Genomic DNA, 144,179 nt, shown 5'->3' with positions numbered 1-144,179 from the left:
ATGTCTTTCTCTAGTTCGAACAACTTTGCCTCGCAATTCTTTGGTGCCACTTTCAACATTCAAAATGTTAATGTATATAATAAGCTTAAATCCAAGTAATCTTTGTTATTTCGTCACGAAATAACCACATATTAGAACAAAGAAGCAAATATTGTGCACCTCGTGATCGACTTGATAGTTTGATATCGAAAGTGAATTGTGTGTGGTGTTAGGCTACGTTGCAAATAAATGTAGTTCCTTGTATATAACAACTTAATGTCATATTGATATTATAAAACTTTAAGATTTGCAATTCAATATGATTAAATTGTAATTTATAACGCTCGACACTTTGTTACAGAACGATATTCTGATTAAAAAAAAGATTATTTGATCAGCGGTTATTTTTGGAACGCGGAATACTACACTGACCTTGGTTACACTACAGTCATTATCAAAGTACGACAAACATTCATGAAAACTTATTTTGTTTAAATAAAAAAAGTTTACTGAATAAATAGTGGGATAAAAAGAATAATAGGTCAGTGTTGATTATAGATCAGGTTTATCATGCTCGGCACGAAAACGAAAAAGCACTCGCCAAGGCTCGTGCTTTTTGTTTTCTAAGCCTCGCATGATAAACCTGATCTATAATCAACACTAACCTATTATTCTCTATTTATCCCACTTTTACAGCGAAATCGGTTGATTAAAGCCCCGTTTATTAAATTTCATCTATAATCAACGGCAAGGCTATAATCAATGGCACGAAATGACGTCATCAACTGCCGAACCGGGACTACTTTTTCCCACGCACCTCGTCACCTGTATTTGCCAAGTGCATCAATAATAATAACAATCTCAAAAGTTTGTCAATCTTAATGACCTTAAAACAAAGAAAAGTAGCAAAAAAAACGTGTTTTTGTCATTAATTGGTATCAAAACCTCTAGTATTAGGTAAATTTAACACTATGCAAATAGGTTTTGTTGTTGTTGCTCCCCTTTGAAGAAGTCAGTTCGAGTTGCTCCCCTTTGACCGTAGAAAACAATCGTCTGGACCAAGAAATCCTGTGTTAATTTACAAGCTGTACTCGGATATGCGTCCATCTGATTTTTCTTCAAAGCATCTTTTCAACCTGGCAATACGCACAAATGACACTGCATCCCAGTGGTTCTTGCGTCAACAATAGGGTGTCAACAAGCTAGGTCAGATGCTGACGGCCATGGCAAAAGACGCCGGCTTTCACAAGCACAAGAGAATAACGAAACACTCAGTTCGCAAATTCCTGGTCCAAAAACTTCGAAATGCAAACATTCCACTATTCTAAATAATTAGACGTAAGCTACCCCGATGTAAATCGACCTCATATTTATAGGAGTAACATTCCACCTACTGAAACCATGGCCATAACAGGGCACAAAAATGTCCAGTCCATAACCAATTATTCCAACATATCTGTTGAACAGCAGCAAAAGTGTTCATTCTTGATCAGTCCAGTAAATGTAACAATCCAACAGATTTCTCTTGTTCACCTTCATGCACCGAAACTATGGCCGAAATGCAGCCTAGACAACCACTGTCTACCGTCGAACAAGTTGATCTTGATGTTCGCCCCACCCAGTCACTTCACCAGCAAATGTCTTTCTCTAGATCGAACAACTTTGCCTCACAATTCTTTGGTGCCACTTTCAACATTCAAAATGTATATAATTAGCTTAAATCCAAGTAATCTTTGTTATTTCGTCACGAAATAACCACATATTATAACAAAGAAGCAAATATTGTGCACCTCGTGATCGACTTGATAGTTTGATATCGAAAGTGAATTGTGTGTGGTGTGAGGCTACGTTGTAAACAAATGTAATTCCTTGTATATAACAACTTAATGTCATATTGATATCATAAAACTTTAAGATTTGCAATTCAATATGATTAAAATTGTAATTAATAACGCTCGACACCTTGTTACAGAACGATATTCTGATTTAAAAAAAAAGATTATTTGATCAGCGGTTATTTTTGGAACGTGGAGTAATACAATGACCTTGGTTACACTACAGTCATTATCAAAGTACGACAAACACGCATGAAAACTTATATTGTTTAAATAAAAACAGTTTACTGAATAAAAAGTGGGATAAAAAGAATAATAGGTCAGTGTTGATTATAGATCAGGTTTATCATGCTCGGCACGAAAACGAAAAAGCACTCGCCAAGGCTCGTGCTTTTTGTTTTCTGAGCCTCGCATGATAAACCTGATCTATAATCAACACTAACCTATTATTCTCTATTTATCCCACTTTTACAGCGAATTCGGTTGATTAAAGCCCCGTTGATTAAATATCATCTATAATCAACGGCAGGAAATGACGTCAATATTTCGACGAAATGACGTGATAAAGCCAGCGAAATTATCAAGTCAAACTAATTTTGTTTAAACAAAAAGGTTTACAAAATAAAAAGCGGGATAAATAGAATAATAGATTAGTGTTAATTATAGATCAGGTTTATCATGCTCGACACGAAAACGAAAAAGCACTCGCAAAGGCTCGTGCTTTTTGTTTTCTAAGCCTCGCATGATAAACCTGATCTATAATCAACATTAACCTATTATTCTCTATTAACACTATGTATACAATTAAATTAATAAATCGTCGTATAGGTTAGGTTGTTTAACAGATTAGAATATTATTCTCAATATTCTATAATATAGTCGGTCGTTCACAATTTTTGTCGCAAAAGAAGTCAATTAGGCTGCTAACTAAATCTTACGATTGTATTTCTATAACGCTCGGAAATGGCATCAATCAACTATTGCGTGTGTGTTTTTAAATGACATATACTTATTATATCGAATGTTTTAATGCTCAATAAGGACAGGGATAGCAATTCAACGCGCTTTATATTTGTTATCGCACGACTTAAAATGCTTCAAATTTCTATTGACAATCACTGACTGAAAGAACTTTGGAAGGACATACAATTCGCACATCGTATGTGTTTTCATAATTTAAAATAAAAAATCATGCAAAATAACTCATAATTAAAGGCTACCGACGTTATAAATTTTTATCGCTCAATGTCGTTTCTTTATCGCTGCTCTATATATAGTTCAAGCATATGCAAATTACATTATATGATCGTCAAAATGCAGCATAACGTTATCCATTTGACAGCTTAGACATACTTTCCGTGGATGCTTTTTTGGTGCGTGACAGACATAGCATTGTGAGCAAATATTCTCAAAGACAATGTTAAGCACATAAATTACACGCATATCGTGCTTGAAATAAATTAGAAACCAACGATCGTGTCAGAAACTTATTATTATGTCGGTGAATATATAACATTCCGATTGTTATGTTATGCAAATGCTCTTTTTTTCGGATAGCTGTCTAGGCCACCTTTCATTTTGTATGAACCGTTTCTTTAGTATGTTACTGCCATAGGTTTATGAATGCGTATAAAAACTTCCCGAGTATGCATACACTTATATACTGTATTTGGATTTTTTTCTTAATGAGTATTATTATTGTATATTTGTTTTAAAAGTAATGTTTCAGTTAAAAAACGGGAACATTATTCGGGAAAAAAACCGCCGCGTAGCTGCGTGCGTTAATTGCATGACTTTCTTGACAATCATATATACATTGTATATATAATACCTATGAGACTCGAGCATTTTCTGGACTCGTCATATATTTTCGCGATGCAAAGCATGGACCACTTAGCTACATACCAGTCCGATAAATGCGATATCACCCTTATATGCATACCTTAAGACGAATACGACAGGAAAGTCATTGTTTTGAAGCGCATTTTTCTCAATCTTCTTGCATTATATGTTTTTTGTTCACCGCCCAAATACGACTTTTTGCTATATTTGATTTTCCTATTGTTTTATGTTTCCCGGTCTTTAGGGAATAAGCCATAGTTCTAGATTGGTTTAAAAAAATCGCGATAACTTTTCCCAAACACAATTTTGGTAAAATATAACCCGCCTAAAATGTATAGCATGAAAACCGATTTGTTTTGAATTGATTTTCCTTCAATATATTCGAGATCTTATTTTCATTATTATCTTCATAAATCAGTTAATGCTTGTTTAAAACAATTGATCTGAAAAAGCATTGAAGTCGGCATCTGTATTTGCGGTCGCTCTTCCTGCGGTTTTCCAAATGCGCCACCCTACTGTTTACGTATCAGATTCTGTGACCCAAATTCCATTCGCTCTAAGAACCATGTGCGATATTGTAGTCAGTTGTGATTTAAATCAATCAGAAACACGATAATGTAGAAAATGTATTAATATTCCGCATGAACATTTCAGTATTTTAGCTTATTTTAAACCTTTAAACACTTCTTCTGCACGCTCTTTTCGGATTTGCTATTAGGTTACATATCACTATATAAAGATTCAGCATTAAACCGCTAAATAAAATACTGTTGGATTTTCGTACCAAATCTTTAAGACTGTTCAAAATCAATAAAAAAACACAACAACAACATTTACAAAACTTTTACATCATTTATCAAATTTTAAGATTTTCGTTTGTTTTTATTTTTTAGAAGCTGCTCAGCACAGTGCTGAGCATCACACCAGCCATTCTGAGACTGCTGAACAAATAGACCGAGTTGGTTTCATAAACCAACAATGGAGGGATTCCTGAAATATCAAAGTTTTCAAGAAATAAAGATAATAGCAATGAATAGTATTTATTCTTCCGTTGGGTTACATCGATTGAACATATGTGAACTTTATAGATTTTTAGAGAGCTTACATGCGTCTGTCTGTACACAAAATAAGCTATGGAATTACTTGAATAAATGTCAGATGTGCAAGCATTGTCAACAGGTTGTCTAATTAACGATTTGAGGACAAACAACGATTGTTCTCATGCAAATTTAGTCTGTATGTCGACCCGTGTTTGCAAATAAATGTTAAACTAGTAACACATAAATTGCGACAAGTATATAAAAGCATTTAGTACATAGACCACTGTTGTGGTCTTTTGTAGTATGACAGTTTACAGCAACAAGCTTGTGTAATTAATTCATTAATAGGATTTATGTTTATAGTGAAATATATAATGTGGCTGTTACTTGTTATTCGATGATAAATGTATAAAACGCTGGTACAAAAGCAGCATTGTTGATTGTTTAAAGATAATACAAGTAAACTATATTGTACCAAACAAACTGCATACTGTGCTGTAATATATTCGTTTTTAGAAGGTCGCATTAGCGACCGTCTAAAGTGCTTAGTGTAAAATTCAGGTCGGTACGGCCTAGGTATGATTAACCCAATTCCCGCTTACTACGCGCAAGAAAGAGTTGTATAATTTGTGCAAGAGGTTTGAGTTTTCCAATTTTGTTTATTCACAAATGGAAACATTATATAAATATCGTGTTAAATGCAATAGTCTCGAATGGTGTTTTATAGAAAAGAATAAAAAAAACAATGATCGTATTGTACGTGTCGCGGTGGAGATTGTTTATGAATGATTAAAATAGTCCACTTTCTGCTGCGTCTGCGTGACGTAGTATTTTCGCTCATCTCATTCATAACTCTGAGGCTGGCGATAAGCAAAGGGAAGTCCGGGTGAGAATAACGCACTAGTATAAGGTTACGCTTGTTTATATTCACAGGTTATACGTTGCCCACGAGTTCAACAATTATTACAGGGATACGATAGACAACATAAAACATGTTTCATTATCGCTGAAACTGTTAAAAAACATTTAAATATAACAAGAATATTCTCTATAAAATGTAGTCTTGCTGTTTTGAAATACGGTTTGGAATTTTGGTTTCTAAATTACTTTATTCAAAACAAAAGTTTAATTATAGTGTTTTTTACTTGTTAGTCGAATATTAACCGCATTATAATGTGTGTTATAATAGGCAAACCATACTTTAGTAAAATTCAATCTGCCTTCGCACATAGAAGGAATGGGTCAATTAAGTTCTGCGTTTCCTTTGCTTACTTCAGTTAGAGGTCAATTCTTTACGGAGTGTATATTGATAATCTAGAATCCGTGGTATTAGCAATCACAAGGCTCCGGCTTCAAGGAATTGCGGAGCGATCTTACATAATAAAAGTCGTAGTCGCATGGTATTTGCGTTTAGCGTCCTATTTGGTCACGTGGTTCTTTTTTCACGGCTGTTTTGGCACTCATAATATGAGGCTATTAATAGATGCGCCTGTCGATAAACAAAGGAAAGTTTACGGGTTATAACAACGCAATAGGTTACGCTCTCACATACAACTAAATGACGTAGTACAGGTCGTAAATTGAGAGATTCGGGAAAAAGTTGACGCTTATTTATATTCTCAATTTATAAAACGTTGAACATAAGTTCACCAATAACTTCAGCGATACGATAGACAAAAACAAAAAAATGTTTCATAATCGCTTAACCCGAATATAACAAACAATTTATAATAATAATAATACGAATGACCTGTTTCATAACCTCGTTCATGCTACTACAGCGGGTATTTCTGGGAAACGTTCTTTGGTTCTCAACAGATAGCGGCGATCTTTTGTATTTACGGGTGCTAGCAACGCAATAGTAGAAGGTTAGTAGTTTAGCTTGTTTATATTCACAGTTCTCAATACATAGACAGTTGGATATGAGTTCATCAATTACTACGGGCATACTATAGGCAACCTCGAAAATGCTTTATAATCGCTAAAACCGAAAACAACTAAATATATTATATTAAATATATTTATAACAATAAATGTCTTTTAAAAATGTAGTCGGCGTATACGCTGACTTTGAAATAAAGTTAGCAATTTACTTTTCTAAATAATTAAATACAATCAAACAAAAGTTAAACTATTGTGTTGTGTTTTTCACTTGTAAGCTGCATATTCACCGCATTAAATGTGTGTTAGCATTATCAACCACATATTAGTGTGAGTAAATAAAAAATATACTACGGGAGAGCACTTCATATGTGTCCTCATATGCCTTGTTATGAGTATCTTTCTTCACTATCGAACTATATCGTATGTTTATATTTGATTTAAACGCAGTTTTCTTTTGACACATTTAAATCACACGTCAATAGCGCCGTCATGCGAAAATGGGTCTTATGCGTTTCGGCAAGCGTTTGTTAAACCCAACATGTGCTTTTAAGCAGTCAGGCCATAGGCGATGCTGTTCGCTTTAAAATCACTCAATATGTTATGTTTCTCCTTACCAGAAGGAGAAATAGCTGAGTGGGCTATTTATATGATGGGCGCATATGGAATAAGACCCATTTTCGCATGACGAGGGTCATTACAAATCTCATTGCGAATTGAAAATGCCACATTTAAGAACAATGCTTTTTGATACAAAATTGAATTCAAAATAGCAAACTTGTTAATAATGGCAGCCTATCCACACATTAAGGAATGATTTCCAGACATGCTGACCAAGTACGGCAAACATTGTGGTATGATAATTAAACGATTTTCTCTTATCGTGACACTATACTATTTCGCTAATGATTGTTTTCTCATCTTGGAGGCGAAAGTGAAATTCTGCGAGATGGATTGTAACGCGTAATTGTAACAGGGCCACAATTTGTGTCGTTTGAGCATACAGAGAGTAGTCCGGAATTCCTTACACTGAACAGTGCTACATCCTTTGAATTGAGTACATACGCAGTGATGTAGCAAAAATTCAGAGGTTGTATCTCGATTCAGCTTATTAAATATTCGAAAATATTCATGCGTGTCTATTTGCGTTATGTAAAAGTCACTAAGATGAAAACTGAAACAGCTACGCCTAAAAGCGCATTAGTGCTCTATACCTGTATGTTTATGTTAGCGTTGTTGACACCGTGTGAACTGCTCGGGTAACAAGTAAAGCATAAACAGCAATATTTATATACTTTTATTCCTCCATATACAAGATACGAAGATTATTGTATATTTTGAATTTGTATATGGTGTCAAAAATCAAAAGTTTTGTACACAGAACTTTCATTATGAATTTATATTCTTGGTGAGATAGTCATTTGATATTAGAAAAAATATTCCTTTAATATGATGGTGACTGCAAATTTTCTTTATATTAAGTTCTCATTACCATTTTCATCATACTTTCTATGCTTTCAGAACTTCCAAAAAGCATGTTGTTTTTATTTTGTCTTAGTTATTTCTATGAAATAATAAGGATGATAAAAAGTGCACACAAAACTCGACCCGTGCGCTATGACACACACTTTATAAAGTTGAATGGCGTGTGTTCATTTCAAACTTGCGATTGATTTTCAAAAATGAATTGCGTGTTAAATTATGCAATAGCGAACATCTTCAGTGCCTTCAGCGCTTTGATTCATACATGCACTCAATGGTTTATAATACATAATTGATTAATTCCACAGTTTTTCAAAATACATTGTCACTTTGCAATCACATGTACATAAAAAGTGTAAGTTGTTGACAATGATTTAGTAGCATGTATTGTGTCACTATTCTTGTACTTTCAACTAAATTATGTGAAACGTTTTGTAGCGCCTTGCATATCAATATTAGTTTGTTTATATCTACTGAATATATTAACATTATATACATGCTTGTACTAGCGTCTAAGCCCAAAAAGACAATAACTGACATATAAATAAGCTCATATGATTGCTGATATACATGTTTCTATGTTTGTTCCAATGTATATGTATAAATAAAAAATATGGATTTTATTAGATTTTTGTTTGCATTTTAATATACAGCTACAAACTAAGTGCAGTTAAGACTGTGATTTATGACACTGTGTATGAACAAAAACTGTCACGTGACCACAAAAGTCAACGTCAGTAGTCATTTTATGACAACAAACAGCCGCGCAAGGTAGTTGTTTTTCCAATATCTTTGCTGATCATCCTCTGACTTTCATACGACCTAGTGCATGCAATATGGCATGCATATAGCTTTCGATCGGTATATCACACGTTTTGTGTGTTGCTCTGGTTTTCGAGAGTACTTCGGCGCAAATTTCCATTTAAGAAGCAAACGTCAGTAGTAAAATTACAAAGAGTCAGTGTTCTGGAAAATTAACGATCACAGAACTGTCTATGCTTTACCGGACGAACATATAGTACATATGTCTGTCCATAAACAAACAAAAATATCTACCAGATATTAAATAAACGTTTAAAGAGTGAAAACAAATATGGCAAACGTTAGTAGTACGTTTAGGAATGGCAAACGTGAGTAGCAAAAATATGCAAACGGCAGTAGCCGAATAAATGCAAGCGTTTAATTTAAAGTGATATTATGGGCATCTAACAGTTCATAGGTGTCTATGGCAACCGTTGTTTATTATTGGTGTTTTCACTTCATATACACTTATATATACCGATCGAAAGCTATATGCATGCCATATTGCCTGCACTAGGTCGTATGAAAGTCAGAGGATGATCAGCAAATATATTGGAAAAAAAACTACCTTGCGCGGCTTTTTATTGTCATAAAATGACTACTGACGTTGACTTTTGTGGTCACGTGACAGTTTTTGTTCATTCACAGTGTATGAATTGCTTTAAAATTGCTAGTTTTGTTTGTGACGTCAGAATTTACCGTAAGCAATACGCATTTACGAAAGAAAAATCTTGTGAGATACCTATATGTATGAAATATTTCAATTGCAAAACAAGAATGCTCTCCCTTATTTCTGCATCATTATAAATTGATAATCTTGAAAATAACAATTGATTTGACACATTACCGTACATTATTTTGATAACCTATGTTAAATCAGGTTGTGGAAGAATCAACAGCTTTAGCTGAATTTAGACGTACTAAAACAATATGTTTCCTCAATTTTCCTGGGTAGGACCAGTATTTGGATTCTAAAGGGTGATCTAAAGAACGCTTTCACTTAAAGGATCAATACCGAGACCTCCGAGTCTTTAAACGGACACCATATTTACTACGCCGCAGCCACCGATCTATCTTTGACTTCTAGAGGCTAACTAAAACACATTTATACAATATTAGATCTAAAAGCTTGGCAAATGTGAAACGTTTCATCCAGCAAAAATAAGATTTAATTGTTTGGATGCATTAATTTTTATGGAAACACTTATCATGTTTTATACAAACGTGTATTACATAACATAATTATTAAATAAGCTTTTGCCCGTAAATAAGGTAGCACCTATTATGATATTAGTAACATCTAACACATGAATCTTTCTGTTTTACATTTTATGTCCATTAAAATGATTGAACTTGAGTTGCCATACAGCTTATACTTTATATTGTCAATTCCGAACACGTGTACAAGGATAAATATATGCGATGGGAACGTTTATTTGTTAATTAAATATGGAGTACATGTATAAGCATTTAAAAATTGATTGAAATAATGCTAGAAGATAGTTTATAGACATAGATACCTCAAACCTTCAAATAAAATGGTGAATTTTGCAAATGTTCAGTGCAAGCGTCTGCACGTACTGACGCATAATGAAAATACAAGCGTCTGCACGTACTGGCGCAAAATGAAAATACAAGCGTCTGCACGTACTGGCGCAAAATGAAAATACAAGCGTCTGCACGTACTGGCGCAAAATGAAAATAGTACTACAGATTTCTACGGAATACCGTTAGTGCCATCGTGGTTACACATTAAAATCCAGAGGGCGACAATGCGATAGTACGATGGCGACAATGCGATAGTACGATGGCGACAATGCGATAGTACGATGGCGACAATGCGACAACGCGATAGTACAATGGCGACAATGCGATAGTCAAATCGTACTGTCGCCATCGTATCATCGCATTGACGCCATCGTACTATCGCATTGTCGCCATCGTACTTTCGCGTTGTCGTACTTTCGTCATCGCATTATCGTATTGTCGCCATCCTACTATAACACTGTCGTCATCGTATTATCGCACTATCGCATTGTCGCCATCGTACTATCGCACTTTCGCCTTCGTATTGTCGCACTGTCGTCATCGTATTATCGCACTATCGCATTGTCGCCATCGTACTATCGCAATGTCGCCATCGTATTATCGCACTGTTGCCATCGTACTATCGCATTGTCGCCATCGTACTATCGCGTTGTCGCATTGTCGCCATCGTACTAGCGCATTGTCGCCATCGTACTATCGCACTATCGCATTGTCGCCATCTGGATTTTAATATGTAATCGCGATGGCCCTTACGGTATTCCGTAGATTTCCCATCGTACAACGCGCGAAAGCACACAGCTAAGTTGAAATTCGAATCTGTTGACACAATGTCTCACTTGTAACCTTGATTTCATGCGTGGATATCAGATTTTTGGTTTGGGGAGAAGTGCGGAATATTTAACCATGACCGACCATTTTAAAACGCATCACACTGCACAACCCATTACCGGTAAAAGTAACGTTTAATTTTCACAGACAAAAAATTAGCAATGTTTAATTCACTTTTACCTCAGTACGATATACGTTATACATTCATTAATTTGACTCAAAAAACATCTGGTAGTTTCCTTTTTGTGCACAAAGATTTTGCAGTAATCTGTTATCGTATGTTAAAACGAATCACATTGCTCAACGAAAATGGCTTATTAAGAGCAAGTCACGTTCTACAGAAACATGTGATAAATTATAAATAACTCAGCATAGCCGTCACCAATCCATCACGCCAAAGAGCTGTCATTGGGGTTTGTTAGTGTTTGCAAATAATCAAACCTTGGCAGATAAAGAGGGGGCGTATTCCCGTTTGAGCGTTTGCATTAGTTTGCGATAATGTATGCACTGGTAAGCTTAAACGCAAATCGAAGGTGACCATTTTCTAAGCTTTGTAAATAACAACTTACTGCATATGTTTTACTTTTATGTATATCAATAACGGTTGCTCATAATTTGAGAATTACATGTGACACGGTTCTTCAAATTAGGCGGTTTAAATAGTGTATGCGCATATTTATTACTACCTAGAAAGAGCACATAGCAATTTGCACACGTTTCACCAAAGTGTCTTGTGCTATGAATTTGTATGTGCATTTGTACAATGATATAACTATTATATCAGACCTATGTACGCGGCTAGAATGATTGATATAACTATTATATCAGACCTATATACGTGGCTAGAATGATATAACTATTATATCAGACCTATATAAGTGGCTAGAATGATTATGGCGATGTTGACACGCGGGCTCGAGTAGATCATAAAATATGTAACTAGGTCACGATTATACTTCTTAGTTGTTTTTTGACAATACGAATACAATTTTAATTGTCAATATTTTTTCATAAGAAGTCAACAAGTTGTTTTTTTCCACTGACATGACCGACCTTGATTCATTGTTCCGACCCTCACATTTGTTTGGTTTTCCGGGTTGAATTTTCGATCAGTTCGATAAATTAAGTCGCGTTCTGCGAAAACTGGGCATACTACATGTGCGTAAAGTGTCGTCCCATATTAGCATGTGCAATTCGCAATATTCAATCAACCTCGTTTTGGGAAAATTGGGTTTAATGCATGTGCGTACATTGTCATTCCATATTAGCGGGTGCAGTACGCACACGCTAATCAGGGTTGACCCTTTCCGCCTTATCTGGATTTTCGTTTAGGAGAATGGTTCTTCGAACGAAAAGTTCCATACAATCGGAAAGTGTAGTTTCTCTAAGCATGTGTGGACAGAACGGGCTAATCTGGAACGATTCTTCATTTACATGCATTAAGCCCTATTTTCCCAGAACGAGGCTTATTTAACGAATGTCCTCAAGTTTCCAACAATAATCTATGTATATACGAATACATGAGAAGTGGGTTATGTACATAAAATGCGCTCAAACAGGTTTGCTTGTTTTATAAATAAACGTGTGTGTGTATTTCGAAGTTTATGAGGTGTTTTCCGAGCAAAAGGCTACATTATGTGAGAACCCGGAGTGTGTTTTTGCACTCCTATGTAATTTAATTACTAGACCTATGAAAGTTGGGGCGAATTTCGACTAATAGCTACAATTTCTGGCTATTTTGTCGTTTCCGACAGTTTCTTCAATTTTGGTGCGGTATTATGCTTTGAGAGCGCCGGACTACCCGGAGAAAACCCAACCTGTCCGGTATGGTAACCACCGACCAAACTCACATGCTGCAGGGAGCGGGAATTTGACCCGCATCGCCTAGGCGACAAGCGAGTGAATCAGCTGCTGCACTAGCCGAATCGCATAAACAAATAAACGTGAGTATGTGTTATTAGTATTCAGAGTTTATTTACAAGGCATCTCTGAGTCTTCATGACTACATTATGCGCAGCCTTGCGCTTGTGACCTATCATGGAAAATATTTAATTGTGAGCCAAAGTAGGTCAAATTTACTCCGGCTGCCAGAGTATTCGCCAAATAAATAATTTTGATCCTAAACAACCAGTGCACGGTGGCCAATGAGACCTTAATGTGCACTGGTAGACAGTTTAAAGACGACGCATGTCTGGTTTCCCTTACAAGGACACGGCTTCTCCGCCAGGGGAATGCTGACAATAAACAAAGAACTTCTCCCCGCTCCGTGCGCGCTGCGCCGCCTTTATGGCCGCTCTTGAAGTCACTAGCCATCGACAGTACCTGAGTCTCAGGACGTTTTTCCCAGCACGTTGAGCGTACCGAGTACCGCCGTCCTGAGACACTTCCATTGTTTGCGTAGGGCCACCCCCTCGAAATCCATGTCTGCATCGCTGCCCCATATCCGCCCGTTCATTCTCTTCGCTGCCACCTCCGTTGACCCGCTGATTCCGTTCTTTTTTTGGCGATTGTGGTGAAACCACTACATCTAATCCACCTACGGACAATTACCATTCTGTTAGGGGATCCGATCATCACGTTTTGGTAGCGAAGTCAGCGGGAGAAAGGACGTCCGGCTCGAGGAATGAGGTACTCGCTGGATTAGCAGAGCCACCAGCAGAAGTTCACCTATCCGACCTTCCTAAGACGATTTAGTGAAACCACTCTCCAGCTAGTGACAAATTCCATTCCGCTTACCGATTCGTCAGGGGAAGTATTCTAGAAAATCGTCAGCGGGTGACTCTCGCTCCGGTCGCGACGTGCACGCTCCAGCTGCTGACTGAGAAAAAAATAAACACTCCATATTCAGTGCTATAAGAGACAAGGGAGGGCACTCGCAACATTCTGAAGCTACTTAGCTGATTGATTGTCTGGCCATGATGTATGTGACCGGCTTTAATGCTGTGTTTCAATGTGAATCACTGTGTTTTTTTATCGGGAACACCCCGACATTCTTCGAAAGGCCCCGCAATAATCGGTTCCCGAAGACTATGTGTGTATAAAGACCTCATAAACATCGATTTACACACTGATCTACATTCTTCTAATCGCTAATTATAGCATTACGTTCGTAACACACGGATCTACCAAAACAAAACTGTACCAGCGGTTTTAACCCTTTCAGTGCGGGAACCGAATTATAAAGGCCTTTGCAAACAGTTTGGATCCAGATGAGACGCCACAGAACGTGGCGTCTCATCTGGATCCAAACTGTTTGCTATTCTGATAGTATTCTTTGAAAAAAATGAAGGAAATGCTTATTTTAGAAATTCAGCAGACGACATTTTAGCAGACGACAAATTTCCCAGCATGCAAAGGGTTAAGAAATGTTATTGATGATTATTATGTAACGGACCGATACTTTTTAACATGTATGTGTTCGTAGTCAGAAGTGTAATTTTGTTTTATTTAATATGTATGCATACATTGTTTTTTATTATATTGTAACGTTTTTTGTAACATTGTAAATTTACAAACTTGTGAAAAATTCCTGTAAACTAGTAATGTTTTTAAAACAGAAACAAATAAACATGAAATATATTTCCAAAATGTTTTAATACTGTTGTTAAAAAATACATAACATACCGGTATTCAGATATCGGTGAAAGACTTAGAGAAAAGACGAAAGCACTTTTGTGTAGTTAAAGAAATCTTTTCACGTTTTTGTAAATTGACAAAATTGAAAAAAAGTTGTTTCAGATTCGCAAATTTTCGTTTTAGTTATGATATTTGTGAGGAAACAGTAATACTGAACATTTACCATGATCTAATATAGCCATTATATGCATCTTTTGACGATTTAAAATCTTGAGAATTATAAAGCGTTGCAACGCGAAACGATTTAATAATTTGGAGAGTTCTGTTGTTGTCGTTTAATTTGTGAAACTACGAAGATTGCTTATATAAAGTATTAAATACGTCTCTCGTCTAATTGGTTTTTACTCCAGGACTCAGGGGGTCACTGGTTCGAACCCTGCTGCGGGCTACTTTTTTTCCTTTTTTAAATTCTATTCTTGATTTGTTACTTGAGCTTTTAAGATCCAATGTTAACATTTATCAATATAATGCATTTAATGACAATCTTCAAAACATGTGAAAAGGCCCCTTTAACATCAATATCCGGATTTGGATGCTCTCTTTTTTCAATCAGCCAGGGTCATATACTTCGAGCGCCTGAAACAGCAACAACAATTTCATTCAATTTATCTTTTATCATAATTTTTCTTTAAAGCGTACCGGTTCATCATGATAATAGTCATTATTGGCATCACCATCACAATCTTCATTCTTATCATTTTCCTCCTCATCATGATCATCAGAATCCTCCTCATCACAATTATCATCATCAAGATTAACAAGAAAAGCATCCGCATCGTTAATACTAACATCGTCAATATCATCATTATCATCATCATTATAGTCAATAACATATTATTTAATTATTCTGTCCCGTAATCGTTCATAGTTCATAGACGACCCATAGTTACTAACAATGTTCATTACTCTAAAATTACCGGTATGTAGCCTATCATTCGATATCTCGTCATGCGCGAATTACCAAGATGACGAGTTTTGCATTAACTCCCATTTTCTCGTGCCGCGCATGGGACAAGTCGGTTCATCTCTATTTATGTTAATTTCTCTGCATAATACAGAATAAAATATTCAACAACACCATGTATCAGTTTCTAGTCCAATTTAATGTCTAACATACTTAATATTTTCGGTTATACAAATACAGTCTGATAGCTACATGATCGTATCTTTCTCGATCCGTACACCTCCAAGTCTAAACGCTAACTGTCTTGTTTCCCTCTAACATCTGGCCCGTGAAACTCAGTTATGAATCCCATTGGTCAGTGTTCTATGTGTCTTTATTTCTAATTGGCTGAATTACAATCTGGAGAAGTCACTATTCAAGTATGCACACGTTAATGAGCGTTGTGGTACAAATAATAAATAATGCAAATACAGCCTAAGGCTTGTGTCAACAGCATTGTAACCCCTTTGTTGTTAATGCATACTCGCTACTTATATACTTGACAATATTTCGTACATAAAGAAAACCCAAATATTTCACCCAATTTCTCATCATTATTTGACACAACTTATCCTCTCAATTTGATTTTTAAGTATTTTAGGATACAGAAAAATCTTTAAGAATGAAAGCATGGAAGTTAACGAAAACATATTAATACATACGATGTAGAAAATCAAACACGCAAACATGAAAACATCAGTGACTAAAACATATATATGATGAAAATCTGCATATTATTAATGAAATTTTTATCGAATGTTTCTGCTGAAATAATAAAACGTCGGAATATTTAAATAGTCAATGTCAATCACAACGAAGTGGAATGTGTCACTGGTCTGGGAAATCCAATACGAATAGTGTCCATTTGTGACATATTTGCTGGAGGCGATGTGGCGTCTAGGTGAAGAGATGAGACGTCCGGTATGTGACATCTGGTTGTAGATGGTAACATGCAGTCGATTGAAGACGTCGGCTTCCGAATGAAGACGATGATGGTCGGTCGGAGAAGCTGTTGGTCCTCGGCTGTTGCACGATTTAGAATACTTCAAACGTTTATTATATATAGTTCTGGAGAATGTCTGCATTCATGACTGTAGTATTATAATTAGTGTTTATGTACATGTAATAAAGGTAACATACATATATATATAAGTTCAAAGAAGATAAAATGTTCACCTAATATATGTACAAAGTACGCGCGATTTTTCATCATCAAGTCCATTCATATCATCGTATCTTTAAAAATCATTTTCGACGACGCGTGAAATGTCCATTAACAGTCCACTCGTTGTATGGTACTGATGCTGGTTCACAATTTGGATCCATGTCGACAATGTTGGATCCTAATTGAAGTCGTCTGTTACGTCATCTGATTCCCGACGGATACATCGTCGTCGAAGATATCGGTATGTCGATGACATATTGTTCTTCTTTGTCGGGGTGTTAAGATCTGATCACGATCTCAAATGCGTTATGAACGCATGTTGCTGCAGGCAAACCACGCCAACGATGTCAGGAGCGCTGCTTTTCTCCTTAGCTTGTATCGCATTGGCAAATCTTATAGGGTCAATTACATGAAATGATAAACGGGCCTTTTATTTACATATTAATGGAATTTGCTATATAAGCATTCAGATTACTATTCACACCTATGATAAGATATACCCAAATAAAATTAATGTGCTAAAGGAACGCGATTCTCATGACGCAAATTTATGATGTTTTATTTAAACTATACGCGTTTGTCTATTCAATGAAATGTATTGTGCTTTATTTTGTTTTATTTACTTTGAGAACAAAAATTTACAAACAAAATCCCTTGTCTTAATGTAGTTATTCTTATAAAGAAACGAAAAAGAACAAACTACATATTCGATCAGTATCAAATTTGTAATGAATCATAGCAATATAGTTGTATCTTTTACATTATACTAATAAAAGGTACACTGCTTTGCTTTTAAGGATATTTACAAACTGTATTAAAATGTTATTTATGGCTTAAATGTTGTTTACTTGAGCGCTGTAGGGCATAAGCTAGCGTTGGTTAATGTCGTTGTCAAGTGCGTTGTCATAAGTTGTCATGTAATCGAACGTACTTAGTGAGTCCGCCTATTTTGAGGGTTATTTATACCAGTTTCGTTACGTACTCGTCTAATTCGTGACCCACGCCTGTCATCAAGTAATGGGCGTCAAACGTGTGTATCTTGGCGTTCATAGACAGATGACAGACCATCCCTACGTATTGTACGCCTTCGGTATTCGCGGGTCTCCATTTAATTTGACAAGCCAATTTGTATTCACACCTGGAAAACGTATCGGAATGTCGCTCTTTCTCACTTAATGTACCTACTAATGGTTTATGTGCATTTTGCGAGTCACGATTCTTATATTTTCTGTTTGTTACATATTACTGAAATATATCTATTATATCACCCGTTGACTTAAATATGACATTTTCATTTCATTCTAAACCCGTAAATCAATGCTAATGACGATACATTATCAAAATCGGACGATACCGTCCTCTATAATCCTTTTTTTACATATATACTACATATACATTCAAAACATATTTCTCTATATACAAAATTTTTGGGGTCTTTAAGTCTCGACATCTATCTCGCTTTATTTTGTAGTCCATTCATTTACATGTGTTCAGCCATTGTCTGAAGGCACGTGAAAATTGCTTTCTTCATTGCGTTATTTGAACGTGAAGTCTTTTTTGTCAATTTTCGTTTTTTGTGTTTTAACGCTACCGCGTCAATTTGCATCTGATCGTCTGAAGAATCATTTTCAAACCTACGTACAGGTGAGTTTTGTGAATTACCGTTATTGTAATGCATCGTATCTGATTCACTGGAGCTTGACTGTATATCCGCGAATTGTTTGTTTCTCAAATGTTTTTGCAATTCAGCGAGCGGTATGTTTTCCTCGTCATCCGTGTTATCTCTAATCTGTCGGGTCTGTTGCGTAATTACAGGTAACCCATGTACTGACGTATTTGAATCGCTATCAGAAGATAATGTGTCGTCCGCAAAGGCTAAATTTGCTTTTCTAATCGGGCGCGCTAGTGGTTTATCTATCATTGGCCATTCATCGATATTTGCGTGCCTTATTTGATCAGCGTGAACTTTAATAGTTGAGTTGTCTAACTGATTCTTTATTACGTATGTTAACGGCGACTTTTGTTCGATTATACGATAATATGGCCTCCATTTACTGTCTAATTTATTCGTACGTTGAAAGTTTTTGTAGTAAACGGGGTCATTGATTTCGAACTTAATATCTTTCGTATTTTTATTCGCATAATCAGCTTGTCTACGTTTCGATTTTTGAATTTGGGCACATACCTTTTTAAATGATTTGTGTTGTTCTTCTAATATTATTTTATGATAATCTTCACCGTGATATTTACGTCTAGGCTTTAACAAGTTGTCTATTGGAAGAATAGGGTCTCTATTAAAAAGTAAGAAGAACGGTGTGTGCTTCGAAGTCTCGGATGTACAAAATCTCATTGCCGCTAAAGACATGTTTAAATGTACGTCCCATTGTTGTACATTTTCTTGAACCCGTTTTGATAGTATATTATTCATAGTCCCATGTGAACGCTCGTTCATGCCATTAGACGCGGGATGATATATTGTCGTCTTTACGTGGTCAATGTTCATTGATTTTAATGTTTCCGTGAAAGCTGTGCTTGTGAATTCTTTTCCGTTATCAGTTATAATTCTTATAGGACATCTATGACGGCAATAAATCTCGTTCATTAACAGGTGTATTACGCTATCAGACGACTTATCAGGCGAAGCGAAAGCTTCTATGTATCCTGAGAATTGATCTACGAAACATATTATATATCTATTTCCGGAAAGCGTTTTCGGATATGGACCGCATATATCTATGGAAACAACTGAAAACGGAAAGGGCGGTATTGAGGTATCCGACGATATGGGAGCTTTGATTGCTTTTAAGTTTCTACTTTGACATATAATGCACTTAGATACATAATCATTCAATTCTTTGAACATTTTAGGCCAGTAATATTTCTCTTTTAGCGTCTGGAAAAGCCTTTGAGACCCAGGATGTCCGTTTTCATCATGGTATTGCTTGACAACTGAATCAGTCAGGTGTTTAGGTACAAACAGCCTGAGAGTAGGTTCCTCATCTACGTTTGATATGTAGTACAGTATGTCATCAACCGTTAAATATCTATCATCTTCACTCTTGTTCTGTTTCCCTAATCTTAATCTCGCTTTAATCTCAGATATATGAGGGTCTTTTCCTTGTTCTATTTGCATATTAAGCCCTGATATATTATTGTTCGACGCTGTGTCGTCGACTGGGATTGGTTGCGGGGTAATAATATTATCAATTATTTGCCTGTGATCGATATGCGTAGAGTCAATTACATTAATTTCGCGCGTCTGGTTTTGTCCATTTATTTCCGAACTAATCGTCAAATGTTTATCGTTAATATCTAATTCTAGTTCTGTTTGATCGCATTGATTATTCTTTATTTTGGTTTTTGGAGGTCGGCTTAGGAAGTCAGCAATAATATTCTTTTTTCCCGGTATATATTCAATTTTGCAGTTGTAACCCGCTATACTTAAGGCCCATAATTGTATTTTCTTGTTTTGCATAGGACTTTCCAATAAATACTTAAGCGGCTTGTGATCACTCTTTATAACAAATTCAGCATTGTGTAAATAATGGTGCAATTTACTTAGACTGTAAAATATGCTGTAACATTCTTTTTCAATGGTACTATATTTGCATTGCGTGGGGCTTAATCTGTGCGATATGAAAAATATCGGCTTTTCGCCCACATAATCCCCGGTCTCGTTACTGTCGCATTTTTGAGTCAAACAGGCTCCGACGCATTTATCAGATGCATCCGTATACAGAATATAACCTTTTTTTGGATCAGGGTATGAAAGATAAGGGATTTGCGTAAATGAGTCTTTTAATTGTAGGAAACTATCTTCGCATTGTTTTGACCATTTAAATGGGACATTCTTTCTCGTGAGATTAATTAGAGGCTCGACTACTTCTGAATACGACGGACAGAATCTCCTATAAAATCCCGCTGCACCTAAGATAGATCGTACATCGCGCACGCACTTTGGCCTGGGGAATTGTCGGATCGCTTCTACTTTTAACGGATCCGGCCTTATACCATTTTGATCTATGATGAAGCCTAGGTATCTAGTCTCTCTTTGTAAGAATTGACATTTTGATAGTTTTAGCTTTAGGTTATGTTTACTGAGACTCTGTAGTACTGTATCTACGTGTGATAAATGAGATTGCAAGTCAGGTGAAAATATTAAAATATCGTCTAGATACGCCACAGCGAAGCTCTCACAACCTTTGAGTACTTTATTAGCCAATTCTTGAAATATAGCACCGGCGGAGGAGGCACCGAAGGGCATAACATTAAATTGAAATAGACCCCTGAATCCCGAAGCGAAAGCCGTTTTTTCTCTGTCCTCTTCCTTTATAGGTATTTGCCAATATCCCGATATCAAATCTAAACTGGTGAAATATTTACTTTTACCTAATAACGCCAATATATCATCTATTAATGGTAATGGATAGGCAATTGGTTTTGTAATTTTGTTTAATTGTCTAAAATCAACACAAAACCTTTTCTCGTCTTTATTATCTTTGTTTGAGTCATGGTTATTTTTCTTTTTATCTACTAAAACAATAGGGAAGCTCCACGGACTTCTTGATGGACTTATTATGTTTGCGTCTAGCATTTCGTCGATGGCTTTATCTATGAATACCTTATTGTTTAATGGTGTTCGATACGGCCTTAATTTAATGGGTGGATGATCCCCTGTGTCTATGGTAAATTCTATTGCTGAAGTTTGTGTTAATTCTAAATTATTTCTTGCGAAGAGAGTTCTGTGTTTTAAGAGTATCGGTAGAATATTTTCTTTTTGATTTTCATCTACACGTAAATCTGATAAGATTTCATCTTTAGATAAACCTGATTTCGGCTGATTATTTTTAATAACTTCTTGTACTGAGCATATTTCATTATCATTTACCGATTTTATTCGCCCTATGGCACAGTGTCGTCTAAGCCTTATTGTTTTGTGCGTATTGTTTATAATTAAAATGGGAAATTGTCTATCACGCGTTGTCTTGACGACTGAATTAACAATTGTTAAACCGGGTTCATTATCAAAGAAAGAATTGCTTATTCCATTGAATTCATAATTCGTATTTGAACGTATGCAGTTTCTTTTAGCTTGAGCAAAGAGTCTATAGGCAGTTTGTGGTTTTAACACAGTATGTCTAGTTAATCTCGCTATCGTTGAAAGATGTACATCTTCTTCTAGAGGTACATAACAGTTATCAATCCTCAAACATCCTAAATCAAAGTATAAACGGACACCATTATTTTGTAAAAAGTCTCTTCCTAAAATAACATTTCTATTTATGTTACTTACTACAAAAAACATGTGCTCTTTATATATGCTCCCTATTTTGAATCTCAATTTTACACTTCCGTGGACATGTAATGAATTTCCATTTACCGACTTTAGATTTACTTTTTGAAATATCAGTGCGGGTTTTTGTTTTAACATATCATAAGTACGTTTACTCACGATGCTGACTTGAGCGCCCGAGTCTACCAAGCTCCTAAATTGATAACCACCTGTTGAAATAACACAAGAATTTGGACTACCACACAAAGCGATATTATATGTCTCGACTTTTTCATTCTTACCATAGACCCCTTTTTGGTAAGAATTTCCTAGTTTTTTCGATTAATGTACGTTTTCCTTTGAGTACATTCTCTACTAAAGTGTCCTAATTTACCACAATTCCAACAATCAATTTTATCTTTCCAATTTTTTGTCATATTCTTTCTTGCGCCTTTTATCGTTTTGATTTATCGTATGACAGTTCCGCCCTACCGTATATGCACTTATCTCTCGTTGTCTACGGCGACAGATTTCAATAGAATGACCGTATTTCTTGCAATATGTGCAAACAATAGATGACCTAATATAATCGATATCTGTCTGAATATTATCGGTCGTAATGTTATCAAGTCCATTTATTTGCGATCGTAACTCAAACCTAGCTCTGACACTTTGCTCATGTATAGCGCTTTTTAAAGCATTTGATAACGTTGCATGATTTTCGCGCATTAATTTAAGTCTCAAATAATCGTTTGATAATCCGTCGATAAAAATTTCTACTAAATGTTTTTCTTTATATTCTAAATTTCCTTCAATATTTTCGTATGCATCCGTCGCAAGAGATAAAAGTCGCTCAGCGTATATCTGAACATTTTCGTCGGTCTTTTGTTTAGTCGTCTTTAATAATGAGAAAGCGTATTGTGGGTCTTGAATTTCTGCAAATCTTAATTTAAGCTGTTCCTTTAAATCAGTCCATGTCCCTGTCGGATCATCAGTCAAAAAACGATGTATGTAATCACTAACAAGCCCTTTACTAGATTGGTAAGCAACAAATTTTAATTTATTCTCATCTAAATTGGTAAGTGTTCCATATTTTTCTACATTTTTAATCCAATGTTTAAATTCTTTTGAATTTCCATCAAATGATTGTACCACCTGTGAAATAGTCTGAGTGCTTAAGGCCGTTTTAACATCTTTAATTTGTTCATTTAAATTTTGAAATAATTCAGGGATTATTTGATTTGCCATTTTGATACAAGCGTTAGGAAATAAAACAGTCACTCACCGGAAGTTGCAGAATGTGTGCGGTCTGATGTCGTTGTTCCCGGCTCACGGTTGTTGTTACTGGTTACAGAAGTTGCCAAAACGGAATTTCTTCGTGTTGTTTTTCATGGCTTCGTAATCGTAAGTGGTAGTATTTCTTTGTTCGAATCCTTGGTTCACGAGCACCATTTAACGTCCTGTGTCCCGTAATCGTTCATAGTTCATAGACGACCCATAGTTACTAACAATGTTCATTACTCTAAAATTACCGGTATGTAGCCTATCATTCGATATCTCGTCATGCGCGAATTACCAAGATGACGAGTTTTGCATTAACTCCCATTTTCTCGTGCCGCGCATGGGACAAGTCGGTTCATCTCTATTTATGTTAATTTCTCTGCATAATACAGAATAAAATATTCAACAACACCATGTATCAGTTTCTAGTCCAATTTAATGTCTAACATACTTAATATTTTCGGTTATACAAATACAGTCTGATAGCTACATGATCGTATCTTTCTCGATCCGTACACCTCCAAGTCTAAACGCTAACTGTCTTGTTTCCCTCTAACATCTGGCCCGTGAAACTCAGTTATGAATCCCATTGGTCAGTGTTCTATGTGTCTTTATTTCTAATTGGCTGAATTACAATCTGGAGAAGTCACTATTCAAGTATGCACACGTTAATGAGCGTTGTGGTACAAATAATAAATAATGCAAATACAGCCTAAGGCTTGTGTCAACAGCATTGTAACCCCTTTGTTGTTAATGCATACTCGCTACTTATATACTTGACAATATTTCGTACATAAAGAAAACCCAAATATTTCACCCAATTTCTCATCATTATTTGACAATTCCAACAAAACAACAATAACAACAACAACAACAGCACTCTCATCATAAACATGTTTGTCATTAACCGAACTTAACAAATTTACAACAGATCCAACACATTAACCTACATTTACATACTCCAAGCTCCGAGCTTTACGCCACTGCCGCCATGAGGTTACTGAAGCGCAGCTGCATTTTGTCTCCAAGCGTGTCAGAGATCTGGTCCGAGGTCCAGCCCCTCGCGCGCAGCTCCGCCGCTTCCTGTGCGATGTCCATCGGAAGTGGTCCTGGGCGGCCTTCCATAAGTTCGGCAACCAGATTAGCGTCCATGCCTACCAGAAGAGATTATGAAATTGCATGCATGCAAGTGCAGTCCGAATATCTATCTTGATTTGAAGACGAAACGTTGACAACGTAGACGGTCAACATCTATTTCTCTAATGCGTATTACGCTGGTATTTCCCGTTTCGATTTATGAACTAAAACTATGAAGTAAATGTAGTTCGCTTTTGTCATGACATTTGTCTGTCTGTCTGATCAAAAGATCTGAACAAGTTAATCCGAGTGCAGGAATGAACTCATGAATTATGTTGACATATAGACACATTTGTTTTAGCGTAATGTGTATATTTTATCTATAACTCCTTATCACTCTGTCATCGTCATCATCATTATCATCATAAGCATCAGCATCATCATTATCATCTTGATCATGATCATCACCAGCATCCTCCTCCTCCTCCTTCTCCTCCTCATCCTCATCATCATCAGCAGCAGCATCATCATCATCAGTATCATCATCACCACCATCATCATCATCATCGTCATTGACGTCATGGTCTTCGTCGTCGTCATCAGCATTGGTATTTATCAGCATTTATCAGAATCTATTATGAGTATGAGTATCATCATCGTCACCGTCAATATCATCATCACATAATCATTTGATTATCATCATAGCAACTAACCCGCTGCTCCTCCAGACGCTGTCGACATAGTTGTGCTTCCCGCCGCTTTAGCTATGGGGACATTGAAGCGCAGCTGCATCTTGTCTCCCAGTGTGTCGGAGATCTGGTCCGAGGTCCAGCCCTTCGCGCGCAGTTCCGCCGCTTCCTGTGCGATGTCAATTGGGAGCGGTCCCGGACGACCGCCCATCAGATCGGCGACCAGGTTGGCATCCATGCCTGCAAGAGACGATAATGAATAATCATGTATTCCACTGCAAACCTATTAGATTGCTTAAATGGATGTGGATTCCATTGCAGGTATAATTGACATCTGGATTTCAGATCAACGACGCGGAATAGATGATTAATTAATAGTTATCTCCGAATGCATGCATTAATTATATTTGATTTCAATACTCACGCAAATATTTAACCATAGTCATGTGTATTTATTATGGATGTGAATCGATTCCGAAATCAGCATTCAGATATCCGGGTAGTAGTTACAATTTCCAGTATTAATACCTTTTTAATTACACATTTTTAAGAAATACATGACCCAACGACATGATGCCATGTGGTCGATGATTACGCATATTTTAAGACGAAATTATCCATTCTCTAAAAGAGATTTTTTTCTGTCACTTTATATATATGTAACCAAGCATCTGGTAAATGTTGTATTGTATGTATTTCTTTTGACCTTGCAGTCAAGGATAACCCATGGAATTGCAAGCACTCATTTCCAATGGGGTCCTTTGTTGTTGTTTTTTTGTGCTGAAGAGACAGCAAGCGGAAGAGACAGTATTGGGATACAAGCAATCCGGGTGCGATACCCTAGCTCTTTGCGAATAGATCCCTTGGTTCTTTTACGTGCTCAGTGTATAGCACCGATACACGCGAGAATTACCTGGGTTTCACCAGTACATCTCTAGTTGGGTGGGAAACACTTGAAGCATTCCTGAAATTTCCAGTGCCCCGGCCGGGAAATAGTTTAAACCTATTTATTTTAGCTTGATTGCATCGAAAGCCTAAGGCTTTTATAAACGCTTTCGAGACCGTTTCCTGGGCATAGAACCAGCACTTGGTGTCTTTGGGGGAGATCTAAAGAACGCTCCCACGGTGGGGATCGAACCAGTGACCTCCCGGTCGCTAGGCGGACACCATATCCATTACACCACGGCGATCTCGAATTGAACCGGTGACCTCTGGAATGGTAGACCAGAGTATTACCACTCGACCACCGCACCACCCTAAACGTTGAAGGTATAAATGTGAAGTCTTTCTCATGTCTGGATCAAACCCCAAGCGCCTAGATGATACTTTATTGAGTTAGTCCCAGCGCTATAGATTGCAGTATACTACAAACATTGAAGATAATTTATTTGAAGACACAATTCTCAGTATGGACACTTGCCATGGCTTATTGTTGAATATTTCTATGTATATATGGTAAGGAAAACATTGCTGTATACTTATAAGTTATAAGACGTTAAACTGTACAATACGGATATATATTTGGGCGAACACACAGTTTGAAGTCCATAGGTGAACCGATCTCGCCTAACGGCTCGTTCAATATGATTTTAAACTGTGTGCGAGTCCAAATATATCTCGCATTGTACATTTTAAACGTCTAATAAGCTTTTTATTCTTTATCCCTTTCTTTAGCACTTTGTTTGATTTTTATTTTAATTTTTATTGTTAAAGGCTTAAAATGCATCTATGCTTTTTTCAAGAAAAGCGCTCGTCTGAATCGATTATTGTATATTCGTATACTTTTTCTCGATTACGGCTTTTATCGTTATAAAACAATTGCTTAGTGCACATGTACTCAACTGTCCAATATGGAAAAACATCAGACTTTTTGGATCCAATAACGGAATATATTGGACGGTCACGTGGTATATATATTAAGAATGACCATTGGATGAATGTATTGGATATTAAATAATAAGAATTCAATGTTTAGCTTTAAGATCATAGACTTCATGAGATTTTGACAGTTGGCGAGAAACCCTCATCGACTGGAAAGAAGCCGACAAAAAGAAGGCCGTAAAACAGTGACCGTTGATTCGCGCCGAGTTCTTTCTTACATACCACATGACATATTAGTTTTATTGTTTTAATCTATTCGGCTTGGCATGCTCTTTTAGAAACGGTATGGGTATGAGGGTCTCTATGCGCAAATGATTGATTTAATTATTTGTTAAATTTAGTGCTTATACTTTGAATTTGTTAAGAAAATCTTTTAGTATACTGTGACCTTAAGAACTATCCAAAAAAAAACGAGAACTAATACGCCCGGTGAAGAGTTACCAGCCCGCTACTTTTTAGACATCCCACAGTGATCGGCCTGAGGTCGTATGATCTTTTTTATGTACAAACTTTGCATTCCCGTGTGCTGCTGTTTGTTAACATGACTTTAATTTGTGATTATAATTAACAACGCGATGCCTACTCACCAGTAACATATAAATATATCGTTGATAGCGAGACAAAGAAGGAAAAATACGATTATGGAAATGTCTTCTCGACTTGATTCGTGTCTTACTTGTTGTAACGTTTTATTTCATCGACCAAAACAAAGTTATACAAATATAACTACACAACCCTCACATTAAAATTTCATTAGAATGAAATTGTCGCGAAAAATTCAATTGGAAACCCCTATTATTTTGGGCAAAAAATGATCAATGTTTGTTTACAACATACTTTAATGGCTAAAATATCTAATGTCTTCTGCGATAAACATTCTAAATTGTGTCGTTGTAAGTGGATTATTATCAGCATAGAAGTCTTCATTCGTTTGTATTAAGTTTTGCATAATATCTTTAAATTCAACAAACGTATAATTTGAAAAATAACGTAACTGTAAACGTTCATTGGTACGTAGATAAACCAAGGTGATTCGGCGATTCAAAGTATTACAATCAAGTGGTTGTGAAAACATTGTATTAACATATGTTGTTCTCAAGGGAACAACTAAAAACATGCTCGTTCTTGAGTAGAAGTTTGCATAGGATCCATGTTCACACATTTCAACTTAAGATTTACATATTATACAACCACAATTTACACGATTTTTTATCCTGAACAATTTGTGAACCAAATGCGAAACATAAGACGCCTGTAACTGTTTGTTTATGCCAACTGTTATGAGTCCGTATTACTACAAATTAAAGTTATGAAGCATTTTGATCCATTTTCGTTGATTCGGTCGCCCTTTATTACAGGAATTGATTTTTAATAACTGCATATTTGTTGCGAGTTCGTGTTTCCGTCGTACTTAAATTTGTCATATGATCTCTGGTGAGACAAGACACATAGAGGAACCGATCTCTGGTCAGACAAGGCCTTAGGTGAACCGATCTGTCTCAATGAGGTACAGCACCGCGCGCTCACCTGATACAAGTGGACGACCTGGTTTCCTAGGCTGCACAATTCCGGCAGCTCCCGCCCCTCTCGCTGCCACTGCTGTTCTGAACATATCCATTCCAGCCCAAGCCGCGCCTCTTGGAGCGCCATTTCCGGTCTGCGCGCCACCACCTCCTGAAAGAGCACCACCGGCAAAGCCGCCTGGACCGAACAGAGTTCCGAGGTAAAAACTACCGAACGTACCTCCTCTTCCTCCTGGAAGAAAGGTAAATGGATCTGAAACATAATACACACTTCCGGTCAAATAAAATGATATACGTTTAATAAAATCGTACGTGGAGGAATGTTCGTATAGCGCGAGTTGTCATGAGTTATTAATGATTACCATTGTCACACAAATGGTGTTTTTTCTATTACTTACAAGAAACAACAACATCAAAAACAACAAGTAGAACATTTTATGTAAAATGTAAAATTCTATACATTAGGCATAATTTCAATTCATAAAAAAAATAAACTGTGACTTAGAGGAAGATAATTTAAATCCAGAATATCGCATGTAACCAGCAAGTTTAACACAAATTAAGATTTATTGACTACTTCAGAATGCATGGGGTTTTAATTCATAAATTGCCTTACTTTGTTAAATTTCTCATGCCACCCCCCCCCCCTAACAAGTTCAGGAAACTCAAACATTATGCTACTTTAGCGTTCGTTTATTTTGTCGTTAACTAAGCATGGTTGTTATATTATTAAGTATGTATTTGCTTGGATAATCTTTATCTCAATATATGTAATGTTTAGTGTACGGGATTGTCATAACATCGAAATAAAATTTATTAATTGCGATTATCTCGAGCTACTATATTTACGTTTATGCTTTGTCAAAAAGTAAAAACCAGCCTCGAATGTAATTCCAAATATAAAATACATAACATTGATATATAAATTATGTTTGTCGAACATTTAAAGATAATTGAATAACGTACAATAAATTAAAATTAAATTGTCCTTAAGATAAATGTGATAGTGATTTATAGCATTTTCAATAAAGAATAACCAAACATGATATCGCCGACATTGTTCTTATATGTTAAAGATGGAAAACGCATTCACGTATTCTAAATACAAGTTTTGTAATGAGAAATTTACTTACTAAACGGTTGTCCGATGACCATCATCACGAAAACACATTGCAAAATGATCCCACTCTGTAAAGAATTCATTACAGTGCTATATTTTGTATCAAGCTGTTTTTTTTGTCGTTTAGTCAATGTCTCGTTACCTATATCCACTATATTGAACACATGGGTCGAACTATTATATTGATAAATTAAGAAAACTGAACACGTTATAAGGTGGCCGTTAACGCTTAATGTTCCTCAATGTCCGATGTTTAATATCCGTATAATATTTCAGTTTTAAGGCGCGTGCGTAGTTCCAACGTCAGCACTAGTAAAAAGCTACGTCGTAAACAAAGTAATTATACACCACCGAGCATTACGTCCATGTTGAAGAGCCGCGATTTTTTTAAATACTGACCTATGATGTATTGCTAGATGCTCTGAGAGGCAAACCGATTAAGAAGGCACACTGTTTTAATGTAAAACTTACATTTTTCTAAATAGGTACTAGTAGGAGGTTGATATTTACCTCTATCTACGAGTTGTGTAGAACACTTATATACAGATAATACCTTACTTTGATATAATAAATCAATGCTATAAACATTAACACTCTTTACTAATAACTATGAACAATTAATTTTAAACTTATTCGCAAGTTGTTCAATTATAACTGTTGCGATGTATTGAAGTATTCGATCAGAATATTCCACTGGAACCTTTACATGTGAGTCGCGCTCGGAAAAACTGGGGCTTAATGCATGTTCGTGGAGTGTCGTCTCAAATTAGCCTGTGTAGTCCGCACAGGCTAATCAGAGACGTCACTTTCATTGTGAACTTGATGTTCGCCAGGAAGATACTTACTTGAAACGAAAAATACGGAGGCTAATCTGGGACGACACTTTACGCACATGCATTAAGCTCCGTTTCCCCAGAGCGCGAATCATATACTTAATGCTTCATAAAAAATGTACAAAGTATTCCAACGTTATATTTGCATTTTAATTTGTTGGTAATGAAACAGATTATTTTAGGAAACTTCAAGAATTGCGTTAAATGCGCCTCGTTCTGGGTAAACAGGACCTTGTTCATGAGCGTGAAGGTCATCCCAGATAAGCTAGTGTAGTCCGCATATTCCATTCAAAGACGACACTTTCCGCATATATTAAGTTTTTGAAATAAGTCAAGTTAAGAAGGAACGAAAAATTCCAAATCTACATCATAACCTTCCTGAGTAGCTTTAAAACTGTTTCGAAATTTCGACCGCTCTTAGAAAGCACTTCAGTTACGTCCCATCTCCTCGTGTTATTCAAGTACTAGAATAATGCTATTTCATATGTGAAGGTAAAGTCACCTTTTCCACATAATTTTTTATTACTTGGAATTTCGGCTGGATATCAACACCATTTTTCGGACATTTTCACCCTGTCTCGGTTACGGACGTTGCACATGGGTTTGCAACACTTTTTCAAAAATAAAGATAAGATTAACCCTGTAAGGGGTTTAGTTACCTTCCCTGGATTGATAAAAAAGCTAACACTCTTGAGTCATTGGGATGGAACGCAGAATGCAGAAGGCATTCACGCCCTCTGAGGGTCAAGGGCACACAATTAGGTTGAATGATTGAGTCCGTATTTTTGTTCGTCGTATATCCATCGTGTCTGAAGAACGATTTACATAAAACTTGCCTTAAATGTTTATTACATGGAGGCCATAGAAAAGGCAGTCAGGCCAACTCAACGTCAAGGTTTGTAATATTTGGTCGGTATTATCACGATCATTCTATTTACTCCGTAGTCGTTTAAAAATACACCCTCCCCCGAGTAGCAGCAGTATATGTTTGTCTTGAATTTATATATATATATATATATATATATATATATATATATATATAACGATCGTAATAATTTTAAAATCTAAGATTCTGATGCTATGACGGCTATTTTATCTTGTTTCACAATCTTATGTAAAGCTAATTAAATGTAATTGTTTCAGTCAGATCAGTCTTGAAAAAGCAATGCCAATTTGCTTTTTTTCGCGTAAAAATGTCCAAAACAGTTTCTGCAGATATTTCTTTTTCCCCGTAAATGTTGAGCAAACCTTATCCGGACATTCTCACTGTTATCATTGTGTTTCTAAGGTATGTTTTTACTCTTCGCATGGTGCTGAAGGAACGTTCAGCTGTAGCGGTTGACACAGGCATTCAACCATGTACATTAAGTATAGCAAAGATCCCTGGGTTAATGTTTTCGTTCATTGAATTCAGATTCGCTGGAAGTTCTGCCTTGGAATTGCCCTGTCCCGTCCATTTTGTCCTTCATTTTCTGATCTCGGATTGGAACTCGTCTTTCGTTACCGAAAGTTCTTCTTGATATGCATGGAAAATCTCCTCACCGACCTCGTGTATTATGTCAATGGCTTTCTTTGGGAGCAAATGTTGAGCTATGTACCGTGGCTCAGATGCCAGGAGTCTTGTTTCTAATTCCGACATCAGGTGGTCAACGACTTTGAGGTTCATATTTAGCTTCAAATAGCAAGATGGGTTGGCTGCTGGAACATTCGACCTAATATTTTCTCAAAGGTGGTGTCTGCGTTACATTTCTCGTTTGTACGTACGGGTTGCTACGCCCTAATGACCAATATCCCCAGTTATGATTTCCTATTATTCTTCAGGGAATATAAACCTATGTGCTGATTATTTGCATTTACATCGGAATGCGGTGATTCTAGTTCACTCTGCATAATATATTTGTATATACACATTGAGATGACTAGATGACTGCGCTTAAATACATAAGTAACTTATAAAGGATTTCTTGCTTATCGTATATATGTAAATATTGCCATTTGTAAAAAGAGCAAACGTATGTATTATCTGTTATTAATTATTCATTAATTATTGCAGTTTCAAAAATGGTAATTCACTGTTGTCTTTTATTTTTACAAAACATTATCATTATTAATATCTTTTTTTATTTCATGCAATAAAAAACAGTATGCATGGAATATTTGTATTCGGTATTTTACAATTTGAAATAGGGTTTATATGAAATATTATGCGATTGTCATCTTTCAAATATATCAAATTGGTATTTACATTTTAAAACATTTGTTATTATTATTCTTATTGAACTGTATTTGTACCAGTAGATGCAAGGTTAAAAACAATGTCTCAATTTCCTCGTCTACCATAAACTAATAAATTGCAAAATTAGGACTCGGTTGTTTAAAGACAATTTAATGGAAACTACCACCGGGCCTTGCTGCGATTGCTTGTGTACCATTTATGATTAAGGAGCTTCTTAATTAAGAATTATATATGCTCTTTTAAACTATTTAGGTCATTGAATTGAATTATTTCTATAGTCTTGCGGGTATCAAGTTTAGTTGTTTTGTTAAGACAAAGCACACCATACGAATCATGTTTTGTCAAATCATTACCAGTGTTTTTGTCTGTAGAGGGATATAATCATAGTTATGTTGATGATGAATATTCGCTGATCTAAATGTATGGTCATCGTTTGAAAAAACAACAACAAAGTAACGATATTTTGGTGCATCTGTATTTTAAGCGAAATTATAACATTCGTATATAAAGAAAACTGATAAGTTTTCTGTTTTTTAATTTTCATTAATCATTGCAGATTCATAAAGACACATTTACTGTTGTCATTCATAAGTACAAACCAGTTTCATTATTTACATCTTTTACATCTCATGCAATAAAGAACAAGCATTCCATTGGGTGAATGCTCAAAATAAATTGTATTGATAATACGATGGCAGAATAACATAAACTGAACACATTATAAACATACAATATGATTTAGCTATTAGGAATACCGTTTATATGTCATTAGTTTCGGTAAAATAAATTAAACAACTAGTAAGTTGAAATCAGTGAATTACAATTTAAGGGAGAGCAATGTGATATGCTCAAAAATGAGAGCGCCGTTGTCTACCTTGTTTAAGAATAATTGGGTGTACCTCTCAATTTAAAAATAAATTTCATACGATATTTCAACTATATCACAAAGTATACTCCGTTAATTACCTGTAAAAAATTATATTTTTATCGAAAAAAGTATTATACAAGTTTATATTGATTTGCATTTAACAATGCCCTACCATTCATCTGAAGTAATGCACCAGGATGGAAGTTAACCCAATCGGACTCCAAACTTTTATTAAAACCTTTGTCCGAAACTGTTTTCAGCCCAAAGGCAGGCGACGGGTGGTTAGCCTGAACTGGGTATCTACCCGGGAATAAATGTTTTTTTCTTCAAGTTTACCACCAAAATACACACCAATTCACTCGAAATAACGCACTCGACATAAATGTGTATGTATTCAATCCTTGGAACCCCGAACTAATTTTAATCTTAGCCCGAAACTATGTCAGCTCAACACGCAGACGACGGTTGGTCAATTTGCATGAGGGCGTTACTGGAGAATAACTTTATTCAGAAAAGGGCTTTTAAGGTAACCCACCAATAAACTGAACATGCAGTTGGTGCGTAACTATTCATAGTTTTTCAACGAAAATATTTGCTTCAAACGCATACTCGATTAATACCTGTTAAATAAACAACAAAAAGCTTGGAAAATAGAAAAATTAAACATATATTAGAATTTATTTTCGGTTTCTATCTATTTCCTTGTCGATTACATTTTAATCAAAAGACACTCGTTTACGGATAGTAATCAAACGTGTATTTATCACCGTTTTCATAAGTAGCAGATTCAGCATCAGCATCATCCGTATCATCCTCGTCATCATCAACATACCATTTGCTTGTTTTTGTATGCTAAACAATCGATAATCTACATATTTCTCTGTTGACATAAACGCATTTGTCAATACATTAATTGATTGGAGCAATTGATTATAATTTATGATGAATTGTACATTGTGTTGTAGCATTATAATGTGCTATTTTAAATGGTATTTGCATGCTGCTTTCAAAACTATGGAATCATTCGCATATATTTCCAGGTTGGTAAGGTCTGTTAAGCTATCAAGCGTTAACTGCGCCATTTCCTCATGTTTATGCTAACAATAAAAACGTAAACATTCTTCCTCCAAAGTTTTGAGAAGCACATACATCAAAGAATGGTTAGATCAATTGAATGGACCACTGCTTAAAAAGTGTACATCTACTTTGTCTGGGTCAACTAAAATTGTTTCCGATTGTGGAGTAGAAATTTTGATAAAATCGTTCAAATGCAATGCTCCATCAATCATCGCTTGATCTGCTTTTACATTTAGCAATTGATATTTTATGCACCTGACTTTTGGTGGTGATTTTCTAGCGATGGCATGATACAGTTCGTTAGCTGGTTCGTCTCGCAGATTACACAATGCACTCAAATATTTAGCTACTTGAACCGTTTTTGCAGATTACGATTCCGAATAAAATCATGTTTCCATATCAAATTGTGTGACTGTCCTGGTGGTTATGTTGGAATTGATAAATTGTGTTGAGCGGAAGACTTACATGGACTTTCAAACACTTATAAGTGATACTTGTATTTTAAATGAATGTGTTTTTGACAAATTCTAAATGGCCGACTGACGGCCATTGTACAATTAAGTATTTTTCAGCTTTCATTCACTTCATATAACATTAGCATTCAAATACGGTACTATGTGTTTGCAGGTTTCAAAGATTTCAGTAAGAAGAAAATGTAGTTAAATAAAATCATAAAGCTAAACATTGTAAAATAAACAATACATTTAGTTACGTATATTGTGTACTGTGTGGGTATTTTTTTAAATATCACTTTAGACAAATAACATTTACCCTCCTTATATTTATGAAGGACGATTTGTAGATCAAGTGTTTCAATTCAGGGAAATGTCTCAGCAATCGAGGAAAGATGTGAGTGTTTTCGTTAAAAAGGAAGATTTTAGGTGGCTGTCCTATTCATAATCTTAGGTCTAGTGCAAGTAAATGATGTCTGAAGCACATACTCAACTTAACAATACCATCATATAATTATTTTCCAAGTAAATGTGTTTCTTTTTTTAAACAGATTGTTTAGTTAAAGAGGGCTTTTGGAAAATTAAGTTGTACACTAATGATCGAAAGGCAGTTTGGAACACTCTAAACAAAATACAATTAATTTAAAAAGAATACCGACCCAAGTACCAAAGCTTTAACATCAATACAGCCACTTACAAAGCTAAGTACTAGGATCGGTGTTGTTTTAACACCCATCCCCCCTCCTCACAATACTTTGATTCATTTTCACACAGATTGCGACCGTATTAAGTGATTTTGGAGGCGTACTGCGAGTTGCATGTTATTTAATGTATTTAATTTTAATGTCAATCCGAGTTTAACCCGAATCGATATTTTATACAACAAAATAATGCTCGCTATAAAGCTTTTTTTCGAGGCAAGTATGTTGTTTTTAATATCTTATTAGATCAACAACTTCAACAACTTCCGACCTTTTTAAATCTTGACATTGAACTGATACTTCACATATGACTTTTGGGCCTGTGATATCACGGACCAAGTGAAGCTAGTCTTATTTTTTAATAATGAGGAATAAAAAGGAGTGCGTGCCAACCGTTTCGGTGGCATTTGCAACGATTTGTGATAAACATTCAATTGGTGATTGTCTCGTATTTGAGGCTAAAATATCAAACATGGGCAAATGTATTTCTGGGGACAGTGGTCTAGTGGTAGGATGCTGGTCTATGGATCGGAAGGATTTTTCTGAGCAAAAAATAAATCCCACGCTTGCTCCTCTCCACCCAGGTGTATAAGTGGGTACTTGTGAGGGAAATAAGTCAATGTGCCGTGGCTGCCTTCGGGGCCATATGTAAACGGACGACTTTAATCGGGGGGTTAATGTCGAAGTCGGCTGAAGATGCATACGTTATCGACGCAGACTATAAACCGCACCTTTAACCTTTTAAAACCACTACATTTATAAACATTTATAGTATTGTCTACTGTTTGTGCGTAACCTTTGTTGGATCAAGAATTAAATGATCAAACGTGACACTCTAAATATTGTATGACCGCAAGTTATATAATTTTGTAACATTACTGATTTTAACCAAATATTGACAATAAGGGTAATCGGTAATCTGAAAGAATTGGTTAATGTTGGACTGATGTGATGTGCCCAACGCATCATAAAGAATAATTAAATGTTGGTGTTGCGTTTCAGATTCATCAGCAACATCGTCGTCAATTGTATCCGTCGCCATTGTTGTCTGCATACTGATAATGATAATGATGGTGATAATGATGATGATTATGATGATGATATTTGAGATGATTAAGATGATGATGATGATGATGATGATGATGATGATGATGATGATGATGATGATGATGATGATGATGATGATGATGATGATGATTTATACAAGAACAGTATAATTATAATGCACTAATTGGGATCTGCCTCTTTGACAATTTTGTTTGTGTACTACTCTGCAGTGTAGTTAAAGGAAAGTATGGTTCCCTCATGAGGTAGTCCAATTAAAAAAGTCTGATCATAATATACCATAATTTGTCGCATTAAACTTAGTAATAGTTTATTGTAATTCTGGCTTTTTGCATCTCTGATCTGGTGCTAAAAGACATATCTTACACAGCTTTCCAACTATTTAGACGTGCATATAATTTACGGTTGTTCCGGTCCGTTGATCTGCGGTATAATTATTTCCTTGTGTTTGTGTGTACATGCTTGAATACACTTATCCATTAACAGAGCGCTAATCGGGGAGCATCCTTCAGTTCTATAGTTTCTTTAATGATATTGAATTTTAGCCACTCGTACTTAGGAGTATTGTAGAATGGATTAGGTTTTCTCTTACTTGCATTTCATTTCTTTCTATTTTTTGGAGGAACTTTGGAAAAAAAGGAAAAAAAGCAATTGTCATTTAATGATTGGTTTGTCAGCTAATTAAACGTTTTAATTTATATTCAATGCAACAAACATTCTTGGGAGATTGTTTAATAATTTTATGATTGCGTCTGTTAACCGGTTCGTCTATTATTGACGTCATGGACTAAATCTTTCAGATCCTTGAGCAGTTTGGCTTATATACCTTCCAAATCAATTCAATATCCCCAACACACTTTGATATTAGCATGGTGGATTTGTTTACTTTATTTTTGCAGATGATTTTGATTTTCAAGTTTTGTTAAATGCTGTATTAGCAGTGCATGTATTTGAGATAATATTTTCTTTAATATATTTCAAAGTGAGCAACCACTTTTTTATTTAAATGTAAATACCGGTAGTCAATCTTTCTGAAAATAAATACTTCATTAGGATATTTGTGGCAGTAGCAAACATTTCTTTAAGAAAACCATGCTGTACGAATGGAATTTCATGCCTGATTATTACTTAATTTATTAAAACTTATAGCTTAGAATTCTAGTATGGTCTCTTTAAAATACCACCATTGATGAGGACTCATGTTCTTCGGATCGCATTAGGACGTTTTGCAAAGTTCCTGTATACCGAGAAATAAATGTGCACTGCATAACTTGTTTGAGAAATGTGATTGTTCTTCTTTACAAAGAATTTATTTGACAACTGGTGAACTGGTCTATTGTTAAAGAGAATTGTTCACTTGAAGCTAACTGATGTCTTAAGTAGATACACAACTAAACAATACCGTCAATTTGAGAATGTACTTGAAATACTTGTATACAAAGACAATCCGTTTCTGCCTAAGAGTTTGTTTAAAGCCACACACTTTGAAATGAACTACATGACATAGTAAATTTAAGTATACATAAGAAACATATTTTATCTATGCCAATTAGAATATATCTGGTGGTTACAAGGTAGAAAGCGTCTTTTTGCGCTTTAAAAATAATCGCCTTTGTCGAAATGGACGAATACGTCTAGAAATCCTACTTTCGGTTTTAAAAGCGGTACCGTTTAAAAACTAATAAATTACTTGCTAACTAGGCTATAGATTTAATTTTATCTATGCCAATTAGAATATATATAGTGGTTACAAGGTAGAAAGCCGTCTATTTTACGCTTTAAAACTTAAAAATAATCGCGTTTGTCGAAATATACGTATACGTATAGAAATCCTACTTTCGGTTTTAAAATTCAAGAAAAATAATAAATTACTTGCTAACTAGGCTATAGATTTAATGACAATTTTGCACACTTTCAAATTGCATCTATATGTATTGATTAACATGTATTTCATTTCAAGGTGTGTGGCTTTAAGAAGATTCAGTGATTACTCTTATCTTTGACTATTGTAATACACTTTTGAACACTTCAAAACAATACCCACAACATTCTAAAAAGTTCTTATGATTGACCTGGACATTTATAATAATATATTTATACAGTCATATGCTATCAAACGTAAATTATCTAAACGTAACTGTTCTGTTAATGGTATTAACTTAGAAGTTTGATATTATATCATACTAACACGTTATATAATCTTCATCAGTATGTTTTGAGTCCCAAACCTTTTAGCTCACCCAATCACAAAGTGCTTATTAATAGGGAATTTTGTTGCCTGTCTGTCTGCACATGCGCTTGTGCTTCCGGTAATGTTTTTCTTCTCACTACCCCTCCTCCTGTACTGGTTGACAGTGTTTTTGTTATTAAATTCTACGCCATTAACTTTGGTGGACCCTCTTTCAGATTTAAAATCGTTACGGGCCATTGTATATGCATACCACCGGAACTAAATATAGTTCTTAGTACTGAAAACTTTAAAAAACAATTTTTCTGAGAAACAAAAAGGCCAAGGATTATATATTTGGTGTGTTTTATCGTTTTGTGGTTGAGTTTTACATTTCATTTCCCTAGTGTCAAAACTAGTTAAGCTCCAAGGGTCAAATGATTTATATACATGTAGACTTGTATAGTAGATCCAGAAAACTATAAAACAGTAATTGTTAATAGTTCACAAGTTGATGTGAAACATTGTATTGTGGTATTCTATATATTGTGTTCATATAATCACCCATAGGGTCAAATTTTGCTCCTCCCAAGTTTTCTTGCTGTCCTGGTATGTATTTAGAGTAAAACAATTGTATATGAAACCACAAGAGAGGTTTTCTAATTGGCATGTAACATTTAATCGTGGTCTTCGATATTTAGTTTTTTATTAATGTTTGTATTTGCATGACGACGAGGTACATTTGTATAAGTCTGTCTGTCTGTCTGTCTGTCTGTCTGTCTGTCTGTCTGTCTGTCTGTCTGTCTGTCTGTCTGTCTTTCTGTCTGTCTGTCTGTCCGTCCGTCCGTCTGCCTGTCTGTTTGTTTAATTTGTTCAATTTGCACATTTTTTTTCAAGTTTTTCAATATTCAATTGTAGGTAGCAGAAACTAAAGTTAGCGATTTATAAACGTGTCTGTTGAGCACGTTCGCGGATATCTCAATATAGTTGTCACTTGAGAGTTTGTTACTGCTGAAGTCTGCCTAATATTTAACAAACATTATCTTAAGCGCGAAATTTTTAAATATAAGTTTACCATAGAAGACATCGGATAGCGTGTTATACACATCTACTTAATAGATTTTTTACTGTTACTTTATCACAAATATTCACCAAATCTTCAAATGCCGTGACTCAAATGATCACCATATAGAGTGGGTTATGTAGCATGTACGACTCATGTTCCTAGATCGAAGGTCAATGTTGAACTTAGAGATCTTATATAAAGCGTATCTAGGTCAAATTGCAGGTTGTTAAATATGTCAGCATTTTTTTAATGGTATTGACATGTTGACAACGGTCATCTAATACCCCCAGACTGAAAAGCGCATTCTTTTTTTACCCTATGCCATTGCTTACACACAAGTTTGTACATATTTGTTACAATTTTGTTAAGAAAAATTCTACCTTCAAGCGATTAAATTTAAACTTCAAATGTGACATCACCATGACGTGTCAATGTGCAAGACACTTTTTTTCATTTATACACAAGTTATACACACATGCTTGAGTTACTTGCGTTTGATCATTGCTTACAAAGCACAGTCCATACAATATACTTAGTTTGCGGATCAAACTTTTACAGCTAGTCTCAACCGCGTTACTTGATATTTCAAATAGTTCCTTCCTCATCATAATATGCGAAATATATTCATTCGGCCGAAGTAATCAAGACAAGAACGTGAAGATAATGGCTTACTTCTATTTTAAACAGTGTGAACGGTTTTATTGTGGAAACATTGTTGATAGGCATGACCAGTTGTTTGCTTAACATACGGCAAAAGGAAGGTAATATGATACCAAAGGGTCAGTTTTAGAATGTTCACTTCTGACACCGTTTAAGTATGCAAATCAAATCATGATATAACGTTACAAGTGGAAGAGAGTCGGACACACAAAAACAACGTTTAGACGTTAAATAACTGGGCTACACACTGAAGGGCAATAATTGTTAGAAAATACTTAATATGAACATCCATTCGCTAATCATAAGTACTTATTGATGATTTGGCGGATGAGTTTGTCTGCAACATAACCAGCCTATTTTTTCGGCTTAAATGCATCAACATTATGGAAACTTAATATTAAAAACACATATTTTGTATATCCGCTCCTCCAATTGTTTGAAACCAATATGTAACAATGTAACTGAATATGTCTTTGCACACATTTAACATCTACGTGTACGATTTATATAATGCATACATTTCCATAAAGTAATTGTATGCGCAAACGACAACACTTATATGTTCCCGATACTTCAATATGTATTGTTTATGCCGAGTTTTTCTTAAAGATAGTATTTCATAATTTTATCATTACTACCAATAATCCGAAATTTAATCTGGAATCAATTAGTATAACCAGAACAGAACAAGTCTTTATAATCTGTCTTTTGTCATAAAATACGACGAACATACATGTATTTTTTACTTCATGTTATGTTAGCAAACATCCATTAACAAATAAAACCAGTTAATCAGTAAACATCGAAAAACAGTTCAAGAAAAACAACTTTTGATTCGTTTGTGGGGACGGTAATCTAGGACTTAAACCAGCTTCTGAAATGATTCACTCTATCATATTAAGGTTTTGAGACGTTTATTCAAGATCAAGAAAGTCAAAAGCCCCTGTATACAAAGTAAGCGCACATAGTGTTTACAAAGTAAAAAGATATGTTTATACAAAGTAATAAAACGTTTACTTGCAACTATGCATACATTTACAATTTGGTATTTTTTTTCCAAACAGCGTACGCACGTGCGTATTTGCGTATGCCCAGCTACGCCCAATGGGTCATTGTCATTTTTTACCAACATGCGCATGCGACGCTTCCACTAAATATTTGCATTATGTATATTGGTTGGACGAAATTATGTTCATCATTTAAATAAATGACATATTACTTATCCACCGGATTTTATTACTTAACAAATTTTCTCGAATGCATAAAAACTTCCTGAACTACTCTGGTAGACGCACTTTGTACCACAATCATGTATAATGCTGTGTTCCGAGTGTTTTGAAGAATAAACCATGTTAGCGTTATAACTTACGACTATCAACATGCAAAATGTCTACGTATTAAGAAATAATATTAATGTTCCACGCACTATATCTTAGTGTATTTAGATGTAGAGTGTGTTAACAAATCCGGATAGGAAAACAGAAACGTAGTGACGTCATGGAATGAAAACAATGAGCTTCGCGGAAATTGAAACAATAGTGTTTACTCTCCTTCGCCGAGAGAGGACGTGACCACTAGGAAAACTTTGTCTGATTTTGAAATGTAGAGTTGACGCGAATGATTGATGCTGTTTTAATTTAACTTTGTAATTTGTTTCTCAATTAATGTTGTTTATGTTAAGGATTTATTTTTATGCACAGGAATTTTAATTGAAAAGCGAAGCATTTGTAATGTTTTAAATATATCGGCTTTTAAACGCGATTAATTTTCAGTAATCGATAGTGACTAATTTCCTTTTAAAAACAACATAAAATACCTTGGTGTAAATCAAATATTTTTGTTCTGTGTTTAATAGGGTTATAATTGTTGCTTGCTTAGTAGAATATGAACAGATTCTTTAGATAATATGATAAACACACCGATATTTGTAAGTTCTTATATTGTAATGCACATTCAAAAAAAGTCGTCTCCCATATAAAGGGACTTTCTCCTCGTGTTTTGTTAAATGTCGATTTGAATGACGTTGCGACTATCATATATATAGTGGGTTGCAGACTGGTTGACGTTTAGATGTACACGAAGATGAGTTTGTTCCAGCAATATGACGTCCGACCTGCATATGCAAGTTCGCATGGCTATTTCACATATTGGTACGTTACTGGTGTTGTTAAATCTTTATCTCGTTTCTTAATGCACAATTGATGACATAAAGATGAAAGATTAACTTTTTTGCTGAGTACACTTAAAATAATAATAATCAAAGCGCTGAAGGCACTGAAGATGTTCGCTATTGCATAATTTAACACGCAATTCATTTTTGAAAATCAATCGCAAGTTTGAAATGAACACACGCCATTCAACTTTATAAAGTGTGTGTCATAGCGCATGGGTCGAGTTTTGTGTGCACTTTTTATCATCCTTATTATTTCATAGAAATAACTAAGACAAAGTATAAAAAAACTTTTGGAAGTTCTGAAAGCATAGAAAGTATGATGAAAATGGTAATGAGAACTTAATATAAAGAAAATTTGCAGTCACCATCATATTAAAGGAACATTTTTTCTAATATCAAATGACTATCTCACCAAGAATATAAATTCATAATGAAAGTTTCGTGTACAAAACTTTTGATTTTTGACACCATATACAAATTCAAAATATACAATAATCTTCGTATCTTGTATATGGAGGTATAAAAGTAAATAAACATTGATGTTTATGCTTTACTTGTTACCCGAGCAGTTCACACGGTGTCAACAACGCTAACATAAACATAGGTATAGAGCACTAATGCGCTTTTAGGCGTAGCTGTTTCAGTTTTCATCTTAGTGACTTATACATAACGCCAACAGACACGCATGAATATTTTCGAATATTTAATAAGCGGATACGAGATACAACCTCTGAATTTTTGCTACATCACTGCGTATGTGCTCAATTCAAAGGATGTAGCACTGTTCAGTGTAAGGAATTCCGGACTACTCTCTGTATGCTCAAACGACACAAATTGTGGCCCTGTTACAATTACGCGTTACAATCCATCTCGCAGAATTTCACTTTCGCCTCCAAGATGAGAAAACAATCATTAGCAAAATAGTATAGTGTCACGATAAGAGAAAATCGTTTAATTATCATACCACAATGCTTGCCGTACTTGGTCAGCACGTCTGGAAATCATTCCTTAATGTGTGGATAGGCTGCCATTATTAACAAGTTTGCTATTTTGAATTCAATTTTGTATCAAAAAGCATTGTTCTTAAATGTGGCATTTTCGATTCGCAATCAGATTTGTAATGACCCTCGTCATGCGAAAATGGGTCTTATTCCATATGCGCCCATCATATAAATAGCCCACTCAGCTATCCCTTCTTCTGGTAAGGAGAATAATAACATATTGAGTGATTTTAAAGCGAACAGCATCGCCTATGGCCTGACTGCGCAAAAGCACATGTTCTCCCGTAGTATATTTTTTATTTACTCACACTAATGTGTGGTTTGACAATGCAAACACACATTTCATGCGGTGAATATGCAGCTTACAAGTGAAAAACACAACGAGGTTATGAAACAGGTCATTCGTATTATTATTATAAATTGTTTGTTATATTCGGGTTTAGCGATTATGAAACTTTTGTTTTTGTTTTTGTCTATCGTATCGCTGAATTTATTGTTGAACTTATGTTCAACGTTTTATAAATTGAGAATATAAATAAGCGTCAACTTTTTCCCGTATCTCTCAATTTACGACCTGTACTACGTCATTGAGTTGTATGTGAGAGCGTAACCTATTGCGTTGTTATAACCCGTAAACTTTCCTTTGTTTATCGACAGGCGCATCTATTAATAGCCTCATATCATGAATGCCAAAACACCCGCAAAAAAGAACCACGTGACCAAATAGGACGCTAAACGCAAATACCATGCGACTACGACTTTTATTATGTAAGAACGCTCCACAATTCCTTTAAAGCCGGAGCCTTGTGATTGCTATTACGTGAAGAATTGACCTCTAACTGAAGTAAGCAAAGGAAACGCAGCACGTAATTGACCCATTCCTTCTATGTGCGAAGGCAGATTGAATTTTACTAATGTATGGTTTGCCTATTATAACACACATTATAATGCGGTAAATATGCGACTAACAAGTAAAAACACTATAATTAAACTTTTGTTTTGAATTAAGTTATTTAGAAACCAAAATTCCAAACCTTATTTCAAAACAGCAAGACTACATTTTTTAGAGAATATTCTTGTTATATTTAAATGTTTTTTAACAGTTTCAGCGATAATGAAACATTTTTTATGTTGTCTATCGTATCCCTGTAATAATTGTTGAACTCGTGGTCAACGTATTATTAATTGAGACCTGTGAATATAAATAAGCGTTACCTTATACTAGTGCGTTATTCTCACCCGGACTCCCCTTTGTTTATCGCCAGCCTCAGAGTTATGAATGAGATGAGCGAAAATACTACGTCACGCAGACGCAGCAGAAAGAGCACTATTTTAATCATTCATAAACGATCTCCTCCGCGACACGTACAATACGATCATTGTTATTTTATTCTTTTCTATAAAACACCATTCGAAATTATTGCATTTAACACGATATTAATATAATGTTTCCATTTGTGAATATTCATAACTCGAGAACTCAAACCTCTTGCATAAATTATACATCTCTTTCTTGCGCGTAGTAAGCGGGAATTGGGTTAATCATACCTAGGCCGTACCGACCTGAAATTTACATTAAGCACTTTAGACGGTCGCTAAAGCGACCATCTAAAAATGTGCGTACGCTTTATTTTGTGTTACACACTGTAGTGCACGCTCAGGTCTCTTCTAAAATTTATCGCATGGTTACCTGTAATGATTGTTTATTCGGCGTTTGTCCACCCTGCTGTTGTATAAGAAAATATACTACATTTAACGACTGTGTAATTCCCTGACGTCATTTAACTTTAGTGATTGGAAAAGCCGCGGGCCATATTTGGAAATATACACCATATGAATGTGGCCTTAGAAAATAAAAAGAAAATTTATGTTCAAAGCAATGCATGCTTCATATCAAACACATCTGTAATATGAGCGTACGTAGTCTTATTTACATGTTTAATTGAACAGAAATTTAAGCAAATTGGCAACTTATATAAGTGCTGCAAACATAATAAAAACAGTTTATCTATATTAAGTATATGCATCCGTATTCCTGACTGTGCTTATGTTAGTTAACAATTCTAATTTCATGAAAATGAACCGTACTGTTGCATTATTGTCTATACTATAACTATACTACTCAAAATTTGCTAAGGATCACTTTTTATAGTATGTGTAATTTGAAGTTTACTCCTAGATAGATTCAGCCAGCGTCACGATCAATAATAAATCAATACACAAAAATAAAATAAAAAACACACATTATAATATCAAAACCGGCAAAATAACAATTTAAATTAAATTATATTAAATTGAAGATAATGTGAAAATAAAAAGTGATTCTAAACAAATTTTGAGTAGTATATTATAAACTTTCAATTGTCTACGATCTTACTCCAGCACCGTATAAATGGCTGAAGGTGGCGCAAGACGTGATGAACCAGATGGGTTCCCTAGACAGTGCAGTGTGTCCAACCAACAAGACCAGGAACGACGACCAGTCGTGTGCAGTTACTTTCCACGGAAAATGACATTTAAGGCATTGTTTCCCCCTTCTAAAGTCTGTCCCTTCTTATGACATAACACATGCATATTGGAACTAAACTGGTCTAAGATTGCATACTTAAAGGAATGTGTGCGTTAACTTTAAGACCATGTTACAACACTAAACGCATGCTTTATCAATAGAATAACAATATTCTAAAATCAACATACCGGTTTCTACAAATTGAAAACTACTAAATGAAAGATAATTTACTCTTTGTCGCTTTTTTTCTTTATTTGAATCCTGGTAATAGTTTAGATTATGAGTTGGAATCAAGTGACGTCTCATTGTATTGAACATCGGATTATTTAAAAAGCTGACGTGAATATTAACATATGGTCTACTATCACAATTTGTTGCATTGAATGAATGACACGTCGGATGGCGGATACAGCGTATGGTGCTATTAAGGGACCGACCTTTATGCATTGCAGTTCTATTTACATGCAAAATACATCTTAGATGTACATACCAGGTTTCAATTCATTTATTGTCATGTAATATATGTAAATGTAACCAAAATGTTTTTATGTGTTATTTTTTTGACGACTATCAATATCATCTCGTTTTCATGAAATATAGCATGTGTCTGTTTCATTGAAACATATTTCAGGTTCAGTGGGAAAATAGCTCGGTTGAGACAAGCACTGTACTGGGCTGGCTCGGCTATGGACCGGAGTTAATACATGCTCGGAGAGACGCATACAGGGAGTTGGAAAGGAGTTTTACTAAAAGGTCCATGGAAATTGAAACTACAATTATTTCAGGTAGCAAGGCTGAGGGGCTGGCGCGCTACCTGGAAAGTGATACTGATTATATCTTTGTACTCGGTCATGTCATCTGTTTAGAAGATGGTGTAAATGCTCGTACCTTTCCCACAGAGATAACCATTTTTAGATCATGTATGAGTTTACCTGGACACTGCAGACTGATAACAGAGAGACGCGGTACAACGATTCACCCGGCTATAGACGATGCGTTTTGTGATGACGGATATGGTCGCAAAATTTTAAGTAGTGACCTATTTGTTCATGGATTGCCGCATACAACAATGGGATACGGGGTGAGTCATGACCGTGCGGGACCGTCATTACCCAGTTCATTGCACTTAGGATTAGACACTGACTGTGTACATGCATTACGTTACTACTGCCCCAACATCCTGTCAAAATGGGCGTCAAGACCTCGCCATTGGCCGCCACTGGAAGTTGTTCAACAAGTCGTTTCACTTGGAGCATTGCTTACGCCTGTTGGATTTAAAGGAAGTGCATACCAACACGTTGAATGGAGAGTATGTTTTAACGCCGGGGAGATCGAACTAGTAAACAATCTCAATAACACTCAAATTAAAATGTATGTTTTATTGAAAATGGTAAAGGCAGATGTCTTAAAACCGCGTAAGAAAGAAATTTCGTCGTACACATTGAAAAACATTGTATTATGGATAGCGGAAAATAATCCTCATTCATTGTTTCATGAAAAAAGTCTGTTGCACTGGTTGCATGAGGGATTAGATGCGCTAAGAGTTGCGTTGGTAACCCGAGAGCTGCCTTATTATATGATTCCGGATAGAAATTTGATGGCAGCCTGTGGGCTAGAGGAGGAACAGAAGCGTAAATGGATAGCAACGATTTCAGAAATGATGAAAGAAGGTTCAAGGATGGTATTGAGACTTCCAAAGATACGACAAGCCCTTTTGGCACATCCTGAACCATTCCGATGGTACAGAAGCAGGCAAATTGAGCTGGAATTACTTCTGCTTATTGGCATGAATAGATCTGGCTATTATCTTGGAGAAAACGGGGTGCGTATTGTTTGCCCGCAGGCAATAGAGAGACGCATAAAAGAGATTGTGATGGAGGTTTGCCTGAGGATGAGTATGGAATGGGGTGGATTATTCGACTTGCGATTATACAACCCGCTAGATGTATTGAAGCGAATGTGTATGTAAAAGGATTACATTTATCAATTTATCAGTAATTAGGAATGGATACAACTATTTTGTAAATTTTGAGTACGTTCATCCTCTGAAGTATCAAAGAGCATTGTTAAAATAGAACATAACAGTACTTAATTCGTTTTTACGGGTTACAAAACAATTACATTTTGTTATTAAATGTGAGCTTATTTATAAGGGAATTACACAAGCCTCAAACAAACAGTAGTATATACGACAAATCAGGTGGGGGAAGTGGTTGTTATGTGAAAATTCTCCAGGAGAGCGTCTGTAACATAGTGGTTATTTAAACAATACATTATTGTCTAGAAAGAAACTATAGTTTTTGAACCAGTAAGTGTTAAATAATCAAAAATAACGTACTTATGTGAATACGTTCCAATAACAAATGAAGGAGTAATGATTAACAAGAACATTAGTTATTAAAATAATACATCTTATAATAATAACTACAACAACAACGAACAAAATAATGATGATAATAATAATTTTAACAAAAATAATAAAAATACTAATATTGATGATAATAGTAAACATGGTAATGATCGAGATGACGACAATGAAGACGACGATGATGATGTTCATAGTTCTACTACTTCAGTATATTTTACATGCTGTGGCATTTCCTTTGTATTATTCATACACGTGCATGCATTTGTTTACTGAGTTTTAACTATTGCAATATCCATTTCAAAAATTAATCATGATTTAACGCAAGTAGGTCCCCCTAGTATGAACAATTACTCTCCCATCGAAAGTAAAGTTTGGGAGGTTAATGGTAGGGAAACTTTTAAGCGATTATATAGTGCGTTTATACGTTTCACTTGACTTATAAAAGTTCATAAAACTTAAATGCTTAAATAGAACCGAAATATGTAAAACCCTTTATGTTGCCCCTGTGTTAATTGAAAAAAAACCAGGTGCTTTTGGGGATCGTCATTAGAAGCAAGAACAGACATTCAATCAAGTGGCGTGTTATATAAACATGATGAGGCAGTGAAGCGTAAAAAATGCATTGCTGGTTTGAGTTGGACTGTTTGATACCGTAATACAGTGGAACTTTAAACAATGGCAATTGGATTACTGCATGCAAATCAGATGATAATTAAATAAATTGAGGTAATTATTATGGTTTTAGTATTTGATGTGTATATTCTTAACAGAGATTGCAATCGATAGTACATTATTTTAGCAAACTTTTTTACAGTTGTATAGTTGACAGTTGGTCATGATCTTTATCAGAAAAATAATATTTGCATAAAAATGGTCATTTTGAAACTTTAATCGATAACATTCTTGTTTGAATAAAATGATCATGTGATCGGCAATAATTTATTGGTCATATATATTCCTCACATAATAATACGTATGTATGTGTTATCTGACGATAAGTAGATATATATGATTGAAATTTTTTGTGGACATATTTTTGTCGTATATCTATACCATTATTCACGCTTTTGCTGTAAAGGTATCGCATGTATGAGTTTGATTATAATTACAAGATAAGTATTGATGCAAAGCGTCAAAGGGCGTCGGGAATTTCAGTGTAAAAGGCACTCAATGAAGTTACATGGAACGATTGTTTTTCTACTGTAAATATTAATATATTGGCTGATTATTTTAAACAAATAGAAAAAGATACTGGTATAACCATTATCTATAATTTTGTGTTATAATAACCCCAAATAACCATTATTTATGATGTTGTGTTATAACCCCCAAATAACCATTATCTATAATTTCGTGTTGTAACCCCCATATATTTCATAGTTCATTTTATTTACATTGGTTTCCTTTTTTTACTGGCATCCGTGTGCAGTTTTCATTAATAAAACAGAACTGTGTAGGTTTAAAAAAATCTGCTTCATCTTGTAAGCGTTATTTCATATTTTTCTCAACTTCAAGGGGAGATGATTCTGAACTTATTCTTACGTTGCTCATTTACGATAGGGGTTGAGTACTCATTGATATGAACAGACTGTACAAGTTTGAAAACAAAATGAATATAAACTGTAAATTGCATAAAGAAGCTGCATTTCACAATACTTTGAAATTCAGTAAAAGATCATAATAGATTTATTGCTTTGATATTCATCATTTTCAATAGGGTTCGAGTAGTACTGATATAAAAACACTTAACAAGTTTGGAAAGATTCAAACGAAAGTTGTGAAATCTTTTAAACAAGTGGAAAAAATTCTGGACTTATTGCCCCGATGTATCTCATTTTAAATGAGGTAAAAATGCTCATTGATATGAAGACACTGTAAGTTTGGAAAGAATCTGATAAAAAATGTTGACATAATCACCTAACCAATCAGTTTTTAACTTTTATTTTTAAATTCAAAGAGACATAATTCTGGACTTATGGTCTGATATTGCTCATATAGAGTTTGGGTTGGGTCCTCATTGATAAAAAAAAACCTGTGCAAGTTTGGGAACAATCGGATGAAAATTTTGGACTTCGAACAACGATTTCATAATTTTTCAAATTCTAAGGAAGATAACTATGAACGTAATGGTCGGATAATGCTAAAGGGCCCATACCACCTGGATAGTAATACGTGTCGCGCTTCGCGCTCTATATGTGGTTCTTAAAAAAAAAAATCCGAGGAGTGCTTGACTCTAGGGAAACGGGTTGCTGGGACACAGCTCCTCTTTGATAAGCGGCTGCTTCCTTTATCGCAACTCATTGTTACAATCAATAATACGTGTCGCGCTTCGCGCTCTATATGTAGTAGGGATAGTGCTTAGGGCCTATGATAGACAACCATAAAAATACATGGATAATAGATGTGTTGTTTGCATTTATTTGTTAATATAAAAACACGTGTATTTTTTTAATAAGATATTTAAGTGATGTAAGAAATTTTAATTAACGTTGTCACCACGCGGCATCCATTAATTTTATTAAAAATGTCCAATTGTAGTTAAATGGATTTTAAAATGTCTACATAAAATAAAGCTTTATTATATTTATTAACCCGACTTAAAAAATTGTCAGCCGCCGAACTGTTCCGTTCGTGCCGGAACCCGGGATTGAACCGGGGGCATTTAGATGATTGTTGTGTAAACTATTTCAGTCTAACGCTCTCCCATCTGAGCTATTCCGGCTGACATCATTTATGTACCGCTATTTGGTAAAGTTGTGAATAGCAATCTTTATTATATGTCTATTAATAAACTAATACATTGTAGGTTTTCGTACCACTAAGCCTTCCAATAAACTTGCTTGCGCGATACGTCGTCAAATATCGTATAACATTAATTCTCCACTAAATAAGCAAATTAGAAAAACCACAAAATAAATATATTTTGATTATGTTTTGTTTTTATACAAAACCAGAAAGTGTCGCGTATTTGCCCAGTCCCTGTGATCTTTCCCCTGTGATCAGTTGTAGATCAGTTATTAATTAAAACAATTAGCTTTGCATTATTGGCAATAAATGTTGTAATAAATGTAATAGGCACAAATGCAGTACTTATTAACACTAATTTACACAAAAAATCACCACTATGCAAGATAATCTTAAAACAAAAATATATACATTGATCCGTAAAATAACTTCTCCTGCCATAAGCGAAAAAAATGCATTACATACTAGTCGCCGCTCTCCAGAGCGACGCCAATAATCATATCAATAAATAATATAAATTATATGCCTAGGACGGAGACGAAACAATGGAGAGAGAAATAATAGAAAGACAGATAATAAATAATAGAAAGACAGATAATAAACGATTGATTGATTTTCCCAAAAACGATCACTATGCTGCGTATAACTAGACCATGCATACGAAGTGTAAGACATTACAATATATGCAAAAGGTATATTTGAGTATGCAGTTAACCAGTTAGCTTTCATCCCAATCTACTAGGATTCGTGTATCGGATTGTCTGTATATCTAAATACTATATCCGATGTATTTGTTATATATATTTTTTCAAGATACTTTTTGTACTAATAACTAATGCGACGGACGAAGTTAAAACAATGGGGAGATAATTTATAGAAATACCGATAAAAAAAGATTGATTGAAGAGATGTATTCAATAACTATACAATTAAGAAACAACATTGTGCTTTCATTTCCCTAACCAGTCATTTTGTTGCGTATAACCGATTCATGCATAAGATGTGTGAGAAATAACAATATGTTCAAAATGTAAGATTCCAAACGCATACGTTAAATTTAAAATTAATAAAATAAACAAGCAAATGAGAGCATGCATTTCAACTACCAAAACTTGCATGCTACCTAAAATGCATATGGAAATAATAAGTAAATGCGTAATAAGCGGTTTGTATTCATCAATTGTGGGATTTACTTTTATACATGTGTTATCCAGCACCACCCGAAAAGGTTTAGTTGCCTCGACAAGTTTGTAGCTATAGCGTTGTTAGTTAATCTTGAGATATACGAGATATACGAGTATGTCGATAACTGGGCTGCAGTTATTCATATATAGTACATTATGTAGTATACCAGATAGCTTTCATCTCAAGGTAATGTGGTCCATGTGTTTGATTGTCATTATCTCGAAATACTATATACACTAATTGTAATTACCTCCAGATACTACTTGTACAAATTAGAAGGAGCCCAATAATCATTTTATTTCATTTAATACTTTATTAACTTTATACATTGGTGTTTTTTACAAAACCGCCCATTGACATCAATGGCTAAACGAAAAAACTGTCCACGAATGCGCCAAAAATATGAACTAATCTTCAACGTATTTAACAGTCTAACAGAGGTTGACGTACTTAGAAAACTTACTATGACACTTACTTGGATCTGCTTCCCCTGCTCCTCCAAACATCGAGCCTGTGGTCCCTCCTCCAAACCCTTCAAGTCCGAACATACCCGCACCCATCGCGCTACCATCGTATCCCTCGACCATGACAAATGTGTCGCTACCCCCCCCCCCACTCCGCCTCGTCGCCCCCGGCGACTACTCTCGGAATATCCCACCAGCATCTCTACCGCCCAACAGCGCAGCGAATCCAGACAACGAGTAGGAGCAACAATGAAACTACTAGATAACTTTGCATAGTCTGTTTTGAATGAATACATTAATATAATACTTTGTTTCATATGACTGCGCAAATATATCATTATAAACGTACGTTTCGCTATCAATTAAATGAATGCATATGAATAAATATATTATTAACAAATGAATCATGTTTAATACAGCACTGCCAAAATAGAAAATAGTCATGTGAGTAAATGAAATATGTGACTGAGGTTAGGTGCTCTTAAAACAGACTTAATTGTGTTTTTTTTTAATTCAGGGCCTGTTCAAAATGAAAAAAAAAATATTTAGGGATGACTTTGGCAGTTAAAGGTGTGATACATTATTTACTTTACCGACATCTTACAACTAAAAAAACGTGTCATCATGGATGTTACTTACTCGGTACTGAGTGTTTGGACGGCGGGGCGTAGTTTTGTGTTAACGGTTGAATCTTCTCAAGACTGACATGTCAGATAAAGATATTATTTGTGAGTGTACCGCGCGCATACAAAAGAATAATCGGAAGTACTAACCGCCCGTTCCCTCATCTCACTTCCCTCACTGTCTGAACGACCAGATCCCATGGCTACCATGCATGATATCCGCCGTTGAACCTGAACAAGCGCCGCCCGAACCAACCTGACTTCCGTAATCTGCATATGATGGCAGAAACTACAAAAGAAAGAACGCAGGAGATTATCATGAGACTGTCCCCAAAACAATGATTACAAATTACAGCATATGCCAAATGTTAGGTTCTGTACCGAAAGCATACATTTTAACTCATAAATCTAATTAAAAAGGAAGCAGTTCTAATCCAGAATATTGCATGTCATCAGCACAGATAACACAACTAAACATTTATTGCGTACTTCGGAGTGTTCTTTCAAGTCATAACTTGCCTTACATATTTTGTTACATATCTTATCCCGAAACACCCGAACAAGTTCAGGTATTTCGAAAATTATGAAAGCTATGAGCCATGTTCTGTGAAAACTGGGCTAAATGCATGTGCGTAAAGCGTTGTCTCGGATAAGCCTGTGCAGTCGTACGCGCAGGCTAATCAGGGACGACACGTTCCGTCTTAACTGGATTTATGTCAAAGGAATAATTCCATACGGACTTCAAAGACTAATCTGAGATGACACTATACGCAGTTCTTAAGAAACGATGCTCATATAGCATTTATTTAACGTTTTTAACATAAACTCAATATCTCAAAATACTATGTTTAGTGTATTGGGTTGTCATATGGCGAAATATTAGACTAACTGTACCTGATTGTCTCTTAATAGTATTTATTTATTGCGATTTTTGCAAGATACTATATGTATGTTTAGGTATTCCATAAACGTAGAACCGGTGTCGGATATCATTCCTGTAATAAAATACCTGAAAATGGCTGTTATAGCTAATGGTTGTTGTAAAATGTAAATGATAAACTTACGCTAATTTTATTAATGTACAATAGCTAAATTAAAATGTCTATAAGATTAATGCGCTAGAGTGTTGTTTTTGCATTTTTAATTGAGAACAGCAACTCTTTGATATTACATTCTGATATTTGTCGCATAGACAAAACGGTAAATAGTATGAAATGTATGCAAACGCCAGGACCGGGCATAAGGCCGATATAATTGTCAAGGATCGAAACCTTGGTGATATTGATTTTTTAGGAATAGACACTTCACTCCAACGATCAGCCTGTGACCGAGGATCAAACAGATTCGGTGACTATTTATTAGATTTATGTAAATCTACTAATATCAGAATAGTAAATGGTATACTTTTTAAAGATAAAGGCATTGGAAAATTAACTTGCTATACAAATAATGGGGAAAGCACAGTCGACTACCTCATAACATCATACAAGCATTTAAAAGATATTACCGACTTTAATGTCCACGATTTTAACGAATTTTCCAACCATGCCCCACTAACATTTGCTCTGAACGCGAACAATTTGAGTAATAACGGTGTAAATAATCCGCGCATACATTTCGCGTGGAACTCGGAGTTTAAAGACCAGTTTTTACAAGATATAGCTGGTGGGGTTCAATATTTAGAGTACAGTTTGCAATCAGGCGTTAACTCAAACTGCGACCCAGATTTATTGGTATCGATATTTACTAATTTTCTCAATACACGCGGTGAACCGTATTTTAAACGAGAAAATAATAAACAAAATCATTGTTTCTCTTCAGATGACAAGAGCAAAAAACGCTGGTTTAATGATGAATGCAAACAAAAGCGGGCAGAATATTTACGAAGATTGTATGAATATAATTTACATAAAAATGAACATTCGAGGGCTACAATGCTTGCTTCGAAGAAGGATTATAAGTATTTTTGTAGACAAACAAAATCAATGATACGTGCACAAGGCAGACAAATTAATGACTTAAGTCGTAAAGCGCCACGCGAATTTCGGAATTATTTAAGCAGAAATCACCATCTACGTACGCGGAAAATGTATCGATTAATGAATTTTACGAATAATTTAGCACTTTATTTTCTGACACTGATGTCAATGCTAACAGTAATGAATATGACGAATTCCTACATGAATTCGATCGTATTGAAAATCAGACCAGCTCCTATCCGGAACTTGCTAAACCTTTTTCATTAGAAGAAATTAAAAAAAAGAATCAAGCGTCTTAATTATAATAAAGCGGCCTCATATGACAATATTATTTACGAATATTTCAAAGAAACAATCGTTGTTATAGCCAGACCTTTAGAAATATTATTTAACTACATTTTAGATACTAAACTATTTCCACAAAGCTGGTCGTCCGGAGTGATTCTACCAATTTATAAACGCGGAGATGTTTCCGACCCTAACAATTACAGGGGCATCACACTGATAAGTTGCTTTGCTAAACTTTTTACCGGGATTATAAATGAACGTCTAAAATCTTGAGCAGAATCATATGATATCATAAAGGATGCACAATTTGGTTTTAAACCGAATTGTAGCACAGTTGATGCAATTTTTATCTTAAATGCTTTAATCGAGAAACAGCTACAAGTAAAAAATAAGCTCTTCTGTTGTTACGTCGATTACCGGAAGGCATATGGCGTCATAAATAAGGGGCAGCTCTGGTACAAAATGATTCGATCAGGAGTTGATGGCAAGTTAATGACTATTATTCGTTCGATGTACAATGAGGTGAAACTCCAAGTTAAACGCATGAGTTCCCTTTCTGACCTATTTAGTAGCAACGTCGGCTTATTGCAAGGTGAAATAACATCGCCGATCATGTTCTCACTTTTCGTGAATGATATAGAATTCAGTCTTCAAAACGGATTAAACGCTGGTATAACACTTGATCAATTATCTACTCCTATTTGCGGACGATGCAGTTATCTTCTCCAAAACCAAAGAAGGCTTACAGGAATCTCTAAACAAAATAGAAATATATTGTAATAAGTGGAACTTAACTGTCAATATTGATAAAACAAAGATAATGGTTTTTCGAAAGGGGGTGTCATGAACAAAAATTATAAATGGACATTCAATGGCAATGAAATTGAAATAGTCAGTAACTTTAATTATTTAGGTTTCGTCTTATCTAGTGGCGGATCATACATACCAGCCACAAATACCTTGTATGGTAAAGCGACAAGAGCAATGAATAGATTGTTCTCTATAATAAAAAAATATGGAAGTCCCAATAAACATCATGTTCAAGTTATTCGATTCATATGTTGTGTCAATTTTGAATTATAATTGTGAAGTATGGGGGTTTATAACTGCCAATAATATTGAACGTATTCACAGAAAATTTTGTAAAAGATTATTAAATGTAAAGATGTCAACTAATTCATTGTCATTGTATGCGGAAGTTGGTCGTTTCCCTTTGATCATTGGACGTTTATTAAGAATTGTTAAATATTTTCTAAAATTATATCAAACAAAGCAAAGTATCTGTATTCTACACACTGTTATAAATATGCAAAGATCAGATATTGTTAAACGAAATAATACAGTAAATTGGTCATCAAAAGTTCGCGATATACTTAACCATTCAGGATTTGGAGATGTATTTCCCTGAATCTGTTAATATCGACAAATATATCCCTTTAATAAAAAAAAGATTGCGAGATCAGTATGTAGCTGAATGAAGGACTAACATTGATTCGTCACCAGGTTTATATATGTATAAAAAATTAAAGCCTACATTCGAAATTTCACCGTATTTAGATCTAATTGAAAACAAAAAAACATAGAAGGATTACTGCCAAAATGCGCCTCTCATCTCATAAATTGTTAATTGAAACGGGCAGACATAGTAATATTGACAGGAACGAAAGAATATGCCCCATGTGTAACTGTAACGATATCGAAGATGAGTACCATTTCATACTAATATGTCCGCAATACCTTGAAGAAAGAATCAAATATATTCCAGAATTCTATTACAAGCGACCTAGTATGTTTAAATTTATTAAACTCCTAAATAGTAATAAGAAAACGACACTTAGAAAGTTAGCATTCTATTGTATAACGTGTTTCAAAAAAAGAGAAAACAATTTGTTTATAATCACATATTGTGTTAAGAAGTACTATAGCTTATACTAACAAGTGTTTCAAACAGTTTTAACATCGAACGAGCGAGGGGTTCGACAAGGATGTCCACTCTCATCAGCGCTATTTATTATTTGCATCGAGTATCTATCACATCACATCCAATCAAATAAACACATAAAAGGCATATCACTAGAACCTGACGAAAAAATCAAACAGTCCCTATTTGCTGACGATGCAACTTATTTTTTAAACGACAATTACGATTCTTTCCATAACCTAATAGAGTCGCTAACCCTTTACGGAATGACATCGGGTCTTAAACTTAACAAAAATAAATGTACTGTGCTATGAGTAGGTAAATTAAAACAAAGTAATGTCCAATATAAAAAAGAAATGAAATTTAATTGGACATCCGATGACGCCACAACGTTAGGAATTACTTTTACAAATAATGAAAAGGATACAGTTCTTAAAAACACTACCTAAATTACAGAATTTTAAAAACTGCTTAAACTCATGGCATCACCGTAAACTTACACTAATCGGAAAAAACACAGTATTGAAAACGTTTGCACTTCCTAAATTAATTTATGTATTAACAGTTCTCCCAAATCCACCAAATGATGTTATTAACGATATAGAATCAGCAATATTTAATTTCATATGGGACGGTAAGCCTGATAAAATAAAACGAACTCAGTTAATTCAATCTGTAGAAAATGGAGGTATCCAATTAACGAACATTGACTCATTCTTGAATGCAATCAAATGCAGCTGGGTTAAAAGATACCTAGATAATACCAATACGAGTAGATGGAAATTATTGTACCAGAAAATCCTAAAAAAATATGGTGACTCCTTACTCTTTGAATGTAACATCAGCAATACTATCTTACATGAAATTGCAAACGAAAACATATTTCTGTCTGATGTTCTATCAGCATGGAGTGATGTCACACATAACCTAGAAACCCAAACCAGCAGTAAAACTATTTTATGAAACAATAAAGACATAACTTCAAACAATAAGACGTTTTTCTATAAAGGTTTGACCGAAGCATTAAATATGTCGACCAACTATATGACTACAGAATAAAGGATTTCTACTCTTTTGACGATATATGCTACATATACGGAATACATTCAAATAATTTTCTGAAGTACTACACACTAATCAAAAGCATACCCATACATATTAAATCTGAAATCAAAACAAATAATACACCATGAACTCAAACAACATTCATAGAAAACATACTTGGAAGAAAAAACAAAACGAATAAAATATTTTACACATTTCATATTAAAAACCCTACAGAAAACTCCAAAACCCCAAATAAATGGCAAGTTCTTTTCGGAGAACATGAACTTAATTGGAAACACATATTTACCATGCCATATAAAGCAACTATTGAAAGCACACTGAGAAACTTTCAATATAAATACATCCATAGAATTATAGCTACAAATAAATATCTCTTTAAATGCAAATTATCTAACTCAAATCTGTGTGACTTCTGCGGTGAAAACATCGAAACTATAGAACATCTCTTTTGGGAGTGCAAACACATCCAGCCTATTTGGAATCAATTAGTATCTTTTCTTGAACAATAGCAACTAAACGTTAAACTATCTTTCTTAAATGTAAGTTTCGGAATTTACTCATTGAAATCAATAGACTGTAATAATATTGTGAATTTTATTTTTATATTGATGAAATATTTTATCTTTAACAAGAAGAACAAAAAACAAGTACCAAATTTTAATTGTTTTGTCCATAGTCTTAAACTAAAAATCCAGATTGAGAAAGAAATAGCCCTCAGTAATGACACATTACAAATCTTTGAACAAAAATGGAATAGGATTAAATTCTCATAATGTTTTTCCACTTATATACATTTCACTCTAATGTTAGTTTATCTTTTAAAAATATTTTTGTATATTTTTTTCAATCTTATAAGATCATTGTGAATATACAACAAAACACACAAGTCCACCATGCTTTCTTCCCACTTTATACAACTCATCAATTTTCATAACTATTCCTCTGTTGTTCTTTTCTTTTCTCTTTAAAAAAAACACCTATCACAAACAACCAAAGAAAAAACATATTAACCCAGTTTTTTTTTTTTTTTTAATTTTTTTTTTTTAATTTTAAGGAAACCAAAAAAAAAGTATATATATTAGCATATCTTGTATAACATGTCTGAACATTATTGCTTTATACAATCACTTTGTTGTATGATCATACACATGTATACATTGACTGTATTATATTGAATAAAAAAACAAACAAAAAACAAGTGTACTATGCTCGTTACATGTTGTTATTTACCATGTATGTAACATGTAACTTTGTTGTTGTGCTTGTTGTTGTTGTATTCCATGTCACATTATAACTTGTAATTAGAACACTCTCACTCTCCAGTGATAAGTGATTTATTGATTGATGTATGTAATATGAACATTATTATTATTTATATCCAGCACGCATGTCTTTAAAATTTTCATGTATTTGTATATGACGATAAGCTTGTTAGGCTTAAGTCAAAATAAATATTATGTTCTGTTCTGTTTTATGAAATGTTAGAATTAATATGTACAATCAACTAACTGAACGGTTGTCCATTTACGTGGATCGTGAAAACACTTGGCAAAATAATTCCAACTCTGGACACGATTCATCTGTATGCTTTACTTTGAAACAAACATTCGAATGTTTTCGTTTTTATTGTTCGGAATGTCGATTTGTGCTTATTATGAATTTATATCCGCTTTATTGAACAATAAGTTTGATATATTATCTTGATAAAATAAGAAATTGATGTAAACCGATCGCCGTTCGCTTAACGTTCGTATTTCTCATACGAGGCCGAGCGATTTGTCCATGTTTAAGTGACGTTGACAGAGTTAGAAACCCTGACTTTCGATGGTTTGTTTGCAGAAGTGATGGCGATTATAATAAAAATATGCATACTGTAATAATGCTAAATCTTACACCTTTCAAAATACTGGTACTTCTAATTTGATAGTGACTTAGATCTCTGAGTAGTGTCAAAATTTTATTAACATGTCATGCCTTCACTTTAATAAAGAAAAACAATGTCATAATTATAAACAAACTCAACTTTCAACCTATAACAATTAATTATTAACTTTACATTTATTGTTCAATTAATACCGAAACTGTTGATTAAATTAGATAACAGAATAACCTATCCATGTGGACTGCACATGCTAATCTGGGACGACACTTTACACACAAGTATTAAGCCCTTTTTTTCAAGGCCGATATACACAGATTCAGATTCATTAAAGCGCTTCAGAACAGTGAAGGTCCCTATATCTATTGTGAACGGAAATTAAACACATTCAGTTAACCATTTTACAACTTTTTTATTGCGCCAAACATACCGGTACGTGTTTTGGAGAGCATTTTCAAAATAAAAACAACGACAAGAAAATTTATCCACGAAGACCGCGATCAGTAATGTCCTAGGAATCTTGCAGTATTGGTTCATCAATTTTCAAAACTAAACTGTCAATGACCTCTCACAAAGCGGCTTTCACGACATGAAACCTGTCTCAATGTTTAAGGTCAGACTTGTAGATCACGAGGTTGAGCCTCCGTGTTCGAGTTCGCTCCATATATTTATACTCATTGAACGAATGAAACTGTTAAAACTGTTTAGCATCCTTTGAACTCGTCTTTTCCCGTAAATGCGAAGCGTTTCCTTTACAGGTTTATTAAATTTGCTTGATCTAGTTAAAAGAAAATCTTCCAAAACCCAGTGTTGATTCGGTATTTACTGCATGATTGTAGAGCGTAACGGCCAAGCGCACATGAACATGCGACAATGTTTTAAAATAAAGATTAGGTTAACCCTTTCATGCTTTCATGAGGGTAATTTCCTCCCCTGGAGTGGTTAAAAAGCTCACACCCCTGGGTCATCGAGACGATTGAATCAATATATTTTTGTTTCTAAAATTAATTTATTAGTAAAGCTTATATCATTGAGAATGAATGTACTAGTTATTGTCCATGAAGATTTATTAATAGCATTATTGTTGTCTCTGCGATTATTTTGATGATTTTGCAGTTGTCGCTCTTTTAAAATCCTCCATAACGCGTCTGTATATTAAGTGTTTTGAGTGCGTATACTATTTCTTATGTCGTTTTGAATGTAATTCATTTTTGCTGAGAGTGAATTCGATGGATGGATACAAGCTCTGTTTGCAACACAATGTATTACACTTGCCTTGTACTGATCATAAGTACGCACGCACTTGATCTTCAAATGCACGTTAATTGATTAACAAACCCCAAATTATATTGCTGTGTTATTATTGTTGGGAGAATATATGAATGAAAAACATTTCAGAACACTTAAATCGTGTAATTGAAACAATGTATGTGATTATATTAGATTAAAAGGCTAAACCCCGAAATGAAATAAAGTATATTTCATTCCATTGAACGTCTTAGGCCTTTTCAGTAGGTTTGAGAATAACTATAATGCAATACATCATACTTCTAATGCAACACTTGGTGGTATCGCTAATATGTATACTATTATTTTTATAGTAATTCATCAAAGTTTAAAACATTTCAAAATATGTTATGTTTAAATAGCTTCTTATCAATTTGTCAAAATTGATAACCTATGTAGCGGGAAAACAAACGATTTCCTATTTATCTCTTTAAAGGGATCTTTTCACGGTTTGGTAAATTGACAAAATTGAAAAAAGTTGTTTCAGAATCGCAAATTTTCGGTTTATTTATGATATTTGTGAGGAAACAGTATTACTTTACATTTGCCATGGTCTAATATAGCCATTATATGCATATTTTGACGATTTAAAAACCTAAACATTATAAAGCGTTGCAACGCGAAACGATTGAATAATTTGGAGAGTTCTGTTGTTGTCGTTTAAATTTGTTAAACTACGAAGATTGCTTATATAACGTATAAAATACGCAACCTATGTATGCTTGGCAGGATAGCTCAGTTGGCTAATTCGTTTTTACTTCAGGATTCCGGGGGTCACTGGTTCGAGCCCTGTTGCGGGCTACTATTTTTTCCTTTTTTAAATTTTATTTTTGATTTTTTACTGGAGCTTTTAAAATGTAATGTTTCCATTTATCAATATAGAGCATTAAATGACAAACTTCAAAATATGCCAAAATCTGTGAAAATCTGTAATTTACACAATCGCTAAAATTAAAAATATTAGATTTAATTTCAAAGCATTCCACCGTTCATCAAAGTAAGTTTCCTATGATAGTGTGGACTATTAGAAAATTGCTGTAACGAATACAAAAGAAGTGAAGAAAGAATAAGGAAGTACATGTTATTGGCATTTACATCATATATGTAGTTTGGAATCACATTAAACGGGTAAATTAACGATCATAACTTAGCGTTTAGGAAAACATCTACTTTATTTTTGTTGCAATACCTCTTGTTACGCGTTATTTCTCACATGTGGCTCTAGTAATGTGTGCACAATTGGAGTTCCAAAACAATAAAACCAGATGATTACACGAACTTAACAATGTGTAATAAGTTCAAAATATTTATACACACACAATATCAGCAGACTTGACATTGTTATACACAACTCGCCAACTTTAAATATCATTTGCTTAAATGCTGTCTAAACTCAATGTGGTACAAAACTCTTGCATTATGCCTAAGTTATCCCAACCAATAATCGTACAAAACCGGCATATCATTGCAGGCTAAGGTAACTTGTTAATCTAAGTCGGCCGACGTGATATCAGTGAACGAACAGGTGACGAAGGGACAAAGTCCACCAGATCGCTCATCTTTCAAATGCGCATATGTACTCAGGATATTGACGTGTTGAGTTTGCTGAACATTAGCAGGTAATCATGATTTTACTTATTGCAAACCGATTCCAACACATTTGTATTGTAATTTTGATTCAATCATACCGCACACACACACACACACACACACATATATATATATATATATATATATATATATATATTTGAAAGCTCAACACCGAGCCCTAAAGAGCTGTTCAAATGTTCGGGCCGATGAAATATCATAAACAAACGCTTAAGTGTTGGTATTCTATTTAAGACATCTATATTTTACGGATGTGTTCTGTCTGAAAAGTTGAAATGGTCAATCATAGCATTTGATATAGACATGAGATCAATTCAAAGAACACATTAGTATGTGCATAGCTGCTATATTTGTGAAATATTTAACAAGTGTATGCATCTAGTGATGTTCTATTTATGAATATGTTTGACTGAAACTTAATCTACGTTACAATTTATACTGTCTGTAACGTCGTAGTTCTATCAATTTATTAATCACATCACTCTTTTGTGTATCGGAAACAGAAGTAATGTTGCATATACATATATATTTTTTAATGTAACCAATGCAATTTATTATAAGTTCTTCTTTACAGTTCTTCGCGTTAGTGACCGCTTTATCAGTATTCTTAAAACAATATTATGCAACAGTTCTTGTCGATATCATGGACACATCTTTTTAATATGTTTATATTACATGGTTATACAATAGCCCGCTATTTATCATGCCATAACCTATCGTTTTTATTTCATTATAGAACAAGCCTGGTCTCTCATAAAAATATAGAAAGCTTGTACAGTCTAAATTGAATGAAAACGATATGTAAAATATTGCCGTTTAATATAGGGCGTTTCAGCAATTATAGTAACTAGTATACGCGTATAAACTATCTGTAACATAATTTTCAACATTTTAATGATGAAAACGTTTACCAGTGTAATGACGCGTTTCATTCTTATGAGTTATTATTGTTATTAAAGGTAACCATAATTTAGACTGTTCTTGAGTTAACAAACTCAAATAAAAAACTGACATCAACATGTACAACATCTTTTAACAATAAGACCAAAGTATAATCCAATCCATGAAATAATTCTCTTTAATTCGCAAAACCTAACGCCACCAAGGTCGACACACGCGAAGAGCAATTCATTCTGGAAGGTAAACAGATTGGTAAACTTACTAGTTTACGGGAAGCAAAGCTGAAGGGCTGACATGCTACATGGAAAGTGATCATGATGCAATGCATGTACTCGGTCGTGTCATCAGTTTAAAAGATGGTGTTAATAATCGTACCTTTCAAAGAGAGATAACCGTTTTGAGATCACATAGCTTTATGAGTTATCCCGGACAATGTAGGCTTCTTCTAAAGAGACGCGGTGCAAAGATTCACCCGAAGTTACAAGATGCATTTTGTGATGATGGCTATTGTCGCGAATTCTTTAACAATGACTTTTTTGTTTATAACTGGTCGCAGCTAACGTACGAGAAATGGGTGCAACATGAAAGTGCTAGACCGTCAATATCAAGAACAATGTAGGGAACATTACGCATCGACAATGTATATGCATTACATTACCACTGCCCAAACATCCTGACAACATTGGTCGCAAGACCTCGCCACTGGCCGCCACCGGAGGCCGTTCAGAAAGCCGTATCACTTGGGGCATTTCTTACGCCTGTTTGATTTAGAGGACACTATTAATTAACTAGTAAACTAGTAGTAAGCTATATTAATGACATTCAAATTAAATTGTATGTTGTATTGAAAATGTTTAAGAGCGATGTATTAAATCCTCGCAAGAAAGAAGTTTCGTCGTACAAATTGAAAAAAACTGTTTTCTGGGTAGCGGAAAATCATCCAAAGTCTTTGTTTCATGAACGAAGTCTGTTGCACTGGTTGCATGAAGGAATGGATGCGCTAAGAGTTGCGTTGGCCATCCAAGAGCTGCCATAGTATGGCTCGGTTACGGGCCGGAGATCATACAGGCACGGAGAAACGCATACAGAGATACTCACAGGCTGTTTAATGCAATGAACAGTGGGTCGGCAACGGCTACTATCACGGGCAACAAGGCTGAGGGGCTTACCTCCTTCCTAGAAAGTGATAGGGATGAAATGTTTCTACTCAATAGTATGATCTGTTTAGAAGATGGTGTACCTGCTTATACCTATCCTATGGAGATAACCGTGTTGAGATCATACAGCCGTGTGAGTTACCCCGGACACTGAAGACTGCTACTAGAGAGATGCGGTACAGCATTTCACCAGAATATAAACGACGCGTTGTGTGATGATGGATATGGTCGAGAAATTTTGAGCAGTGACTTATGTGTTAATAACTGGTCCAAATTTGAACATCAGGCAAATGAGGTGCCGCATGACCGTGCGGGACCGTCAATACCAAGTTCATTTGGCAGAATATTACACACCGACATGGTAAATGCATTACGTTACCACTGCCCCACAATACTGTCAAAATGGGCCGCTAGACCTCGCAACTGGCCGCCACAGGAAGTCCTTCAAAAAGTCGTATCACTTGGAGCATTTCTTACGCCTGTTGGAGTTAAAGGCAGCGAATATCAACATATTGAATGGAGAGTGTGCTTTAACGCCGGGGAGATCGAACTAGTAAATAATCTTAACGAGATTCAAATAAAATTGTATGTTTTCTTGAAAATGGTAAAGAACGATATATAAAAACCACGTAAAAAAGAAGTTTTGTCGTACATATTGAAGAACATAAACATGCAAATAATCATCAGTCCTTGTTTCATGCAAGAAGTTTGTTGCACTGGTTGCATGAGGGACTGGATGCGCTTGTGGGCTAGAGGATGAACAGCAACGTACATGGATAGCAACGATTTCAGAAATGATGAATGAAGGTCATAGGACGATACTTAGACTTCCAAAGATACGACAGGCCCTTATCGCTCGACCTGAACCATTCCGATGGTACAGCATAAGGAGAATGGAGCTGGAGTTTCTGAGTCTAATTGACATGAACAGAGCGGTCGTCTGCATGGATGAGAACGGGGTGTTCGATGAGACAGACTTTATTCAGCAGGCATTACAGAGACGCATGGACGACATTTTGAGGGAGGTTTGCCTGAGAATTATTATGGAAGGGGGTCGAGTTAACAACGTTGATGATGTTTGTATAATAATGTTGGTGTAAAACGTTTCAATTGATCAATTTCTCACTTACTGGGCATGGCTACAACTCATTTAAAAATAGTGGGTACGTTCATCTTTTGAAGTATCAAAGAGATATTTTGAGAATAAGATTATAATTAAAATGAATTTAGGTACTTGTACTTATATGTGTTAAGAAATAGATGTGTATATTCTTAAAGTAGATTGCAAATGTTAGCAATTTTGTTTAGCAAACTGTTTTACAATGTTATAGTTGACATATGTCTATAATTTTTATCAGGAAAAAATTATTTGCGAAAAAAAGATTATTTCGAAACATTCATCGATAACATTTTTTTGTTTATCTCGTTGATAATAAAGTGATATTCTGATATGTAATACTGAATTAAACATACTAATATTGTACTATCGATGCAGCTATCTACATACATGTATTATACTGTCTCTAAAATTGCTTGGACAAGATTATTGTCTAATCCATTCAAACCATGCATGCAGCAGCTGGTGCGAGATTATGTTAAGTTGCAGTAGAATATATCATTGCTAGTGTTTTCTATAAACAAAACACGTGAAGTTACAAGTGTTTTATGCGAATTATAACGGAAATATATTTCTCAATGAAATACGTTTTTATATTTTCACTGACAATAATTAGATAGACACTATTGTATTGGTGTTTTTATGTGGACATAATTAAAACCTGTTTAAGGTATCAGTTGCTTTTGCCGTTAATCTATTGATACCATTTTTTCTCACTTCTTCTAGAAGCACATGTATAGTTGTGTTAGTTTATGTTGTTTACTGCGTCATAACCGAATTGCACAAGTCATGGCTTATTCATTGATTATGTTTTTAATGTTCTCCATCATTCTGTTGACACCGTATTACGTTAATATAAAATGACATGTGTCGTTGAAGCCGCATTTGAGTTAATTTCAACAAAAATGTATATTTTTGTAAATGTGTTGATACATTTTATTTTACAGTCGCCCTCACTTAACTAATGAACATTATAAACATTTGTTGAATAAACATGTTTAGAGGTATTGATAAAACGAGTATATTTATTCAGAGTTCATATAATGATTACCGTAGAGCTTATGTAGCTGCTGCTCTTATTGTTGTCAGGTTACACTTACTGATGAATACATTGTGTATGTTTCTGTAAATGAATTGGTAAATTTAGTTTAACAGTCGCTCTCATTTAACTGATGAACACTATTAACATTTGTTTCGAACTATTAGTTATACAGGTATTGATAACATGTGTACATTCATCCACCGTTAAGATTATGATTTCCGTATTAGAACTGTAGCTTCTGCGCTTAATGCGGTCAGGTTACACTAACTGATGAATACCTTGTGTATGTTTCTGTTAATTTATTGATAAATTAAGTTATGTCCCTATCCATTAACGGATTTATTTACATTACAAATGTGATTACCGAATACTTTATTGCGTGAAGTAGACATAGCAGTGTATTGCTAGATATATACTAAGTATAAAGAAAACACAGATCTTATTTTAAATCCTTTTTAGGAATTATGTGTAAAATCGCGTTAAAGAATTTAACAAACAAGTTACTTGAAATTTTATTATGCAAATTTATATCGCGATCGAAATCCGTGCATCCACGAACTTTCATCTCATGCTAATTAAAGGATTAAATATTAATTATTGTGAACTAACACTTTTAGGTTAAATACATTTATTACTGCTAAACGTTTTACAGTTTTTCATACAAATTAAATAAAAGATACACACAAGTTTAGTATTTAAAAAATGTTCTTTACTATCACCCAATGCTGTAAGACATACATTTGTGCATATATTATTAAAAATGAAATTAACAGTAAAATATTGCAGATTTTGTCTTCATTATTCACCGATTCGTTATGAATAAGTTGTATTTCCACCTGCCGATGGACAGTTTTATGAAATATCTCTACAATATTTTGTGTGTGGTATTGCAGATAATTCCATAACATTTAAAATATAATCGGACTAAATCTCGATCCAGTTTAGTAATATTTAAATGTTTGGTTCTTCTCAATATTTTCTGTACATGTTGAACGATTTTAATGAATGTGCTGAAAGTTTTAGGTCATTATGGATGCTACTGCATAGGTTGGTTAGGGACGTCACTCTCTAAACTAGATTATCATTTAGAAGAGTCTTCATTTAAACGTTTAATTCCATAAAAGGGTCGTCCCTTATTAGCCTGTGCTGTCCGCACACTTCACGCACATTCGTTAATCACAGTTTTTCCAGAACGCTGTTCATTTCATGGTACAATGGGTGTTGACGACCGATACACAATCCGAAATGACCGATGGTGACATTTTAATATTCATTTACTGTGCCCATAGTCGACTTGCAGCAATGAACAATGTTGTGATTTAAGAGTCATTTATAGTGACCATAGTCGACCTGCAGTAAAGAACAATAGTGCCATTATAAGAGTCCTTTACTGTGGCCACAGTCGACTTGCAGTAATGAACAATGATTGCCTGATATATACACTCTATTTATTATGGATGTACATTAAACTTATAAACTATACGTGTAGTCTATTAAGTGCACCATACATCCATATTCGACATTTGCAGATAGAAGACTAGTAACAGTGAATATCATTGTATTCATATTTTAGAATAAAAGTTATGTTATTACTATTTACTTTATATATTTTAGTCCTCCGACGTCTTTCCCGGCTTTGGCCAAAAACTTTATCTTCCATATTCCAGCCTATGACGTGCAGACAATGGAAAAGGGTGTTTCCCGGCTTTGTCATGAACTCCTTTCTGCGGACATCCCCCTACCTCTCATTCAAGGAAGGCATTTTGGCAGTTGCTGGCCTTAGTATGTACATTCAGTATTGGTAAAACTAATAACACAAGAAAAGTGTCAGTTGGTTAACTGATCGCAGTGTTATGGTTGAAATACTGTTAAAACGGGTGAAACACTGAAATGAAATCAAACAAAAAACAATGAAAACTTAAATTCTTTTTTCGCGATGGGTTTCGACGCAATTCAAAGTGCACTATGCCACAGGGACAACAAGGAAGATACACCTCGACGCAAAGAATTTGCGTAATGTCGCGTAATACCGTCTGTCCGACTCACATAACACGAACATGATGTAAACGACATTTTGCTATTTTCAAAAAATGAATGCTAGTACTTAAAACTTAATTCATATGCAATTTTCATAAAATGGAATACGCTATCTACATGAAGTTCATTCACATTAACCACATAAACCCATCTGTCCGACTCATGTTACACGAAAATTATGCAAACGACATTGCGCTATTTTTAATAATTGTACACGGTTAATTGTAAGTTTACGCTAGTCTGGTTCTTAAAACTAAACTCATATGTAATTTGCACGAAATGTGATACGCTATCTACCTGTTAAAGTTCTTTCACGAATACAACATCATTTGGGAAGATGCTTTACGTTAAGGTTAACAAAAATAGCATTCGCATAGCTGTTCGTTAGGTCGCCTAAACACGTCTGCGCGAATTATGTAAGACGAAAATTATGTTAACGATATTTCGCTATTTTCAACAAATGTATTGGTTACCTATAACTTTTCTATTAGGTTAGTTTAGGAAAATATTATACCTTATCTACGTGTAATAGTTCTTTCACGAATGCGGTGCAATGTTAGAAGATGTTGAACGATAAGGTTAACTTCGGTTTTAGCATTCGTTACATAGCTTTTAGTTAGGTCGCCTTAACCCGTCTGTCCGACTCATGTAACACGAAAATTATGTAAACGACATTGCGACGTTTTCAGAAAATGCATACGGTTACTTATAACTGTTCGATTAGGTTATTTTCGGAAAATGTGATAACTTCCTAACGTTCAATTATATAACACACTGTGGGAAGAGGTTTAACGGTAAAGTTAACTTTTTTGTTAGCATTTGTTATGTGAACTGATATATTTGTGATAATCTCTGTACTTGTTTATTTGTGTTTGTTTAATTGGAGGTAGTATTAAGTAAGTCGATCTACATGCAAAATTAAGTACGATCGTGCTTGTAGGTAAACTTATGCTCATAATTATATTAATGATGTTGACTGTAGTTATAGCAGTGATTTCAATGTTATAATTGAGAAATTTAAACTATTTGTTTTCCAACAAAATTTCGCATCAATGGACATATCATATATACTACCAAAGTCACAATCAATCTTATTTATTCATTAAAATTAAGAGCATTGATGATCAATAAAAAATAATTAACTAAAACAGTTCCTTATAATTAATTGTTTAATTCTATGGAATATTGGTGTACTGAGTCTGAAAAACGTAATGGACCAGAACTTGTTTTAGTCGTTCTTTTATAGTCCGTATATTGTGTTCAATATTGAAAACTATCATGTTCATTTTAGTTTTATGTCGGCATTAAATCGGAAACTCCAGTTATTGAACCTTTGCAGGACTATTATTTCGATTTAAATAATAAGTGTCTATTAAAAATGCTGTTATTTTTATACATGTAATTGAATCAGGTTTCATTGAATTTCAATTAATAATTTTTGAAAACGTCAAACTTGGGATTCCAAACATGTTATCTCTGCAATACATGGGTAATTGAAAGCCATTTAAAATAAAAGTATGTATGTTGTTATAATGTATTTAAGCATCGTGATTCAACTAAGGAAGATAAGCTAGTCGACCTAAGTGATGTGAACGATACGCATGCAGTTTTACACTACTATTGGCAACGTACATATGTGTGTTATATGTCGTCTCTTTTTCTTTAGCTCACCTCTAATGTGTATTCAAACCAAATATTTTTTGGATAATGCTCATACTAAATATACGTGTTTGAAATTTTTGTTGGAAGTATTTACGTTGTAAAGTATGTACATAAGAAAAAAATATACTTGGCTGAACGTGGTTCGTTATTGCCTAATTAATTATGTATTTCTTTATTCTACGCCCCTAACAGGAAAAATACAATATTCCTCTGAAACGACACCAAGATGTGGCAATCATCTCAATTTACTTAACCGTTTCGACAAATGCCAACAATGCGCAACAGTCAATCGAGCAAATACCGCGTGCTGTTTGTACATGTGTAGCGTGTTGAATGTTATTCGTCGTGCTTATGCGATTCAGATCGGACGTCAACAATTACTTTTCATTTGCACGATATGATGTGTCATTAAACATTCTTTTGCAGTCATTGTCTTCACCTTTGATACTACGTGTCGTTCGCCACAGATTTAAGCCGTGTGTGATCAAATAAATGCATTAATGAATGAATAAATGGACGAATGAACATGAATCAGAGAATGAATGAAAGAATGAATAAATATATGAATGAATGAATATAAAAACTCCGAATCTAATCAGTGCCAGAAAAAAAGTAATCTTTATTTTTACATCGTAACGTAAGTTAACCTGTAAATATACCTATGTTGGTGGATAGTAACCCTCCGTATGTTGCAAAGTGTAAATAACAAAAAACATTCACGCAGATGTCAACGATATATCGATATTTTTTTTAGTAAATGGTATGTCAGTTGATACTGAGGTTATATTGATCGTAATTATTGCCATTTAAACTTGTAATAAAAACGTATTTTAGTGTGTTAACATAGAAACTGTTTGCTGATTTGATTTATAAAAACTCATTTCAAGTTCAACTTTCGATTTCGTTCATTTAGGATTAATAGGTTTCTTACGTCAAATTAGATTAAATAATTCTTTTAACCATCATTTGTGTTTTAATGTTTTTTGTCTCATTTATAATTTGTGAACAACAACAATCACACGCAAAATCGAACACATATTGTATTTAAATTTAAACAGGGTATTTTCGCGAGCAATCAGTGTTGGATATTGGTTAACAAAACATCAAAATAAGCCGTCCAATGTCTCAACTGTTTTTTATCGCGAGTTCAATAAACGTGTCAGTTGCGTCTTTACTAATAGCTCCCACTCACCACAGTTCGCTAGTTAAATTTTTGCGAGTCAAAAAACAATAGTCTTTTTTACTAACATCAGAGACGTAGATAACAGAGATAGGCAGCTTTGTTCTTGTGATATATCCCGGCTTTCCGAGATCTAACAGGTCACGTGATTTCGCGAGACGTGAAGAAAAATTGAGACGACGCCATTTTGAATCCAAAGCGGATAAAAGCAACAAACAAAAGATCGAATTTAGAGCGAGTACCTTGTTGATATTGATTGAATATGCTATTTTTCAATTGCTGGGTAGTGTTTACACCAGAAAGTTCAGTAACCAAGTGACATCTTCGGAGGTAACGATAAGAATCGTTACAAACATTACTGCATTTTTTCGCTTTTTTTTCAGAGGCGACACAAGTTGATCCAATGTCAGTATATTTGTGACAAATAAAACGAAGAAAATACGCCCTGAATATGATTAAATTTGACATTTTATTAAAGTGCTGATTCGGTTTAATGGCTGCCCATATTTTCATGGTGATATTCTTTTATAATAAAATTAAACCAGATTGTATTTACCCCATTTTGCCGATGCATTTGATTTTCCTTTTAAACTCTTCATAATTGTAGCGAGTAAAACTTCAAATATAAGCTATGGATGACATTATATGTTGTATCATTTTAAAGTGCAGATTGAGTTTTATGGCTGCCCATGTTTTTATTGTGATATTCCTTAAAATAATTTTTTTTTAATTTTACCCTATTTTTTCACATACTTGCTTTAACTTTAGTTGAGCCATTTTGGTTTTCCATAAAAACAACATGCATATTTCGAGTGACATAAGCTAAAAAAAGGGTGCGTTGCATCATATCATAACTGGCATTTAATGCTGATTCTATTGTATTTGTTGCCCATAGTCATAGTGGTATCCCTTTACATAAGAAAATTACACCAGATTGTATTTACTTCATTTTGTGGGTGCATGCTTTAATTCAAAATTTGTTTCCCCCTCTTCATAGTTGTAGCGACTAAAACTTAAAACATGTACTATGGATCATATAATCAATGGTATCATTTTAAAGTGCAGACTGAGTTTTGTGGCTGCCAATATTTTCATCTTGACATATATTCCTTTAAGTAATAAAATAATGCAATTTTTTATTTATCCAGGTTTTTCAGATATTTGAAATGTCGTTTTGATCTTCCGCAAAAACTTGCATATTTTAAGTTACGAAAGGAACAAAACGGGTGCCATGCATCATACCATAACATATATTTTTCAAAAGTGCTAATTGTCAATTATTTAGTTTGTGATATTTCTTTGCATATTTTCTTTGCATTTTGCAGGTGCATGCTTTAAGCCAAAAATTGTTTCTATCCAAACTCTTCATAGTTGTAGCGACTTAAACGTCAAATATGAACTATGGATCGCATCACATATGGTAAAATTTTAAAGTGCCTATTGAGTTTTATGGCAGCCCATATTTTCATTTTGACATCCTTTATAATAATGTAATTATAAAAGTTTAAATATATCGTGCTTTTCAGATATTTGCATTCAGTCCTTTTGATTTTCCGCAAAAACCTTGCATATTTGTAGTGACCAAAGCTAATAAAGGGTGCATTGCATGCTAAAATTACTGATATTTTTCTAAAGTGCTGATTGTACTTAATTTAGCTCCACAGTTTCATAGTGATATTCCTTTGCTTAAGAAAATTACACCAAATTGTATAAACCATATTTTGCAGGTGCATGTTTTAAGCCAAAAAAGTTTCCAGCCAAACTCTTCATAGTTTTACCGACTAAAACTGAAAACATATACTATGGCCTGTATCGTAAACGGTATTATTTAAACATGCAGATTTATTTGTATGGCTGCCCAATTTAGCATTCTGACATTCCTTAAAATAATGAAATTATGCAAGTTTTAATTTATCCAGTTGTTCAGATATTTACATTCAGCTGTTTTGATTTTCCCCAAAAAACATGCATGTTTTGAGTTACAAAAAAGTTAAAAAGAATACATTGCATCATATCATTACTTACATTTTATAAAGTGCTGATTGAACTTTACTTAGTCCAACAATTTCAAAGTGGTATTCGTTTGCAAAAGACAATTACACCAGATTTTAGTTTCCCCGTTTCGTAAGTGCATGCTTATAGCTTATTTTGTTTTCCATCAAACATCTCATTGTTGTAGCGACTAAGACTAAAAACATTAAGCATGGATTGTATCATAAATATTATTATTTTAAAGTGATTAAGTTTTATGATTTCCAATATGTTTATAATATTGTTCCTTGAAACAATCAAATTATTACTGTTTTATTTAACCCCATTTTTCACACACTTGCTATCAGCCATTTTGACTTTCAAAAAAACCTTCCATATTTTGATTGATTAAAGCTATACAAATGTTGCGTTGAATCATCTTAACTTTTGTTCTAATGTGTGGATTTTATTGTATTTGCTTAGTGAAATTCCTTAACATAAGAAAAGTACTATAAACGTTTTATGCTTCCCATATATATGTGGGGAGCATGTAGTTGCCAGTTTGGGGTTCCTTACTTACTTCCGTCACACTTTTGTAACAGGTTTTCAAAGCGCCTTCAATGTTTTTTCCGATCTCTTACATATTTGGCATGTACGTACCTTGCATGGACCTCTACCTTTCGATGAGGCTTGAAGTCACTGGGATCAATGTTAAGGGCAACGAGGCTAAAAATAGAATTTTCGGTAACACTTTTGTTACAGTTTGTCATAGCCCCTTAAATATTTTACCGATCACTTACATATTTGGCATGTGGGTACCTTGCATAGCCCTCTACCTTTTGATGAGGTTTGATGTCACTGGGGTCAGGGTCAATGTAATCGAGGCTAATAATAGATTTTCTCAAGGTCACACTTTGGTTACAGTTTCTCATAGCGCCAACAATATTTGATCGATCTCTTATATATTTGGGATGTAGGTACCTTGCATCGACCTCTACCTTTTTGATGAGGTTCGATGCCACTAGGGTCAAGGTCAAGGTCACTGAGGCTAATTATAAAATTCTCAAGGTAACACTTTTTCCACACAATTAAACCATATATCTACAAAGCATCATTGGGGAGCATCCATCAGTTTTACTGATATCCTTGTTTTATCATAATTTGCAGATGCATGAATAAGGGAAAATGGCAATATAACCGAAAGACTGTGTTAATTTTGCTCTTTTTTTATAAATAATTATATCTCAAAATGATTGAAATTATACAAAAATGAATACAATAATAGATGTGTTACAAAGAAATGGATTCCGGCTGGCAATAAAAGGAGGGAGATTATAGGAGATTCCAGTTAACAAAGGTTATCATTATGGCTAGTGTTTCAATGGAATTTATAGCTCAAATTCAACCTGTGCATGTTATTTACAATAAAGTATTTAAGTATAATATGATAATGGTTAAATGCCTCATAAGTATTGATTTCTTTAACAATAACAACGTAGCATATCTCAATAATGAAAATTATCTGGAATCAATTTAAGTACACACAGAGAAGGATTCCTTTCCGGCATCTCACATTTCCCAAATATCCATAAAAGCCACCCAAGAAAGATGTCAACTTGACACCAGTTACTAATGTTGCTTTATTCCATACATAACTGCCAATTTTGTCATCTAGTTTATGGCTATATAGGTTTTGCAATATGCTATTTAGTGGATATACATGCATCTCAAATTGATTATGGCAGTCACAGTATGGTAGCAGATAAGAGATTATCCCTTCCTAATTAAATCATTTTTTTATAATAAACATTTATACTTCAACTTCATTTGCAATATTACTTTGTGTAAATCAGTGTTAATTGCTGTAAGTAAATTAGTTTAAAGAATTGTTTTATGTCCCCGGATCGAATAATCGGTGGTATATTGTTTTTGGCCTGTCTGTCATTGTATATGTGTGTGTGTATGCGCGTGTGCGTGTGTGTGTGTTAAAAACTTTAACCAAAACTTTAACCTCGAACATAACTTTTGCAATATTGAAGATAGCAACTTGATATTTGATATGCATGTATATTTCATGAAGCCGCAAATACTTAGTGGTGAAAGGTCAAGGTCAAGGTCAGTCTTCAAGGTCAAAGGTAAAAAATGCGGCGCATTAGGGGGCATTGTGTTTCTGACAAACACATCTCTTGTTATTCTTTGTAGTTAAAACCGTTGAAGATAGTGCTTAATTAAAAAGTGCAACAAAAACTGGAACGCGAAAGCGTGTTTTAGAAATGTTGATAAGCGTGTTAGCTACCGTCGCAACCGATAAACAGTTACGCGCTTAGACTTTTCTCGCCAAAACCACGCGACGTTCGAGAGTGTGCCGATATTTCGTGAGCTGCCTTTCTCTGTTATCTACGTCTCTGCTTATGTTTATCCTTTATTGTCATAGTATCGGCCCTCCTCATAGTATCGTTCCTTAAACGAAAAACTCTCAAACAGAAGTTTTTATTTATTTGATGGTTATCCATGACTATTACGACGATCATTTTCATGATTTCCGGTGCTCATAGGAAAGAAGGTCATGTTTATTCCATGGTGATGCTATGGTTTGTAAATACGTAACACAAAATTATGTTATTTGTAGTAGCTTTATCGAATGTTTAATACGCCGCTTATTTTGTATGGAATGAGTGATGTATTGGACGTCATCATTGATGACGTTCATTCGAACGAATGATAAAGGGGGCTAAGTTTCGTTAAGTTGAGGCATATAGCCGCGATTTGAGCGCCTTGAAAACTGGCCGAACACGTTTGCTGAAATTTGACATGTATATGGACAAGAATGCGATCTACCTGTTGGCATAGGCGTTATACCTGGCAAAAATCAAGTTTTCGAGTATTTTGTGTTTAAATACTTTTATGGGAAAGGGCACGCGCACAGATAAACATTGTGACGTCACTTCACAAACAGCGTTAGACATCCGCCATCTTGTAACGCGACAAAGAAACTCAGTGTTATTAATTCAATAAACACAGAAAATATGATTGTGTTTAATTATCATTATTGACATTAATACAAATGTCTATATTTTGTGCAGCGGATGTTTATTCAGACGGATACGACAGAATTACGTAAGTATCATTGTGTACTTTACAGTAGATTTTACTACGGAAGAAATTTATTATATCTTACTCAGTCACTGACAAAATGAGCTTGACACATAAACAACAACCGGATCGGATTTACATCCACATAATATTGTGCGAATCCGATGCAATTCAAATTACTAATGTTTGATAACGTTTGATGAATTCGTTATATCAATATGCATTAACTTTCAAGGGGAATAATTATAATTGAAATGTGCGATTCAATGACAGTGTTATATTGGGATAATTAGTCGTTTAGCCGTAACAGATAAGTATTTAGTTTGTTGTGTTTCATTTTCAACATAGTTTTACCGTTTTTTCCTAAAAGTAAAACAGTTCAGTCGTCATTATATCTTGAATTTTAAATATTGAAATACATGTCGGATATTTCATATTTTCGGACGTTGCTACGTAAGCTAGTTGTCAACATAATTATTAAGATACATATTTACCTTTTACCATACAGTTGTGCAGCTGTTGTCTACTTAATGACGCGCTGTTTAATGTCTATAATGTTGTTCTGCCCGTGATGATAATAAGTCTTTAAATCAACAAACCCCAGCAATGTCAATGGTCTGTCAACATTAGAAAAATATTAGCTAAAGAAACTTAAGCGTACAATTTATATGGTATTGACATACCTGTACTCTGAAGCCAACTCTGTATCGAAAGTCAACCAGAGTCGTAACATATTTATGTCACGCTATAAATCAAAGAATACTCATTTTCTTGGATACATTTCTACATATATTGGTGAATGAATATAAATTACTGCATCAAGGAATATTTTAAGGTTTAAATGTTTCAAATGCATTTAACAATAGATGAAAATAACTCTCATCAGTCTGAAATTCACAATTTTGAAGCCATTGTCGCTTTGTCCAAGACTAGTTTTCATTTGGATACTGTTGGATCATCCTTGACATCTTTTGCTGATATTGTAAACATTACCTTTGTTTTCTGAAATCTATTATTTGTGATTAACAACATACGTCTGGTGGATTATAAAACTGATTTCAGTGTGAATCAGGTAGTTTTAAATATTTACTTTGAGTTTGTATTTACACTACAATTTGTTAACAACACAAGCCAGAATATTCTAAAATACCGGGAAATGTCATTCTGAATTTGAAAACACTTGAGCACATGGTATACAAATATACAAATACAAATTTTATTTTAAGTCAGTTTGTACATAACAAGTATAACATTAACATCTACATTTTCACAACAATAACACGTATACTGAAAGCGCTTGGACAAAGCGGAAAGAATCCGGGTATTTCGGACCAGGGTATTTCCGGGACAGATTTACTCAATATGCAAAGGAAAAATATGATATGCCTAATCGACAATTTCAATTGGGTTTCGGAACGCATGGTTTTATTTTTCTATGCGTAATCGGCAATTTTACATTGGGTATTTACACAAATGCGCACCTAATTTGTAGCTCTGTTACAGTAATCTGTGAAACAACGTCATTAATAAAACAAAAAAATATGTTTGACCACAACGGTGGCTAATAATGTTTAGGAAAAATTACAAACAATATAGATTTATCTATAACATAACATGTTAGAATTTTATCATGCATTTATAATCACTCATAATGAGATTTCAATATACAGTTACATGCATAGACAGTTTTTTTAAGCCAGTGCCTTTTCAATTCAGAAAATAAGCAAGATAAACCATAAAATTGGGAAAAATAGATAGTAAACCATAAAATGGAGAAAAATGAGGCATTATTAATATGATTATAAATAACAGAATCACAATAATATTGTTTTTAAGTGCATGATTTAGTGCATTTTTAAATTTATATTATAAAATGCTGCTTGAATTTCTTTTTACCTTTCATATGTAAAAAAAAAAATATTATCTGCTAGTGCAGAATATGACTGGTCATTTCGTAGCAAAAATGAAGAAAATAAGTGCATTAAATAAATGAATTAATATTTTTGTATCTGGAATAGTTGTATTTTAAATCGATCCTCCACCCTATTATGGCCGAATAAGGGCTAAATTGCTTTCCAACTTGAAATGAAAAGGCATATTGGTTGATCGTGTAGCGTTTATGTGCAAAATTTAAGGGCCAATTGATAAAGCTTGTTGATGCCAAAACAGGTAATAATAATAATTTATTATCAGGTACATGTACACAAGCAAATAAGTATATTTAACCCTTTCAGTGCGGTAACCGAATTTTAAAGGCCTTTGAAAACAGTTTGGATCCAGATGAGACGCCACACAACGTGGCGTCTCATCAGGATCCAAACTGTTTGCTATTCTGATAGTATTCTTTGATAAAAAATCGAAGAAAATGCTAATTTTAGAAATTCAGCAGACGACATTTTAGCAGACGACAAATTTCCCAGCATGCAAAGGGTTAAGATGCTTAAGGTGTGGAAGACTCATAATCAGGTTTGGTGTCCCTCAAACCCTAAGCGTCTTGTTATTTCTTATGCAGTTTGTATAGATAGTGCCACATCCTGACACGTAAAGCTTGTGCTTTGTTGGCAGCGTTAGTTGGCTGTTAACAGGTTCATTGTTGTTATCTCCACCATCAGTCTGTCCGTCTGTCCTAGCCACTATCTCTTACACCATAAGCACTAGAACCATGAAACTTAAACACATGGTAGCTATGAGCATTATGTGCGACCCTGCACTATTTGGAATTTTGATCTGACCCCTGACCTCGCAAACCAAATAATGTTTCTTTAAAAAAATCTATGGCGGTAAAAAGTTAATGTGCAACGTCGCGGAAAATATTATACTTGACGACGTCATACAATGATGCGACTTAACAATTTAAGATTTAAAATTAAATCACATTAATGATTTAACAATGAGTTTTGATAATATAAATGCCATTGAACAGAAAATTGACATAAATGTGACCATATATTAATATTTGTACAAAATAGCCGACAACAACCGATTAAGTGTTAAAATTCCCGGGTACATTTTAGTATATTTACCGTACCCAGGGTACGAGCCTTACTAACTGTATTATTATTATATCTCACCGACTACAAGGTACCTTTACCTTGTTGCGTTTATCAACCTGGAATTTATGTAAAATCCGGCTTTCTTTACTTTTATTTTTCATTCATTTGATTAAGCAATTGTTGACGTATCTCGTGGAACATTATTTGAATCTTGGGATTTTAATGGCGACAAGCTGTAAGTGTCAATTTATTTTAAAAACAAATCTAAGATTTTAAGTTTTGTGTGTTTGTCATGCATAATTCAGTGTTTTCCAAAAAAAATTGAGTAGCCAGTTATATGGCCAGCAACAATGCAGTAAAACTAAAGCATTTGTGACATTTTACTTGATATACTTGGGGAAAGTAGTTGGCGTCTAGAGTAAATGTAACCGGCGAAATGGCCCGCTGCCGGTCTTACAGAGAACACTGATAATGGTAAACTAAATAAAAAAAACTCGCTGCGACTGGATTACGGGTTTGTAAAATTGTTTTTTGGGTCATAATATGGTTAGCATTCAATACAAATGTTATTATAAAGTATTGTGGTTTAAAATTCATTTTGAGAATAGGATGGAAGAACAGAAAATGAAAGGGTATACAGGGATGAAAATTAGTGGTTTCCCGTGAGCCCAGGACAAGTAGTTTTGGCCTGGGCAACTCAATTTCCAAAGTTGATAGTCCGGCCGGGCAACTTGTTTTTTTTTTAAAGCTTAAAACAATTCAGTGCAATAAAAATTGAATAACAATTGACCACCATGGATCAATACTAGTTAAATAACATTCATTATTTAGGAATAGGAAATAATTAAATTCAGGCTCATAATAAAACATCAAACATTGAGTAGTGCAATGTCAGCAAATTTATTTAATTATCTATTATTTTATTAAAAGAAAGTATAATATACACATGTACATATTTCTGGGCTCGTTATTCTTTATCTGGGCAACCAAAATACTAAAGATGGTTGCCAGTGCAGGCAACCAATAGTAATAAGTTAGTTTTAATCAATGAAATATCATTGTAACTTTATTGTTATAAGCATTGCATTAAAGTTGTGATTGAGGTAAGCTTGTTGTTAATAATATAGTATATTTACTTTTTAGCTCGACTATTATATATGAAATATATAAAGTGGAGCTATCCTACTCACCCCGGCATTGGCGTTAGCGTGCAAATGTTATAGTTTGCGTACCACCCCAAATATTTCCTATGTCCCTTGACATATTGCTTCCATATTTTGCATATTTCTTAACCAACATGACCCCAACCTAAATACAAGAGCAGACAACTGTATCACTTGCATTTTATAAGAATTATGACACTTTTTCCATGTAGAATATGCATATTATTGATAACTCTACAATGTTCGAAATTCGCACTAGCCCGGAGCTAGTTGATCTTGTTTCGGGCTACTGAATTTCAATGGGTACTAGCCCGATTGGGCTATTGATTTTTCGAACTTTTGAAATTAAAAATGCTCAAAAATATTATTTTCATCCATCGTTTGAACCATACCTTAGAGGGTTTATTTAGCTTCGTATCGCGTTTCCTCACCCTTCCGATTATGTTGACATGACGAGAGTTTGAATGACAATTTTTTTTTGATACCGTGCAAATAAAATGCGGATCTACCCAGGTTGTTCAATTTGCTGTACTTTCAGAAAACCATACAAGTCTACAAATGTTTTAAATGTCCGCCATCTTGGATTTGTAATGATCTATTGACGAATTAACGCATTGCAATATCATATTTTAATAGAATATGTCAACCAAATTATATATTGATAGCGTAGTTGCTTGGTTACTTTTTACTGGTTTTCAGTTTTGGCAGTCAAACGTTATGCATATTTTATTTCACGTGCAAGGACTTACATTGATTGTTTTTGGACAGTTGTTTCCGGATACGGTATTATCTGTCGATTTTAATTTATTTTCGACATTCTTGATAAAAAAATATCTAGAATGATGAATACACATGCGATGTTACGGATGGTCTGGTTGATAATTTTTCACATTGTACTCACCAGAATTGGACCTAGAAAGACTATAAAAAAAAACAGTAAGCTAGGGGGAGGAGACACTGCCCTCTATTCGCTTTATCATACGGCCTAAGACTTTCGGCTAAATGTTTCGGATTTCAAATTTGGGACAATTGACATCTAAAATTATTTACAGACTGGATATAAACCTTTGCATCTTGACTGCATGTAAGGTATTGATTGACGAATATCGTCATACATAAATATTATAATCGTATTGTGTCATTGAAAATGAAATATTATAATAACATTTCCAGTTAATTGGGATCAACTGTTAGTTGCAATCCTCATCAATTACACCCTACCTGCAATAAAATCTACCCAGAACCGCAAAAATATAAACTTATTTTAAAAACTTGTGATAAACAGTTCGGGTTAGTAAACTTTGGTTCGGGCTAGTGAAAAATTCCATCTGGTAGCCCGAACGGGCTAGTGGTTTCAAATGTGAAATTCGCACACTGACTCTTTGTTAAAGTGTGCGTACCACCCCAAATATTTCCTATATCCCTTGATATATTGCTTTCATATCTTGAATAATGTTAACGTGCATATTTTGTATTAACCTCTTGTTATTGTAGTGTACATATTTTTCGGATTTCGGACAGCCCATTCATTGAGTATTATTGTTGTGGTTTTGTGAGTACTCTTCATGTAAAATACTGGTGTTTAGATGTTCATTTTTAGTCGTATATATAACAGGATTCAATACCTATACCTTAGTGAAAATGGCATCGGAAGAACATTTGTTCATTGTACTAGATAAAAGTAAACATTATATCTATCCATCTTATTGTTTATTGCAGTTTCAGTAATATTCTGTCTAAAAATGATTTCAACATGATATAATTATAAATCATGGCTAGGAAATGTGTATATATGAAGCAAAAATTAAAAATAGATGGTTCATTTTTTCCCATTTACATGTATGTATATTTATCTATGTATACATCTTTTGTTGTAAACAGTTATGCGACATGTCGGGAAACGCCCAGGACAAATATATCGACGTAATGATTTTTTCACTTATGTGGGTGTATGTTGGCTCCACTTCACACGATACAGTCATTGTAGTTTAATTGAAAAATGCATCTTACAATGTGAGATGAGTTCTGGGTTCAAGCCCCAGCAGTGGCCTATCAAGTGTGAAATACGGAGCCATTATGATTAAATATACACAGTTATCTTTTTAAACAATACAATTAAATATAAGGAATAATGTTAAAGGGGAATTGCTGCTTAGCTATTTTTGACATTGAATAACAGGGTTTATATACACCCCAAGGATAAATGCTTCTAAATTTGTAAAAAAAACAAAAAACAAGTCGAAGTGTGCAGAATATTAAACATTTGTTACTTTCTGATGTCTAAAAGTCATCAAATGCCACTTGAAGTTTACTTTTTTTTTGTACAAAATAACCCATTTTGTGCTGTCCATTATCGGTTAATGTTTTACGCTGTCAGGTCCAGAAGCGCTCATTCTGTAGCATGTTTGGACCATAATGTATAATGCGACCAAGTTTCAGCAGATTCAGCCCAGTGGTTCTGATTTTATACGCTGTGCCTAGCTTTTATTGAGTATAAGTACTATTACTCACTGATTTATGCATATGAGCTTGGCTGTTTTCGAACAAAACCTGAGGTTTTGTCATAGCAAGCTCATTGTGTCATGAAGTGTCTTTTCGCCATCCGGCGTCCGCCATGCTAAAACCTTAACATGAACCCATTGTACCCACATATTTTTTCGTACCCATTTTTTTCGTACCCAAATATTTTTCGTAATCAAATGTTTTTCGTACCCAAATTTTTTTTGTACCCATTTTTTTCCTACCAAATTTTTTTTTCGTACCCATTTTTTTCGTACCCAAATTTGTTCGTACCCAATTTTTTTTTTCGTACCCATTTATTTCATACCCAAATTTTTTTCGTACCCAATTTTTTTTCGTACCCACATGTTTTCGTACCCAAATTTTTTTTCATACCCTTTTTTTTGTACCCAAACTTTTTCGTACCCACTCTTTTTCGTACCCACTCTTTTTTTTTAACCCAAAATTTTTCGTACCCAATTTTTTTCGTACCCAAATTTTTTTCGTTCCCATTTTTTTACTACCCAAATTTTTCGTACCCAAATTTTTTCATACCCAATTATTTTTTGGTTCCCATTTTTTTCGTACCCAATTTTTTTTCGTATCCAAACGTTTTCGTACCCACATTTGTATATTCTTACCCATTTATTTTTTTCGTACCCAAATGTTTTTCGTACCCAATTTTTTGGTCGAAATAATAGGTTTTCAATTTGATTTGATCTCCCCACTCATTCCATCCCGCGAAACCCTTAAGGTGTCGCAACTCTGGTACGTAACACAAAATTATGTTATTTGTAGTAGCTTTATCGAATGTTTAATACGCCGCTTATTTTGTATGGAATGAGTGATGTATTGGACGTCATCATTGATGACGTTCATTCGAACGAATGATAAAGGGGGCTAAGTTTCGTTAAGTTGAGGCATATAGCCGCGATTTGAGCGCCTTGAAAACTGGCCGAACACGTTTGCTGAAATTTGACATGTATATGGACAAGAATGCGATCTACCTGTTGGCATAGGCGTTATACCTGGCAAAAATCAAGTTTTCGAGTATTTTGTGTTTAAATACTTTTATGGGAAAGGGCACGCGCACAGATAAACATTGTGACGTCACTTCACAAACAGCGTTAGACATCCGCCATCTTGTAACGCGACAAAGAAACTCAGTGTTATTAATTCAATAAACACAGAAAATATGATTGTGTTTAATTATCATTATTGACATTAATACAAATGTCTATATTTTGTGCAGCGGATGTTTATTCAGACGGATACGACAGAATTACGTAAGTATCATTGTGTACTTTACAGTAGATTTTACTACGGAAGAAATTTATTATATCTTACTCAGTCACTGACAAAATGAGCTTGACACATAAACAACAACCGGATCGGATTTACATCCACATAATATTGTGCGAATCCGATGCAATTCAAATTACTAATGTTTGATAACGTTTGATGAATTCGTTATATCAATATGCATTAACTTTCAAGGGGAATAATTATAATTGAAATGTGCGATTCAATGACAGTGTTATATTGGGATAATTAGTCGTTTAGCCGTAACAGATAAGTATTTAGTTTGTTGTGTTTCATTTTCAACATAGTTTTACCGTTTTTTCCTAAAAGTAAAACAGTTCAGTCGTCATTATATCTTGAATTTTAAATATTGAAATACATGTCGGATATTTCATATTTTCGGACGTTGCTACGTAAGCTAGTTGTCAACATAATTATTAAGATACATATTTACCTTTTACCATACAGTTGTGCAGCTGTTGTCTACTTAATGACGCGCTGTTTAATGTCTATAATGTTGTTCTGCCCGTGATGATAATAAGTCTTTAAATCAACAAACCCCAGCAATGTCAATGGTCTGTCAACATTAGAAAAATATTAGCTAAAGAAACTTAAGCGTACAATTTATATGGTATTGACATACCTGTACTCTGAAGCCAACTCTGTATCGAAAGTCAACCAGAGTCGTAACATATTTATGTCACGCTATAAATCAAAGAATACTCATTTTCTTGGATACATTTCTACATATATTGGTGAATGAATATAAATTACTGCATCAAGGAATATTTTAAGGTTTAAATGTTTCAAATGCATTTAACAATAGATGAAAATAACTCTCATCAGTCTGAAATTCACAATTTTGAAGCCATTGTCGCTTTGTCCAAGACTAGTTTTCATTTGGATACTGTTGGATCATCCTTGACATCTTTTGCTGATATTGTAAACATTACCTTTGTTTTCTGAAATCTATTATTTGTGATTAACAACATACGTCTGGTGGATTATAAAACTGATTTCAGTGTGAATCAGGTAGTTTTAAATATTTACTTTGAGTTTGTATTTACACTACAATTTGTTAACAACACAAGCCAGAATATTCTAAAATACCGGGAAATGTCATTCTGAATTTGAAAACACTTGAGCACATGGTATACAAATATACAAATACAAATTTTATTTTAAGTCAGTTTGTACATAACAAGTATAACATTAACATCTACATTTTCACAACAATAACACGTATACTGAAAGCGCTTGGACAAAGCGGAAAGAATCCGGGTATTTCGGACCAGGGTATTTCCGGGACAGATTTACTCAATATGCAAAGGAAAAATATGATATGCCTAATCGACAATTTCAATTGGGTTTCGGAACGCATGGTTTTATTTTTCTATGCGTAATCGGCAATTTTACATTGGGTATTTACACAAATGCGCACCTAATTTGTAGCTCTGTTACAGTAATCTGTGAAACAACGTCATTAATAAAACAAAAAAATATGTTTGACCACAACGGTGGCTAATAATGTTTAGGAAAAATTACAAACAATATAGATTTATCTATAACATAACATGTTAGAATTTTATCATGCATTTATAATCACTCATAATGAGATTTCAATATACAGTTACATGCATAGACAGTTTTTTTAAGCCAGTGCCTTTTCAATTCAGAAAATAAGCAAGATAAACCATAAAATTGGGAAAAATAGATAGTAAACCATAAAATGGAGAAAAATGAGGCATTATTAATATGATTATAAATAACAGAATCACAATAATATTGTTTTTAAGTGCATGATTTAGTGCATTTTTAAATTTATATTATAAAATGCTGCTTGAATTTCTTTTTACCTTTCATATGTAAAAAAAAAAATATTATCTGCTAGTGCAAAATATGACTGGTCATTTCGTAGCAAAAATGAAGAAAATAAGTGCATTAAATAAATGAATTAATATTTTTGTATCTGGAATAGTTGTATTTTAAATCGATCCTCCACCCTATTATGGCCGAATAAGGGCTAAATTGCTTTCCAACTTGAAATGAAAAGGCATATTGGTTGATCGTGTAGCGTTTATGTGCAAAATTTAAGGGCCAATTGATAAAGCTTGTTGATGCCAAAACAGGTAATAATAATAATTTATTATCAGGTACATGTACACAAGCAAATAAGTATATTTAACCCTTTCAGTGCGGTAACCGAATTTTAAAGGCCTTTGAAAACAGTTTGGATCCAGATGAGACGCCACACAACGTGGCGTCTCATCAGGATCCAAACTGTTTGCTATTCTGATAGTATTCTTTGATAAAAAATCGAAGAAAATGCTAATTTTAGAAATTCAGCAGACGACATTTTAGCAGACGACAAATTTCCCAGCATGCAAAGGGTTAAGATGCTTAAGGTGTGGAAGACTCATAATCAGGTTTGGTGTCCCTCAAACCCTAAGCGTCTTGTTATTTCTTATGCAGTTTGTATAGATAGTGCCACATCCTGACACGTAAAGCTTGTGCTTTGTTGGCAGCGTTAGTTGGCTGTTAACAGGTTCATTGTTGTTATCTCCACCATCAGTCTGTCCGTCTGTCCTAGCCACTATCTCTTACACCATAAGCACTAGAACCATGAAACTTAAACACATGGTAGCTATGAGCATTATGTGCGACCCTGCACTATTTGGAATTTTGATCTGACCCCTGACCTCGCAAACCAAATAATGTTTCTTTAAAAAAATCTATGGCGGTAAAAAGTTAATGTGCAACGTCGCGGAAAATATTATACTTGACGACGTCATACAATGATGCGACTTAACAATTTAAGATTTAAAATTAAATCACATTAATGATTTAACAATGAGTTTTGATAATATAAATGCCATTGAACAGAAAATTGACATAAATGTGACCATATATTAATATTTGTACAAAATAGCCGACAACAACCGATTAAGTGTTAAAATTCCCGGGTACATTTTAGTATATTTACCGTACCCAGGGTACGAGCCTTACTAACTGTATTATTATTATATCTCACCGACTACAAGGTACCTTTACCTTGTTGCGTTTATCAACCTGGAATTTATGTAAAATCCGGCTTTCTTTACTTTTATTTTTCATTCATTTGATTAAGCAATTGTTGACGTATCTCGTGGAACATTATTTGAATCTTGGGATTTTAATGGCGACAAGCTGTAAGTGTCAATTTATTTTAAAAACAAATCTAAGATTTTAAGTTTTGTGTGTTTGTCATGCATAATTCAGTGTTTTCCAAAAAAAATTGAGTAGCCAGTTATATGGCCAGCAACAATGCAGTAAAACTAAAGCATTTGTGACATTTTACTTGATATACTTGGGGAAAGTAGTTGGCGTCTAGAGTAAATGTAACCGGCGAAATGGCCCGCTGCCGGTCTTACAGAGAACACTGATAATGGTAAACTAAATAAAAAAAACTCGCTGCGACTGGATTACGGGTTTGTAAAATTGTTTTTTGGGTCATAATATGGTTAGCATTCAATACAAATGTTATTATAAAGTATTGTGGTTTAAAATTCATTTTGAGAATAGGATGGAAGAACAGAAAATGAAAGGGTATACAGGGATGAAAATTAGTGGTTTCCCGTGAGCCCAGGACAAGTAGTTTTGGCCTGGGCAACTCAATTTCCAAAGTTGATAGTCCGGCCGGGCAACTTGTTTTTTTTTTAAAGCTTAAAACAATTCAGTGCAATAAAAATTGAATAACAATTGACCACCATGGATCAATACTAGTTAAATAACATTCATTATTTAGGAATAGGAAATAATTAAATTCAGGCTCATAATAAAACATCAAACATTGAGTAGTGCAATGTCAGCAAATTTATTTAATTATCTATTATTTTATTAAAAGAAAGTATAATATACACATGTACATATTTCTGGGCTCGTTATTCTTTATCTGGGCAACCAAAATACTAAAGATGGTTGCCAGTGCAGGCAACCAATAGTAATAAGTTAGTTTTAATCAATGAAATATCATTGTAACTTTATTGTTATAAGCATTGCATTAAAGTTGTGATTGAGGTAAGCTTGTTGTTAATAATATAGTATATTTACTTTTTAGCTCGACTATTATATATGAAATATATAAAGTGGAGCTATCCTACTCACCCCGGCATTGGCGTTAGCGTGCAAATGTTATAGTTTGCGTACCACCCCAAATATTTCCTATGTCCCTTGACATATTGCTTCCATATTTTGCATATTTCTTAACCAACATGACCCCAACCTAAATACAAGAGCAGACAACTGTATCACTTGCATTTTATAAGAATTATGACACTTTTTCCATGTAGAATATGCATATTATTGATAACTCTACAATGTTCGAAATTCGCACTAGCCCGGAGCTAGTTGATCTTGTTTCGGGCTACTGAATTTCAATGGGTACTAGCCCGATTGGGCTATTGATTTTTCGAACTTTTGAAATTAAAAATGCTCAAAAATATTATTTTCATCCATCGTTTGAACCATACCTTAGAGGGTTTATTTAGCTTCGTATCGCGTTTCCTCACCCTTCCGATTATGTTGACATGACGAGAGTTTGAATGACAATTTTTTTTTGATACCGTGCAAATAAAATGCGGATCTACCCAGGTTGTTCAATTTGCTGTACTTTCAGAAAACCATACAAGTCTACAAATGTTTTAAATGTCCGCCATCTTGGATTTGTAATGATCTATTGACGAATTAACGCATTGCAATATCATATTTTAATAGAATATGTCAACCAAATTATATATTGATAGCGTAGTTGCTTGGTTACTTTTTACTGGTTTTCAGTTTTGGCAGTCAAACGTTATGCATATTTTATTTCACGTGCAAGGACTTACATTGATTGTTTTTGGACAGTTGTTTCCGGATACGGTATTATCTGTCGATTTTAATTTATTTTCGACATTCTTGATAAAAAAATATCTAGAATGATGAATACACATGCGATGTTACGGATGGTCTGGTTGATAATTTTTCACATTGTACTCACCAGAATTGGACCTAGAAAGACTATAAAAAAAAACAGTAAGCTAGGGGGAGGAGACACTGCCCTCTATTCGCTTTATCATACGGCCTAAGACTTTCGGCTAAATGTTTCGGATTTCAAATTTGGGACAATTGACATCTAAAATTATTTACAGACTGGATATAAACCTTTGCATCTTGACTGCATGTAAGGTATTGATTGACGAATATCGTCATACATAAATATTATAATCGTATTGTGTCATTGAAAATGAAATATTATAATAACATTTCCAGTTAATTGGGATCAACTGTTAGTTGCAATCCTCATCAATTACACCCTACCTGCAATAAAATCTACCCAGAACCGCAAAAATATAAACTTATTTTAAAAACTTGTGATAAACAGTTCGGGTTAGTAAACTTTGGTTCGGGCTAGTGAAAAATTCCATCTGGTAGCCCGAACGGGCTAGTGGTTTCAAATGTGAAATTCGCACACTGACTCTTTGTTAAAGTGTGCGTACCACCCCAAATATTTCCTATATCCCTTGATATATTGCTTTCATATCTTGAATAATGTTAACGTGCATATTTTGTATTAACCTCTTGTTATTGTAGTGTACATATTTTTCGGATTTCGGACAGCCCATTCATTGAGTATTATTGTTGTGGTTTTGTGAGTACTCTTCATGTAAAATACTGGTGTTTAGATGTTCATTTTTAGTCGTATATATAACAGGATTCAATACCTATACCTTAGTGAAAATGGCATCGGAAGAACATTTGTTCATTGTACTAGATAAAAGTAAACATTATATCTATCCATCTTATTGTTTATTGCAGTTTCAGTAATATTCTGTCTAAAAATGATTTCAACATGATATAATTATAAATCATGGCTAGGAAATGTGTATATATGAAGCAAAAATTAAAAATAGATGGTTCATTTTTTCCCATTTACATGTATGTATATTTATCTATGTATACATCTTTTGTTGTAAACAGTTATGCGACATGTCGGGAAACGCCCAGGACAAATATATCGACGTAATGATTTTTTCACTTATGTGGGTGTATGTTGGCTCCACTTCACACGATACAGTCATTGTAGTTTAATTGAAAAATGCATCTTACAATGTGAGATGAGTTCTGGGTTCAAGCCCCAGCAGTGGCCTATCAAGTGTGAAATACGGAGCCATTATGATTAAATATACACAGTTATCTTTTTAAACAATACAATTAAATATAAGGAATAATGTTAAAGGGGAATTGCTGCTTAGCTATTTTTGACATTGAATAACAGGGTTTATATACACCCCAAGGATAAATGCTTCTAAATTTGTAAAAAAAACAAAAAACAAGTCGAAGTGTGCAGAATATTAAACATTTGTTACTTTCTGATGTCTAAAAGTCATCAAATGCCACTTGAAGTTTACTTTTTTTTTGTACAAAATAACCCATTTTGTGCTGTCCATTATCGGTTAATGTTTTACGCTGTCAGGTCCAGAAGCGCTCATTCTGTAGCATGTTTGGACCATAATGTATAATGCGACCAAGTTTCAGCAGATTCAGCCCAGTGGTTCTGATTTTATACGCTGTGCCTAGCTTTTATTGAGTATAAGTACTATTACTCACTGATTTATGCATATGAGCTTGGCTGTTTTCGAACAAAACCTGAGGTTTTGTCATAGCAAGCTCATTGTGTCATGAAGTGTCTTTTCGCCATCCGGCGTCCGCCATGCTAAAACCTTAACATGAACCCATTGTACCCACATATTTTTTCGTACCCATTTTTTTCGTACCCAAATATTTTTCGTAATCAAATGTTTTTCGTACCCAAATTTTTTTTGTACCCATTTTTTTCCTACCAAATTTTTTTTTCGTACCCATTTTTTTCGTACCCAAATTTGTTCGTACCCAATTTTTTTTTTCGTACCCATTTATTTCATACCCAAATTTTTTTCGTACCCAATTTTTTTTCGTACCCACATGTTTTCGTACCCAAATTTTTTTTCATACCCTTTTTTTTGTACCCAAACTTTTTCGTACCCACTCTTTTTCGTACCCACTCTTTTTTTTTAACCCAAAATTTTTCGTACCCAATTTTTTTCGTACCCAAATTTTTTTCGTTCCCATTTTTTTACTACCCAAATTTTTCGTACCCAAATTTTTTCATACCCAATTATTTTTTGGTTCCCATTTTTTTCGTACCCAATTTTTTTTCGTATCCAAACGTTTTCGTACCCACATTTGTATATTCTTACCCATTTATTTTTTTCGTACCCAAATGTTTTTCGTACCCAATTTTTTGGTCGAAATAATAGGTTTTCAATTTGATTTGATCTCCCCACTCATTCCATCCCGCGAAACCCTTAAGGTGTCGCAACTCTGGTAACAAAATGTATGGAATGAGTGATGTATTGGACGTCATCATTGATGACGTTCAATTGAACGAATGATAAAGGGGGCTAAGTTTCGTTAAGCTGAGGCAAATCACTGCGATTTGGGAGTCTTAAAAACTGGCCGAACATGTTTGCTGAAATTTGACATGTGTATGGACCAGAATGCGATCTACCTGTTGGCGAAGGCGTTATACCTGGGAAAAATCTAGTTTTCGAGTATTTTGTGTTTAATTTTTTTTTGTGGGAACGGGCACGCGCTCAAATAAACATTGTGACGTCACTTCACGAACAGCGCTAGAGATCCGCCCTCTTGTAACGCAACAAAGAAACTCAGTGTTATTAATTCAATAAACACAGAAAAATATGATTGTGTTTAATAATCATTAATACAAATGTCTATATTTTGTGCAGCGGATGGTTATTCAGACGGATACGGCAGAATTATGTAAGTATCTTTGTGTACTTTACAGTAGATTTGATAGTGGTAAACAACTGCGTACCGGTAAAGTTCAATCTAGCCGATTTTACTACGCAAGAAATTTAAGTATCTCACAGACAAAATGAGCTTGACACATAAACAACAAATGGATCCGATTTGCATTCACATAATATTGTGGGAATCCGATGCAATGCAAATTACTAATGTTTGATAACGTTTGATGAATTCGTTATATCAATATGCATTAACTTTCAAGGGGAATAATTTTAATTGAAATGTGCAATTCAATGGCAGTGTTATATTGGGATAATAAGTCGTTTAGCCGTTATCATGATAAGTATTTAGTTTGTTGTGTTTCATTTTCATTAAAAACATAGTTTTACTGTTTTTTCCTTAAAGTAAAACAGTTCAGTAGTCATTATATCTTGAATTTTAAATATTGAAATAGATGTCGGATATTTCATATTTTCGGACGTTGCTACGTAAGCTAGTTGTCAACATAATTATTAATAACCTTTTACGCATACAGTTGTGCAACTGTTGTCTACGTAATGATACGCTATTTAATGTCTATAATGTCTTCCTGCCCCTGATGATAATAAGTCTTTAACTCAACAAACCCCAGCAATGTCAATGGTCTGTCACCATTAGAAAAATATTAGCTTAAGAAACTTCAGCGTACAATTTATGTAGTATTGACATACCTGTACTCTGAAGCCAACCCCGTATCGAAAGTCAATCAGGTCGTAACATATTTATGTCACGCTTTAAATCATAGAATACTCATTTTCTTGGATACATTTCTACATATATTGGTGAATGAATGTAAATTACTGCACCGAGGAATATTTTAAGGTTCAAATGTTTCAAATGCATCTTACAATAGATGAAAATAACTCTCATCAGTCTGACATTCACAATTTTGACGCCATTGTCGTTTTGTCCAAGACTAGTTTTAATTTGGATACTTTCGAACGACCTTGACATTTTTTGCTGAAATTGTAAACTTTCGTTTTCTGAAATCTATTATTTGTGATTAACAACATAAGTCTGGTGGATTATAAAACTGATTTCAGTGTGAATCGGGTAGTTTTAAATATTTACTTTGAGTTTGTATTTACACTACAATTTGTTCACAAAACAAGCCAGACTATTGTAAAACACCGGGAAATGTCATTCTGAATTTGAAAACACTTGAGCACATGGTATGTTACTAAAAGTAGAAATACCATCATATGACCGTGAAATCTCGTGAGATTCGCATTTCAAGAAAGTTTGTCACATCGCTGTTTTTCTCGATATGTAAGAGCAGAATAGATCAATTTTAAATGTTTAAGATAGTATTTTGTGAAAGAATGTATCAGTTAAATGTGCAAAATGTCAATCTTTCCTATCAAGTGATTGATATGGGCCAATAACTGCATTTAAAAGCTGTTTTGGACCGGTCTTTGTTAACTGTCGACTTTTCGGCATTTTCTGGTTGACTTTCCTAATGGGGTTGGTCCATAACTATAAAGTCGCGCCAGTCAAAAATCATAAAAAGCGACATTTAAAGTTATGGTAGCTAGAATTAGAAAAATATGTACAACTGAGCAATCAATCATGACAGACTGATGTCTCAGGTTAGTGCAGTGATTTTTCCACCAGATTCTCACCAAGGTGATCCCGGTTGATTTCACCACAATTGAATATATGTCAGTACACAAATAAATTATATAGCAGGTAATGACAATCGATAAATGTCTTAGTTTTAATTTAATTGTTTGCACAAATTTGGACACTCTTTGTGTCTGAGATATGTTGGGTTAAATGACCTTTACAACAAAACATACATCTCTGAATATGCGATACATTACAGTTAAAGTTTAACACATGCAAAATACCAGTATTCAGATCTGAAAATATCCTAAAAAACTCGTATGGTATGAAGTACATATATCTTGTGACGTATTTTCATTTTAAATCTTGAATTTAATGACGACTTGAATTTAATGACGACAAGTCGGACATGCAGTTAAATATTTTAATACATATATCGTGTGACATAATTTCATTTAAACTCTAGATTTTAACGACATTAGTCTGACGCGTGCGGCGTTATTTTATTTAACAGTAAAACAAAAATTAAGTAGACTATCAAAAAAATACAAAAAGTGTACTTGAAAATAAAAACTCCTTCATTCCGTATAAAGACTGTACGTTACAGCAGAGCTCCAGATAACTTTTCTGAGTAATTGAGTTAATACCCACTACTTTTGAGTTCAATTGGGTATTTTCATATTCAATTGGGTACAAAAAAGTCGGTACCCACTACTTTAATTTACAATTGGGTACTTTTGTTTTAAAATTGGGTATGTTCATTGTCTTAAATTCTCACCTGCTTACCTGAATAAGCTGGTTGTAGTTCCACTCTTAATTTATTAGTTTCAGAGATTTTGTGTAATTATTTAGCTGTATCCATATGATAATATACAGTCTTGATTTAAAAAAAAAGTTCAACGATTTTTTCCGCCAGGTTTCTTACAATGTAAGCACTGACAGCGATTGCCTCCGACATAATATCGTCAAGAATTAGTTTCACTATATTTTCCGCATCTCATTTTGTGTTGCCTGCGGTTAAATATCTTAAAATTGAGTTTCTTTGTGCCTAGGATACGATGTTTCCATTTTTAAGGCCTCACGGTTTCAACATTTTCACAACAATAACACGTAGTCACAAAGACACTTTCTTCCGTACATATTATTGTGCTGAAGGTTATACTGAAAGCGCTTGGACAAAGCGGAAAGAATCCGGGTATTTCAGACCAGGGTATTTCCGGGACAAATTTACTCGTTATGCAAAGGAAAAATATGATATGCGTAATCGGCAATTTCAATTGGGTTTTGGAACGCATGGTTTTATTTTTCTATGCGTAATTGGCAATTTTACATTGGGTATTTACACAAATGCGCACCTTATCTGTAGCTCTGTTACAGTAATCTGTGAAACAACGTCATTAATAAAACAAAAAAATATGTTTGACCACAACGGTGGCTAATAATGTTTACGAAAAATACAAACAATATAGAATTATCTATTACATAACATGTTAGAATTTTATCATGCATTTATAATCACTCATAAAGAGATTTCAATATACAGTTACATGCATAGACAGTTTTTTTAAGCCAGTGCCTTTTGAATTCAGAAAATAAGCAAGATAAACCATTAAATTGGGAAAAATAGATAGTAAACCATAAAATGGAGAAAAATGAGGAATTATTTATATGATTATAAATAACAGAATCACAATAATATTGTTTTTAAGTGCATGATTTAGTGCATTTTTAAATTTATATTATAAAATGCTGCTTGAATTTCTTTTTACCTTTCATATGTAAAAAAAAGAAATATCATCTGCTAGTGCAAAATATGACTGGTCATTTCGTAGCAAAAGATAAGAAAATAAGTGCATTAAATAAATGAATTAATATTTTTGTATCTGGAATAGTTGTATTTTAAATCGATCCTCCACCCAACTTGAAATGAAAAGGCATATTGGTTGATCGTGTAGCGTTTATGTGCAAAATTTGAGGGCCAATTGATAAAGCTTGTTGATGCCAAAACAGGTAATAATAATAATTTATTATCAGGTACATGTACACAAGCAAATAAGTATATTTAACCCTTTCAGTGCGGGAACAAAATTTTAAAGGCCTTTGAAAAAAGTTTGGATCCAGATGAGACGCCACAGAACGTGGCGTCTCATCAGGATCCAAACTGTTTGCTATTCTGATAGTATTCTTTGAAAAAAAATCGAAGAAAATGCTAATTTTAGAATTCAGCAGACGACATTTTAGCAGACGACAAATTTCCCAGCATGCAAAGAGTTAAGATGCTTAAGGTGTGGAAGACTCATAATCAGGTTTGGTGTCCCTCAAACCCTAAGCGTCTTGTTATTTCTTATGCAGTTTGTATAGATAGTGCCACATCCTGACACGTAAAGCTTGTGCTTTGTTGGCAGCGTTAGTTGGCTGTTAACAGGTTCATTGTGGTTATCTCCACCATCAGTCTGTCCGTCTGTCCTAGCCACTATCTCTTTCACCATAAGCACTAGAACCTTGAAACTTAAACACATGGTAGCTATGAGCATTATGTGCGACCCTGCACTATTTGGAATTTTGATCTGACCCCTGGGTCAAAAGTTATAGGGGCTGGGGTGGGGACGGGTCAGAGATTTTCAGGGTTGGCACCAATCGACCGCCCCCGGTTTTAACCGGCGGTTTTTACCGGTTAAAACCGCCCCGGTCAATACTCCAGAAGTGGTTGTTACTGGTCAATACTGGTCGATTGAACTTTACCCCAAATTTTAATTTATATTCCATGCCTAACTAAACAATATTGATAATATAAATTAAACAGACATGTTGCGTATAATGCAGGGTTGGCACCAATCGACCGCCCCCGTTTTTAACCAGCGGTTTTTACCGGTTAAAACCGCCCCGGTCAATACTCCCGAAGTGGTCATTACTGGTCAATACTGGTCGATTGAACTTTACCCCCAATTTTAATTTATATTCCATGCCTAATTAAACAATATTGATAATATAAATTAAACAGACATGTTGCCAATAATGTCTTAAGCTATTAATACCCACTATTTTATACATGTTCATGCAATTTGTAGGCCAATCTCTCAAAATTTTGCAAATAAGTCAATCTTTGTCAATTTGATTTTTCTGGTTGATTGAACTTTTTTTCAATTCTACTGAATTATGATGCTCAGATAATTCTATGCTTGATTCAACAAGAACCTGTCAATTACTGTGTATGAGTTGTTCCTCATACCCCACTGTCCCCGCAGTCTTCTAACAGTCTTCTCACCCATACAGGTGGGGCACCCAAAACTGATAATAGGGCCTTAAATGGCACCTTTTTGACACAATCCTTACTTGTCATGTATTCTTGCATTGATTTCTTAAAATACTTTTTAAACAAAATAGTGAAAAAAACTTTAATTTTAATTGATAAAATAATAAAAAACATAATAAGAAATAATTATTAAAAGACAAAAATAATTGAAAAGAAGAGTCGACCCACAATTGGAAAACATTATTTGTTGGCAAAATCAAGAACTTTGATTGTTTATTCATTTGAATACCAATCGAACTTTTTAATATGAAAGGGAAAAAAACCCTCTTAATACAGAAAGGAAACAAGTTAGAAGTAACTATTAAATTAATAGCAAGTACACTGTAATCTTCTTGTGTGATTGATATGAAATAGCCTAAGGGCAGATTTGCTTAATTGTCAATATCGGAGACATAACACTGCATGCATTTTATTACCAACTAAGAGGCCAGATTTATAACCCTAGAATACACAAGAGTTCTGTTTGTCCATCTGCTTATCAAATAGATATATCAATAGATGAAATTTTATGGTACCTACAATAGTAATAATACAGATGTAATACACTGAGATAAAGATATTGCCTTAGTCCTTATGTATTTGAGGCTGTTTCCATAAATAATAAAGAAGTAACTTTGTACAGCTTTAAAGATTTTTTTACAATAAATGACTCAGAATTATGTTTATCAATTACAGAATAATTATTGATTTAATATAAAATGGCTCCTTTGTAATGTTTAAATGCTACAATTTTCAATCGACCAGTATTGACCAGTAATGACCAGTATTGACCGGTTTTAACCGGGTATTGACCGCTGGCCCGGTCAATACTCAATTGACCGGTCAATATGCCAACCCTGGAGATTTTCACTCATTTTTAGCTCGACTATTATATATGAAATATATATAATGGAGCTATCCTGATCACGTCGGCGTTACTGTTAGCGTGCACATGGAAACGTTTGTGTACTACACCAAATATTTTCTTTTTACTTAAACAGTCATTGAAATTCAGATTTAAATCTACAAGCAAGTCGGTCTAGTACTATGGGAATTTGAACAAGCCCGAGTCAGATTTTACTAGCCCAAACATTTTTGTTAAAAATGCAGATAAACATAACATAAAACATCCAAAGAAGCATTCATTTATTCAATCTTTAGAATACAATACAAATCTCTTATTAATTTCATCCTCATCCAAGTTAGCTTCCTCGTCATCTGAGCCAGCCTCTTTCGGATCCTGAAATAAGAAGAAATTAATTTCACACATGGATTTCAATCAAATCACAATTATAAATATATACATAAAGTTTAGGTGAAAAATAAGCAAAAATGCATCCCATATATCCATGTGAAAGAGAGAGCAAACCTGAACCACCAGAAAATATATAAGCAATTAAGTGCCAGGTTATTCTACGAAAAGCCAGTTGACAAATGCGTCAATCACAGTTACCTCAGATTCGCATTCTTCAACGACGTACTTGAATGACAACTGTTCGGCCATTACTCTCTGTGTCCCGAACGCAACGCAAAACATTTATTTTACATAACAGTACCGGTAATCCGGGAACCACAAAACCATGCGCTTTATGCGCAGTAATCAAATTATCGGCTGATTGCCCAGTACGTGTGCGCAGTGTGTTAAAGGGATCTTTTCACGCTTTGGTAAATTGATAAAATTGAAAAAAGTTGTTTCAGATTCGTAAGTTTTCGTTTTAGTTATATTTGTGAGGAAACAGTAATACTGAACATTAACCATGCTCTAATATAGCCATTATATGTATCTTTTGACGATTTTAAAACCTAAAAATTATAAAGCGTTGCAACGCGAAACGATTGAATAATTTGGAGAGTTCTGTTTTTGTCGTTAAATTTTGTGAAACTACGAAGATTGCTTATATAAGGTATAAAATACGTCAAGAATGTGTACTCGGCGGAATAGCTCAGTAGGCTAAAGCGTTTTTACTTCAGGACTCTGGCAGGACTCCAGGGGTCACTGGTTCGAAACCTGCTCCGGGCAATGTTCTTTTCCTTTTTTTAATTTTTTTCTTGATTTTTTACTGGAGCTTTTATGATCCAATGTTTACATTTATCAATATAAAGCATTTAATGAATAAGTTAAAAAAAATGCCAAAATCTGTGAAAAGGCCCCTTTAAAACATACTAGTAAGCGGCTGTTGATTTAAGCGGCTCAACACTTTGTTTACAAATATTGAAAATGAAAGTGGAACTCGTTTTCTGTTAAATTAATTGTACAAGCACGTCGGGCTTGTAACATTGGATTTCCTACAAGCCGGAAAGAAAAAATACTAGTTTTTTGCTGTCGGACTAGTGCGAATTTCGACGACTGCTTTAACAAATGATTTATATATTTTGTATGCCCCCCCCCCTTCGAAGAAGAGGGGGTATATTGCTTTGCACATGTCGGTCTGTCGGTTGGTCGGTCCGTCCACCAGGTGGTTTCCGGATGATAACTCAAGAACGCTTAGGCCTAGGATCATGAAACTTCATAGGTACATTGATCATGACTCGCAGATGACCCCTATTGATTTATAGGTCACTAGGTCGAAGGTCAAGGTCACTGTGACCCGAAATAGTAAAATGGTTTCCGGATGATAATTCAAGAACGCTTATCATGCCTAGGATCATGAAACTTGAAAGGTAGATTGATCATGACTCGCAGATGACCCCTATAGATTTTCAGGTCACTAGGTCAAAGATTAAGGTCACGGTAACCCGAAATAGTAAAATGGTTTCCGGATGATAATTCAATAACGCTTATGCCTAGGATCATGAAACTTGATAGGTACATTGATCATGACTCGCAGATGACCCCTATTGATTTTGAGGTCACTAGTTCATACATGTACTTCTTTACCAACATGACCCTAATCTATAAACAAGAGCAGACAACTGTATCAAGCATTTTGACGGAATTATTGCCCCTTTTATACTTAGAATATGCATATTATTGATAAATCTATGTTAAAGTTTGCATACCACCTCAAATATTTTCTTTGTCCTTTGACATATTGCTTTCATATTTTGCATACTTCATAACCCACATGATCCCAATCTATAAACAAGAGCAGACAACTGTATCAAGCATTTTGACAGAATTATTGCCCTTTTATACTTAGAATATGCATATATAATTGATAAATCTATGTTTAAATTTGCATACCACCTCAAATATGTTCTATGTCCTTTGACATATTGCTTTCATATTTTGCATACTTCTTTACCAACATGATCCCAATCTATAAACAAGAACAGACAACTGTATCAAGCATTTGACAGAATTATTGCCCCTTTTATACTTAGATAATTGAACATTTTGCTTAAATTGCCATAACTTCTTCATTTATGATCACATTTGATTCATACTTTGACAAAGCAACACTTACCTGACATACCACAATGCACTGCACCCAAACTATCCCCCATGCCCCACCCCAGAATCCCCCCCCCAATTTTTTTTTTTATAATTATTTTTGAAAGTTCATCTTTTAAATTACCACCAACCCACATAAACCCCCCGCTCTCCATGATGGCTTACAGTAACCTGTCAAGCACTCAAAATCTCTTATGACAATACGGTCAATCTCACCCATGCATGGCCGCATTACCAACCCTTGGGGCGCCCCCTGGGTCAAACATGCGGCGTGGGAATACGCGTCGGCCTCTGCAGCAACATTTTTCACCAATTGACTTCAAATTAATACTTAAGATTTCTTATGACAACACAGTCTATCTTGACCATCCATGTTCACATTACCCACCCCAGGGCCCCGCCCACTTTGGTGGTAAAGATCCCAAGCTATTTCAGCATAATTAAAATTCAATATAAAGAAGTGAAACTCCAGCTGCTGGAGCAGTATTGAATTTTCATTAAAAACAATTAGTTGGTCCTTTATTTAAGGCAAGTGACCGATTGCCCAAACAGTACAAAACAGCACAATACAGAACAATACAAACCAACATAAACACAAAATATGAATAAAGCTGGAAGCCATTTTTGTGGTCAAGACCCGAGCTTTCTCACCGTAATTAAAACCCAGGCCAGTTTGGTGGCAGAGCACCGAGCTATTTCAGCATAATTAAAATCCAAGTCAGTTTAGTGGTCAAGATCCTGGACTATTTCGGTATAATTAAAATCCAAGCCAGTTTGGTGGTCAAGACCCCGAGCTTTTTTAGCATAATAAAAATCCAAGTCAGTTTAGTGTTCAAGATCCTGAACTTTTTCGGTATAATTAAAATCCAGGCCAGTTTGGTGGTCAAGACCCCAAGCTTTTTCAGCATAATTAAAATCCTAGCCAGTTTCGTGGGGGAGAGTCTGAGCTATTTCAGCATATTTAAATCAAAGTCAGGTATAATTCGGTATTATTAAAATCAAGGCCAGTTTGGTGGTCAAGAACCCGAGATTTTTCAGCATAATTTAAACCATAGCCAGTTTCATCGCCGAGACCTCGAGCTATTTCCGCATATTTAAAATCCAAGCCAGTTTGGTGGTTAAGATCCTGAACTATTTTGGCATAATTAAAATCCAAGCCAGTTTGGTGGTCAAGATCCTGAGCTATTTCAGCATAATTAAAATGCAAGCCAGTGTGGTGGTCAAGAACCCGAACTATGAGCATAATTCAAATCCAAGCCAGTTTGGTGGTAAAGACCCCTAGCTTTTTCAGCATAATAAAAATCCAAGCCAGGTTGGTGGTCAAGATCCTGAGCTATTTCAGTATAATTTAATTCTAAGCCAGTTTGGTGGTCATGACCCCGAGTTATTTCAGCATAATTAAAATCCAAGCCGTTTTGGTGGTCAAGACCCCAAGCTATTGTAGCATATATTGTTTTCGGCATAATTTTTTCTTACCCAATTGTTTTCGTACACACATTTTTTCGTACCCATTTTTTTCTGTTTTTTGACAGAATAATGCCCCCTTTTATAGTTAGAAAATTGAACATTTGGGTAAATTTTGTGTTCAGGTCTACTCTTATCCTATTTGTGTTAAGGTCTACTCTTATCCTTAAGTATCAAAGCTATATCGTCTACTTAATGTTATAAGTCATGTAAATGACATTTTTATACATTTTATTTCTTTCCCATTTTTGTGTTTTTTATTAAGGTGACATACATCAACTTTTTAATAATAGTAAGTCTACCTTTTTGGTAAAAATAATGTTTTTACCAAATTTTCAAAATTGACATTACTGACACATGTCATTTGCTGAATGTAAAAAGTAGCATAACTGACATTTAGTTAAAATTTCAGGAGAAGGAAAAACTGCTTTATTGAAATAAAATAGGCATACTTACAGAGTAAAACAAACACATGTGATATTTTCAGATTTGAAAACTGGTATTTTACGCATCTTTAGGCAGTTCTGTGTACCAAGGATATATACAATACTTAAACATTCATGTACAATGCACAATACTAAAAACCTGAATTGTAACTGTAATGTATTTCAGATTCAGAGATGTCTGTTTTGTTTCTAAGGTCATGTGAAAAATTAAGTTTATATGTGTATAGGTTTAAAATTGCAAATTGTCACTTGCCCTTGTATTTCAAGATAGAATACTTTCCTTCCCAGAGGAAAGAGATCTGGGTTTGAATCCCAGTGGGGGCTTCAGAGGATGATTCATTTTAAGAAAAATGAATATATTTGCTTTACTTTGTCTCTAACTTAACCAATTAACTCTGACAATGCCTTTAAAAGTATGCAGTTTTTGATAATTCAATTATGCAAAAAAACATGTATAATTGTAGGGTAGACTAAGTCAATACAACAATAAATGCATATAGGAACACATATTTAAATTAAAAATGCAACAATCAGAGGACATAATCAATTAAATAGTAAATGACTACTTAAAATATTTTTAGCACTGTTTGTTTTCCAGAGATTTGTGAATATGCCGTTTTATGTTCTTCTCCTTGAACTAATGCAATATGTGCTTTGGAACTGGAATCATATAGTGTTGGAAAGCTGGTGTTTCACGTCCAGAGGGTCCTTGCGTCCGGAAGCTGAAAATTGTAAAATATGATCTCCCCACTCATTCCATCCCGCGAAACCCTTAAGGTGTCGCAAGTCTAGTATAAATAAGAGTCCGCACAACACAAGCACGTGTTAAGTTTTTCCATTAAGATACTTTTATAAAAACAAGCACTTGCGCAGAGTAACACATTTTAGCAACCAATCAGAATAGCCTATATTATGAGACCCATTGTACATGATAAAGATTACTATAGGGAGCTAAATCTAGTTAGTATTTTGCAAATACATTGCCGATTAAAATGCAGTTTTCGTTGTTATCTCAAAGGATACACATGTAACTATAGATTTATTTTGGATACACATAGAATGCTACTGTGCGAATGCCAACAGCTCACTTAAATCAACAAACATTTACTAATGAATAGTTCTCATCTTCAAACTCTGATGATTCTAATAATTATATACCACTAAAGAGGGTTTATAAATTACAAAATATCTTAGGTGATAACATATGCTGTGCAAACTTACATGCAGCATATGGTAACACTGTCTGCACTTGGTTATTTGTCACAAATAGAACGGCAGTTGTAATTGATATGTTGTACATGTTTGTTTATTACAGACGATAATTTGAGCTGTCAAAGCCAGGTAGAAAGTATGAAGTGTCCTAAATGCGGGATTGAAGGGGGCGGGAAGTTTTGCCAGGAATGTGGGACTAAACTATCTCCGAAAGCAAAGGTGGTTCTGTGCCCTGGAAAAGATGACAGTGGTAATTCGTGTAAAACCGAAATATCGTCTGAGCAGAAATTTTGTAAAAACTGCGGACATCCAGTTGATCTAGATTGGTTTTGGTCTGGTAAATGTGAAAAATGTGGAGCAACGTGTCCAGAGTGGCAGAATCGTTGTGCAACATGTAGTACGGCACAGACATCAGGTAATAGGGTAGGATATGATTAGAGCAATTGAACATCTTACTTTTAACTCTCAGTAAATGTAATAGGTACCCATATGTATGAATAAAAAATAATATATAATATTTGTAATTGATCCCATTAGTTACTGATTTTGAATTAAGTGAAAATCAACCAAATAAGCAAGCACTCTTATTGTGAAGATTTGTATTATATAATTCTAAACCATTACTTAAAAGCCAAGGTAACCAAAAAAAAAACAAGTAGCGAATACAAAACCAAAGGTATTACATTTATGGTAAATGCACTCAGATGTATTTGAATATTTATTCCTACCATACCTATTTTGAAGTAAAATATTTTAGTAATATTTATAACTTTTGTCTGCAATTTTGCGCATGAAAAAGTGATTTTAACACACATGTGCACAACATGCTCATGGTGAGCTTTTGTTGTCACCTTTTGTCCGTTATTTGTTTTAATTTATCATGTGTGCGTCATCAACATAACACTTTGAACACTCTGAAAGTTACATGTATTATACAGTCTTCACAAACTTGTGTCAGAACAAAAAATTTTAAATTGCATATTGGTTTGAAACTTGGTATTGTGGGTTCAAAATTAGATAAATAACTTGAATTAAAAAAGCTACGAATCACATTGTTTTTCCAAATTCAGCATGATACTTAAAAAGAAAATCAGAAAGTTCTAATGGTATCTCAGACAAGTTCGAAAATGGTTGCGGTCCGTGAAAAAACATTTATGCAAGGGGCTTGGTAGTTTTTCTTTCAGTTCATAAGGCTATTGTAAAACCATGTTAACAATCGAAAAATCACATATGTTTGCCAAGTCAGCACGACATTTGCTGAGAACACTGTTCTTGTGATATCTAGCCTGGTATGGAAATGCTTTATATAGGTTGAGAAATACATCTTTAGTTAAACCTTGTTAATAGTCTAGAAGTCATATGTTTTACCCACTCATGGGTTTTGGTCCATCCATTTACTCTAATGATATCTCCTTAGAGTTTGAAAAAGGTTACATTTCTTTGAAAAACGTGGGCGAAAAGGGTCGGGCAGTGTTCCATATATGGCTCTAGTAAAAACTGTGTGAACACGATAGGAGTCAAACGGGTGTGCCAAATCTGAATGCAACTTGCACGGAACAATTGCTCTGATCAATATCTCTGACGAGTTTGAAAATGGCTCCAGTCTTAAGAAAAGCAAAGCAGCTAGGGGGCGGGCAATGAGTATATTGAAACCGTGTTATCACTCCACTCTGAAAATGTCATCTTTTATAAAGCAACATGCTCAGAACATTACCAGCTGAGAACAGTTATTGTCCTTTTTTGTCTTAGGTGAGCGCCCATTTACCTTGGTCCTCTCGTCTCACAAATATTATCTAAATAATATTTTGCCTACATTTGAAGCTGCGACCGGTACGGAAGTGAAGCAGACTTCTCAAGCAGAGACTCCGCCAGTTTTAGACTCTGTGACTCACAATCCACCAAATGAAACCAAAACTGGTGGTGAAATGAAAGAAACAATTGTTACTCTTTTTGTGGAAGAAGGCTTTAGCAAACCACAACAACAAACCATGGAATTCATACACTATTCTGAGACAATTAATCAAGAACACCGACATAAAGATTCACAACCCAAACCTGGAATATCCACATATACCACAGAGAAAAATCCCTTAGAAAAAAACAAAGAACATCCAAATCCTAATATCATTAACCAAACAACTTCTATTGAGAAAACTGAAGTTGACATTCCTACACCAGCAGGTGTTTCAGAAACAGTTCCAGAAAACGGTAACCTATTAAATGTGTAGCAAAACTGTTAAAAAAATTGAGCTGTGCTCAGGTCATGTTTTGCGATCGCCTTTTGTCTGTCGTGTATTATACGTTGTGCATCTGTCGACACTATTTACAGTGTCCACAATCAAGAGGCCACATTTATTGTCCGATTTTTATGAAGTTTGATCAAAAGATTTGTCCAAATGATATCTCTTCTGTGCTCGAAACTAGGTCAATTGAGGTAAAAAATATAGGTCACTAAGTCAAATTTAAAGAAAAAGCATGTTAACACTAAAAAATTCACAATATTAGTGTCCAATCTTCATGAAACTTGGTAAACATTTGTTCTAATGACGTTTGAGCTGAGTTCGAAAATAGTTTATATATGGTCATATTGTTTTTTTCGTTCCTGCATCTTAATGCCCCAAATGTATGCCATATATAATTCCAACCTTGGGTGGGTGTTTGGGTACTGGCTGTCTTTCTGTCCGTGTGTCCGTCCGGCATTCTGTTTTCCGAAGGTTTCTTACGCAACGATTTAGAATATTGAGCTGATTTTTGCCCCTTTGAAGAAGAGGGTTATGTTGTTTTGCTGGATGTCGGTCGGTCGGTTGGTCAGTCTGTCGGTAAACCAGTTCGTTTCCAATCAGTAACTCGTCAAAAAATTGACCGATTTGCTTGATACATGCACGTGCATTGGCCTCGGAGCGTAGATGACCCCTATTAATATTGAGGTCACTAGGTCAAAGGTCAAGGTCACCACTATCACAATAAGTGTGAAATCATTTCCGATCAATAACTCATCAACGAATCGATCGAACGGCGTGATACTTCTTATGTTCATTGATCTTGGGCAGAAGAAGAATCCTATTTAATTTGGGGTCACATTGTCTAAGGTCAAGGTCACTGTCACAATAAGTGTGGAACTAGTTTACGATCAATAACTCGTCAACGAATCGACCGATTTGTTTAATACTTCCCATGTGCATCGGCCGTGAACAGTATATGACCTCTATTCAAATTGGGGTTACTAGGTCAAAGGTCTTGGTCACTGTCACAATAATCGTTTCTGATCAAAAACTCGTCAACGAATCGATCGATTGGTTTAAAATTGTCCATGTGCATAGGCCTTAGACAGTAGTCGACCCATCTTGAAATTGGGGTCACCAGGTCAAAGGTCAGTGTGACTGTCACAATAAGCGTGAACATTGTTTCCGATTAATAACTCGTTAACGAATTGACGGATTGGCTTGCTACTTCACAAGTGCATTGGCCTTGAACAGTAGATGGTCTCTATTTAAATTGGGGTCACTAGTTCAAAGCCCCATATTTCTCCAACCCCGGAAAAGGCATGGAGATTTTTTAGCAAAAGTGGATATAGAAATAATCTCTATAATAACCGTTTTCCGAAGTCTTTTTTATGCAAAGCGTTTTAATATTTAGCTGATTTTTGGTATTCGACTCTACAAACATGGCAAACTGATGAATTGTGAAATTCGTTCTGGCTCATTGAATTGTGTGTAAGTTATATGCCATATAGTTTGAACTTTGTCTTTATTATAACCGTTTTCCGGAGGGTTTTTTATGCAACGCTTTCAGATATTTAGCTGATTTCTGGTATGTGAGAGTATCTACATGACATACAGAAATGTTTTGCGAAGTAATGGGCCTTGGACCTACAATTTTTTTATAACCGTTTGCCTGGTGTTTTTTTTACCTTCAGATATTGCTCTTATTTTAGGTATGTGAGTCTACCTTCATGAGCTACAGACGAAGTGTGATGTTCATTCCGGTCCATTGATTTTTGGCGAAGATATGGGCCTTTTCTCAATAAAATAACTGTTTTCCGGAGTATTTTAGGCAACGTTTTCAGATATTGATCTAACTTTTTGTATACGAGTCTCCCTATATGACCTAAGTATGAAGTGTAAAATTCGTTGTGGTCAATTGTGTTTGGCGAGGTTAAGGGCCTTGAACTTTGACATTATCTGTAGTATAACATTTTTTTCGGAGGTTTTAAACGCTAAGCTGTCATATTTTTAGCTGATGTTTGGTTTTTAGCTCATCTATTTTTTGAAAAAAAATGAGCTATTGTCATCACCTTGGCGTCGGCGTCGGCGTCGGCGTCTGCGTCGGCGTCGGCGTCTGCGTCGGCGTCGGCGTCCGGTAAAGTTTTGCGTTTAGGTCCACTTTTCTCAGAAAGTATCAATGCTATTGCATTCAAACTTGGTACACTTACTAACTATCATGAGGGGACTGGGCAGGCAAAGTTAGATAACTCTGGCGTGCATTTTGACTGAATTATGTGCCCTTTTTATACTTAAAAAATTGAAAATTTTTGTTAAGTTTTGCGGTTAGGTCCACTTTTTTCAGAAAGTATCAATGCTATTGCATTCAAACTTGGTACACTTTCTTACTATCATGAGGGGACTGGGCAGGCAAAGTTAGATAACTCTGGAGTGCATTTTTACAGAATTATGTGCCCTTTTTATACTTAGAAAATTGAAAATTTTGGTTAAGTTTTGTGTTAAGGTCCATTTTATTCCTTAAGTATCAAAGCTATTGCTTTCATACTTGCAACACTTTCTAACTATTATGAGGGGACTGTGCAGGCAAAGTAATGTAACTCTGACTGGCATTTTGACAGAATTATGTGCCCTTTTTATACTCAGAAAATTGAAAATTTGGTTATGTTTTGTGTTTAGGTCCACTTTATTCCTACAGTATCAAAGCTATTGCTTTCATACTTGCAACACTTATTAACTATCGTAAGGGGACTGTGCAGGCAAAGTTATGTAACTCTGACTGGCATTTGGACGGAATTGTGGGCCCTTTATACTTAGAAAATTGAAAGTTTGGTTTAGTTTTGTGTTTTGGTCCACTTTACCCCTAAAGTATCATAGATATTGCTTTTATACTTGGAACACTCGCAAACTATCATAAGGGTACAGTAAAAGGACAAGTTGCATAACTCTGGATGTCATTACGGAATTATGGCCCTTTTTTGACTTAGTAACTTTGAATATATGGTTAAATTTTGTGTTTCGATCCACTTTACTTCTTAAGTATCAAGGCTATTGCTTTCAAACTTCAAATACTTTCATGCTATCATGAGGTTACTGTACCTGGCAAGTTGAATTTTACCTTGACCTTTGAATGACCTTGACTCTCAAGGTCAAATTATTAAATTGTGCTAAAATTGCCATAATTTCTTTATTTATGATTAGATTTGATTGATACTTTGACAAAACTACTCTTACCTGACATACCGCAATAGACTCCACCCAAACCATCGCCCGTGCCCCCCCCCCCTTCCCCCCCCCACCCCCCCGAATCCCCCCCCTATTTTTTTTTTAAGATCATCTCACAAATGACCACCACACCCTCACACTATACCCCCCCACCCCACCCCCTCCCCCAATATTTGTTTTAAACGGTTAAAAAACAAAACTATTTATTTTGATTATTTTATGTTTGAAATACCGTCCAAGAATCCCCCCACCCCCCTCCCCCCACCCGCCCGAATCCCCCCCCCCTAATTTTATTTTTTTTTAAATCATCTCACAAATTACCACATCACCCTCACACTATATCCCCCCACCTCACCCCTCCCCCCCCCCATTTTTTTGATACGGTTAAAAAACACAAATATTTATTTTTATAATTTTATGTTTGAAATACCGTCCAACCATCGCACCCAAGAATCCCCAACCCCAACCCCCCCACCCACCCCCCGATTTGTTTCCCTTTTTTTCGCATTTTTGGAAGATAATGTAATAAATTTCCACACCCCCACACAATGCACCCCTCTTCACTCCACCCCTCCCTCCTTTGTGATTGAAAATGAGAGTCCCTTCACCTTTAAAAAGAAAATAGATGAGCGGTCTGCACCCGCAAGGCGGTGCTCTTGTTTAATCTACCTTTATGATTTACACATGAAGTTTGAGCTTCGTTTTGGTCCATTGATTTTTGGCTAACGTATGGGCATTGGTTTCTCTAAAGTAGCTGCTGTGGGACTTGAAAGCTCAGTAGGGGGACATTGTGTTTCAAAAACGCAGCTCTTGTTACAGTTAAAATGAAGCAATAAAAAACAACTGTTTTATTTGCAAAATTGTATGAATACGTATTTTGTTTAATGATGTGCCAAATTTGATCAATTATAATTTATAACGCATAATGTTGAAGTGCTTATACAGTGCCAAATACAGAAAATAAAGAAAAACGGTTCCCAACATTTTTTAAAGATATGAATCTTAACAAATTTTCAGCCATTTCATCAAGCAAACATCAGGAAGCAAAATCATCCAAAATGGCTACTGAAACTTCAGATGCGGAAAAGGTGGCCACAAAGGATGAAAGAACTTAAAAGGTGCAAAATAACTGTATATGTTTTTAATCACACATTTCATAAAGTAGTCAGGTAAGGAATTCCATGAAATACACTTCCTCAAAAGAAACTAAACTGTAACGGTTTCATAAAATGTCAAGTTTTTGTTTCTTAAAAACATTGATACACATTGCAGTTTTATATTTTTAAAGAATAGAGCAGTTTTTTTAAATTATCTTTAATTATACATGTTTTAACTTTAATAAATTTGTACCTTCTAATTAACTTTTTTTCAGAAAAAACAAAAAGGTCAAGGCTACAAGAATATCAAAGAAAAACGGTTGTATAAATGCTTTAATCATATTAATGTATTGAATATCATTTTTGCTTTATACAAATTCAATCAACATAAATACAATAGTAATAAGCATTGGTGCGTTAACATTCATGTCCACAATTTATTTCAATATTAATTTCTACCATGAGTATGATGGGCTCCATTTTTCTTAAATCGATTTAACAACAATGAGTGGTATTCTAAATCATTTCAAGAATTTACTTGAAGACGGTGTCCATAACTATAATGTTTAGTGTAAATATGGTTAATGCTTAGTTTTAATATTAGAACTTTATTTGGTTTAATATAACATCATGGACCATCTATTTATCAACTTAAAGAGACGAGCATTTATTAAACGACCATCGATGAAATTAATAGATATTAATATATAGTTGTGACTTTTAATTTCAAAAGGCTTTTAATTGTGTACTTTATTATTAACCTATGATTATTGCATTATTTTCTATCTATTTATGATTTCCCCAATGTTTTCCCTAAGATCAATGCAATGTCTTAAACAAATATTGTAAGAATAAGTGGGGGTTTGATTGTAAAAAAGCTTTGAAGCACTCGTTTTGAAATGTTATAATTTTCTTAAAAAAATAATTATCAGTTTTGACATCCTTGGATTGAAAACTTACACAAATTTGTTCATCACTTGCTGAACCTACACTTAAATGTTACTACCAATAATTTTTGTCCATTGCTATGTAATATTTCTTATTTTTGGAATGCTTTGTGAAAAATCAATCTCAAAATTAAGCAAACTCTTAAAAAAAATATTCCATTAAATCGTCTTAAAAGATAAAATATTTTTACGTCTGATGCAATATGTTTCAATGAAAATTACACATATTGTCAGATGTTTCTTAAGTTACCTTACCAAAATTAATGCTAAAAGTGTTAGTGTATTACATGTGTAGACGATATCGTTAAATAATAGTAAATGCCTTAATTATTAGAAAAAAAACTGTCTTCAAAAATTCCAAATACCACCCATAGCTCTCGATTGTTATACTAGTCTTATTTACAAACTACATATTTTGGCTGCTTATAGAGCAGGGTAGCATGCTTATACGGGAGCTTTCCGGCTTTAAGTGAGGTTAGTTGGAAACTACTTACAAGATGGCGTCGTTTTTTTGTGTTTTTCGTAAAGGATTAGCGGTTATTTTCACCCGGTAAGTCACTTTCTATTTATATTTATTTTATATGAATACGGCATTTCGGTTCTACGGTGTTTGTGCTTCCCTCGTGTTTTTGTTTCAAGATCGTAGCCGTCGGGATGAAAAAAGTTATTGAAGGAACACCGTCCACAAATCTGTTGTCTACTTACGGGACGTTCGTGAAATTGGATGTACAAATATCATTTTCTCTTATAATACACAGTTGTGACACACGTGAATAGTATATATCTAAATCATGATTATTTGATTATATCGACGCCGGTTTTATCTCTGATCATTCATTTTTTGGCAAAAATTATTGGTTTAACCACTCTGTTTGGAACTGACTTCCTTTTAAGCACATTTTTGGATCTGTCTTGCAAATGACAAACAGCTATTTCATATGTTAAAAAGCTTGACACTAAATACCTTCCCATCTTTAATTTATTTTATATGTGTACTTCAATATTATAGTTTTATAGTATGCTGTGTGTTGAAATATAAGTGTTTTCTTAATCATGTCACTTACTGTTAAATTATTATAATAATGCTGTACGAAAAACATACCGACTAATTGAATCATTTCACCTATTTTCAAGAAGATGGGTTGTAAGGTGGCTGATGTACGAGATAATAGAACGTTTATCAGCCCTTTCAGTAATATTATAATTGATTTAATGTATTTTATGACGTGTCTACCTGATTCTGATATGAACTTTTGTTTAACCATTATTTTACTGTCTTTTCAGATGATGCAGGTTTTGCGAAAATAAGTGCATCGTTCGTGACAGTATATGTAATGAGGAATTTTACATTAGGGGAGGATTAAGGCACCATGCCACATGGACCACATGAGTTTAAATGTAGAATATGCAAGCAGGAATCCTTCAACAGAGCCGTACTAAAACAGCACATAAAAACAAGAACCAAACAAAAACATGTAGAGCTGATGTTTGTAGTGATTTTGTTAATTTTATAAAGTCTACATAGACACGTCTGACATATAATTGCTATGAGTGCTACTTAATTACACGTTTTTGCGTATCTGTTATGATGCTTGTTTCTCACGTTTTTTTTTTTAAATACAATAATGGTAAACCATTATCTGTGTTACGTCATTTCTTCCAACGATGTCTCTGTATGCATTTTAAAGTGTATTGAGCACGTTCCTACTTCGTAACGCCTTCTTTTTTAATCTTGGCATCCTCAACGTCTTAAACTGGCGTTTTGATACCTGAAAGTAGTAATCATAGTTTCTCGTATAGTAAGCAGTGTATAATATCCCGTTTGAGGCATATTCAAACATAAGTATGTCCATATGTGTTAAAATAAACAGGTAACAATTACACTGTGTAAACAATACCGCCAGATGCTCTATATTACTCACACCAAATCATAACGTTTAGTATGTGAGAAAACATATGATAGTAATAAATAATAATATAACAATTAATACAAATATTTAAAAAAGATAACTCCTGATCTCTAAAGAGAAAATGTTCTCCAAAACATTCGCACGATATCGTTCACGACAGTTATTTCGTTTAAAACCTTCTAACATAGGAAATAACTGTTGTCATTTGGAAGTCAAGTCCCACAATATGCTTAAAAGGAAGTCAGTTCCAAAAATGGGGGTTAAACCTTTATAATTCGGCATTAAATGAATTAATAGACATAAAACGCGTCGAGATAATAACATAATCGTGATTTATGTTATACCTTACTGTAAACATGCACTAATGCTGTTTATAGTGAGAGAAACTGATATTCGAACATCCACCATATCGAAGGTCAAGAAATTAAACAACAAATTTGTGGACGGTTTTGCTTCAATAACTTTTTTATTCCGGCGTCAATGGTATTGAAACCAAAAACCCGAGGGAAGCCGGATGGGCTTATTCATTAAACAGAAATATAAATATAAAGTGGCTTACCGGGTGAAAATATCCGCTACTCCTAAACGAAAAACACAAAAAGACCCCATCTTGGAAGTAAGTTCCAACTTACCTCAATTAAAACCGGTAAGCTCCCGTATACGCATGTCCCTTTGAAGAGTATGGTTTTCTTTTAACTGCACCTGTGTAGAGACCACACTTTGTTTGTAATGGAAGTTTATGCGGATCGCAAGGTTAAGCAATTTATGGTTAAATGAAATATCAAATGCCATTGATGTATGTCATATAATTCAAAGATACTCGTTTCTTTGATGGTTCGCTTTGGAATATATATTATGGTTTCAACATATAAAATGGCAACTGGAGCTAAATTATAAGGGAAAAACTACATGTCTTCCCATTAACCTCTCGGTTGCCTTTCAAATGACGAAAGCTTGCATCCAATTGCTGTCAGTCAGCGTCTCCTTGAATTCTGTTGCACATAACCTGGCTATATGCATGCCAGGGGGAAGAGCAGTAATACAGAAATGTCTGTTCACAACCTTCTTGCTTCAAACGTATTGCCTAATTACTAAAAATATGTTCTTATTTCTTGGCAAAACATCAACCAGTTTACAGTCGATAAAAAACAACAACATAAGTCTTATACATTTTCTTTGTATTTATTTATTGAATACCTAGGAAAGAATGAGCATTTAAGTTTTGTAACATGGAATCATTTCTATACCAACTTCATATAAAAGGCTGCATTGCATGCTTTGTTGCACTGGCTTTCAATTAAACACATTTTTATGAATTTCAGTTCTTTATTGTAGAAGTCAATATGTACGCATACACTAAATTGGTTTATATTTAATGCATAACGTTACATGTATATTTTTTTCCAGAAATCTTCATAACGAAGATTGCATTTAAGTGATGTTTTACGTGATGATATCAAAGAAGCTACTTGGAGAAGAATCAAATAAGGTTTTACTGAAATTCGATTTAAATCTGCTAAGATCGTGGTCTTGCGTAAATCATGTTGCACAGTCAGAAAGGTACTTCTATAAATGAAATGTTTTGCGTTCGTTTAATGTACCATGTATTTTAATGCAGTATTCTTTCAATGTACCTTGTTCACTAGTTTATTGATTATAAGTATTGTGAACGCAAACAACTTCAGTATCTATTATACTGGCAAGTAAAACTTATTATTTCCATAATTATAGCTTAAGCAATAATGTCGTAATAACGTAAGCTCTGAATCAGATGCTATAGTAACATGTTGAGTGTTTGGTGATATAGGCTTCACGTACATATACCTATAAGGGAAAATATCACAGCTTTAAGAGTTGGGCAATCTAATTATGCCAACCACTTTATGAGGGGAGAAGAGTAAGGCTTCGCTATTTTCGGTCCTTCCGCGCGTCATACCGACCTTCTTACCGTATGTCCTTTTTGTGTCGCGCTTAACTAAAAATATATAGGCGCTAGATTAATACAAATTTGCAAACACAAAATATATAGGTGCTAGATTAATACAACTTTGCAAACACATCATTCAGCATGTGATTTTGCGCACGGCCGTATCTTTATTGGATATTTTGAAAACAGCGAAAGTTATGGTCCCTATTTTGCTATGTTGAAACAAAGTTGTTAAGGCGAGCGATTGGGAACACACTATATACGGCGTCCGTCAGATACTATACAAAATTTAAACATGATGATTTTTCATGGCTGTATAGATATGAATGAGAAGACTTATTTTGCACAAAAACATAACCTGTCTCTTACTTAAATCAGAGTTATTGCCCTCTTTTGTATGGTGTTACTTTTCAGGGCTTTATCTCAGATACGCTACAAGATTTCAGTATGAAACTTCGTGGGTGTATATATATATATCACATTAGACGAATCGGGTAATTCAAAGAAATTATTGCCAGACACTTATTTGTTTTAGGATTAAACCATATACCAAGGGATTTTCACCTATCTATACACAAAATTTATGTGACAGAGATCGGGATACGAATTCAATTAATTTGCTTGTTCTTTACAATATCTTGGCCAAGCTTTTATCCGGGTCATCTGCGTCCAAACACTAGGAGAAACGGTTAAATCTGAAAAAAAAAACTTGTTATTACTTTAGAGGCCACATTTATGCCTTAACATTGATGAAGTTAATATCTTGTCAACAATTGTCTAGAAATAACTTGTCACCAGGTCAAAGTTTAAAAATACTTACCACTCAATCTTGATAATACGCGGTCATAATGTTAATATTGACAAAATCTCGACCAGGTTTGATTATAGGTCAGGGGTGACCAAACCACTGTCACTTGGTGACTGCTATAGTGCTTAAATTTTAAAAAGATATTAACCAGCATATGAATATTCGCCCGGTCATATTTTTAGTACGATCTATTTAACACAACCGCAATTATTATCCTCTTTTAACCCCCCAAAAAATTTTCTTCTGGTGTCGCGTGTAACAAACAAAGTATTGCTGCTTGTGGGCTCAAAATTTACAAACCTTTTTACCGGCATATCAATGTGTGCATTTCCATAGATTTGGTTCAGTTTTTCTGACAACAGAGAAGTTTATAAAAAAAAAACGAATGTGTGGGGCTTCCGTGTCATACGGACACATGCCTGTTTCATACTGCTTTTCAGTCGATTCAAGGTTGATGCAACATTTTTATTGATATGTAACATTGTCCGAAAACAAGTTTGCTAGTAGACAAAGCAAAGCACAGCAAAGGCATTAACAAGAAAGTTTTGTTTGCTTCCAAAAAACTCCACAGCAACAGTTGAATGAAAACTCTCTTGAAATAACATATTAAATTCGCCAGAACTAAGCAGTTTTGCACAACAATCATAATGATGATCATAACCTATCCAAAACGTTCACATGTTTATTAACAGGGGAGTTATTAATTTGCTATTGTTGTAATTTTCTCAATTCCCTACTTTACATGAAAAGTTATACCAGTAGCGTCTTAACATGACAGGCCATGTCCAGGACAGTGAATGATAAAATATTTGTACTGCTTTAGAAAATTGAAATTTAATTAATAAAATGTCAAACCTTAATACATTTTTAATTAAGTCTAATACCTGTAATAAGGCGATTTGCGAAGAAACAGTACAGGTTATTATATTGTTAAGTATCTATGTTTGGTAAATGTGTTATACAAATGCTGTTTAACAATTCTTAGATTACCTGCACATGCAGTCTTCATGGTAAAATAGTGTGGTTGATGGCTGTCCGGGTTCGTGTTTCGTGTGACGGGTATCGTGCATTGCCATTTGTCAACAATTTGCTCTGAAGGTCATCTCCGAAACTGCGAAGCACATGTTAATGAAACCTAACAAGACTGATCCTAAATGGGAAACTCACTTCATTTAAATTATTCAAACGGGGTTCGGTCCGCTTTATATGTAGGGCGCCAGAGCAAAACAGATTTTAGCATTTAAGTAAAAACAAATTCTGCTCTAAAACTGCCAGACTCAGAGATAACATTTTCGGCAACTTATATCGTATATTGGAGCTCTTCAAAGTTTATTCAAAATATGGCTATTTGATCATCTGGGGTTAGAAATACTTGGACTAAATAACAATAAAAAGAGTAACACATTTTGAAAGAAAGTTTATACCATAATCTTGTTATACAGCTTTTTATATTATGCATGAGTTTAATCTTCTTTTAAGTATGGATGGTTTCTTCTCCTTGCCAAGAATCCCCTAAAGTTGCAAAGCAAGAGGTTTCAAATTTAATATAAAACATCGGATAGCGTCTTATACAAGGAATAAAACATATATCCACAGATAATGCCAAACCATGTCCTAGCGAAAATAAGTCCAATTCAGTTTTTATGAATGGGGTAATTGGATAATTAGGATTAATGTAATCGGAACATGGTGATTAATGTACAGATGATGATGAGGAGGAGAAGAATTATGTTTATGATATGGATGAATATGCTGTGGATGAGGTTGATGATACTAATTATTTATCATAATATGGACGTGGTTCCAAGTTTAAACATTTGTATTGTGTTTTTTTGTTACAGAAAATTTGAGGAGCAGATTGAGTACAGTTATGAGCTGATTATACCCAGACATTTATGTACAAATATTGCATTTGGAAGAACAGTTTATTTGAATATGAACACTATTATGACTCCACTTCATTGAGAAATGTTCATAACAGAGTGTTGTGTGTTCCAATTGACAGGATCTCTAAAAAAGGTACTTTCGTAAATAAAGAAAAAATGTTGTGGTTTTGATTTTGTCAGCTGGCCAACCTATTAATTATACAGTGGTTACAGGAACTGGTTTACAGACTGACAAAATGACAATTGCTTAAGGAGACAACTACCCCCCCCCCCCGCAAAAAAAACAACGTACAAAACAAAAACAAACAAACACAAACACACTTAACAATAGATAGCAAAACGATATAGATGCATATTAAAAAACAAAACATGTTAATTTATTAGGTATCGAAATTCGAAATTCAGCAAATAAAGTTTTAAATTTGGAAAAACAATATTTTGTATTTGTTAAATTGAATTTTGCAATTGATACATACATAAGTGTAAGTGCATGACGATGTTCAGATGGTCAAGAGAATAAGCTAACGGCCTTTTACTCCAAAGGAACTTAATGCAAATCCCGGTGGGGCTTTTTTTTCTTTATCTGTGTTTCTTTTCTTTTTAAAAGTTTTGTAGGATTTAAGCTACGATGTTTAATATTTAAATAAACGATATTTTACGACACACTTTTACTAAATGTAATATTATGATAAACTCTGTGAACAAGTATATTTAAAAACCAGACCTGTAATTTTAAGTCAATTATTATATTAAATGTATTTAGTGTAGTTAATTTAAAGTCAAATACGTTCAAGTATATAGTAATAAATGTCCATGTTTTTGTCTACTATACAAAATCTCTATGACAGGTTCCATCATTTGTGTGAGTCATTGTGGCAATAATGAAACTGTTTATGTCAAAAAGCATAACAACTGCAAAACCTTCATTTGTTTCAATGTGATATTTGGGGGTACGAATATTCATCACATTTCGTATTATATTGGTATTACTACTGCTTGCATGTATTTCTCCAGAAATATGGCATCAGTATGATGATGTGGCCGTTCAAGCTCCAACAAAGACTATCTTGCGAAATGTGTACCATTACTGGAAAGGAAAATTTAAGGAAACATGTCTTGAAAATATGGAAACGTTTGTGTCGCACTTTCGTCCAGAATGGGTTGCCCATGCAGCTGACCCAGTCTCAGAATCTTTTCAGGAGTCTTTGGAAAAATTAGATAATCTTGTATTTTGTTTGCGAAAAATATATTTTACCCACGCAAAGTGCTTTGAATCTGATAATGACTTCAGACAACAGGTAAATATTTTGTGCAGCACAGTAAGTTGTAATTTAATTACATAAAATGTTGTTTAATCTTTAGTCTTAAACTTTTCAAATTGTATTTTAAACGAATGTTTTCATTTATTATATATATATATATATATATATATATATATATATATATATATATATATATATATATATATATATATATATATATATATATATAAATTGTTATATTATTTGCGCACAAAACTTGGTATTTTATGTGTATTAGATGGGTACTCTCCTTTTTGGAAATGCTATTGATGATCTTCAATAACAAATGAACAGAAAAGAACAAAGAATGGCACATTTTATGTGTGCTGTTTGGATTGCTATAGCCTTGAACAGAAATCAACTTGTTCTTACATCACCTCAGTGGCAAACACTCTGCAGATGTTTACTTCTCTCTCCTGATCCCGAAACAAAGACATGCCACGAGCTTACGGATATCCTTACTATGTCGTCAAAGGCGTAAGTCAATATCTGCTGTAAGTTTTACCTCTGCGAAGTTATTTTATGTTACTGCAGATTTTAATATTGTTTTCACCTTTTAAGGGATCTTTTCACGTATTTTTTAAATTGACTTAATTGATAAAAACATGTTTAAGATTTGCAATTTGTCGTTGAAGTTATGATATTTGTGGAAAAACAGTAATACTGAACATTAACCATGCACTGCAATACCCATTATTTATTGTTGTCGTTAAATTGTGTGTCACTACGAACTCAAACTTAAACTCAAACAATTTTATTGAAGTAAATACAGGCCACCGGCCCAAAAATACACAATATACACACATTTTATACAATCACATAGTTGCCTTGTAACTGTTTATATCCATATTTAATTATACATTTTTAGATAACTATATAAATACATACAAATTGATGTTGTTTCACATGTAGATATACATATAAATACAAAGTTATGAATTGATGTTGTTTAACAGATGGTATACAAAACTTGCGACTTTATGGATAATTTCATCATTATTTGATCCCATTAATGAATAAAAATCAGATATTGAACATCCCCCATTGTACCAATTAAAAAGATATTGGGTTCGGATGTCTCTGTGTTTAAAACAATAGCAAAATGCATGAAATTCACAATCAATAACACGTATATTATTGTTATCCAGACAAAAATAACATAGTCTATCATATCATCAAATGGGATATTTGATTGTCTACCAATCTCAATATTTAATTTGTGATTAGAACATCTAAATTTAGAAAATGCAATTTTATGTTAATATGGTATGTTTTCTAAGGTAAAATATCTTTCAGTATTTAACATTGCTTTGTAATACATGTAATGGTGACAGCGAGAAGAATTGTTTTTATCACTTTGCCAGTTTTGAGTATAACGATCAATAATACGTTGGCGAAAGTGTCTAATGAATAAATTTACATCACCAATTTCTTGACTTATCCATACATTTCCAAAGCCATAACGAAATAGCATTGCTTAGATAAAGTAAAAAAATACAACAATCATTGTATGAGCACGGATATCCGAGCGGTCTAAGCAATAGACTTTTACCCCATAGGTCAGTGGTGTAAGCCCAGTTGAGGGTTACTTTTTATGCCCCCAAAGGAGGGCATATAGTGATCGGAATGTCCGTCCGTCCGTCTGTCCGTCACACTTTGCGTTTAGGTTTCGAAAAATGCGAATAACTTCTACGTCGCTTCAGAAAGAAATTATATATTTGGCATGCATGTGTATATGGACAAGGCCTTTCCATATGCATACAAAGTTTGACCCCTGAGAACTTGACCTTGAACTTAGGGTCCGCGTTTAGGTTTCGAAATCTGCGTTTAAGTTTCGAAAAAAGCTCATAACTTCTATGTCCCTTGAGCTATAACCTTCATACTTGGTATGCATGTGTATATAGACAAGCCTTTTCAAACGCACACAAATTTCGATCCCTGTGGCCTTGACCTTGAACTATGGTTCCGCGTTTAGGTTTTAAAATATGTGTTTAGGTTTCTCAAAACGCTCATAACTTCTATGTCCCTTGAGATATTACCTTCCTATTTGGTATGCATCTGTAAATTGACAAGGCCTTTCCATACGCACTAAAACATTTGACCCCTGTGACCTTGACCTCGAACTAAGGGTCCGCGTTTAGGTTTCGAAATCTGCGTTTAGGTTTCGCAAAATGCCTATAAATTTTTAGTCCCTTGAGATATAACGTTTATATTTGGTATGGATGTGCATATGGACAAGGCCTTTCCACCTCGAACTTAGGGTCGGCGTTTAGGTTTCGAAATCTGCGTTTAGGTTTCGAAAAAAGCTCATAACTTCTATCAAGCGTTTATAGGGGGCATAAGTCATCCTATGGAGACAGCTCTTGGTTGCTTTCTTAAATTGTATTCTTGTTTGTTTTTACTAGAGCTTTAAATATTCAATGTTTACATTTACCAATATAAAGCATTTGATAACACACTTCAAAACATGTCAAAATCTGTGAAAAGGCCCCTTTATTAACTGGCATAATTAATGTGCAAAGTCAAAAGGCCGAAGATTTATTTTTATTTAGTCTCATAACCTGATGTTATTCAAAACCTGACATCAAACTGTCAAACAGAATCTGAATTTCTCTCATACGAATTAATAAAATCAGTTCCTGATAGGTGCGGAGGAATTTCAACATTTGACATTGTTACGAATAAACACTGCGATTAAAAAATGTCTTTTTCCTTTATATTTGCCTTTAATCTGAAGAAATTAAAAAGCACACAGGTCAAAGAAATTAATTTCTTCTTTTGTCTTTTGTTTTACTGCTTGGTCTTAGTCTACTTACGCAATATAATGTTCTTGTGAAAAAAGCCTAAATTTAAAATGGTTTCATTAAAATATGTCTGTAAGCATTTTAAAATAAAATAGGGAACAATTTAATACGGAAACATTCGATGTTTGAGCAATGTTCAAAGATACCGAATAAGTAGGTATAACACCTTTTGTAACCCATTAACTCGATGGTTACATAACCCACTATCCATTTCACGAAGAGTTAACTGTTTGTATTTTTCTCCTAAATAGTTTGCTTTCAGACTAATGTTCTGCAAATAGTATGAAGACTGTTCACATTTGTGATGGACATGGGGACTGTCTGACAATGTTCGCGAAGTTGTAACTACTAAGCGTCTTAAACGATTGTAGTCAGATGATATGTTTTAATGCAAATGAAGCATACCAATCTTAATCTTGTCAGTGCATTGTAAAGGTAACACGCAACAGGACCTTTGCGTGAAGTAATGAAATGTTTGTAGCGCATCTATCGTACTCTTTTGGTAGTGCATTAACTTCCTTAAACGAGCAGACACTTCAGATACATACGAACCTGATTGAACCCATGAAAGCCATGTAGAATTCGCCAAGTACAGTTAATCGTGTTATTACATACAACTGTTTCTGTATTTAAGGTTTAATACCGTAATTACTCTACGTTTTCAGACACTCTAAATTGTTTGACACCCCCTTTTAAGCAAAACTAATGATGTTTCGTGCCTTAATTTTCGGACACACGGATTTTCTCCCATAATTAATGACTGTAAAGTTTCGGAAAGAGTATTTTACAGCGCTAATGTACCAGATTTCTGCTCTTTTTTCGCTTATCATAGGGCCCTTAGATCATGTGTTTCAAACCAACGGATTAAGGTATTAAAACCTGGAAGATGAATACCTACGGCCAAAGGACAATTACTTTTGCGTTATGTGGACAATTACCATGTGTACGAGTTATAAACAATGCTTTCACCCAACAGAATTATAAATGATATCGTATTAAAGAAGCAGTGTTTTTTCCTTTTTAAAACCATTTCAGGCAAGAGATTGAAAATATGTGAAATCGTATTTATTTCAAAGCAGAGAAACAAGAGAGCATAACAATAAACTTATTGCACATTGATTTACTGTTTTTATTTGAATATACATCTGTGTTTCAAAACTATTTTGCGTACCTAAAAACATATGTTTAAGTGTCCAAAAATGTAGAGAAATTCTTAGAACAGGTGTTATTAAAACTGAAATAGAGGACGACGTTGCTGGAAACACGAAACTCGTAAGCACATTAAGTGTCTAAAATAAATATGTTTTGTTTTTCAACAATCATGTGATTTTACCCTTTACCTTTTATATGTGTCATTAATTTGCAGTGGTTTAAAAAAAAGCTGTGGTAAATCTAGTGAAATGCCTGTCACACTTTGAGAAGGATCCATCATGGATGTTTTGTTTGCCTTTGCTGCATTTTGCAACCGATGTGTGCAAGCCATACGAAGAGTTAGAAGTCGATTGGATGCATGCCGCAAACATACCAAAATGGTGGGGAACTGTAGACATTGAAAAGGACGTCGAAGTATTCAAAAAGAGCAAACTTAAATGGAATATGTAAGCTTTGCATTTTTGAATAAGATCTCTGCAAAATTTAAACACTTATTTAAGCTATTTACTGATAGCTCTTCATCTGATGTTGCTTAAAAATTCCTTTTATTAAATTGCATAGGCGAAGTTATAATGATGTATATACTAGTAGGGCTATTTTGGAAACACTTCCAAAGTATATCTATGTCACTCAGTATGTGTTTCTTCCCGGACTCTTAGATGCTTACTCACGTCATATTTTATTAAATGTTTAAATGAAATTTTATAATTGACAGTGCATTAAAATATGTAATATAGTGTGTAAAATTAAAAGACATATTCCTATCTTCTTGGTAAGTCGTTATTTAGGGAGCAAATGTGACATTAGTGAAATCGTCAAGCATTGACGTATTTCTAAACAGTGTGTCACCAACACGCGCCGATATAAGGAACTTTCTCTCAACGTCCTTAATTTGATAATTACTCAATTTCGATACAGTTATTTTCAATTGATCATTTCAGACCACTTGACCAAGTCTTGAAGTTGCTTCAACCACTGTTTGAGATAGACCCTTACCTACCGCGGAGTATTGTGGCAGCCCTGGAGCCAGCCGAATTGCATTATTTGTGTGGATCAGAATCATTTCCTATACTAGTGTGTATGGCTTCGTTACTGTATTGGAGTTCAGCTACAAACCCAAGATCCTTATCAAACATTAATTTCACGCTGGATATTACTGACTCCACAGAAAGGGTATTGTATTATTTGTACTTACTAGACATGTTTTGCGCTTCAATTTGAAATGGTATTGCCATAATCTTAAATATGTAAATTATGATGTATTCTTTTCTCATACGGAAAACAGACATAAAGACAAAACATTTGTTAAACAATTTGCACCACTTTCTAGTATATTTGCACATAATCATTTTTGCAGATTGTTATCCAATGTATGTGGTTGTGCGTACTTCGTTCGAAGGATAACGCTGTGCAAGTTTCAGAGTAAGTGCAAGTATATTGGCCTGTTTGACAATACGTGTTGAGCATAAATGATTCATCGAAAGAACTTTAAAATGACACTAAACACGTAACTACTGATTCTAATGTATTGCTTTTCATATGGGTTTGGCGGAATGAAAGGCAATTTTACTTTCACTAACAATAGAAGAATTGTTTCAACTTATTAACTTTACAATTCACAAAGAATGTTATGAAACTTCATTTAATATGGGTATGGATTCAATAAACGGTTTCCTAAAATACAAAATGCATTCCTCTTAACACATTTATTTATAGATGCATATTTATTGTGAATATGTTGAAAATTATACATGTGAAGAGTGGGATCGACGATGAAGTTGCCATTATTTAAACAATAAAAATACTGTATGCATATAGTTGGAACAATTGTATTTTTTTCCATGGAATATCTGTGCTTCTTGGTTGAACTTTTGCTTTAGTTTATCTTTTTTTAAATACTATTCATTTGAAAAGCGAAATCGTGTAATGGTCATGACATTGTCATATATTGATAGATGTTAAAATAACTTTGCACACATGCAAACCCTCAAAAGTTGGCAATACAACAGCTTTTTTTGTTTAAATTTTGCCATATATTGATGGATTTTAAAATAACGTGTCCATACAATAACTTTGTTATATAATTTAAACTAAAACCACGAATAACCATAGAGGTAAAAGTAATATGTTGCCATGAAAACAGCGTTTTTGTCGATAAATTGTGATCTTTTATATAAGAAAGCATTGTGCCTTCAACGAAGAAGCATGATACATAGAGAATATATAGTCGGTGACTTTTGATATCATGTGATATCAGACGAGGCTGATGTGGCGTAGGAATTCACGTGCCTTATCGGCCGAGTCTGATATCACATATTAAAAGTCACCAAACATATATTCTATTTATTATGCCACATAAAAAACAAATAAAAAATAACAAGAAAACAAAAACATACCACCGCTAATTTGTATTGATCTACGGTAGTACAACATGCAAATTAGACGCGGCCTTATTACACCCGCTAGCGTCTGTGCATATTTCCACATTAAAAATAGTTCAAAAGTAAACAATAAACAAAAACATTTTAACGCACATAATTTAACAAAAATAAAAAAATGAAGCGAGAAATCGATACTTTAAATTACAATTTCAGCACTAAATATAAATTTACAATATGTTTTAAGATAACACATTTGCCATATACATGTAGTTTTTACGAACAAACTAACGGCCATTTTCAAGGCGAACGTTTAAACACTGTTATGTGAAAAAATGAAACAAGAAAATAAACAATAACAATATCGAACGGGAATTTAACGTTATGTTTACATTGGATTTTAAGTCAGTTACTTATTTTTCAACTTCGCCGTAGTAAACATTTAGGTTAGAAATGTTCACTTTGGCCCCGAAAAACAACCCCCACGTTTCAAGTCAAAGAGGGTGGGGAAAGCGACTGCTTCTGGATTTAAAGTTGCTGAAACTTCCTGAGGAACCTGTTGTTGTGCGGGATTCAGAAATACTGCCAGTTGTGAATGGAACGAATGTGCTGAAATGGAGATGCTTTCGCTCTGCGACATGTTTTGTGACATGTTTGTTGTAATGGATTCGTTGCGTTTGGAAGTGCCTGCCAAAATATTGGAACATTTCTTCTGAGTCTGCAGGGAAATGTTGCTATAGTTGATAATACTTAGCACATTTTTGTGTCCACTGATTTGCATGATATCCGCGGAGCAGCAACCGGCATCCCGCACCTTTTGTACCATGTGCTTCCAGGCTGAATGATTAGTTTTCTATTGATTTCTGCACCCATGCACATGTGTTTTATTATTTGTGCTTTTTTATTCTCATTTTCATGCTAATTAACCAACGCTCAGTGTCAGTAGTCGTACTGTTGTTGGTCTTAGTACTTGTTTTGCTCGGAAAACCCATGGGGGCGATTTGACGCATATATCCTATAATACAAATTTAAATGTTTAAAGAATTTTGATTAAACAAATTAAGTTTACATATAACTTTTTAAAGAAAGTATTCTGCATCGTATATTAGGTATTTTTCCATTCTTTATATAAAAATCTTGTGGATTAACATTTTTTAACTTTTGATTTTTTTCTTTGGATTATATTATAATATTTGTCTATTTCATTACAGAAAGAAAAAATCTATAAGTTGCAACCACACATTTGGATGGGTCTTCATCATTCGCCCAAATTCTTGGTAGCACAGCTCTAACCTCGTCAGTTGCACCCGTTCGAGTCTTTGTCTGCCTCTCGACCAACTCCAGATACTCGTCTCCCTCTACATCCCGGCACAGCTTCTCATCACCCCATCTAATTAATTCGGAAAGGTGAAACTATCTTTTTTCTTATTCACTCTTGAGAGTAGTTTTTGATGTTATATTTTTAATTGTTTTATATTTGAATGTTATAGATTCAAGTGAAATTAATAGCTTAATAATAAATTGCTAATTTTGTATTACTCATTACTCAAGCGGTTCTGTAATTTGCTGTTTTGTTTTTTCTTGTGGCTTATTTTTTAAATTTTCAGGTTGACGACAGTGAACACAACAATGAACTGTTCAGTTAAAATTGTGGCAAACGAACACTATGTGAACACATTTTTAGATACATGTTCAATTTTAATTGCAGACAATAGAAAGTTGAAATGTTCATGTCTTATTAGGCATACTTCGCCTTTTTATTTATAAGACAGAAAATGTGACAGAAATATTAGCATTTTCAAGTAATAGTTAGAAGTCAAGATGCATTGTAAATATTCTGTATTACAGCAAATTCGAAATTGTTTTTTTACTGTAAATTATAGTGTTCATCAACACTCCTCATTCCGAAATTTGTGGAGAATCTAAACCATAGAGTGTTTATAATGGCCTGTGGACCATTACCAAGCTGCCCTTCTATAGAGCTTTTCAATTTCATGCTACTTTATTGGTTGTACCGCATTCGCCTTGTTTCCTTTACCTTCTTTTTAAACTTTTTTCATTTAAGACGGGAAGAAGGTTTGAGAATCAATTAACCTTTAATCAGTTTGAAAGGCAACATTATACTATTTTTGTGTTAGTAATTCAGTTGATAAATTGTCACAGGTTTTTTTTCCTCCGCCTGCACCCTCCATTTTTGTGAAAAAAATGAGTCGCAGACTGTTCAAAATTGTGGGTAATAAGAGTCGCGGACTGTTCAAATTTCTGAAAAAATGAGTCGCAGACTGTTAAAAATTGTGGGGAGAAAAACAGTCGCGCACTGTTCAAATTTGTGAAAAATGAGTCGAGAACTTTCTAAAATTGTGATAACTTGAGTCGCAAACTTCTTGAAATTGAGAAAATTTTAGTTTAGAACTTCTCGAAATTGTAAAAATTTGAGTTGCGAATTTCCCAAAATTGTGAAAAACGGCAATTCTCACCGAAGGGAAAATTTCATTGTCATTGATGGTTTGAAAAACATTATGTTAATGTTTTTTTTTATTTTAACAACAGATAAATACAATTTAACGAAGTGCATTATTTGCATTTATCATACTAACAGAAAGTGCTTTCCTGAACCGTGGGAATCCTTGGCGCTGACTCTTTGCGATGGTGTATTGATAATTATTAATTTGCAGTTCCTTGTCAATACTAGATACAAAAGATCTCAGTGAGGTTGTTCCGTACTCGTCACCATTTTCTATCTTATAGACAAAAAGAACATGCATAAGATCTTATCTAGTTCTTCCATTTCAATGTGTGTTATATCAGTAGGTAATTGTTGTTGTTTTAAAAAAATGTACACTTCTTCAAATTTGAGTCATACTTTCTGACTGTGTTTTTTTTGCTGGGTATTGTGTTTGTCAATGTCTCCTAGGCTTATTGGCACAAAGCCTTTTATTTCTTTGGATGCATGATCATTTTCTTTAAGGTCATTTGAAACTAGAATTTGCACTTCTGTTGATGTTTTTTTAATGATCTCTTTAGAGGATGGCTCTTCCATGTCATCATCGAAAAAAGAAGGGTCGATATTGCATTCTGACATTATGTTGGGTTCGACTTCGGTCATATTCAAATTACCTGTTGATTTTCATACTAATTTAATCAATCCCAATCAATGTTGAAATTTGGAAAATCAGACATGTTTATTGATTTAAATTAAACACCTGTTTAGTATTTTTGTAATTTTAAATAAAACGTTTACATGGTTATTGTTATTTTTAATTAAAAATTTGTTGTGGTCGTCTGCATCAAATGATGGTAGCGGCCAAATTAGTATGTTTGTATTTTTTTTATTGATTACTGCTTATTTCATTCATATTGTCATTTTTATTTTACTTTCATAACATATGTGCGTTTTCTTGCAATAAATACTACATGTTTATTAATTTGTGAATATTAAAAATATTAATGGATTTGTTTGTTTACATTTTAATGAAATAAGCGACATTCCACGCCTTCAAAAAGTAGTTCTTCGATTAGGCGGGACTAAGTAAACATGAGATGCTAGAAATAAGAACAATGAACTCAAATACGGAAGGAGTTAAACAATGTTTTTAATTGGCGGAGCTTAAAAGTGTTATCGGATTGGGTATCCTATAACATTTTTAAATATCGTGTCAGCGTCTCCAATGTAAATGTGCACACGTGGCATAATAAATGATTTTATTTCCCTTTGGTCGATCGTTGGATCGGTTGGTCCGTATACCATTTTGTGTTTATATTACCTCTATGGAGTGCACTGACCCACAATCGCACGATTGGTTATAATGGTTACATGTAAATACAGGCAAATGGCTAACGAATGTTAGGTCATTAGGTCAAATGTCAATCTCACGTGTGTTTGTTACATAAAATGATTTAGGATAATGGTCAGTTTGAATACCGTTTTACCCACACTAAAAACCCCTTGGGCATAATTTCAATTATAATATATACTATATGAACATTAGACAAATTACGGGTAGATGAATCTACTGCCATCGTTTAATGCATTTTTCTTTCCTGTATAACAGTATGTTGGAAAGTAAACCTGTTAACGTCAGTCTTAAGCATTATATTGTTGAATGTATGTGGTTAACAATATGTAAAACACGTGTGTAGGCTTTTAATTATATATTGATTAATATTTATGTTCAAAATCCCATACACGTGTTTTTATTGTAATGGCAAATACATCTGACTCGAGAAATGATTCACTTATTACAGATATACACCACCAGTAGCTGCGAATGGCTCTAGAAGCTCAACTATTTCTCCCCCAGACAAACCTTTACCTTCATGGTATGTATGTCATGTATTTACAAATATTATAAAATATTCTACACATGGATCTAGATAACGTAAACATGTGCATAGTAGGAATGACTGAACTTGTAGTGTTATCAATATTTACCATGTGTCAATATACAAAAATAAGCCATTACAAATATGAACTTTTATTAGAATGAAATAAAAATTAAATAAGTGTACCATGTTTTAATATCAATTAAGTTGCAGTCATTGCAGTCTGCATGATCTGAATGCAAGAAGAATGAAGAAGAGGAAGCTGGAGCTTCAGATTCGATTATTCGAGGCCCAGTTGGCGCGATTGGACAAAGAATAGCATAATGTAATAGAATTATATGATGTGTGTTTAATCAAACATTACAAGATAATTTTGTTATGAAGATAAATTACAGTCATACTAAAGATTAATACTTCATCTATATTGTGTATTTCTTATGATTTCTGGACAAATTGTAGACAGTAAGTTTAAAATGTAATAAATACTTTAATACGGGCAAAAGCCCGCGAAGCGGGCGTTGACCGTTCAAACATATGGAAATTTAGACCATAAAATTACATAAGAATACCATATAGAGATGCGTCTCAAAAAAATTTGCCACGCGACATATATTTTCGCGATGCTATTTATGACGTTGAACAAATCAAAAACACTTTGACATATGCTAAATCACATGTAAATACATACCTCAGGAAAAATTATATCAATGACATCATAATTGTGAAGCGAATTGCACTAAATATTCTCGCATTATTTGTTTTTCTTCGCAACCGTTCCAGAATTAACGGCCACCGGAAAAACTTTGCGAAACCGAAATTTCGCAAACTTAAGTACCCTTTTTCTTGAAGGTTTGCTTATTTGTGATAAAGTATAAGATAAAAGTCTAACTTGTGATTAATAATTGGTTATTTTTGCTTGTTAAATGCGTTTTCTTCACTATGAACTTTATTTGCAAAGTTGGGGTTCCCATGGGATTTTTGTAATATCCCATGGGATTTTTCATTATCCCATGGGAATTTTGGTTTCTCCCATGGGATTTTTCTCCAGCTTTTTTTATGGGAGAAAAAATCCCATGGGATTTTCAAAAACATAAAACACGTTCGTTTGTGCTTAGTTATCGATTTTAAGCATTGTTAAAGCGTTTGTGCTTATTTTCGTTCAATTTACTTTGATAGAAAAAAAATCCCATTTTTTTATGGGAAAAAAAAATCCCATGGGATTTTTTTCTGATTTTTAGAGATTTATTCATGTAACCTTCAGAAACACTACCTTTAAACAAATGATGAGCATTTCTCGCGATTTCAACGCGTTAAATCGTGTTTTAAAATAATAAAAAAATCCCATGGGATTTTTTTCCCATGGGATTTTTTTGACCCATGGGATTTTTTTTTCCCATGGGATTTTTTTTTCCAATGGGATTTTTTTTAAGGTATAAGTTTCTAAAAGCTATATAATAATAATAATTATAATAATAATAATAATAATAATAATAATAATAATAATAATAATAATAATAATAATAATCGTGCTCAATATGATGGATTTGTACTTTTAAGCGACTAGCATTTTTATTCGAGCCGATCGTCGACTCCGAATGGTGAGTATAAGAGCAATTTACCAGTACAAATAAATCTCACTTGTGAAGAGAACGCTACCGTACTATAAAATAATCTTGATAATAAGTCATATCATTTCTCGACAGAAAATGAAAACAGTATCCATATTGATGTCAGCAATGTCCCCTGCTATGATAAATATTGACAAAATGAAAAACCTTGACAATAATTCCGTGTCGAATACGCATTAGATAATAGCAATCAAATTCATATAAGCATTGATAAGATAATATGCGAAAATGGGTCTTATGTCAAATACGGCCAGCGTAGCTCCATTCCATAATGTCCGGTATTAAGTCACGTCAAGTTTCGTGGTCGAATTATAGCATAATAATCATTTTCACATTACGCGAATCATATGAGTTTCCCTACATATATTGTGTTAAAATTTATGTTACACTAATGTGCGATGATGAAAAGGGGATTTCGGTAATTCTACATTCGCCCGCCTAGTACCGAAATCCCCATATTTACGCCTTAAAGGGTCAATAGGTCATCGGTATGAATGGTTTTTGACTTCACATGAATGTTAAGGTGCAAAAAAATGATATTGATTTTAATTATTAAGCACTCTTGACAGCATTAAGTTGCCTCTCAGTGGGGATTTCGGTAATTCTACACTAGAACTTAAACGCGCGCCGTTACCGAAATCCTGCTGTACAAACCTTCAAGTGTCAACAAAATTATTATAGTGTTTTTTTTCATTAGCAACCAGTGACATGTATTATCTCCCATTCGGTTACTTCTTTTGGAAAATAATTAGCGGGGATTTCGGTACTGCTACATTCGTACGCCCAGAGCCGAAATCACCCATGTTTACGCCAATCCCCCATATTACGCCTTAAAGGGTCTATATGTCATTATGTTTGGGTTTTGGCTTTGCATTAATGTTGATTTGTACACAATCATATTAGTGTTTATCATTTAAACACTCTTATCAGAATATTTTTTCCATTATTAAATAGTTTATTAATGTAAAAAATGTGTAAACGAATGTAAAAAAGGTAAAATGTACATTTAAAACATTGGTTACACAAAAGTATATGTAAATATGACATGACATAGTAATAATAAGTCTTCAGAAAGTATTTTCCAAACAAATCTGATGAAACAAATGATATCGTACTACCTTATTTACAATATGCTATACACTTTTGCAATTTAGTTATCAATGTTTAATCAAAGCATAAATCAGGATAATATGTTGCCTCTTAGCGGGGATTTCGGTAATTCTTAACAAGCACATAAACCCGCGCCGGTACCGAAATCCCCGCTGTACAAACCTTCAAGTGTAAAAAAATACGATTTAGGTTTAAATAAAGGGAACAATTGTATTTTTGGCCACCAAAAAGCACTTCCGCGTCAACAAAACGATTGAAATTATGTCAGAAACCCAGCTTTTCGTTGTATATATTGCAATGCACCATCGGCCGCCGAGAGCGGAATACTGCGCTTGGCCGCTAAACAATGTGGATTGCATCAAATTAAATGTCAATTTTCGATTTTATTACAAAAATAAACACTGCCTTTTTATAAATATGTCAAGAACGTACACTTAACAAAAAAAATCGATATATCTTTATGTAATGTAGAAAAGTAAAGCGCTTTATATATAACAATGTTTTATAAAGTCTCTCTGGTTGAGAAAAAAAACTAAACAAAACCATGTAGAACATATATGTTTTCATAATTAAAAAAAATTATTTAATGATGCACGTGATGTTTTATAATTGATATAAGTTCACGTGTCATTGAACGAGTTAAGGGAGATATGCGAATTAAATTACACATAATTAAAAAATGATACTATACTGTCAGCTTGATTTATAAATTGTGTTCCATCGCGCCAATATATTCATTGTTCCATGAAATTGTGTATAAAAGCAAAACGATTGAAATTATGTCAGAAATCCTGCTTTTCACATGAAATGATCTTTAACACTTTATGTATTCCAATCAGGTAAATAACAAATACAATAATAGGGGAAGTCTATACTGTGTATTAGAAACTTGTTGTGGTGATCCCTATCTTATCCGCTCAATACACATCCACCTGGCTACTGTACAGAAAAAAATTAGATTTACTTCCAAAATAACTGATTTCATTAATTGCTAACTTGTTGTCTACATTTTAAATTAACAACGATAATGGATCAACATCACCGTTGCACAATTATTAAGTTCACAGTAATCTGTACTTTAAATAGATAGCCTAATTAAAGACGGTGCTAATAAAGAACAAAGCGTGAATGTGGATATTAAGAAATTAGATCCTTTTTTGCATGACACTGGCAGTATATCATTTTATCTTATATAAATAAGCCACATTTAAGACATGGATAAAATTAAAATAAGACACATTTGCATCTTTCATTTCTTGAAAAAATAAGCACGCAGTCACATATAAATAAGATACATTGAAGACACAGAAAAAAATAAATAAGACACATTTGCATCTTTCACTAAATTTTCTTTAAAAAACATGTGAAACTGAAGAAAAACATTTATTACTGACACATTATTCTAAAAGTCGACTGACAACTTAAGTTCAAAGAGGGATTTACAATTAAATAAGATCCATTTTCGCATGATGCTGGTTGTAGAGCAAGCAATACATTTCTTACTGACACATTATTCTAAAAGTCGACAGGCAACATAAATTCAAAGAGGGAACCACAATTAAATAAGATCAATTTTCGCATGATACTGGTTGTATAGCAAGTAGTCACATATTAATTACAGCTTGCATTAGTTGCAATAATTTTGTTAAGTGCGCGTGCTTCTGAACGTTGCGTTAAGCGAGAGTGTTGTCATTTTGTTAGTTTTACATTTTGGTACTATGTATGATTATTGCTTGTTTTGAATTTGAAATAAACGCTTTCTGGCAAATAAGCATCGTCTTAATTTTAATACAAATAATGAACATTTGACATACAAAATGTCCAATAACATACCGGCAATAACATTATATATATGTTAATTTCTGTGCATGTTTATACCGAAATTATAGCCGACATCGGCAGTTAGGGAAATTTAGTGACACACTTTAACACATCAAACATGCATGATAGTTCTTTTTTCATATGATATTCCCCTGGTTGCTTACCGGTGTATTGGTGCAGTTGATAACCCCGCCGGGACTACAGTAGGGTGCTAATACACACGTGTATCGTGTTCAATACAATCGTCTTAATTTTATACAAATAATGAACATTTGACATACAAAATGTCCAATAACATATCGGCATTAACATTATATATATGTTAATTTCTTTGCATGTTTATACCGAAATTATAGCCGACATCGGCAGTTAGGGAAATTTTGTGACACACTTTAACAAATCAAACATGCATGATAGTTCTTTTTTCATATGATATTCCCCTGGTTGCTTACCGGTGTATTGGTGCAGTTGATAACCCCGCCGGGACTACAGTAGGGTGCTAATACACACGTGTATCGTGTTCAATACCCGATCCATGCTACAACGTGTAAGAACGGGAATTTCGGTAATTCTACCTTTTTAAGCTTGCGCACCTCTAATGGGCACATATCCAAATATAATTTAATTAATTATTTTCCTAATCAGCATCATTTCACTAAACTACATGCAAATTTGTAGGTAGCTTTCCATGCTTAAAAAAAAATAAACCGATTTTTTCAAAACCTCCCTCACGCTCGGCTTTTGTCCAGTTTATTTTCACCCCTGGGGTATATAAAAGTTCCATAATTCATTCAAATTTCCAAATATGGGCATGCAGTTGGTGTGTACAGATGCAGTAAAGGTGTTTAAAGTTTAAACAAGATGAAATAAGTATTCTTTAACAGACATTTATTTTTCACAAATTTTAATCTATGGAATAGCGCCATGAAATGTAAGTGATTTCAGCCAAGTAAAAATCGGGTCGGTTAAAAACAAAGTGTCATAAATTCAAAATAGTATCATTTAAGTTATATTTTAACCTAAGTTTTTATAGAAACACTATATACAGCAAAAATACCAAAAAATAGACAGATTTACCGTTTACTTTTTGAAATAAAAATAAAAATGCAACATGCATCATTCGTATTTTCAGCAGTAAATTAATCAATTTAGCCATAACGTTGTTTTAATTTTAAAATTGAAGGATGTGCATACAATTTTCAACATATTTAACAATAAACATAGCTTATGTGCTATATTAAATCAAATTACGTTAGAAAAGAAATAAAACGCGTCGCAAAAAGTATGCGATGTCGGCAGGAATCGAACCTGCGCGGGAAAATCCCAAAAGATTTCAATTTCATCGCCTTACCCACTCGGCCACGACAACTTTACATCTGTGTAACCTTAAATTAGATATATATAAGTAAACAGGTAAAAAGGCTCGCTCGATCTTTGAAGAAATCGCGAAATCGTATTTTTCAGATGATAATTGGATCAAAGTCAATATTTATAGTGAAAATAATGTAATCTAAATGAATAAGTTAAACATATATCAAAATTCGAAGTTTGAAAAAAATAAAATGCATCTCTCGGAAATAAGCGATCATTGAAGATCGGCAATGGCTTATGTATGAAGTGAAAGGACAGTTGAAAGTTTCCATTTTGCACGTTAATGATTCTGATAATATGGTGACAAAGGCAGCAGTCCTTTGTAGTATTGTGTTTGCCCGGAGAGTAGCGTGATCTGTGTCGGTGTTGGGCGCTCTGAGGGCGCAATCCGGCTACATAGGTACATAGAAACCTCTTGTGGCTATAGTCCATGGATCGGGTTCGGCAGACAGGGAACATGTAAATGTTTATATGTATGTTTTATATCTTAATTACCTAAACGTATATTTATCCTGGTTACTTATTTACTGAGGTATGAGTTAGTCGCAATGATTGTAGATACGTTGTACTATATTTAGTAAGTATTTGGAGGACGAGTGGCACGGGCACGCGCTTTATTATCACTTATGCAAGGAACGCGTTTTGTTTATATACGTATTTTTGATATTCCGATAGGCTTAAGGGAGGTAACTTATTCAAGTAAAACGCGATATTTTTTGCGATGCCTTTTTATAACTCTTGTTTAATTAATTACATACGAATATACAGCTAAATTTAAGATGATTTTTACCAGAAAAAAAATTCGGAGAAAGATATATTGAGATTTTGATATTCCATAGAATGCGAGTCTCCATATACTATTTTCTATTGCAGGGGAGGTAATTTAAAATTTTTAAAGTCTCCGAATTGGTCTTTGTTGTATCTATTTACGTTTATTTTCAAGCTTATGGCGATTAAAAAATTAATTATTATTAGTATATGCTCACATGGATATTGGTACGGATATATCGTGTTCATATAACTGTTACTACATCCATTTCATTCATCATTCAGGTCGGGCTACGCAAATCTCGTGAAGAGGCCAGTAGGACCTGTAAACAAACTCTCATACACACACTCTTCACTCATCGTGGCGCTCTCGCATGTCTGAGGCGATATATAAGACCGATGTCATATATAATACTGTATTCGCTGGTATTTTCGGTTGATATGTTTGATTGCTTAGGACGCAATGAATATAGTGTATTTATATTTAATCGGAGTGAGCTCATTGTTGTTTCTGGCGGTATTCAATTTCTGGTAATAGTTTCGCGATTAAAGACGTCGGTTCTCGGTTAGGTGTGGAATGTTCTTATTTGTTAATGTGCCAAGTGCTTAAAGGCGGTTTATCGCAGTTTATTAGTCGGCGTTTCAAGAGAATGGGTAATAAATGCAAATCAGTAGGTGCTTAGAAGACTTAAGTACGGCAAGAACCACAACTCACTCTGCTAGGAACGATTACCACTGCCTGTCTGGAGCAGACGACAAATGATTCTGCTCTAGCAGTGAATGTATATACCAGCTTGTAAACGCCATTGGCCAGTCTAGTGTTTATCATTAAAATATGCACATATTGGCTGCTTTCATGGAAAACGAGGCTTAATGCACGTCAAATAAGATTAGCCTGTGCACAATGATAAGCATATGCAATGCGAACAAGCTAATCAAGGACGACAACAGCGAACAACTAAAGTGCCATCAGCGCTTTGATTTATAATATACATTATGTCCTATGTTATATGGCGTATAGCTACTAATATATGTGTGTATAAAATATGTTAACCGTCTTTATTTTTTAAATAAATGAAATCATACTGAAACTCTACGAATTGAGGATTTACATGTTTTTATGAGCTGTCAAAGATTATTACAAACAACAATTATTATCTTTTTTAATGCAGACACTTTAAAAGACTGTGGGTGCGGACCCAGGATCCTGCGATAAATCAAACGGAAAGGTAATTTAGGTACTTAAGCTACGTTGAAGAAACTCGGACATTGTTGACGCCCTGTCTTCAATAAATACTGTTTTTGAATGAGGTTAAACTTACAAATGTATTTGTTAGCCAATTGACGTGTATCGTGGTATTTTGAAATTATTTTTAAAATAACTGGGCTAAGCATTGGTTTCGGTAGAAAAGTACTGCAACAATTTCGCTAGATTTGAACACATTTTAACACTCCGCATTATGATATTTTGATTCAATTTTTCATATTTATACCAAGTGAGTTTTCATTTGACCGCCTTGCGGATACAGATCCATTAGCATGTGCTTGTGTATTATAATAACAATTAATGAGTTAATTTACTACTTACAGTATCGTTATTTTCATCAACATCATCGTTATCAACGTTATCATGATCATCATCATCAACATAATCATCATCTCATCATTATCATCATCATCATCATTATCATCATCATCATCATCATCATCATCATCATCATTATCATCATCATCATCATCATCATCATCATCATCGTCATCATCATCGTCATCATCATCGTCACCATCATCATCATCATCATCATCATCATCATCATCATCATCATCATCATCATCAACATCATCATCATCATCATCATCATCATCATCATCGTCGTCGTCGTCGTCGTCGCCCTCGTCCTCGTCCTCGTCCTGCTCCTCCGCCTCCACCGCATCATCAGCAGCAGCATCGTCATCAGCAACAGCAGCAGCATTATCGTCACTATCACCAACAACATCGTTATGGTCGTCATCGTCGTGATCATCATCATCAGTGTCATCATCATCATCATCATCATCGTCATTGTTATCGTCGTTGTTCTCCTCCTCGTCGTCGTCATCATCGTCGTCATCGTCATTCTCATCATGAACAATTTCAACAACCGTAAAACCTATCGCTCAGCTCATTTTTGCAGTGAATTCGGATGTTATATCAAATCTTTTTGATTAATAGAGTTTGCTGCTTAATGTATTAATAACTAAATAATAATGTTGATAATATTGAAAATAAATGGTTTCAATTTTATTTATCCGTTTAAGATGCAGTATTTGACCAAGTCAATTTGTCGCTAAAAGTAGTCATTACACATTCAATCCAAAAAGCGTTACGAGTTGCTATTGAAACTATAATCGCATTCCGATAAAAATGGTGCCTGTATTAGGGCCTGTTTAATTTCTACGCTTAATTGCAATTCATAAAAATATTTTTAAGGGTACCGGTATATCTAGACACACTCTGTTATCCAAACAATCCTTGTGATCATAAACAAATAAACAATGAAATATAAATAAAATTAGATGATAAAAAATGGTATCTTCCTTTTTGCTGTTGCTAGTTATCAACAGAGTAGCAAAACTTTTAAATATAAATTATATTCAATTCATAGCACGCTTAAAGATTTGAAGTTTATCTTAATCTATAAGCACAAACATATTTATGTTTGTTAATACAAAGCTGTAGCAGTTTTCTGATTGCGCTTGAAAAGATGTGATTGTTGTTGTTGCATTAATAGTATCATTAGTTTGTATTTCCAGATTAGGTATTCCACCATACATTTTGTTTTTAATCAGATGTCTTATAATTGGCATTGCAATATTTCAATAACGAGTAATCAACACAATTGACTTTATGTATTTTTAATTGTTTATCCATATTATCATTAACACTTGAGGGAAAAATAAGCTGTGTCATTTTTTATTTTTTATTTTTTATATTACTTTATGGTTCAGACAACTCTGCTTTTACTATATGCCGTAATAATTATAAGTTTCCGTTCACTTAAAGATATTGTTTTTCGTGTTGGAAAATTTAAATACGAAAAATATTTAGAGACAAGTGTGTTATGTTTGTTTGTCAATTATTTAATTGAAGTAGAAATAATACATCAGTGTACATAATTTTATTGTGTTGTTCCCTTCGTTCTTTACTTTAAAAATACAACTTAACAGCTTTGCAATCAACTGAAATAATATGTAAAAAGTAAAAACAATAAACGTTTGGCTTTCTTAATACGATATCATTTCAAACGCTGTTGGAAGGAACCATTGCTTATTAGAGGTTTACAAGGTAATTTACCCAAGTACGCAAATGTAATGGTCGATTGCCCTTAGGCATGATTCTGTTTTATTACTTTAATCCGGTTGTAAAAATGCATGACCGAAGGGTCATCAGATAAGCAAAAACAGGGTCAAAATCTGATAAAATAGCGCTGTTTAACTGACTGTACGAAAATCCGTATGTCCGAAAATTTAGAATCATGAAAACATAAATGTTTTGGCTTAAAAAGGAAATGTAAGAAAATTTAGAATGTAAGAGAAAATACGGTGGTTTTATGGTGTTTAAATCGATTAGAAATAGCAAAACCTAAAGACATTATCTCAAGTGTGATTTTCAAAAGATTTTATATGAATGTACACACACGGTAAAACTAGTCTATTAAAATGAAAAACCTTCATTGGTTCTCATGTTTTTAATATTTATTAAACATAGGTATTTGTGAACACTTGTTGTTATATAATATTGAAATGTACACGCATACTGAACATAAAATCATTAGCATAACGGCTAAGTTGGTTTTTACTAAGATTGCAATAGTGTTTATTTTATTATTATGAATCTTATGAGGATAATTTTGAAAGTATGACACAGAGTATCTGAAGAAGATATATACATAATCACATATGTTGTTGTTGTTGTGGTTATTGTTTCAATATTTTTATGAGTATCATACATGCAATGACGAATAGCTATTAATTTGTCATACAAACACCATAATTATTATTGGATTGCGGAGATTAAACAAATCGATTCCCTAGTAACTGATATAACTGATACATTTTTTGAGCGACAATTTGAAACTAAATCTAGTATTATTTAAATATGATTATTTTAATTGCAGACTTTTTTGATTAACCCCAATTAATGTGTACGCAACGTTTCTTTTATTTAAATCGCTGAGTACGAAGCATCAAGCTATTTTTTAATTAATTGACAGTGATCTTTAATGTATGTCATAATATAAATTGAAATCAATCTTAATTAAAGCTTGAGCGGTTGGTTTGTAATAAGTTTTGTAAATGTTGCTGTAGGATATGTATGCACAATAAATACTAACGCTCTGGCATATTGTGATGGTGATATGATTATATATTGCACAATGAATATGTGATGATGTTCTTGTGATAATATTGAGGCTATAATTAGTTTTTGAATTAAGCTAGCTAATTTCAAATAAGATACAAACACATCCCAATCCTAAAATTATCAGTAAGTTATAGTACTGTTTGCCTCTAGGCGCATAATTAATTGAAGGCCTAGTTTATCTGTTAATCCTCGCCACATGTGGTGTCCCAGTGGGTACACTGATATTAATACACGATGTATTGGTCCACAATTAAATCTCTTATAAAAACATGTCTCTCAGGTGACTGAAAAATGGCTGTGTAGATACAACAAATACTACTACAACGGAGACTAAGATAACACATGTTACAATTAATTTGTCTTCCTTGCGTTCTTCTTATACGACAAACACTTCTAAAACAAAAAAGCAAAAAGCCGCTACTGCTACTGCTTCGGCTACTCTTACTGCTACTGCTACTGCTGCCGCTGCCGCTGCCACTGCCACTGCCACTGCCACTGCCGCTGCCACTGCCACTGCCACTGCCGCTGCCACTGCCACTGCCGCTGCCACTGCCGCTGCCAGTGCTGCTGCTGCTACTGATATTGCTACTGCTACTGCCACTGCTACTGCCACTGCCACTGCCACTGCCGCTGCTGCTGTTGCTACTGATAGTGCTACTGCTACTGCTACTGCTACTGCTGCTGCTGCTGCTTCTGCTGCTGTTGCTACTGCTACTGTTACTGCTACTGATACGGCTACTGATACTGCTACTTCTACTGCTACTGCTAGTGCTACTGCTACTGATTCTGCTACTGCTACTGCTGCTGCTGCTGCTACTGCTGCTGCTGCTGCTACTGCTACTATTGATAATAATTCTCCTTCTACTTCTCTTTCTAATATTGCTAGCGATGCTTCATAATTTATTTTTAAATGTATCATTTTGTTAAAACAGGAAAGAACTGTTATATATATTTTCTTAAAGGGATCTTTTCACGCTTTGTTAAATTGACAAAATTGAAAAAAGTTGTTTCAGATTCGTAAGTTTTCGTTTTAGTAATGATATTTGTGAGGAAACAGTAATACTGAACATTAACCATGCTCTAATATAGCCATTATATGCATCTTTTGACGATTTTAAAACCTAAAAATTATAAAGCGTTGCAACGCGAAACGATTGAATAATTTGGAGAGTTCTGTTTTTGTCGTTAAATTTTGTGAACTACGAAGATTGCTTATATAAGGTATAAAATACGTCGAGAATGTGTACTCGGCGGAATAGCTCAGTAGGCTTAAGCGTTTATACTACAGGACTCTGCCAGGACTCCAGGGGTCACTGGTTCGAACCCTGCTCCGGGCAATGTTCATTTCCTTTTTTTTATTTTTTTTCTTGATTTTTTACTGGCGCTTTTATGATCCAATGTTTACATTTATCAATATAAAGCATTTAATGAATAAGTTAAAAAAAATGCCAAAATCTGTGAAAAGGCCACTTTAAAGGTGTAAAGAATCTAAACTTTTCTGCGATTAAAGTTTTATTTAACTGGATTAGTATAGGCCACATAACAGACGCTATTGTACTGATTTGTACTAAACAACATTTTGTCATAATCAACAGTTTTAACATGCCGCAGTTTCCTTGGAAGTTAACCTTTGATTGGAGTTATGTATAAAACATTAACAAGGTATTTGTTGACAGTTTGTCCTGTCACAATTATATATT

The 144,179-nt window shown here is 34.2% G+C and overlaps 3 protein-coding genes and 1 long non-coding RNA gene across 5 annotated transcripts; 3 read left to right on the top strand and 1 right to left on the bottom strand.

The window, feature by feature from the left end:
- Window positions 1–24,490: 24,490 nt before the first annotated feature.
- LOC127866709 (uncharacterized PE-PGRS family protein PE_PGRS10-like) lies at window positions 24,491–30,137 on the bottom strand. The gene is made up of 4 exons (XM_052407450.1): window positions 29,837–30,137; window positions 28,708–28,956; window positions 25,324–25,539; window positions 24,491–24,687 (listed from the first exon to the last, which is right to left on the bottom strand). Exons 1-4 carry the CDS (start codon window positions 29,904–29,906, stop codon window positions 24,509–24,511), a joined length of 714 nt encoding a protein of 237 aa, XP_052263410.1. The 5' UTR covers window positions 29,907–30,137; the 3' UTR covers window positions 24,491–24,508.
- Window positions 30,138–63,973: 33,836 nt separating this feature from the next.
- On the top strand, window positions 63,974–112,288 carry LOC127869459 (uncharacterized). 2 transcript variants are annotated; one of them, XM_052412065.1, is made up of 6 exons: window positions 63,974–64,057; window positions 69,930–70,044; window positions 105,506–105,817; window positions 107,224–107,610; window positions 111,864–111,964; window positions 112,219–112,288. In XM_052412065.1, the coding sequence occupies exons 2-5, from the start codon at window positions 69,933–69,935 to the stop codon at window positions 111,959–111,961; spliced, it is 909 nt and encodes a 302-aa protein (XP_052268025.1). In that variant the 5' UTR covers window positions 63,974–64,057; window positions 69,930–69,932; the 3' UTR covers window positions 111,962–111,964; window positions 112,219–112,288. The 2 variants fall into 2 exon arrangements, with proteins under 2 accessions (XP_052268025.1, XP_052268024.1); XM_052412064.1 differs by having other exon boundaries at window positions 64,023–64,057; window positions 69,877–70,044.
- Window positions 112,289–119,429: 7,141 nt separating this feature from the next.
- On the top strand, window positions 119,430–121,198 carry LOC127866984 (uncharacterized). Its single transcript, XR_008043198.1, has 3 exons — window positions 119,430–119,554; window positions 120,436–120,719; window positions 121,105–121,198. It is a non-coding gene; the product is annotated as an uncharacterized LOC127866984 (long non-coding RNA).
- Window positions 121,199–124,905: 3,707 nt separating this feature from the next.
- On the top strand, window positions 124,906–131,828 carry LOC127870476 (uncharacterized). Its single transcript, XM_052413059.1, has 5 exons — window positions 124,906–125,124; window positions 125,620–125,851; window positions 126,036–126,100; window positions 131,302–131,376; window positions 131,587–131,828. Exons 1-5 carry the CDS (start codon window positions 124,961–124,963, stop codon window positions 131,696–131,698), a joined length of 648 nt encoding a protein of 215 aa, XP_052269019.1. The 5' UTR covers window positions 124,906–124,960; the 3' UTR covers window positions 131,699–131,828.
- Window positions 131,829–144,179: the final 12,351 nt, after the last annotated feature.

The sequence above is a fragment of the Dreissena polymorpha genome, chromosome 2, assembly GCF_020536995.1.
Source record: "Dreissena polymorpha isolate Duluth1 chromosome 2, UMN_Dpol_1.0, whole genome shotgun sequence".
NCBI lineage: Eukaryota > Metazoa > Mollusca > Bivalvia > Myida > Dreissenidae > Dreissena > Dreissena polymorpha.
Note: the sequence above shows the minus strand (reverse complement) of the source record. Positions and strands in the feature narration are given on the sequence as shown.

Coding starts and splice junctions, on each gene's coding strand:
- LOC127866709 (XM_052407450.1), bottom strand. CDS start 29,906: ATGAATTCTTTACAGAGTGGGATCATTTTGCAATGTGTTTTCGTGATG. Junction 28,957..29,836: donor GGTCATCGGACAACCGTTTA/GTAAGTAAATTT, acceptor ATTATGTTTCAG/ATCCATTTACCTTTCTTCCA. Junction 25,540..28,707: donor AGGTCGTCCACTTGTATCAG/GTGAGCGCGCGG, acceptor CGTCTCTTGCAG/GCATGGATGCCAACCTGGTC.
- LOC127869459 (XM_052412065.1), top strand. CDS start 69,933: ATGACGTGCAGACAATGGAAAAGGGTGTTTCCCGGCTTTGTCATGAAC. Junction 105,818..107,223: donor TAGTACGGCACAGACATCAG/GTAATAGGGTAG, acceptor CTACATTTGAAG/CTGCGACCGGTACGGAAGTG. Junction 107,611..111,863: donor AGAAACAGTTCCAGAAAACG/GTAACCTATTAA, acceptor ACAAATTTTCAG/CCATTTCATCAAGCAAACAT.
- LOC127870476 (XM_052413059.1), top strand. CDS start 124,961: ATGTTTTGTTTGCCTTTGCTGCATTTTGCAACCGATGTGTGCAAGCCA. Junction 125,125..125,619: donor AGCAAACTTAAATGGAATAT/GTAAGCTTTGCA, acceptor TGATCATTTCAG/ACCACTTGACCAAGTCTTGA. Junction 131,377..131,586: donor GACAAACCTTTACCTTCATG/GTATGTATGTCA, acceptor ATATCAATTAAG/TTGCAGTCATTGCAGTCTGC.